The sequence below is a fragment of the Malurus melanocephalus genome, unplaced genomic scaffold, assembly GCF_030028575.1.
Source record: "Malurus melanocephalus ecotype Western Australia unplaced genomic scaffold, MMel_1.1 scaffold_41, whole genome shotgun sequence".
In the NCBI taxonomy this organism is placed as follows: Eukaryota; Metazoa; Chordata; class Aves; order Passeriformes; family Maluridae; genus Malurus; species Malurus melanocephalus.
In genome coordinates, this window is record NW_026623273.1 from 735,933 (window position 1) to 862,194 (window position 126,262).

General features: G+C 39.0%; 4 protein-coding genes across 6 annotated transcripts; 1 reads left to right on the forward strand and 3 right to left on the reverse strand.

Annotated features, from left to right (window-relative positions):
* Positions 1 to 5,608: 5,608 nt before the first annotated feature.
* On the reverse strand, positions 5,609 to 31,525 carry LMBRD2 (LMBR1 domain containing 2). The gene is made up of 18 exons (XM_057364671.1): positions 31,361 to 31,525; positions 24,635 to 24,861; positions 24,092 to 24,171; positions 21,980 to 22,075; positions 20,968 to 21,135; positions 19,904 to 20,114; positions 18,389 to 18,463; positions 17,911 to 18,024; positions 17,154 to 17,337; positions 16,647 to 16,828; positions 15,736 to 15,869; positions 15,428 to 15,533; positions 14,629 to 14,726; positions 12,748 to 12,851; positions 10,718 to 10,764; positions 9,466 to 9,568; positions 8,164 to 8,293; positions 5,609 to 5,737 (listed from the first exon to the last, which is right to left on the reverse strand). The coding sequence occupies exons 2-18, from the start codon at positions 24,806 to 24,808 to the stop codon at positions 5,677 to 5,679; spliced, it is 2,067 nt and encodes a 688-aa protein (XP_057220654.1). The 5' UTR covers positions 24,809 to 24,861; positions 31,361 to 31,525; the 3' UTR covers positions 5,609 to 5,676.
* A 69-nt stretch (positions 31,526 to 31,594) lies between these two features.
* On the forward strand, positions 31,595 to 42,078 carry SKP2 (S-phase kinase associated protein 2). 2 transcript variants are annotated; one of them, XM_057364675.1, is made up of 10 exons: positions 31,595 to 31,680; positions 32,414 to 32,670; positions 34,158 to 34,269; positions 34,546 to 34,689; positions 35,107 to 35,241; positions 36,452 to 36,550; positions 38,011 to 38,138; positions 39,599 to 39,650; positions 40,314 to 40,421; positions 41,522 to 42,078. In XM_057364675.1, the coding sequence occupies exons 1-10, from the start codon at positions 31,673 to 31,675 to the stop codon at positions 41,733 to 41,735; spliced, it is 1,257 nt and encodes a 418-aa protein (XP_057220658.1). In that variant the 5' UTR covers positions 31,595 to 31,672; the 3' UTR covers positions 41,736 to 42,078. The 2 variants fall into 2 exon arrangements, with proteins under 2 accessions (XP_057220658.1, XP_057220657.1); XM_057364674.1 differs by lacking the exon at positions 31,595 to 31,680 and having other exon boundaries at positions 32,214 to 32,670.
* A 1,855-nt stretch (positions 42,079 to 43,933) lies between these two features.
* NADK2 (NAD kinase 2, mitochondrial) lies at positions 43,934 to 75,604 on the reverse strand. 2 transcript variants are annotated; one of them, XM_057364672.1, is made up of 12 exons: positions 75,191 to 75,604; positions 60,333 to 60,421; positions 59,918 to 60,006; positions 58,456 to 58,537; positions 57,081 to 57,164; positions 54,597 to 54,733; positions 53,711 to 53,789; positions 51,389 to 51,532; positions 49,212 to 49,267; positions 49,081 to 49,134; positions 48,505 to 48,628; positions 43,934 to 46,677 (listed from the first exon to the last, which is right to left on the reverse strand). In XM_057364672.1, the coding sequence occupies exons 1-12, from the start codon at positions 75,533 to 75,535 to the stop codon at positions 46,539 to 46,541; spliced, it is 1,422 nt and encodes a 473-aa protein (XP_057220655.1). In that variant the 5' UTR covers positions 75,536 to 75,604; the 3' UTR covers positions 43,934 to 46,538. The 2 variants fall into 2 exon arrangements, with proteins under 2 accessions (XP_057220655.1, XP_057220656.1); XM_057364673.1 differs by having other exon boundaries at positions 51,389 to 51,484; positions 75,191 to 75,603.
* A 4,526-nt stretch (positions 75,605 to 80,130) lies between these two features.
* On the reverse strand, positions 80,131 to 112,413 carry RANBP3L (RAN binding protein 3 like). Its single transcript, XM_057364648.1, has 16 exons — positions 112,277 to 112,413; positions 111,913 to 112,184; positions 102,879 to 102,937; positions 102,589 to 102,625; positions 101,895 to 101,972; positions 100,807 to 100,881; positions 99,093 to 99,167; positions 98,293 to 98,417; positions 97,676 to 97,779; positions 93,439 to 93,559; positions 91,977 to 92,076; positions 90,718 to 90,851; positions 89,665 to 89,785; positions 88,975 to 89,117; positions 87,379 to 87,571; positions 80,131 to 82,925 (listed from the first exon to the last, which is right to left on the reverse strand). Exons 1-16 carry the CDS (start codon positions 112,411 to 112,413, stop codon positions 82,882 to 82,884), a joined length of 1,818 nt encoding a protein of 605 aa, XP_057220631.1. The 3' UTR covers positions 80,131 to 82,881.
* Positions 112,414 to 126,262: the final 13,849 nt, after the last annotated feature.

Sequence of the window (126,262 nt, forward strand, 5' to 3'; positions counted from 1 at the left end):
TTTTTTTTTTGGTAGGAATGCTGAATTTCTGTTAACAATCATATGGTGTAGGAGTGTCTCAGCTTCAGATTAGACTACTTAATTAGAGGCACAGCTAGTATTAGATTACTGCAATGAAGCAGTACATATTCCTGCAGAGCCCATTAGGGAAAAGGAATGTAAAAGTTTCAGAAAGTTTACAAGATTCACAASTAGGCTGCTCTAAAAAAAGTAACATTTTTTAAAATTTCAAAGCTAAATTAAAAAGCTAGGACACAATATATCCCCTTAGTAGTGCTTTTGTTAATAATTAAGATGCACCTATTTGTCTGTAATGAACATGTCAGATTTCTTTGAGAAGCCTCATAAAAAGTTTTCCGTCACAAAATGATCTCTATTTGGTATTATGAATGCCCCTCAGATTTCAAGTAATTAAAGCAATAATGAAAACTGAAATAAAATGTAGTATTTTTCACATAGTATTTACAGTATTCCAAGACAAATTTAATAAAATAGAAATTACCATAATTACAGAAAATCATAGTAATAATTTTTAATACTTTCTATGTAAAAATCATTGTTCATGTTATATTTTAAAACAGCAAGAATAAATATTGAAAAGACAGCAGCTTTCCACCATTCCTATTAATACTGTTAATCACTACTTTACAAGTGCTTGATTGCAAAATAAAGGCAAATATTACACAATTATTTTTTTAGTAGTGTAATTTATAGAAGTATAAAGATTCCTTTCTTAACATGTTACTGTAGTTAAATAAGAAGCTACGTCATCATTTGTCCAAAGTGTCATGWTGGGCACAGATTAGAAGTTACATATCCTTTATCTTCCCTCATTAAAAGACTCCCTCACTTCACTGCTGAGAGATGCACTCCTATTTAGCATAGTAGGGGACTTTATTCCCAATATACATCTCAAAATATGTATTAGAGAAAAAGAGAACTACAAATCAAGTAGGAGTGTTTGACTACAGCTTTTTGCTATCCATATTTTTAAGAACTCCCAGCACTGATTAGATACAGTTTTCACGCTGCTTTATGAAGTTCATTGCAACTTGCACACATTATTTCACTCATTTAAATCTTTGACAGACAGACATTCAAACATTTGTACTTTCTTGGGTGGGATTTTTGGTGTTTTGGGTTTTTTTTTTGGTGTTTACAATTGGAGAGAAAACTGCATGATGGTGTATACACTAACTGCTCAATAATTCAGGAAATGAAATAAATATATAATTTATGTCCTTTAGCTGCAAATAAATATGACTATATATACACTCACAAAAATACATTAACAGTTCCCAAAAGCGCTGTTTGCAAGGGAGTTGTATTTAAAACCATCTAATCTGGAGCATCAAGTGTGACTCAGGGACACCCTTAGCCCACATTATAGACACTGCTTAAACATATCAAAGCTAGCTTTAACTTCATTTAGCTGTAGTGCTGCTGGGACTGGAGCTGTAGCATCAAAGAACTCATTGAGAATTGCCACAATCTGGCTGGGAAGCACCATGGACTCACAAAATGGTTTGGGTTGGAAGGGACCTGTAAAGGCCACGAAGTCCAACCCTCCTGCAGTCAGCACATCTTCAACTAGATCTGGGTGCTCAGAGCCCCAGCCAACCTGGGCTTGAATGTTCCAGGGAYGGGGCATCCACACCTCTCTGGAGTGGGGTAAATCCTCAGGGACATAGCCCCCAGTAAAGTTCTGCATTATTTGCACCGCAGCAACCAAATTTGTTTGAAACTAGATCAAGTCAACAGCAAATTCACAGGCACATTGTGCAGGCACATCCCTGATTTTATAGTTGTATGCTTTATTTATTTATTTAAACTCTTCCTGATTTAGTCATTTGAACCCATAATGAGTTTTCAAAACACACTTTAAATTAATTAGCCAACAAATTGCACATAATTACAAGCGTAACTGCTGGTCAGCAGTGCACACTACAAATGAAAACTGACCTCACTCATCAATTCTTTGTTTAACCAAACAGCATTCAGGGAAGATGTGACACCAGGGATCACCAAGCACAACACAAAGAACTCTAGTTATTTTCAGAGCTCAAAAGGCAGCCATTGGTAACTCCTTTACTCCACTGCAATATCAAAAATGTCAGTGGATTCCCACCTCAATGAGCTCAGAATGTCTGTGTTAGAATCTGAAATCCCACTGCCATTAATTTATACAGTCAACTCTTCAGATGAGTGTGTTCCAATGAAAACTGCACCAGGGGCTAGTTGTATATACCTGTTGTATATAAGATCCTGACCATGTTTCCCCTGAAAATTCTGTTTGYAGCCATTTCACCACAAGGGGAAAAAACAGGTCCCAAGAAAACTCAGTCCAACTGTTTGGTCATCAGGGACTAGGCAAGGTTACTTCACAGCGTTCAGAAAAACAGACACTCCCTCTACAGCTTTTCTGCTAGTACTGAATTAGATCCCTATGCAGTAGCATCTCAAGAGTTAAACACAGAATTTGAATTTTATTTCCACCAAAGATTTTTTATAAATAAACTGCTGAGTAACTAAATGAGATACAAATTTTTGAAATAGAAATATAGCGTCTAAGAACATACATGTGGATGGATGCCCAAGAACATATACAACCCCTTTCATATAAGGCTGAGTTGAGGATAGCACTACTAAGTAGTTAAAAAATAAATAYGTGCTAACACAGAATTGTTAAAGAAATATCTGAATAGAGAGATTCATTTTCTCAACTTCCAGTCCCTGGTAAGATTCCAGCCATAAGATCTGGAACAAGCTTCTACAAACACAAAATACCCAAACTAAAAAGTGGCCYCATACAAGTAATCTGGAAACTGCATGAGCTTGAATGCCTGTGGGCATGGCTGATGTTCAGTGTATTCACCTAAGAATAAAACTGACAATTATTGTATATCTGCCAATTTATTAATATAATTATTTCTATACAAATAGATCTTTTTCTTCTTCATAGTAACAATTCAGTGTTTTAAAACAGGCAGATCAATATATTACAAATACAACTACTGTTAGAACACATGTACTAAAATCACAGGAGGTAGCGTTAGATCCCCATTAACAATTACTTGAGAAAACATAGACTATTTTTAAAAGTTAATAAATATGTCATTCATGAAAACKTACTTTTCAGAATAACTCATTCCTAGGTGCTTTAAGGGATGTGTGTTTTTTAAGCATGATAAAGAATGTATGATAGAAACATGTTCTCTTACAGTTTTCAACATAACTTTGCAATAAGCACATAAGATGTGGTAAGTCTTACCCAAGTGGTAAAGACTTCAAATAAACTGGAAAAAAGCAACATTTTAAATTTTTCAAATTACAAAAAATATTATTAATTTGATCACATTTTTTACCTTATGATTACATTTGAAAATTCATCCAACTAACTACTGTTTAAAAATATACCTACACTAATGAAATTAATATGAAGCTTTTCTACACTGTTAATAGTTGGCATTTTTGAATGGCAAAGTATTAATGTTTTTGCAACAACTTACTGCAAAATACAGGCACATAATGCAACCAGGGTATTTAGGATATTAGAAGTGTTTACCATAATCTAGTCATGCTATGTATTTCCCTTCTTTTAAAGAAATACTCTACAGTTTGAAGCCGTGCCTGAGGTACGTGCAAATTATCATGTTTCAGTATTTAACTCCATTTTCATAGTATATTTCTTTTACAGTTACAAAAACAATAGTGTGCCAAGACTTTGAATCATTACATCTGTAAAGATCTTGAGCAGACATTGTATCTTCGATAATGTATTCTTGCTATTGCACATATGCTCAATATGACAGTGACACTCAGGTCCATATTCAATTTCAACTATTTACACATGCTAAAATCATGTATCTGCACATAATGCTGGAAAAGAAAAAATACAGCCTTTCTTGATCAACACACATTGCTCCAGAATTTATGCCAAAAATTTTTTTAGAATCATAGAATACCAGACTGGAAGGGACCTCAAGGATTATCTGTTGACAGCAAGCTGAGCAGCACAGTCAACACTGAAGGGAAGGAATGAGGGACCTGGACAGGCCTGAGGTGGGACTGTGCAAACCTCACAAAATTCAACAAAGCAAGTGCAAGATCTTACACTTGGGTCGTTGCAATCCCAGGCACACACTACAGATTGGGCAAAGAAGGAATTGAGAGCAGCCCTGCCCAGAAGGACTCGGGGGTGCTGGGGGTGAGAGGCTGGACATGCCCCRGCCATGGCACTCACAGCCCAGAGAGCCAAACGTGTCCTGGGCTGCACCCAGAGCACCGTGGGCAGCAGGGGAGGGAGGGGATTCTGCCCCTCTGCTCCGCTCTGCTGAGACCCACCTGGAGCATCCAGCCCTGGGGACCCTGCACAGGAGCTGTTGGAGCAAGTCCAGAGAGGCCACCAGGTTGGCAAGAAGATGGGAACACCTTCCCTATGAAGACAGGGTGAGAAGGTTGGGGCTGTTCAGCCTGGTAAGAGAAGGCTGTGTGGAGACCTCATAAGAACCTTCCACTATTTGAAGGCAGGGAAGCTGGAGAAGGACTCTTCATTCGGAACTGTAGTGATAGGACAAGGGAGAATGGGTGCAAATTAGAAGAGGGTAGATTAAGATTAGGTATCTGAAGAAATTCTGTACTGTGAGAGTGGTGAGGCACTGGCACAGGTTGCCCACAGAATTGTGGATGCGCCAGCCCTGGCAGTTTTCAAGGCCAGGCTGGATGGAGGGCTGAGCAATCTGACCTTGAAGGTGTCCCTGCCCATGGCAGAGGGGAGTGGGACTAGATGATCTTTAAGGTTCCTTCCAACCCAAACCGTTCTGTGACTCTATGATTCCACAGTCCAACCTTTCCCAGCAAAAGCACAGCGAGACAAGATGACCCTGCACCTTGTCCAGTCAAATTTTGAAAGTGTCCGCTGTTGGGGAATTCACCACTTTTCTGGAGAGATTATTCCAATTGCTGATTGTGCAAAAATTTCCTATTGTGTCCAACTGGCATCTTGCCACAAGTAACTTGTACTCACGGCCTCTTGTCTTTTCCATGTGACTCCTGGCAAAAAAAAAGGAGTTGCCCTCTCCTTTGTAGACACCCTCTAAATCCTGGAACTTGTATTTTCTGATTTTATGAAGAACAGCCTACCATTCAGGCTTTSCCTTTATATGGGGTCTAATTCAAATATCAGTGAAGGCAAAAGAAGCCTTATTTAGCAGATTTTGGACTAGGTATAGAGTTCAAATAGAAAAATGATAGAAAGTGTTTATTATAGTAATTGATATAACTGCACTTTGGATGCATCAATATGCTCTCATAGCATTGGTTAAAATACAAAAAAAAAATTCAAAAAATCTCTCCCCCAAACTTCAACTGTTACAGTTCAAGTGGAGCCCTAGGTATATTTATGATTTTACCATCTATTAACTTTAAACATCTATTAACTTTTTTCTCCTTTTGGTCATGACACAAAAGCTCACACTGATGCACAACAGTATCTACAGCAGCAGAARCATATTCCTATCACAAGTGGTGAAGTTATCATACACGTGCATTTCCAAAAGAGTTGTTCCTTCATTTTTTTTAAAGAGTCTTTGATGGTTCAGTGATCACAAATAAGAGTAATTCCAAGCAATGAGTGGGAGCTAGATTTCCACTGAATTTTCTTTAGCTTTGATGAGCTTAGACATCATCAAATATTTTGCTTCGAGACATTGACAGATATCTTCCACCAGGCTGGTACCTGCAGAATCAATTTTAAATATGAAAAAGTGTCACAGGAAATAGAAAAATGAAGACCCATAAAGTCATCGAACTCTCATTGAAATCTTATTCCTTAACTCCCAGTGAATTACAGGATCTAATCTACTGAAATTTGTTTCCATGAGAATTTGATAGTCATTTAATTAAATTCTCATGTGACAAAGAAAACAGTGACAGGAATACTGGGAGTCTTACTAGTATAAAGGAAAGAAGTTGGATGTTTTGGTTAAACAGGAGTTTTTTCTTAAAATCCCAACCACACCAAAAACTAAACAAACAAATGAAAAATCAAAACAATAAACCCAAAMAAACAATGGTATCCAACTGTAGTTTGGATGCTTAACAGTACTTCTCATTGGGTATTCTTAGGAGAAATACAGTACCAAAGACAATGAAACAAATGCCTGCATGCTTACAGGGAAAAGAGACACTTCAAAAATTGTTGGTCAAATATACTTTAGAAACACTGTAAAAGCACAAATAAGGTCCAACACAAGCACACTGTAGCTCCTCACTGCAGTATTTACCAAAACCTGAACAAACACAAAGCCAGAATCTGGTGTCCTGACTGCCCTTAGTGTCCTAGAATGTTCTATCTATTGCAGGAGCTCTAGTTTTGAAAACCAACGTTGCATAAGCTACTTTTAGATTAATTGAAATTCCATACACAATTATTCCTGATTTATTACCTCCATCAAATGAAATKCAGGTTACTAGGGGAAGGTCAATTAAGCTTTGTGGCTCCTGGTTTTCTTTTTAAAGAAGTTTTAGAATGTTCCATTTTGCAAAATATGTATAGATGCCCTAATACTTCAGACTCTGTGCTTGAAAAGTATTTGCTCCAGAATAATTACATATGAATACTAATATTTTTAGYAGACAATTAGTTTCATGCTGCACAGAAACCAATTGCTGACAGAAATTCTAGGCTAGTTCCTCATTAAAGTCTTGTGCTTAAAAAGAACGGATGTGGTGGCATGAAACTAAAGCATTGTCTGGATCAAATGTGAAACTTGGCAGTGCCATTTAACAGCATTCTTTGCATGTTTCTGACCTGGCATTTATTTATTGATCTTACAAATAGAAGTCATTACTGAAACAATGATTTTTTTAAGACTCCTTTAGTTGGGGCAAGTTAARTTTTAGTGAAAATATAGTGAATGATAAGTATTTATGTGTGAATTTTAAATTATTTATCATTAAGTGATTCTACACCATACCCACCTCAAAAAAAAAAAGCACCCACACAATGTGTTATTTGTTTCTTAAATATGAGCAGAGCTTAGCAGTTACATAGGGTACTCCAGACTGAGCAAATTTGGTGTTGCAGTCCCAGCCACAGAATCACAAAATTCTCTATTACAGACAGAGCTACACAGTTGTCTGGTATTCTCTGCTCAGGAAGTTCCGATTTTAATTAACTTTAGTAGTTCCAAGATTTGATACCCAGCCATATTCCTGCAACAGATCCTGTAACACTCAGCTTTCTTTTCTGCAGCCTTTCCATAATGGATTTTATACTGGGAAATCAAGTGAGCTTTCTCAAGCAAGCTTTGTAGGAAATTACAGAAGACCTTATATTGTACATGTCTGAATTGAGGCATACACCTAGATCAGGTAGCTCGGTGTGCAGCTGCAGATTGTGCCCTGAATGGCAGGAAATGGGAGCTGCAGGCAAGGTGCCAGGAACAACTCACGAAAGGGACAGGGATCTGKGGCCCAGCCAGKGGACTGGACATGGACACTGTGCAGGAGCCAAGTGCTCAGCTGGAMGAGCCCAGGTTATGGTGGATCAAGACTGTGAGGGTGTAAAAGCTCTGGGATTCCTTTGTTTGGGATCCCTCCCTGGAGATACCAATTTGAGCTGTTATGCTGTTATGTACCATGATTAAAGGAACCAGATATCTGGGACTCTGCTATGGGAAACCTGTGGTCAAGCCAGAAAGGGAAGCTTTTCTGACTGTGGGAGTGTGGTTAGCAGGGAGTGCAAAGGGGACCCCTCAGGTCACTGGAGTTGCCTGTGGGGACAGGGCTTCAGTCCTAGCAATGAAAGTCTGGGGTGGCACAAGTGTGACTACTAGAGTGCCCCCTGAATGGTCACACTGGGATGTTTCCTTAACATGCAGGCCATTTACAAGTTTTATATGCAGCACTTTTCAGATTATGCCAATATTTAAAGCTACATACAAACTCAAATCTTACTCTGACAATTCTAGAAAACCTGGAACACCTTCAGGTTTTAACTGGTTTTAAACAATTCTCTTATCATGGGGGAGAAGGAAGAAAGAAAAAGAGTTGGATGAAATTATAAACTTTGTTTTCAAAACTTATGATACAGTTGTCATAGGCCAGAAGACAGAAGACATTAGAAACTTATAACTGGAAATAACAGAGAATAGTCCTCACCTTCCCGAGTCTGACTCAAGGGGGTCATCATTAACAGAGTCTGCATTAAAATCCAAAGGTTCTGCATCCTGAAGGAGTTCTATTCTATCTCTTTCAGTCCTGCCATTTGAACGGGTATACTTTGATAGTGCTGTATATGCAAAAGGAAGGAAAGGCATTTATTTACGCAGTGAAGAACTTGGAGTGWATGGACACATCAAATTTTAAAAACCGTAAGAATAATAACTATCTCATCCAATGAAAGAGCACAATAATTTAGAGCAGATTCAACATTAAAACAAACTTGCTCAAATTTGTAATATTTAAATTTGTATCTCCTCAGAAATGCATCCACAACTTTCACCTCTCAATTGAGGGGATGAGATCTACCTTGCAAAGAATCAAAGAAAATGAGAAACTACAGGCAAGGATTACTTTTAAAATAATCTCCCATTCATCTTCCTAGCTTTGTGTTTAAGATATCTAGAGGCTTCTTTTTGTTTGTTTTTCAAAAGACAAWCTCATGAATTACTGAAGCACAGTTGTTTTACAGTTCACTCTGCAACCTTCACTAGGTCAGTACCTATAGATTGTTTTAGTGTTCGAATGCTACATAATCATACAGTGAACATGAAAACACAATTTCATTTAGTCTACCACTAAAAWTCTGGGTTTCCAAAGGTGTACGAAGGAGGGGGAAATCTACCAGCATTTGCTTAAAAGCATATTCAAAGCTTCCCTCCTCCTCCTGCTGCCCTTTTTCCTCCTTTTCCTTCAGTTTCATTTTACTTGCTAGCTTACAAGAGCACAAAAAAACACTCTGACAAACTTTTTGGAAGTTTGAAATATCCACAAAAAAGTATTTTGCTAAGAGCCATTATCAAACGAAAAGTAGATGTACTTATGTGATTTTACGTTTGTTGGTCATCTCATTGCTTCATTAGTCCAAGCTGAGACAGTTCATTTGCAAGCAGAAGAGGTAAAATTTAAGATTCACAACACCCAACTTCAAGATGCATCATAAAGTATCTTTGTTGACAACTGCCACTCTCATGGTGATCATTATATATTCCACAAGACCAAGTAATTGGTCTTAAGAGTAGCCAGAATCTCCGATTCCAACTAGTTGGAGATGGAAAGAAACGTAACACTATTTTCAGTGCCTTAAATGGCAAGGCGGCTCTGAGCCACAGGAGTGAACGTTATCAGCACATCTTCTAAGACAAAAGGGAAAATATTTGGAACTAATTACACAGCCAGTGTTGTGCAGAGAGATACTAAAACAGAACAAAACAAACTTCCCCTCAGACCCAAAAAGCTTACGTCTATTGGCATTGGTCTCAGAGAAGCTGGATTCTTTCTGATCTGTGTGGACTGCTCTGCTTCTGGTGGACTCATCTCTATTTCCATACCGCTCCTTCCATTCCTGGAAAAAAGACCATGAAGGAAAAGAAGTTGTGAAGAAAAAGCAACACAACTGTTCAGCATCCTGACACAGGAAGAATTTTTGTTTCACTTTAAACTTAAAAWGTGTCTCTTCACCAAATCAGTTACCATAACTGTACTTCAGAAAAAGCCTTTTAGAAAACAAACTGCTTCTCAAATCTACACTCAAAGTTCACTCAATTACTCTAAGATATGATGGGAACCACTGCTTTTATTGATTACTACTTCCATCTAGTGGCAAAATGGAAAAATAACGAGATGCACACATAGCACAGAAAATGTTATTTAGTATCAGATCATTTCAGTGTATATTACATGTATCATACACTTGCTACTATTTTGCTTCACAACAAGTTCAAGTTCTAAAGTTATGGGATGGAGGGAAAGGATCAAAAGAAAGTTCTATGCAGTACTGGCTGTCATCTAGGATTAAATTACACCCAAGCTTGAAAAGCAAAGAAGTTTTAGTCCCAGTATTATCTTGCATGCATCATTTCTCTCATCCATCTCTTTGTGACTTTYCATACTAGATTTTGTTATAAACTAATGAAAAACCAAAGCTTCACAAATCTTTCAACACAGTAAGCACAGTAAATAAATGTTCGAATCAAACATTCTGTTTGTTATTCAGCAGAAACTATTAATTCTGTCTTAAATGTAATTCCCTCCTCCAGAAAAAAATAAAATAGAACCTGTCCCAATGACTTTCCAATGAGCATGCAAAACAATAAGTAAGTTTGGGAGGAGTTCACATTTCAGTGAGTATGACGATGCTGCAACTGCAGTTATTTCAAGCAGAGCAGTATTAGTGTAAGAGACTGATAACTAGTCATTTCAGATTATTCTGTATCCTAGAAATCAGAACCCTTTATAAAGCTTCTTATACATATCAGCCAGCATATGCCACAGCACATTGAGTAACAAAAGCATCCAAGTAGTGTCACTAAAATTGTCCTCCATGACCATCTATAATTAACTCCCAGTCAAGACTATTCAGCAAGATTAAACTGATTCCATTAATTATGGGACCAAGTTTTTTGTGAAAGAGAGCATTCTGAATTAAATAGCCGTGGTAAATCCTATCAGATATTGCAGTATCATATTAGAATTAGTTAAACAAATCTCATACCCTTCTTCTGTTTTCACCTTCTTCTTGCCTCTGTCGTTTTCTTTTCTCTAAAAATAAAAAAAACCTTTATTTGTCTGGGCTCTCTACAAGGAAAATAATTTGCAATTTTTATTAAACAAACAAGAAAAATCTGAAGTTTTGGATACCAACTGGGAAAGCAAAAAAAAAAAACAACCCAAAACCTCTTAGAAACAACTGCTAAAGTATGACATTAAGAAAAAACTCCWGTATTTTTGAATAGAGATCTTGATGAAGTTCTGAAACCCTGCCTATGACCCAAACACTTTGCGTCCATATCTGTTATAAAGCTGGAAGTCTAACATCACAGTTTCAATGTCATCATGACCTCTTGTTTAAGAGAATGACTTTGATCTTTCTCCAAAAAAAAATACTACTACTCTAAGTAAACCCAAGTTTTGCTTTTCATTATGGGAATAATGGCACCATAACACTGTGCTCAGAAATCTTAATTTCTGAACATTTACTCAAAAATCACACTGGCTTTTAGCAAATTTTAAGAAACACTTTCAATAAAAATTAATGCAAAATAAAAAGCCAGCCGATAATTCCAGTTCTATATAACAAGATGCTTACCCTAATAAAACACAGCTTCTTGACATAGGACTAGCTGACATAAAACTGAAGGAAATGATTGAATTTGTGCAACTCAATCAACACACTTACAAAAGATTCGTTTGTTGATGTTGATGTCTGTTAATTTAAATGTTACTGTTCCTTTATGACAGATTACACAAGCACCTGCTAAGGCATTATTTGATCAGTAACACACTAAAATAAAATACCTAAAATTCAGACAATGGATTAATAAAATTGGAACTTCATTTAAGATGTCAGTGAAGTCCAGACTTTACATAGCAACCACAGCGTTGTAAGTTCATTGCAGTTTGTGCTGTGGCCATTCTCAGTCTAGCTTTCAAAATACTGAACAGGTAGTAGGGGGTTTTTTTCTGCAATTTTCAGAAGAATTTAATCCAAAAATGTATTATATGACGAGGAAAAGGTTGAGGTACTTAATGCCTTCTTTGCCTCATTCTTTAYGAGTAAAACCAACTGTTGTTGGGGTACCAAGCTCCCTAAGCTGGAAGGCAAAGACTGAGGAACAGAAAAAAAAAACCCAAAATCCAAGAGGAAATAGTCAGTGATCTGCTACACTGCTTCAACATACACAGGTCTACAGGGCCAGATGGGATTGACCAAAGGGCACTGATGGAACTCGTCAAAATGTTCATCAAACCATTTTCCTTTCAATTTTCAATTGGGTCACAACAACCCCATACAATGGTAAAGGCTTTGGGCAGAGCATTTGGAAAGTATCCTGCTGGAAAAGGACCTGGGAGCACTGGTCAACAGTGGCTCAACATGAGCCAGGGTGTGCCAGGTGACCAAGAAGGCCAGTGGCACCTGGCCTGGATCAGAAATAGTGTGGCCAGCAGGAGCAGGGCAGAGATTGTCTCCCTGTACTCAGCACTGTTGAGGCCACACCCCAAATCCTGAGTTCAGGTCTGGGCCTCTCAATGCAGGAAGGACACTGATGTGCTGGAATGAGTGCAGAGCAGAGCAGTGGAGTTGGGGAGGGGTCTGGAGCACAAGTCTGATGAGGAGAGGCTGAGGGTGTTTATCCTGGAGAAGAGGAGGTTCAGGGGAGACCTCATCACTCCCTGAAGGGAGGCTGTAGCCAGGTGGAGGTCAGTCTCTCCTTCCAAAAACAATGAGACAAGAGGAAATTACCTCAAGCTGCGCCAGGGGAAAGGCTGGATAKTAGAAAAAAATTCTTCAGTGAAAGGGTTGTCAGGCATAAGCTGGTCAGAGAAGTGTTGGAGTCACCCCTCCCTGGAGATACTTAAAAGATGTGTAGTTTTGACACTTGGGGATATGGTGTAGTGGTGAACTTGGCAGTGTTGGCTTAAYGGTTGGACTCAATCTCAGAGGTCTTTTCCAGCCTTGATTCTACCGTATCATTTTTTTTAGTATGATTTTACAGGATGACTATGACAGAGGACCTAATTTACCTCTTCTGATTAGCTCTTTTCCTTCATCAATCAAATCAGAGGTCATTTCACTATCCCCCATGAACTGCTGGAATCCCAAAAGATTCAAACAACGAGTTCCTAAACTGGTAAAAGAAGAAGCAATTTTCTTTGTTAATTTCCAGTTAGTAACTTAGATATATTACAAAACAAAATGTTTTATATCCAGAACTGTATGGACAACCCAAGTAAAAAGGAAAAACACAGAAGAAAAGACAGATTGTTATACCAGCTGGGAAAACAGAAAATACAGAACTCACAACAGTAATTGGTGACCCAGAAAAGTAGGGTGACCTAGTTGACCCAGAACAGTAACACATTCCTAAATACAATTGAAAGAGATGAAATAACACTATTCAAACAGAGAGATTAAAATGCATATAGTCTGAGAGCAGTGCAAAGGATTTAACATTAGACAATTGCTTTAATTGTTCTCAGATRTAACAGAATTTATACCTATGTCAACTCTTCTTTGCCAGAAGACAATTCTTACAAAATTTCTGCTTATTATGACTTTGGTGTTTTTGAAACAGTAATAACATAGGAAAGCAACTTTCATATTAAGTTTCACTCAGGAGAATGTGTGTCATTCTTTTAAACTGTAGGGATGCCAGCTGCCCTTTTGGATAGCATTAGGCAGCAGTCAGACAGCAAGCTTGCTTCACCTTTCTTAAGCTAGTCCTGGAACTACATAGCATGAAGCCACTTTCACTTTTTCAACTTTACACCAGAAAACATAACTGCTGTTTTTGAACTGTTTTCCTTCCTCCAAACCAGAGTACTGACATCATGCTCAAAGTCAGCTTTATTGTATACTTATGCTGAGAAGTTTTTTGTTATACTACCTGAGCTTTAAGACTGCTGGATTAAACAAAGCAGACAGCCTTCCTCAATGGATTTTAGTTCAGCCTTCAGTTTTGCATATATCTGAATTAGGAGAGGATATTAAAGCAACTCTCTCTCCTTTTAATTTCTATTCTTCCTTTTCACTGCGGCATTCAAGACCCAGGATGATCATCGCAGACAAGAAGTCACACAAACTGTTTTGTCTTCTTGTTGGCATTCCTGTTTGTTATTTTGTTTGTTTGTTTTGTTTTGTTAGTTTTTTTAGCTCCACCACCACTTTTGTCACTTAACCTAAAGGTAAGCAGGGAAAACTCACAACTAGATCCTTGTTGTGTTACTATCTATACATGCACATACAGTAYTAATGGACACCCAAGGCATTTCAGTAGATTGTACTTGACTAAAAACATATACATTGCTTCTGACTGAATGGCAATGCAAAATTGAAGATATTAATATAAAGGTAGCTTGGCAAGGTCAGGCCAAAAGTATCTCACCCCTTACAGTATTCAAAAGCAGACATTTTAAAATCATAAAGCAAGAATGCAATTTTTCTGCAATTACCCTTCCAACCTCCAACAAACTGTGGCTTAGGGAAACAAGATCAATGCCTCAGAAACTTGTTATGAGTCTCTTAAAAAGTTCAATACCTAAAATTGCTGCTCATGTTTCTTAATTTATTAGAAAACTTTGTTGAAAATGTAGCTTCCTCATGGTAATTTTAAACTCAAAAGCAGAATATACATGTCCCCAGGTGCCAAAGTCTGAACAGATCACCCTTCAGAATCCAGGAATGAAGTTTAATTTAACTTAGTTATGAGTTAATACAATCTATGTTCTCAAAATGCATGCATTTCACCGATATAAATAGCAATCTATATGGTTAAGTTTTGCATTTTTATTAAAATGACACAATTTAACTACTGGAAAAGGAGTACTGAATCTCTTCATGAATTAGATGAAACTAATTTTACTAATGTAAAGAAACATGGAGGATCTGACTTGCAAATCACTTACCTAAAGTATGTAGCAATACAGAGAATGACAACAAGCATTGGGTAATAAATATAGAATCCATCTGCAATGAAGGACAGCACTCTCATGGATCCCATTATCTAGGAAAAAAATCCACAAGAACCAGCTCTAATTAGCTATAGTATACATAAACCCATTACGATTGTGCCTTCTCACATAAATACACCATCCTTTAAAATCACTGCAACACAGGCAATATTATCATCAGAGATCTGATTCAGAATAAGCAGATGTAAAGGCACCTCCAGCAGTGTATCCAATTTGAGGTTTCTAAAATGCTATTTTGTAGTCTTACCTACTCCAGAACATGTGCAAATGTGGTGGGTTTTTCATCTGTTATGAAAAGAGTCTCCAGAGAACACTAAGCATCTAGTTACAACAAGAAAGATTTGAGACATAACTTGCCACAGAAACTGGTTCTTCAATAAARCCAAACTCATTGGATTTCAGTAGGAAGTTAGGATTGCTCCCAATCTGTACAGCCCCACATGTTAAAGCCAGTGAAAGCTAAAACTAGTAGCAMTTTATATAAGGAAGTGAAGGACAACCTGAACTCCAAACTATAATACTTCACTTTCTTMAAATAAAGAGGCAAAAAAAAAAACTATTGATGATGCCTAGAGATCATTACCAAGCTCCTGGTCTATAACCAAATTTCTTACCCTGCTTAATACTTTCAAGAAGATTTGGACATTTGAATCTTACTATAAGATGTACTTAAAAATACCTGGCCTAATCTTCAAACTACATTGAAAGCTCAAACCCACATTTTCTTACTTACAGATGTGTAAGCAGTTGGCTGMGTGTTTTTGTGAGAGATTGTTGCATCCATGTGGGTCAAGCCCAGAAAGTTCAAGCACAATGGTGGAGTAAGACGGCAAAATAACCTGCAAAAAGGCAAGAGGCAACAGCATTTAAAGGAGTTTCYTACATTAAGTGCAAATCATAACTGGATCTCTCACAGAATGATATACAGTTCATTAGGAATTAGACAMATAAATTACAAATAAAATCATGTAAATGAAAATTTCATGGACATTTTCAATTCATATTTGATAGAACAYTTTAAAACATATACCAAATACTCACATGCCACTGAAAAGGAGACTGTATGCATCTGTCTGATGATGTGAAGCTAAGTAATAATAGTTAAATACACGGATCCTGAAGACAGTGGAGTAAACACAGATACTCAGGAAAAAGATGGTAAGAAAACAGGCCATCTAGGGAAAAAAAAGAGTTGTTAAGTWGTTTAAATGCAGAACTCTATTAAAGGTTTCAATGTGTTCAGCACACAGCCTGTCACATGCACAGACCATCTCCAGSCTTAATTTTTCATTTTGAGATGGGAGAATGCCACCAGCTCTGAGAAGAGTTTCAGGAGGTTTTCTGAACAATTCAAACTGAAAATTATACTTGTAACATTCTACAAATAAGCTAACACAGTTGACTCTAGGAACACTATTACTTACTATGCAAATAAAATGGTTGTAATTGCCTCAATAATTACTATGACTTGTCTGGCATTTCTTCCCATAAAAAAAAAGCAATTAACCTAAGTGTTTTCATATCTAGCTTTTCTAAGTATACTGGACTTTTTTCAGTTCAGTATCTTTACTKATAAATTTGTGCACACATATGCTAGCCACACCTGTAACTGGTCATCAGGAATTCCGGTGTAGTAAACTAAGGACACACACATAGCTGATTAGACAGCAAGTCTAATGAACACCTATGCTCCAAAATAATATTTCAGAAATTACTCTACATATGACATTCCTGCCAGCTGGGCCATGCCTTCATGTGGTGTTTGAGAATTTTAGGAAGTGGCTAAAAGCAGACTTCCTCCACAGAAACAAAGTTTGGWACTGTATATTTAGACACCTTCTGAAAGTTGATGGATTATTTAGCGATTTATTTTAGAATCTATTTGATCTACTGTTCTTATCATAACCATTTATCTAGAAAATATTTTTGTCAAGTGATTATCCCCAACTTACCTCTATGTATATATAATTATATGTCCTTTCTGCCAGCTGTATGAAAACCGCAAATAACGACAGAACTGGTTTTGTGCTGAAAAATGTGCACTCTGACCACACAACAATGACAGAGAACGTGGCCAGCACAACTGCAAGCACTCTGCAAAACCATGGTCGTAGAAGRCATTCCCAGTACCACTCTGGAAAAAAACAACACACACACACATCCAGAACAGGTTAATGAAAATTACAMAACCAGAAACAGAACTCCCTCACAAGACGCTTCRAAGTTTTCTACTGCTTTATTACAGCATATAACTGCTACTAAATYTGTAAATAAAATTTAGGCTTATGGTCAAGAGCATAAATTCGTATCTGCTAGCTATTCCATTACATAAACGCATTAATACTGTGGACTTGCTTCCTTCTATTGCAACAGAACTTCTTACATAAAACAATTGGTTCTTTTTATGGAATGTATCAGTTATGCCTTGACATACTCAAAATCTGCATTACAGTACTTACCAACCGTTGGTGTGTAGAAATACTGAATAATTTTATTCTCTGGTTCCTGGGAATGAAAGGTATGAACAAACTGTCGAGTTGCACTGCTTTCATTTTTTGCCACATCTTCTAAGTAAAATGCTTGCTCTAAAAGAATTTGCCACTGGACCTGTGTACGACGATGTCTCTGCACTGAATAGATTACCTACAATAAATCACAATAAATTGGGTTACAAGGTACTCATTTCAAGAAATGGCAGAAAATTCTTGCAAAATCTCTTGAAAATGTGTGAATTGCAGAGCTGAAAGACTAATTCTATATATTCATAGAAAGTAGGTAGTTAATTCTCTAAATACATAAATCACWGAAGAACTACATACATGATTACTGAGTTTTGCAGTTCTTTCATCACAAACCATCTGTAGCAGTAACAGCCTACTTTTTCTAACCTACCACTTTATTTTTGCAGTGAATATCAGGCTTTTACTACAATTTTGTYTTCAGAACACACTGTCAATCAACCATTACAAGGCTTATTCACGGACAGCTAAAATACTACCACAGTAAAACACAAGAAGAATACTTTTTACWTGTCCACAACTTTGATCACTTGGGATATTAAAACTTCTGTGCTTTCTTTCACCAAGAAAAGTTTCTGTTAAGTAGCTTAAAMCCACWGTACTCAACAATCCAGATGAAGTGCATTCAAAATCTTTGACAAGCATTTACTCTTATTACATCAGCATAAGTGAGGCATTCACCCATCTATTAATATACCTGCTTGTGAAGTTTGGCCAGACTTTTTTCACTTGGATAAYTGTTCTGTCTTTCATCAAAATCTTCATAATCATCCATGTTTCTACCCATTCTTTCCTGGTACTCAGTAGGGCACTGGAAGGAAAAGGGAAAATTAGCTGGGAGATGAAGGAGTAGCAAGCAGTTTTTGTTAATTATTTGTAGATGTTTGGGGCATTTCAGGCAACGGAAAAGCTCAGTCTAAGCATTCACTTTTCTCTTTCTACAACTTTCTCTACAACATTTCTCTACAACATTCTCAGAATACAASTATAATTATGTATGTCATAAGAAAGCATTTCACAAAGCAATTCCCTTCAAGAGTCTCAAAAGAAATTCAGAAAATGCCAGTAGAGATTTTGTAATAAGAGGAAAAGAAAATAAYGTACAAGTATCTGTATATGCAAGAAACACCTCCTGCCAAATGAATAATTATTRTTGAAGATGAGCAATTGGTTACCTTTTTCAGTATTGTATCAACACATTTCCTCAAGGGGTGGTTATATTTGATACTCTCACTTACTTTACGGACTTCCTGTTGACAGAAAAAATTGCAGAGTAGTTTAACTATGCTTAATTAAAATTGTCAATTAAATAAATCTTTAATACATTATAAATTTTTACTGGTSAGTTAAGAGTTGCAGCCCTCCTAACTGGAAAAGATAGCCATCAAAGCTTAAAAAAAATACAGCTTCCTAAAAGCCATTTCTTTACTAACCRKCTCATAAAGGGTGACATTTTAAAGKAACATCTATGTACTTTTTTAAGAAAGAACCTCAGTATGCAAACACTACTATACAACTGTGTGGAAGATTGGTTTCTATGCAGGAAGGCTGAAATGGAAAACACTTTCTTGTTTAAGTTGTAGGCAAAAGGGAGATAAAGAGCAAGTCCCACGGTCTGATTAGGGCATTGACCATGGCTTTAGGATGCTTTCTCCAGTGTGAGATCACCCACCACCAATGTGGTAAGGAAATGCTTCCCAGTGTCCAGTATGGACCTCTCTGGGTGCAGCTTTGAACCACTACTATGTGTCCTATCACTGGATACTAGGCAATAGAGGTGAGCATCTCCCTCTCCAGGCATTTGAACAATGCTCTTAGTAATGTGCTTCAATTTTTGGTTAGCCCTGAAGTCAGACARCTGGATCAGATGACTGTTGTTGGTCTCTTCCAGTGGAAATACTCTCTTTTAAGTCCTATTCTGGTAAAAAAAAAAGTCTTCATTGCTCATTTCCTAGTAAGTTTTGTAGTCCCACTAAGATGTTTTTAGCAGTTTCTTCAAAATGCTATTACTGATGAAAGAAGAGTCTACTACTGATTTATACTGATACATATTACAAATTTCCATCCTACCCTACAACAGTTCATACATATTATTCCAAGCCAAGGTATCCCAGCAGTATTCCTGGTATTCCCAGAACCAGGAATAGCTATTCAAAAGGCTGGATTTCCACTCTATTCCTGTACATTAGAGTCTATTGCTCACTGACACCTAACATTAGAGTCTCAACAGAAACCTGGAAAAAAGCAAATATCTATACATATTCTTCTAAAAAGCATCTAAGTGTGGCACCATAATATGGAAACTCTTCTCAAGATTTCAGAAATACTCCTTGAGCAAAGCATAAAAGAAGTACACAATTTGAACACCAGTGAAACATCKGTACTGACTATTCAAGTTCACTCTGAAATATTATTTGTACCAATATTACTTCAAAAGGGTTGATAAAAGAAYAGACTCAACAAATAATGGTTGTCAAGTTGTTATGACTTTTAAGTTCTTCTCCACAGCAAGGACTATTTGTGCTTTGACTTCTTCATGGATCAATTGTTATCAAGTAGCACACTATGATAATTTTCTTAGTATACAGATATTTCACAGTAAGCTCATGCTACTTATGTTTCCTTGCCACCAGCTAATTCAGACACAAGTAACAGCAACCTTCACTTTTTTCATAGTTAAAGCTAGTTACCTCCATAATATCCTCTAAATTCTCTTCTGCATCTGCTTTTTCAGTCATCAGTTTAGCAGCTTTGAAATAAGTCTTCATGAGCAGATAACCCCTCTTGGCCCCATTCCAGTGAGAACGAGGGATTTCCACCAAACCGTAACCCAAAAGCAACACAAGAAGGAACAGACCCCATGTGTTTGCAGCAGCTATTCCAATAGTCTGAAGTTGGTTCCTAAGGAAACATAACAGTATAAAAAACCCAAACAAACAACATCCTCTGACCCCACCTGCAAGAAAGCAGCCTTGAATGTGCACCAATACGACTTCCACATTAACACGAACAGACTCAGTATCACGTAAATTTTTGCCTAGAGCCAGTCTGCTACTTATGCGTGTTTAAAGCTGCTACAATTTTCCTGTCTCTCCCATATTTCTGCCCAATATGGAGGGAAGATAAAAATTTATTTTGTTAGTTCTCAAACAAACAGTTCTCTGAAGRAAAACTTTCCTTTAGGAAACAACATGAACTTATTAAACTTACTGAAAGTGTGGTCAAAACAGCATAATGGTAGTCACTGTAASAAACAGCCTCAGAAGCCAGCACTTGTATTAAGAATATTGTTTTCAGAAATATGTATTCAGATTTGTATTCCATGTAGTATGGAAGATTRCTAGCAATTTACAGATGTTAATTACTTTAACTTTCCTTTCCACCTTTGAAATCTACAGCATTCAGAAGCACTGGAAATACTGATCTTTTTAAACATATTGCTCTGAAAACACTGAAAGTTTCTGCACTAACTTTACAAAWGTGCTTGTATGGAGAAAAAAGCACTATTGCAAATACAAGAGGATTCCTCTGCTGTACATATCAAATTCAGAAAACCAAAGACAAAATTTCTAGAAATACTCAAAAAAGCTCCATTTCATATAAAAAAGTTAACATAACTTTCTAACTGCCTAGCAAAACATTAAGTCAACTTAAGTTTAGTTTAATTTTTTCAGAAAGACCCATTTCATCCACAGAAGAAATTATCTGTGAATTCTGTAAGAGCTCATGCAAATGTGTACAACACTATTCTTACCATTGTAAATTGAAGTTTGGGTTTACAGCCACATATATTAGAAATGCTCCAAAAATCAGCAAGTAAGTGCCATAATAGATGGCATTCTCAATCAAAGCAGTTTTAATCTTTCCAGTGATGGAGAACCCTCCGGATCTAGCATATGACTGCATGAAAGGTAGCAGAATCCTAGAAGAAAAGAAAACAAAACAAAACCACATCAGCCAATAAAAAAAAAAAAAAAAAAAAAGAGCAAAAGAGAACAAAGAAAAACCCCAGCCCCCAACAATAAATCTACCAAGCACCCAAACCATCAATCCCTCCCAAAAAAAGTACTTTAGCAATGTCAGGTTGCTGAGACACAGGTGTTAAAGACTCCTAAGCTTCTAACAAATTAGCTACTTATGTGTTTTTATTCTAGATGTACCTGTCTGATGGCAAACCTTAAATAAGSTGCAGATAAAAACAATACAGTTAGCTTTACTACGAAAAATCTATGATAAATAAGAACCAACTACCAACCCTGATATCCTTGAGTAACTACAAAAACAATTATTTGATGACATGTTGGTCAGAAACTACAAAAAGCACAGACRACCCAAAACCCCATAGACAATCTTTTTACTGCAGCTATATATATAGCTTTATACAATATATCCAATAAAACAAAACCATTTATCATAATATTCTAAAATTTCCCAACTTATTCATGGAACTTTTTCAGTATCTGGTTGCCTAAACCCCATTTTTCAAGACAATCTATCCAGAAAACCTACATGTGTAAACTGCTCAGTTTCAACCACAAAAGCAAACCAAGGGTAAACAGTTGCCACCTGAAATTTGCTTCCGCAGAAGCAAGAAAAAAAAGAACATGCATAAATTAGTACAGTAGTTATTATAGAAATTTCACTGCCAGCCCATAATGCACTATATAAAAGCTCTTTGCCATACTGATACACAAATTTAAAGAATGTTATGACTGGCGCACTTAAAAATTATCATAGTCTTTGATATATTCTTCTGCCCTACTTACCATGTTAAAAACTGAGATGTCCAATACACAACACGCCAGAAAATTGGCATAATTCCATCAGGAATATAACTCCAGGGTTTGAAACATTTTTGTTTGCTGTTACAATGTAAAGATTATTGTCAGTTGCAGAGCCATGAGTACAAAACACATTTTCTATAAATTCCTATCCAGAAAAGCCCTTGAAAACAGCATAGAAGGTAGTACAATACTATTCAAATACATAGTCAATAATCATTCATCTCCCAAATAAATAAACTGAATGATGACATAGAAGTATTTATTTTATATTTATATTTTCCTAGCCACAAATAACATATCTGGACAGGACATCTCTCTTAGAGAAAAAAACAGAAGCTCAAACACTGAAGAGGAATATTGAACAAAGAATTTTAAGGTTACAATTTTTGGTTTTCGGTAGTAATTACTTCAWACACAAAAAGAACACTTTTTTAGATAGAGAAGCACTGAACTTTAGTTAATGCAGCATATTTTTAAAAATATCTAGGGACATCATCACCTAAAGTATTCAGCTGTACAAAAATGTACTAGTCGCTTCTTCTGTCACCCAGCAGGAGAAAAAAAAAGAAAAAGGGRGGAAAAAAAACCTAAAGGAAAACCCAACCAATAAACCAACAAACCCCAAAAAACAAAGTATCCATCTACACTAAGGCAGTTTGTTTTTTAACACACACCTGTCCAGGTAATGAAGCAAGGGTGAGTCAAGGGGCAATAAAGTCAACTTAGATAGGATTACCTAATGAGAAATAATTGGTGTTTTCCAGGGTCAAACTAGTTAAGCCTGAGTTGTTAGTTTTTATGTGCACAGCCTAAATATTTTCAAAACTATAAAATTAAGATAGAATGACAGCTAGTATGACTAAAGGTTTCAGCATCTCCAGAAGAGAATGTGCCAGGTAMCTTATAGTATCTTCTAGTACCGAAGGCAGCTTATGAAAAAGGAGGGAACTGGACATTTGTATGGGCAGAGAGTGACATGACAAGGGGCAGTGGTTTTAAACTGGCAGATGGCAGGTTTAAATTAGAGATTAGGAAGAAATTCTTTACTGGTGGTAAGGCACTGGCACAGGTTGCCCAGAGATGCTGTGGATGCCCTATCCCTGAAGCGTTCAAGGCCAGGCTGGATGGGGCTCCAAGCAACCTGGTCTAGTGCAACATGTCCCTGCCCATGGCAGAGGGTTGGAACTGGATTATCTTTAAGATTCCTTTCAATCCAAACCATTCTGTGATTCTATGAAAAAAGTCTGTCTGAAGCTGTAGGTAAACTGACAGGTTACTGAACAGTTTTCAAATTGTGTATTTACTGACCTTCATTTAATTAACACACACTGGGTAGTCTTAAACAAAGTGCRCAATATTTTGTCATTAGGTCTGTCATTTTACCATTTTACAATTCTTCCAGGCCCTGGAAGGAGCAGCAAGACTGGCAATACTTTGCACAGACATATCAGCTGACATTTTAGAGGCTCTGATCATCTTACAGGTAACTACACTGCACACATCAACAACACGGGGACAGCCCATACAGGCAGCAACAGAAAGAGCCCATATTAGCCTACTTCTCCATATTTAGGGATTGCTTTCTTCCTGCCAGGACACAACAAACAAGCTGTCATTACTTTGGTGGAATACAGTAGATTTCAGATAACTCCAATTACTATGTATAYGTAATTACAATAAGCAATTAGATACACTGCTTAGTGTAAGACAAGCTGATAATTTCATTTATAAGTTATAAAATTAGATTTTYAGGTTTAAAGTCTAAGATTGCGAAGGATAAGCAGTTACTCATAACCCRGATTGCTCAACAAGCTTATCCCTATTTATTTAACAAAAAAAAAGGAAATCTAATGCCATAAAAAAAGAATAGTTGGGTAATCAGCTAGAACTACTATGTATAATAACTCCCAGCAGATACAGATTCACTTATCCTCACCTCTTCCCTCACTGTCCTGTATATTCACAAATTTCAAATTTTGCATCACACATACAGATAACACTTGTTTATTAGTTTTAAAAACAYAATATACTCCTACCAATTAAAAAAAGAAAATCCTAAAATTCACTCTAAAGAAAAAAACTTGTAACTCATACCTTGGAGCAAGAGTAACGTAAGAGCCATTACTTTCAGCAGGACTGGAGTTAACCGCAAGTTTGCATCGATTATAAATAGTCTAAAAGACAATTTATTTTGTATCAGTGACCCAAGACTTATTTAAAAATAGTAAGTCCTATTTTAACACATTTCCTGCACTTCACATTTACATAAGAAAAGTTACATAGTACAAATTGTTACATAGTACAATAAACTAATAAACATTCTAATAAACATTCAAAACAACATGCAATCTGCAGAAGTATGTAAAATGCTGAAAGTGTCTTTACAGTGCCTAAGCAGATTAAAAATAGTGCTATAAACAAATGAGGGACGTGTAAAATGTCTGAAATAGATTTGTTATCTAATGASATAAATGAAAAGTAAAATTAATTATAAACACAGATATTGTCATGTTTATTACRAAACTACATAGATGATTTCTTTGCTCTTCCTAAGAAATGGTCTTTCAAAATCTTTAACTTAGAGAAACACCATGCACATTTGATGCAATTAAGCAGGATGTCTTGCATGTTTCTTACCGTACTGACATCCAGAGGCAGTATGAAYACAATCAGGAAGCAGAGATACCAAGCCAATAGTGTTGCAACGATCACCAGCCTATGCTGTTTCTTGAAGTCTCCATATCGGTGAAGTAGGAATAAGGCCAGGAAAAAGACAAACACTATCTCRAGGCCCAGCGCTGCACCACTCATTGTTAAATGTTCACTCCAGCCACACCACACTCACTTGGGAAATTAGATCAGAACTGTTAAGACAAAAAGACATTTAACTACATTACATTCTCTGGAAAACATTTATGCAGGAGTTGTTCAATGGACATTTTCAAACATATTAACCAACTTTCAGTACTTCACATGACTAGGACTCTGATCAGACACAGATTTTCAGCAAGGTGCTCTGAAGCCCTTTGCAGAAATCAAAGTATGTCATTCCAATGCTGTAATTTCCAGTAATGTATTAGGATAACTCCTGTTCATCTTCTTGATATACAATAGACCCAGAAGGCAAATCTCAGCCCCTGAACAGACTACTAGCCCAACTTCAAGTCTAGCACAAATTTCAAGAGAAAAACCTATTCTGCTCTTTTTTTCCCCCTTTTAGAAGTAAGCAACTAATTTGGACAAAGGGTTAAATGTTTAAATTAAGTGTTTCAGGATAGCTAATGAACAACTTTTTTAATGGAGCGTTACTTCAACTACATATTTAAAGACTATACACAAGAGTTAACAGAGCATAAAAACACAGTMAAGTATGTGTTAGTCTATTTGTAATGTACCTCTTCTAGGTTTGAAATTTCAAGAATTTCAGTTCACTTTCCTACTCCTCTGGTACTCTTGAGACAAACCTCAATTCTTTTGGTATTAGTTTGCCATGATGYATTTTCACTTTGCTCATCCTTCTGGGTTTAGTTACTCTGTTACAATCAGAACTGCTGCAAGTGCCTAGAAMGTCCATACAGCTTCATACAGACAAGCTATTATGCAAAGTGACAGTGAACTGCACAAATCCATTACAGAAATTTTCGCTGAATTGTTACATTTTAATTGAAACTGCCTCAGACCTTTTTAATAGGCATCCTTTTACTACAGGCATTTCATGCATTATTAAAAAAAAAAAGTTTATTACTGTGGCCAGTCTGATTTGCTTCTCCTTCAAGATTAACATTTGGCTGGTTTGATTTAAGCGAAATAGTATTTGCTATGGCTTTTCCACTGTTAAGACTTTCAGTATTTTCACTTTTCTAGAGATTTAAAAGAAATGCTATTACTAAAATTCCTCTCTACTTACTTTTAAATCCCTTYAAAATTTGGTAAAGTGAACCATTTCTTTTACTAATTTCTCAGTAAACTGCTTAAGCAGATGTATTATGCTTGAGGGCACTAAGCARTGAAAACTCTTATCTGCACTAAAAAAATTCAAAGATTGTGATGCCATTACTGCCTTGAGGATGYAGAACAACTATTCTTTGCTTTTCTTTTTTTCCTCAAAGAATTTGTTTTTCTCAATTTTCCACTTCCACATTTGTGTTTCAACAGTAAGAGCATGTTTAGTCCACACCGGCTATTATACACAGAGCATCCAATATTCCAAAAATAAGTTACTTTCCTGTTTCTTGTCRAAGATGCACATACTTTACCACCTTTCATCAAACATTTTTGCCAAACTGTCAACATTTCCATTAGGACAAAATAACCCCTTACTATCTGTCTGTACTATACTTTAGCTAGATCATTTGTACAATCAAAATCCAGGATATCTATTTCTTAATCATTCACTCTAAGCAAGTCCTTGGCTGTTCTATTGTATCATTCTTGTTTCCTCAGATAAGTCTTTTGTATCCACAGTGTAGCAGCAAATTTCACAAAAACAAAAACAAATAAAAAAAAAAAACCAAAACCAAACAAACCTAAAACAATTACATATTGACCTCATTAAGGCACTGCTATCTGGCATGTAGCTTTTAGTGCCCATTACCGCCACACCTTTTGTTACATAAACAAAATAATTATACAGCATATATTTCATTAGTCACAGTTTTACTACAGTCACACCTAAAAAGCTGCTGTCAAAACAGAAGGTAAAAAGTTTTTGAGTGAGATGCTGTACTAGCTTCTGTCATGAGGGGACTTCCATAAATACTTTTAAAATGTATTGAATATGCTAAAATAAAGAGGGAATTGAATTCTACCACAACTCAACTCACTTTCAAAGACAAACATGACTTTGCAGCTATCAGTAAACCAGGTCTTTGTGTTCTTACCTGGTTCCTATTTTAATCACAAAACACAAGAAGAAAGGCCTATTTTTTCATAAGACTGCGACTAATAACAGAGTTGTTTTGAATTAATCTATACACATTTTCAAAATAACAGTTTAAAAATTTTAGACAGAAATCTAAAAGAAGCTCTCCACATAAAGAGATTAAACGGGAGAAAATCCACAAAGTGAGAAATGCAATGCTTGAGAGGTRAAATAAATCCAGCCCAAGTGTGAAGACATATTTGGGACCTGAGCTACTAGAATCAGRTCTTAAAATACATTACTGCAGGCTATAAAGCCATGTCTTCCTGTGGAGAGCAGCATTTGCCTTTGAACCTGGTTGCTAGTTCAAAGAAAGGTAAGCTCCTTACCCATTATCCTGTTTCTTCACTTTRTTTAGACATCCATCTCACTATTGGCATACAGCTACCCAGTATCACCTAGTTGAAATTGCAGAATCTCTAAAAAGATATTGTCCTGAAATAACTACTTCAGAAGAGCTCTCTTGTACTGCGCAACCTTCAGCGGCTTAGATGATGCTCCTACTAAAGCAAGGACAAAGTAACAAGAGCCCTCACGATGAATGGAGAAGTATTTATTGAGATACTTAGTTTCTGATGAACCAGGCAACTACAGATTGATACAAATAAGATYAAAAACCGAAACACTGGCACGGGAAGTGCAACATAACCAATGAAGGACAAGTACAAGCTCTTGTGTTACCATAGGATTTTCGGCTTTTCAGACACAGACAAAATCAGTTAAGTTTTTTATTTTAGCCAGCTAATAGTTCTGCAAGCATCATAAGGGGCTCAATTCAGACTTAATTCCCTTGCACACTCCCTGCCATCAACAGTATTAAATTACCCTGCCAATTTAAGACTAACTGCATTCATGACATCTACATTACAAATGAATTAACCACTCTGCCTGATACAAAAATACTCAAGTTACTGAAAGAAACAGCAGAGAGTGAAAAACCCCACACTTTCTCAGACCTTTTATAGAGCAYTAAATTTATCAAAGACAGTCCAATAGTACATTCTTAAAGAAAGGCTAAAAAGAGTAAAGCAGTCTGTGAAGGATCCCCCCAAGTCTCCTAGAAAATGCTGGAGGAGGCCTGAGCTGCAGGTAAACACTGCTTCACATATTTTACAGAAAAGTATAAATAGGACTAMAACCTGCAGGATTTGCAGACCTCCAAATTCTTTCCCTCCAGGAAACACACACTATTTCTCTATCCTATATTTCTGTGGTTGATTGCTCCTGCTTAAACACAAGCACAAAATTCTGCTCACTTGTACCTGTTTCCTCTCACAAGTTTCCAAATTTTACTACCAGACTCAAAATTATGTGGAATCCTTCACAGTCCTGTGCCTTCTTTAGTTTTAATAATTACACTATTTCATTCGGGAAACTGTGAAAACCATGACAGGTATTTGACATGAGAATGGCCTCCTTAGTCTCAACAGTGGCTCTTCCCAGCTTTCTTTCCCAAGCAAAATCATCCTAGGGAAGAGAATCAAAAGTATTACTAAGCAATACATAAGATTATCAGTTGATCCTTTTGTGCACAGTAGGTCCATCAGTTGTTACTGAAATAGATTAGATTACTTCGGCTGCTTGTTCCTGACAAACTGATGATGTCTTTTACCCAACTATTATATTCTAAATACTTACAAATAGCTTTAGTGCCAGAATTTYTTTCAGGAATTCAAAAAGAAGAGGAGTCTGCCAATCTGTAGCTGTGCCTGTCTTTCAAACATTACTAATAAGGGCAGCCACCATGCTTCTGATTTTACTATCTTTGGTACCTCAGACACACCAAGAATACTACAGTCTTTTTTCTTTTTCTTGAAGYATGCTCAGGTAGAGATCATCAAAAGATTTGGAAAAGCTGCATTTCCAGACATCTTGGGTATTTCAGTTGAAACACTTGAAAAACCAAACAGCCTTACTCTGTGTTTTTAAACATCATAATTACATATGAACAAACCTGGCACCAAAAAAGTTGCCAAACTATGAAAGGGATATTAGAGACAGTTATGGGCATAACTGAGAGCCTCAGCACACCAAAAGAAACATCTCTGCACCAGCATCTCCCATCTCAAGCTGAATTCACAACTCACCTTCAAGTATAAAARCTGCCTTCTCCAGCAACATATCAACGGCCAGCTCAGTGACAACCTTCTGCCTTTTTGTCAGGGAATAACCTGCTAATTCTTATTGAGGTTGCACAGACACATTTTACTCCGCAAAAGGACCTGTGTTTGGTTTCKGAAGCCTGGCCTACTCAGCAAAATTATGCTCTTAAGAATCATAAAGTAAGACTTCACTTTGCAGTCAAGGTTAAACCTTTAGTACTGATAGAACTGTCCCAGAGTAAGAGCCCTTGACACTTCCATCTTTAAACAACAAAATGGGCTAACTTATATTTCAGAACTCACAGAGAAGGACAACAAGCAAAGCAACAATAAAAATAGTCTCTTCAGACATTTTAATACCCAAATCTGCATAGTTGTAGAGATTTCTTTTTGCTTGGTTTAGGGGAGGGGTAGCATAGCGGGTTTTGGTTGGTTGGTTTGGGGTTTTCTGTTTACTTTATTATTACACACTGGCTCTTACAGCTTGGGGGAAAGAATAAGTATTTATAAACAGACAACAAAGAGTTGCTTTATCTCAGTACAGTGAGAAGGCTATCTAAAGGAAGAAAGTAGCCACAAATTGCCCAAAAAAACCAACCAGAGAAGTTATCTGATTGCACTATTTGAGAGAAACAACTTCTGAGATTAGTGAAGAAAGTGATTTGCATGGCTTTGTTCTTCTAGGACACACTAATGAGTTTTTTTATTATATTTTATTAGTAYGTGTCAGTTCAACCATTTTCAACCAGTGAAGAAAATATTTAAATTTACTAAGCATTTAACTGATAATAGATCAATATTTAGGGAAATAAGTTTTGCATCTTCTAATTAAAGGAAAAAAGATGTTGTGTTGACTCCACTCAAAATAGTACTATCTGATTTGTTAGGAGACTGGGCTCTCCACAGTAGCACTAAATGAAAGACAAATGCTTGACCAAGGAACATCAAGGTTTTTRTGTTCAAATGCAAGCAGAGACCATCAGTACAAGACCATGGCAAGCTCATTTGCTTTACACAGTGCTGTCTTATCCTCTACTAAAGGATCACAGAATCATTAAGGTTGCAAGAAACCTCCAAGATCATCAAGTCCAACTTTTAATTTATTAAGCACCACAGAGGCTGAAGCTTTTAAATAGTTTAGAGAAGCATGCTGAAAAYGACACATAGAAGAAAATAACTCGCTTATCGGAGGAACTGAAATAGAATCAAATACAAGCACTGTGCAGGTGCAAGTAGAATCTAAAAAAAGAATAGAAATCGCTATCTGGGAGACCAGACTAATGCACTCACACAAAGCAGGTGTCAGTAAGGCAGTCACATGACTACTGCCCCAACACTGCATTCAGGCAAACAGACTATATGGTAATTTCCAGATTGTAAAAATTAATTGGATTTTCAGCAAAAACATCTTTCGATTTCCCATACATTAATAGAGAAGAGTGACAAGATTCACACACAAAAAAAAGGAGCTGCGGAAAAGGTGAAATAAACACAGCTTTTTTTTTAAAACCAAAACTCCACCTCTTTTTCATCTGATTATCTGCTTAAATAACCTTTGAACAACTGTTCCGTGACTTAAGTTAAAATTGGAAACGATTAAAATTTTTCATTTAAGATGATATGAATATTAATTTGAGTCACATCATTGTCTGTATGTGATCTGAAGTTCTGTGTTCTGCCACGGGTTCCATTACCACCCTYAATTTTACAGGCACGTTTCTCCATCGTTTTGCAGTAAACAAAGGACAGCATTTGCAAGCAAGTGGTTGACTAAGAGCGGGGTTGCAGGTGTGTTCAGAATTAGTTTTCCATCCCCACCAATTTCAAAATAAGCAGTTTGGGAAAAAATAACGCAGGATGAGCTGCATTGCTGAAAGTCAGGCTGGCTGTGAAACACGGTTTGAAAAGATTGCAGGGTTTGAACGAGCGTGGCGAGGGTCAGCACCAGCCACACACGGATAGTTTCAGGTCTTCCCAGAGAAAATCTTCCGTGGTTTAATGTGCCAGCGCTCCCCGTTCGGCCGTGCGCGCACAGGCCTGTACAGCACAGGAGCGAGCTCGGCGGACACGGAACCAGCACGGCCCCGCGCTGCGTGCCCGGGGTCCCTGACGGGAGGGCAATATTCGGGACAGGAGCCGGGAACCGAGCCCGCCGGTCGCCCCCTCACCCAGCAATGCCCCGCGACCACCCTTCCCTCCGCGTCCTTGCCACAGGGGACGTGCCCGGCGGCTGCCGCTTCCACCCGGCCCCCAACCCCGCTCAAGAGAACCGGCCCAGCCGTGACTCGGCACTGCGGCCCCGCTCCGCCCGGCCCCGCGTCCCGCCCGCCGCCGCCTCACCACGGCCGAGCTGCCGCTCAGCACCGCGCCCCCCGCGGGGTTCCGCCGCCCGCCATCCCGGCCGGCTCCGGGCTCAGAGCGTGGCGCAGGGAGCGGCGGCCGCTCCCGGCTTCTTCCGCGTCGGAGCTGCCGCCATTCGCCGCCCGCCGCCACCGGCACGGCAAGGCCCCGCCCCCGGGAGGGCACAGGGCTGCGAACTACAGCTCCCGGCAGCCTCCGCGGCCCACCCGCTGCGGCTTCCGGCCGGCGCCGGGATGGCGCGGTGCTGAAAGGCGCGGGGCGCGCGGCGGCGCGCGCGGGCCTCCCAGCGCCATGTACAGGTACGGGAGCACCGGGACACGGGGACACGGGCACCGCTGCTGGGCTGTGGGGGAGCCGCGTGGCGCCTGAGCTCCCCGTGAGCCCTCGCTGAGGGCGGGCGCGGGTACCCCGGCTGGTTGGGGGGTGGCAGGGGGACTGTGCGCGGGACCCCCGGGAACCGGGAGCGCGTGTGGGTCCCGAGGGAGCGGGAATGGGCTCCCGGGCGCGGAAGCGGGGCGGGGATCGCACGTGTGTGTGCCGCGTGCGTGTGTGGCCCCGTGGGTGGTCCCCGGGGTGCGGGGGGCTCTGCCCTTGTGGCCGGCGGGGGATCCGCGGGCCAATTCCCTCCGGCAGCCGCGGGGTGTGCTCCCCCGGCTCCCCCTGCATCCCGGCCCGCCGCCCGCCCCGCCGCGCCGTGCGAGGATCCCGCCCGGGCTCTGTCCGCGTTTGGTGGTGTTGGGAGGCTGCCCCAGCCGCCGCCTCCATTGGCTCCGCTCCCCGGTCCCTCGCCCGCCCCATCCGGAGCGGGGCGCGCTCAAGCCCTGGCGGGATCTTCCCCAAACTCTGCCAGACCGAGCACACGCCTGCGCTGTGGCCGCCGCTTGTGCTGGCAGCGCCCGCAGGTCCCACACTTAGTCTCCCTGTCTGTGGATGTGGAGTACGAGTGATTGAAATGCTTCAAGCATCCCCACCCTGTGTTTGGTGTCAGTCGGACGATAGCCTTAGAGGCTCTGGGTTTTGCTGTGTCTGCAGAAAACACCTCCAGGAGATCCCATCCTCCAGCACTAATGTTTCCACCAGCTTGGAATGGGATTCCAGCAAGACCTCGGAGCTTCGGTCGGACATGGGAGTGTCGGCCCTCAAGAAAGAAAAGCTGGGCAATGAAAACACACCACAGGACCTGCTGGTATCGTTGCCCTGTGTTCCTCCGAAGCGGCAGAAGGTGAAGGACAACGAAAAGGACTTTGTGATCGTGCGCCGGCCGTGGCTGCTCCGAGAGGCAGAGTCAGGTACCATTACCCTGGTCTGGGTTGTGCTCGCCCTTCAGTAGAGATGGAGAGCAGGCATCACAACTCCACCTTGCTTTATTGTTTGCTTTTTTTTACTCTTATCCAGCAGAATGTAGGGGCTACTTTTAAATGTAGGGGCTTTCAGGCTTGGGGTGATAAWTGCTGTTTAATGTATGCCTTTTAGCAGGGGTGGTGTGTCTGTCTGCAGAATTGTGGCCCATGAAAAGCATGGTTCTCTCCTGCCTAACCCTGTGACCATGTGTGTGGTGGGGATTGTACTGCATGTCCCTGTGTCTTGTCTGCTCTTGTGGGATATGGGTGGCACGTTGTGTTGAATCAGTGTTTCAAGGCTGCTCAAATAATCAGCAGCAAAGATAACAGCAGAAGTAGGTTTAATATAAAAGCAAAAATGTGACAGTTTGTTGGCAACGTTCGCTCTTGCTAGTCACTAGATGGTTAAAGCACACAGAGAAAAAGCAAGCTAAAATCAATCAGTCTAAAACCAAAGTCAACCCAAAAACTGTGTATTTGGAGGCACGAGGGGAAGGGCAACTAAGGAGTGCAGGCTGAGGTGTGCTGGTGGAGCTGAGCTCTGAGCGAGGTGAGGGGCTGTGCCAGAGAGCTACAGGAAAAGTACATTTAAGTTTGGCAGGCTGTTGGGCTGGAAATGGACCGATGGGGAAAGAGCAGGGCTCTTGGACACTTAAAGGGATGGTTATACAATGCTGGGTTCCTTTCCCTGGCATCAAAAYGGGGTTTAGTCTGTATGAGTATAGGATTCAAAATAAATAAGCAGCTCTTTCCAGACATTAGGCTATCTAACAGAAGGTGGGAATGCCTTCAGACACTGCTGTTCTTATGTAAGACCAAGTGGTGGGTCAGAGGCAGCTGTTAGTGAGCACCGCCATGTGAATCTTCCATGTGAATCTTGATACTTTCTGGAACCCTGAAAGAATCTGCAATTGCACCCCGTTGTTGTTTCAAATAGTTCTTGGAGTTGTGGTAGCACTTGTGTTTTAGGAAGCAGTTTATAATATCTGKTTTTTTTCTGTGTATCACACAGAATCACAGCTCACCTTGGGCTCACATCTGGGACTGTTGCATGCATAGAAAGAGTGGGCATTTTAGCAGCAGAGGGAAAAAAAACCCAGAGAATTGTATAACCATTAGAATACAAGGGCAGTAACTAAGATGCTCATGTTTCCCAAATGAGTATGTGAGTAATGATTATTTTAATCAGGGATTTTTTTTTTTTTTTAGTATGTATACAAATTTGATATTATGAGATATGCCTAGGCAAAGATGATAAAGTAATAATGTCTTTCTACAATGAAGAGCTCAAACGGGGCAAATAGTAGGCTGATGTCTGATGTATAGCCTAGGGAAACTGTAGAGGTGCTTTTAACAACCAAACCAAACAAGGCATCTGATCAGCAGGCAAACGTGAACCAGCTTTAACTAGAACATGTTTTGTTCTTTCCCCAAAGTTGTTTCTTTGGACGCACTTCCAGATGAATTGCTTTTGGCAATCTTTTCATATTTGCCCCTAAAGGATTTGCTGAGAGTTTCCATGATTTGCAAGAGATGGCATCGTCTTTCGTAAGTATTACTTTTCAGAATTTAGCACTAAGGCTAATCTTTGTTTTCACAGACCATTAAATGGTCTGGTTCTCATCTTATTTATACATGTATAATTCAATTTGCACCGTATGTGGTTATGTAAAACCAAAAGATGCCTCACATATTTTAACGTTATTGTAGTCTATTAAACAGCTTTTCCTTCTCTGTTGGTTTTTACCACTGAAAACTTTCTGTGGTTCTACTCATAGCTTTAACCTGTTTGAATTCACTAACAAGTAAAATTCCTTGCCTTAGGTTTGATGAATCTCTCTGGCAGACTCTTGACTTGACGGGTGGGAATCTGCTGCCAGGAGTGCTTGGACAGTTGTTGCCTGCAGGTGTTACTGTGTTCCGCTGCCCAAGATCTTGCATTGCGGATCCATTGTTTAAAACAAGCAAGTAAGGGATTTTATGCATTTTCTGGATCCTGAAACTGTATTTCAAATATTCACAATCACATATTTATCAGGCACCATAATGCACTTGTAGTTTATATCTTGTAAAACCAAGAATTATCATAATCTCCAGCATTTTTATATGGTACAGTCAAAAAAATAATTTAACTCCACAGAATAGACTGTTATGAGGAATTCCAAATGCCCGAAAGATACGTATTCTGCCTATCTACCAGTTTTGGCTGGTAGCTTAGTAGTAAGCTCAGTGGTTAGTAGTATATTCAGATTGCAGCTGAATATAACAGTAAAAATATTTTCTGCAAGTTTGCATGTTTYTAGTGTATTGGATATGTTTGTGATGTGAGGAAATTACGGAGCAGGTTTTAATACAGTGGTAATAACCTAACTTAATTTTTTTCAGTCTTCTTAAAATTCAGCACCTGGATTTGTCAAACTGCACAGTGTCTGCTGCAGATCTCCACAGTATTCTTTGTCTGTGTGAAAAGCTGCAGAGCCTCAGCCTGGAGGGTCTAGTGCTTTCTGACAACATCATCAAGTGAGTGAAATGTTTGGGAATATTGAGTAAACACTTCATTTTTGGTGCCATCATATTGTGTAGGCTAATGAAAGAATGCAATGGAAAGTTGTTCATTGTGGAAGTCTTTTGAAGTGGCCAGTTTTAGGTACCTTTTTTTTTTTTTTTTCCAATTTCGCAGAATAGCAGGAGGTTGGAGAAAAAGCTCMTCTCTCTAGGGTTTATGTATCCACATTCCCACAGCTAAGCTGTACAGCAGTTACATYTACTTCCTCATTTCTGTGCTCCCAGGAGAACTTTGTGTTTGCTGTGCAGAATCTTTTCTGTTCTAAGGGCTCTTAGTGGCTCTCCCACCAGGTGCTCATTGTGCTTCTGTACTATTGCTCACTTTTTGTTGAATTTTCACTCCGAAGTCCTGGAAGATTACAGATTCTGTCAAGCAAAGTCTTTTTTTTGTTAGACTGCAAAGACACTAACGGGTGTGCAGTCAACCTCCTGTTTAGTCACACCAGGTGATTGTGGAGGTGCCAGAGACCATAGGTCAGATGGCAGAGACTCTGTCCTGCTTTCTGATGCCTTCCTCCTTCTGGGAGAGGAGGAGCTAGAATACAAATAAATCAGTATAGTTTGGCTTTTAATACTGAGTAAAAATTATCTGAAAATTAAGTRCTAATCAGGCACTAATGATGGAATTTTGTTGCCTTCTGAACAAATGTAGGTACTAGCTGTAAGGGTTCTTCCAAGTTTTGCTGACTGCATCAGTGATGTAGTCTGGCAAACAAATGCATTCAAGGGATGCTACTTGGAGATGTATTTTATTCTATTTAATAACCCCCCATCTTGCAGAGGGGTGACACCAGAAATGAGATGGTTTGCTCTGGTCTTTTGCAGAGGTATTGTCATCTCTGATACATCTGTGGTACATGTTTATAGGCATACAACAGGAGAAGGTGAGAAGAAATCATTTCCTTGTAAACTTAGTAGTTTATAAATATGCAGAATTGTTAGCAATGCCAAGTAAATAGACCCTTTCAATGTTGTGCCTTGATGCAGCAAGTATGGAGTTGAGACCTTTAGTGACTCAGGTTGGTCAGTTGATTAAAGATGCAGTTCTTCATGTTTAATGAAAAATTCCTTGCCCAGGATCTTAGGTCTTAAAAATAATCACACATCTTTGCAAAGCAAGCAATGTTCCATATTTCAATTTTATCAAACTTTTTTTTCTCTACAGGAGCATCGCTAGGAATCCTAACTTGATACGACTAAATCTTTGTGGGTGCTCAGCATTTTCTGCAGAAGCCTTGGACCTGATGTTGACCAGCTGTTCTATGTAAGACAAAACCAGTCTTTGCTATTCCTGAGAAAAAGGATATTTTTCCTTAGGCTTCTCAGTTATATCTAATACTTCTTTTTAATGTGCCAGTTTCTATTCCTAAATGCCTAACAGTTGATTATTAGCTGAATAGTCAGGTAATACCTTTCCATCAAGCCATTTTCTTCTTTAGTAGCAAAGGTGTACTTCAGTAGTTTTCATGGGTTTTCTTAATCATTCTTTTGGTGGTAAAACCCCTTTTGTTTTCCTTTGATATGACATAAATTTGATTTTCTTTATGAAAACAGTATGTGGTTCTCACAAAGCCCAAGTGTATGTTTTGAAACTGGGCAGTTGAGTTCCAGAGCTTCCTTTGCAGTCAGAGTACAGCATGAGTGGCAGACAACCCTGTGCCTTTCCCTGGTAGAATAATCCTTCAGTAACCTTCTAGTTTATGAAGGGCTGTGTTCAGATTGACAGTTCCAGTGATTAAACCAGCTGCTGGCAAGATGTCATTGACCTGGGCCTCAGTGAGTTTAGGATTTATATCTCAATCTTTCTGTTGAGTCCCTGTGACCTGCAGGACAACGTACTTAGTCTTTACTTCTGTAAAAGCATGTTTTTTAATCAAATTGCGAGTTAGTGGACAGCCAAAGCCTTAATCTTTCTCTTGCTTGGTCTGATTACTCAGATCATGAGGTCTTTGAAGGATGGCAGTCTGTGCAATGCACAGTGAATAGCAGATGGCAAACCTGATCCTAGGAATGCTAGTGGCAATTTAACTGTTTTTTAATTTTATGTAGAGATTGCCAGCTAAATGCTCTAGTTGTGCATTCACTGTGTCTTTGTCCCTTGGTTACAGCTCAACACCTGCAAACAGAACAATACTTTGTCCCAGCCCCATGGTGACAGGCTATAGGTAATCAAGCACGTAAAGAGAATTAAGCCTCACAGCATGACCAGTGTTTATATAAAACTATGAATTATTTTATGCTAATTAGGATTAATTGGTCATCTGACCAGTGCTAATAATGGATGGTGGTTTTTCCTCTCAATGTGACCATCTGTTCAGTAGTAACAGATTCAGGTCACAAACCCAGTGAAAAGACAGTGTCTCCTTGTGGCAGTTCCTGGAGAGAGCCTTCACTTCCTAAGATATTACCRAATCATTCCAGTTGAAAGTGGCTTTGGGAAGTCACTTTAACCCCTTTCCCAGAACAGGATCTAAAATCAGCACTGTCCAGGTTGATGAGGATTTTCTCTGGTTGGATCTTGAAAATCTCCAAAGACAGATTCTGCTGGGTGACCTGCTCCATTCATCAGTGCTTAAAAATTGTCACACTAGAATTTCTAGTCATGAATACAGGAATTTGACAGTCCTATTTCAAGTGTTTGCTTTAAAAGTATCAACTCTAATAGAAAATATCAGAACTCCATCTCAGCCATGCTTGTTAACAACTCTGTTCATTTGTATGTAGGCTGGAGGAGCTGAACTTGTCCTGGTGTGAATTCACAGCCACTCATGTCAAAGCAGCAGTCAATCATGTTACTTCAAAAGTCACCCAGTTAAATTTAAGTGGATACAGAGAGAATCTACAAATAGCAGGTAAATGGCAGTGTGACATCCCACTATTGCATAAAGCAGCAGGCTTTATCTTCTGGTTGGCATTCACTCTGTATAGAAGAATCATGTGCTAACAGTGACTTGTATAGCTTGGAGTTCTTGCTGTCAGAGACTCTTATTCATATTTCTGGCTCAGTCATGAAGGGTGAGATGATTTTTCTTCTGAATTTAAAAACAGTAAAGTGAAAGCTCATTTCTTCTTCAGCTGAACAGAACAGCCTTTATTTCTGAAGTCCTGGAAGTAGGACTCTGTGCCATGAATTAGCTCTAGGAGCAGTATCTGGAAGACTTCCTTGAGGCCTCTGCTGTTGTGGCTGCTGAAGGCATCTTCTAAAAGAGAATAGTCATAGTGAATCCTTGAGTTTTAGACTTACATCCAAATACCAGTTAGTTTGGAAACCAAATAATCTCAGTAATCAATATTAAACCATTTACTTGCTAATAGTTCTAGAAAGAAAAGTTGTGTTAAGTTGGAGGGTAATAGAAAATGCAGAAAAGGCTAGATCTGGGGGAGGGTACATCAAAATGAATGAGAGCAGAGCTAAAGGGTGAAAGTCCTTTTGTGGTAATTTAATTTTCGCAATGAGTGAATATGACAATAGGGCATTGGATGACATGCAGGGGGTGAACTCCTCTTATTTCTGTTTAAAGATCACACAGACCCCTTCAGGCATTCTCTTTGTGGGGAAATAGGCAAATCTTCTTATCTCAGCCCCAAACCCCTAAATAAATATGCTACATAATCTCCTCCACATGAGGAATTTGAACCTTGGGCCCTCTAATTGGGCCATTGGAGACCATGTGCTGACCTCTTCTGTTTGTCAAACACTTTCTCTGAATGACTTTACTCTGTTTCAGTGCAATTTATCAGGTGTAAGACTTGAATGTTACATTAATCATCATAATTAAGATACTGTTTTCTTTAGTTTCTCCACATGAATTCTGAAATACCAAAATTCTCTTGCATGCTGTTGAGCACCTTGCAGTGGCTTTTAGGTGATAGCTGAACAACAGGTGATACAGTGCACCTTGCAGACAATGAAAAGAAAGCCTCAGGAATTCAGAGTTTAAACCAGGAAAACCATAACCTTTTGTCATGAGGAAGGAACTTTTTCTGAGTAAAAATGGAGATGCTTAAAGCATGTGGTCCTCTGAAAGAGTGTTTGATGTATAGAAAATTTTTGTTACTTTTTTACTACATGTAAGTATTTTAAGCAGCTCACCATTACTGTGTCTCAGATTTCACAGAACTACCTGTATCTCTTTTGCTGAGGGTTAAAAGAAGTCCATGTAAGATACCTTGAAGCATGGATGTTTTGGTTTAGAAATTGTGGGATTCCAGTAGAGACAATATAAATGAGCATGTGTGGAAGTGAGTAGGCTGTATAACGCACATTCGACTTGTTACTGAAAGAGGGACTGACTCTGTGACCTTTTTTCAGATGTGAAAACACTGGTGGAGAGATGTCCTTTGCTTGTCCATTTAGATCTCAGGTAAGAAGACCTGTGCAGCCAGTCCTTAAATCCTTATGGTTCAGGGGATTAGCACTGAGTGAGGCAAGGTTGTTTAGTACTGCACATCCAGAAAATACTACTCAAGCTAAACGTACAAAAGATTTGCTGTCTGGCATGGTCTGATCTGGAGCAGGTAAATAACTTGAAAATGTCTTTGTTACCCTGCATAAATATCAGGTATCTACAGGATTTGTTAACGAATGAGATGGTAGTCAGCAGGTAGAATGGAAGGAAGTATTTAGATGCCTACAGTTTATTAGCCTAGCATTCTAGAGAGGGTTTAAATCATGTCTGATACAAATTTGTTACTTTGCTATGTAACTGTAAAAGATGTATTTTGGTTTTGTCTTGGTTACAGTACTTTGAAATCTCTGTGAAAAACATGCTTTTTCATGGCATAAATTCTGGTGCAGAATATCTGTGTGAAGAGAAACTTCTGCTTAGCTTGCACTTCAGTGAAAACCAAAATTCCCCCCACGCCAAAACACAACCTAGAAATGGGTTACTTCCATACTCAGCAAAAAATACTTCACTGGTAGAAAAAAGTAGATGTTTAATACATTTCTCTGCCTGAATTTTTGGAAATACCAAATTTACTACTGTTTTATACTTAGACCTTTATTTAATGTGTTCTGTGTACAGTGACAGCATGATGTTAAAGCCTGAGTGCTTCCAGTATTTTAAGCAACTCATGTTCCTACAACATCTGTGCCTTAGCCGATGTTACCAGATATCACCTGCTGCCTTAGTGTAAGTAACCTCCAAATAGCTTTGGTTTGCTGTTCCTACAGAGGGTAAGTTTATTTCAATTTGCTTTACTCTAGGTTCAGAAGTGCAAATACTGTTTCAGAAAACTCACTGTTACAAGGAATTGGGAATAAAACTAAGATAAAATAACCTGACTGCTAGGCATGTACAATTTGAGAATCCAGACTGGGACCAAAGCTGAGATACTCTTTCAGTGGTGTCAGTCTGTACTCACAGAACTGGCTGCTCCATGCATGTTAGTGGCATTATACCAGTGGTACTCATTGCTGGAACTGGAGGTTATAGTCCTGCCAGTGACCAGTATTGATGTTAGTACCAGATTTCTGAGTGTGCAGCACGGTTTGGAAAAGTTGACAGAGTTGACAGTATTGGCTGGACTAGAAATCCGTGTATGTTTGCTTTTGCGTGCACCTTTATCAGTTATTGATTGTGACAGAAACATGGCTTAGAGTGACTTGTTCATGAGGTCATTCTGCCTTTTATTAGTATAGAAGCTTTCAATCTTTTCAGGAAGGATATCAACCCAAAAGAAATGGTCAACAAAAAGAAAAAAGGTGGTGAGAGAAACAGGACTATTGAAAATGAGGACCTGAAGAACCTTTCCTGTAGCAGCCTGTGCCTCAGACGTTTGATTTTTCTCCAGTACTTGTAAGATACACAGTTCAGATGATGAGTGGGAAAATGTAAAGCAATCGAGAAGCTGTGTCTGGTTACTCACCAAAATATTGCTACAAACTGAAGACTGATTGATAGAACTTGGGGATTTGTATCCTCCGAACCACATCCTGGAAATTAATCTGGGCAATTTCTTCCACTTGTTCTAGATTTTTAAGTCCTGGGATATGAAAAGGAAGAATCAGTTTGTTTTCAGTGTGTGAGAGAGAGATCAGCAAGAAAGTAATTTATTCACCTACTTTTCTGAAGTATCAGTACAGAGCACTAGTTTCAATTAAATATGTGCTTAAGTAGTTACCCTCTTCTAAACAATTGGTAGAAACGGAGTTACCTAGCTTGGGCAACAGGCTGAAAAAAAGCCAAAAATGTTTTAAGTTTCATGATTAATTTAATTTTTCTCTTTCCAGAGAACTTGGTGAAATTCGAACACTGAAGACTCTTCAGGTATTTGGAATAGTGACTGATAGCTCCCTGCAGCTCCTGGAGGAAGCACTGCCTGACATGAAGATCAATGGTTCACACTTCACCAGCATCGCAAGGCCAACTGTTGGCAATAAAAAGTGCCATGAGATTTGGGGCATCAAATGCAGATTGACACTGAGAAATCAGAGTTTCTTGTGATCATGTACAATGCACAGATGCCATGGACACAGTTTGTGTTGAAGCTCCTTAGGAAACAAAGTGCTGGAGCACCTTTTATCATAGTACTGTTACTGTCTAACTTGGTTTTACATCTTAATGTTGTTCCATAGTATTTTATAGTAGTTTTTTATACTTAAAGCATTCAGAAATCTAATGATCTGTGAGCAATTACAGAATATTTCTTTCAGACTTTTTTTACAGGGGATCTTTGAAAAGAAATTTTATGAAACATATCACCATACTTAAGTAATGTCAACCTCTTAAAACTGTCTGCAGCTTCTGAAACAGCTTGCAGAGGTGATACATATTTTTATAAGGTTTATTAGGAAATTTGTGGAACTCAAAATGAATACTTAGATATTAAACCTATTCAACTACATAACTGAAGGTACAGTGGATGAATCAATCAAACTTGAAAACAGTAAATTGGGGATATATACACAGAAGCTCAATAAGAGCTCAATACCATACACGTTAGCAGCATAAAGGAGTTAGTGAAGTTTTATTTAGGAGGCCACAAAGGAAACTTGTCTTTCGTGGCCTTCATTTTTAATCAAATAGAGTCTGAAAAGCCCATTCAGAATGAGCATCTGTAAAAGTGGATGCTGGTTATCTATTGTTTAATGTTGTGGTGCTAGGTTGTCTGATCATGTATCACAGAACCTTAATGTAGCTTCTGTGAGCCTGATTGTAGACAAAACTAAAGAATGACATCTTTCAACTGCAACTGAAAAAATGGTAGTTTTGCTGGAGGAAGGCTCAGAAGGTTCTAGATATGACCAAAAAYGAGAACCTGGGACTGCAGTGTAAAAATGCTAACAGAAAGCGATGCTTTGGTGCTATCAAGAGACATTAATTACTCTTTTATAATAGTATGTTTGTAGTAGCACTTCATGTATTTTTATCACTAACCACTATTGTCTACTACTGACTTTTTTAAAAAGTCATAGGAAAAGCTAACTGTCCAAAAAAAAAAAAAAAAAAAAAAAAAAAAAAAAAAAAAAAAAAAAAAAAAAAAAAAAAAAAAAAAAAAAAAAAAACAAAAAAAACCAAAAAAACCCCCAACCAAATAAAGGATACGGACAGGTAATGACTTTAAATGAAACTTTCATCTGCATCTCATGCATAAGCCTGGAATGTTCCAGCAGGTGTTTTAGCTGATCATTTCTAGGGCAGAACTTGGATCCTGTGTGGGTCATAGGTATGCTGCTGTTTTTCCCATGAATGCAGTAAGCAGGCAGCTGAATTTATTCATGGGTGTTTTACGAGTAGCTGACATATTACTGTAGCGCTTTGCATAGGTATAGCTTTTCCCATTGCAGTCTTGAGAAAAAGCATTCAGGAATGAATACCTGGTAGTTCAGAACACATGAATTACTGTGGAAAGATTGTATGAGTACTAGAATTTGATGAGTATAGTAAATAAAGCATTTTCTTGTTAGTCTAAGTTTGTTTTGTTTTTATTAAATGAAACAGTGTAAGTAACAGGAGTTAATAATGTGCTTGTATCCCCTAAAAAGGAGTTCATGGGCAACATACCTTGTGAAAGCTGGAGTAGCTAGGGAGAGGTTGGAGGATACTGGAAATTCTACTGCCTTAGAATCATTCCTTAAAATACTTTAAAAAAAACCTTTGCAGCACCGCACTGCTGTAAATTCTTCTATTTTTTCTATTATTAAAGATCTAAGAAATTGTGATACTGTACAAAATGATGTATAGGAGAATGGTTTCCCTTATTTGCCATTAACTTTGTGTCATGGGTTAAAAAGAGAAATTCCTCCAAGCAGTGTGTCAGCAATGGTGGTTTAGAGGAAYGGGGTTATCACGAATACTTTTTAAAGCCCTGTGCAGAATTGGAACATTAGCAGGCCTTTAGCTAGAAGGAAAAACTTTACATACCAAATTCCATGTTGGAAGTGGACAAACATCACTGTTTCCTATTTACTGGTTATGATGGTAGCTGTACTAGACATAATGAAAGCCCAGATAAGGTGCACAACTGACTTTTCCTAATAAAAACAAGTTATTTTGTAGCCCTAAGCAATCCATAACAACATTGATAAATCTCTGTACTACACATAAATGCATGAAGGCTTATAAACATTAAAACCTGAAACAGTAAGTGATAAGAAACTGATCATGTGAAACACTTTTGAAGGCTGAAATAACACACAGGATAACTTCATTTAACAATTAACCTTATAATTTTTATTACATCATGTATAAACACCACTTGGAAAAAAAAAGCAAAGAATGACAGGTCTAGTTTAGCAGAACACAGTGCAGACTGGCACTAAATTAAAAGACCATGGACTTGACTCAGCAGGTAGAAGGGGTGCAAAGATCACTGCCAGTCCACGCAGATTAAATCAGTGTTAAACCAATACTCAGTCCTGTCATGGAATACTGTCTACCAAGTAAGTTGTCTGTACTGCAATCCTTTGTAGGAAAGGGTCCTTAAAAAGGGTCCTACAGTTCTTTTAATAAAAAGGGTAGCTTCTTACTATTAATTACAGATTTCTGAATCATTCTAGTCAAATTAAGCATTCACCAGTAAATGCTTCAACAGAAGTGCAATTAAATACAGACAAAACCAGTAGAGGCCGCTCATGAGTAGGTCAAGCTTCCATTTTGTAAGTTAGGAACTAGTGGAAGTTTTATATGTCCTAAACCAGATCATGCTTTGGGTCTGTAAGGCCTGAAAACACTGCCTTTTAGTCTTGACATTCATAATAAGGAATGACAGGCATGTCTAAGAGGTATACTTACTGATCAGACTAATCAGTCTTCATTAAAACATTAGAACACACAAATGTCTAAATAAACAGGGATATCTGCCATAGATTTGCTATCCAGGTGTTTTCAGTACCTAAATCTGATCTAAGAGTGCTAGAGTCCTAGGAAGTAATAAAGTAGTGTTAATGGCATTGGTGGGTTTGGGGGTTTTTTGAATCCTAWCAGCATGTTGACTAGTGTACTTGACAGAGGCACATAATAAACAATCCTTAATTGGTTGCAGATGGACTGAGAATAAGTAGAACACCCTACTCCATGTGCACACAACATATAGAAAGATTAGTCTTTTGTGTCTTTACCTTTCGACAAGCTTTGCACATTATTCGGATAGTTCCTGAACTTACCAACTTTTGAAAGCTTATTTTGCTACTTTGATTTTCCCCTCTGGGTCTGCAAGCGTGACAACCAGACAGTGTAAATGACTGCGGCACACTTAGAAGGTGAAATGAACACAGTGATAGCTTATTCAGAAATCTTAACCAATTTCACATTTTCCTAAAACTGAATGGTCTGGTCAAATCAGTATCCTCTATGTTTTAAATTCTATTCACTCTAAGTCTAGAAGGAAAAAACCCTTTGTCCATTTTTCCTTCACGAACAAAGAGCAGTTTACATTTTGCAAGTGGCAATAAATAGACTGATTGGCCACACTGGAGAACATTTCCATTAGACCTGAGAACATCTGTTACAGAAGTCTCTTCGTTCAAAAGTCATTTGAAAAAAACCTGACTTTTGGAAACCAATATGTAGACAAAACGTGCTATCTTCAAGTTATGCAGCAGAAGAGGTCCTKCTATAGGAATATTTGTTTTGTCAAATTTTGCCCCTCACCTATGCAATTACCAGCACAGACTTCAAAAGGCAGTCACAGTTCACAGTTTCTCTAAAACATTGAAAAGGTCACTTGCTCTTCTTTAATCAGAGCGATTTTTTTCTTTCTATTTTCAACTTGCTTACCTAACATAAGCAGAGATGTGAAATCAATGTGTTGCAATTTACATATAAGTAAAATTCAGCATAGGATTGGAAATTAAAATTTTCTGAAGAAGGTAAAAACATGCTGGGAAAACTGGAAGACACAGGTATTAGCTTGTGCTCCAATTCCTACTACCCAGCATATCTCATTCTTCTTTAATTACAAGAAATTCAGAACCTAAAATTTCAAACCATTCAACTTAATAAAGCCAAATATATTTCTTAATGATAGCCACTTACATATGCTAGTGTCACTGATCATCTGCTTGCTAGTTAATCCATTCAGTGAAGGAATATATCTTACTCCAACGTGATTTCTATAGTTTGCATATTCCTGATGATGGGCTCAAGAAAACCTTTGGGCTTTRAGTCCCTATCTAGACAAACAGAAAAAGTAAAAGCTACCTCATCCAAGATGTATTAAATCAGACTTTTCATGTAAGTCTACAAAGTAGAAAAAATACTGGAAGAACAAAAAAAAATTGCCACAAGTTGTATGAAACTACAAAGTTGTACAATTTTTGAAAAGCATACAAAAGATTTGTATTTTCATTTCTTTTACACCAACATCATGGTTTATGAAAATCTATATATCCTTTCATCAAATTGCTAGATTGACAGTCAACTTTTCTACAAAAGTGTATGTATGAAGGTATTTAGTTTCATCAGTCCCAGACTGTTACTAAAAAACTGTACATCTGAATATTTAATACTACTGACTTGAACCCATTTACCGTGTTTAAAAAGTTTTCATATTTGCCTTACAGGTTAAAATGTAAATTTTCATTGAAGTTAGAGGTAACACTTCAGACATACTTTACACTAGATGCAAAAAGAGCTTAAATATCAGGCTAATGTTTCCCCAACCCAAAGGAATGAAAAGCATTTCAAGCTTCCTCAAATGCTCTTGCATCCAAAAAGGCCAACTTCCAATATAATGCAGCATTGTGATATCCCCATGATTTCCCTCTATGGATCCATAAATGTTTCAGCAAATGACACAAGAGTCCTTCATTCTTCCAGCAGAACAGTGCACAGTGAATCCTCTGTGTCAATCAGTATCGAAGCTATTGCCCCATCATTGAACTCAAAAGATGTTCCTCCATCTACAACCATACAAGCATCCCAACAACGGGAACGGACTGAGACCCTGCAAAACACCCAAGAAGTAAGCTTGTTATCACAAAATAGCTTTAAAAATTCAAGTATTTCACACAAGTACTTAACAATAAAACTGTTTCTGGGACATCTCTTTGCTTGGGCTAGAAAATGCTTAATCACCATTTAGCTTGGTATTAAACACTAGAGTCCCCCAGTCATCAGTGCTTTGTATGGATCTAGCAGAGGCTCCAGAGAGGACTAAAGGGCTTATTCAATGGACCCTATTGCTCCCAGAGTCTGAGAACAGCCCATAATATAACAGCTGAAGCTGAAGCTGAGGTGTAGTTTTCAAAGAAAGCTTCTGATGATCCCATTTAACCATGATTTACCTAATCTTTACAGAGAAGTTTTCAATTAATTTTAGATTCTAGTATACAGTCTTCATGTGAAGTGAAATATACAGTTTCAAGTAGCAGTRCTTAAGATTCAAATAATGTGGACATTAATGCAGTCTATTTTGTTACATCAATCAKTCAGAGAGAAGGGAAAGTAATTACAAATACAAAGCTGAAGGTCAGGATGCTTGCCAGKCAACTTCAAGAACTGCAGCATTTTACTGTCAGTATTACAGCCTGACTATACTATATCTAACCTAATAAATTTAAATCTAAGCTTATCAAATTTAAGGCATCTCTTCAAGAGCTGGACAAAACAGAAAAAATAATTCGAGTCAGAGCTCCTTTTGACATTTGTTTTCATATAGAAGGTTGAATTTATATTTAATGAATACTGAAATATTGTATTGTTTACAGTAGTTTCTATGTAATTGTTTATATATGTTGAGTTACTCTGATCCTACAACAAACTGCTGTCTATGTTTAATTGTGGCAAGCTCCACAAAAATCTCAGAATCATTTCAGYTGGGAAAGATATGCAAGATCRTTGAGTCCAACCATTAAACAAGCACTACCAAGCCCACCACTAAACTTTGTCCCTAAGTGCCATASCTGCATGTCTTTTAAATACCTTCAGGGATGATGATTCCACCACTTCCATGGGCAGCCTGTTTCACTTCTTGACTACCCTTTGAATGATGAAAACTTTCCTAATATKCAATCTGAATCTTCACTGGCACAAATGCCGTAAGTTAAAATGATGAATTACCAAATAATTCAGTTTGGAAATGCATTTAGTTCAACCCTCTGCTCAAAGCAGGCCTTACTTCAAAGAMTGGCTAGGTTGCTCAAGGCCTTGCCCAGGCAAGTTTTGAGTATCTCCAAGGACAGTGATAGCACAATCTATAGAAATAACCTAGCTGACTGCCTGATTATTCTCACTGTGATTTTTTAGATCTGATTTTTTTTTWAATTTTTTAAATCAGAATCTTACATCCTATAAAATCATCTCTGTTCCCTTATAGTCTGCTCTAAAGAGAGTTTAACTGAAGTCTGCTCTGTAACCATCCTTCRGTGGCAGAAGACAGCAACTGTATTCCTCCTTAGTCTTCCTCCAGGCTAAACGAAAGCACTGTTTGAGTCTGTCCTTTATAAACCATGTGTCCTGGCCCCTTATCCTCCCCATGGACCTTTCCTAAATTCACTCCAATTTGTCTGTGCCACATACTGAGGGAAATGGCACATATCCAAAACTGGGCACAGCGAGATTCTTTTATTCTCTAAGATTGTGCAGGGATCAAACATTAAAAAGCCCTAACACAACCAGGAAACATTTTCTCCCTGCTGTTATGAGAACAATACTCAAGTCACTCAGAGCACAAACTGGATGTTGAAACACTTCAAGGGAAAGTTCTGGACTGCTCATACTTTGACAGATACACAGAATGAAGTCGCTCTTCACTATTGCAGCCAGCACTTACTTTGAAGAGAAGCCACGCTGACGGCTACTTGAGAAAACTCTGTTTACAATAGGCTCTCGAACACTGAAAAACATCTTTGGTTCCTCTGGACTGTAGAGCAGAGACTCATTGTAATCATTTGTTACTGTAAGTAGAGAAATCAGCATTAGGTTTTCCACAGRAAATTAGTTACTCTCAGAAACACACATTCCACCAGGGAAGTGGCTTCTCTATCAAGAGGGAACATTACGTCTTGACAGACATTTACTAGCCTTCACAAGGAAAAAAAATTACTTTTATGGAAGATCCTTTCAGTTCAACTGCATGATGAACACTCAATTGCTCTCTTCAGGTAATTAAATATTAACTTTTTCAAGTTTTAGGAGAACTGAAATTCTCCTGGGGAGGATATACAAAAGTCTAAATAAGTGCTTTCACATCACTAAGACATTATTTGCCAAATGTACATAATTTAATGTCTGTAAGAAAGACTATTAATGCTGGAGTGCTCAAATACTGAAAGGTGAGTAGCACAGAATACAAACGAAATGAACTGGCCAAAGAAACTTTAAAAGAAATCTTGCCTTTTTCACTAACCTTTTTGTACTAGTTCCGTGTTCAATGGCATATTCAAACTTCCRTGCGTTTTTGCTGTTGAGAAAAGARCCCCGGTTAGATACATGTATCTTTATACAAACTTGGCTAGTAATGCCACATTGTTCACTCACCGACATTAAGGATCTCTTCAATAGCTTGATGCGCAACCCTGTTAATGTTATAGGACCTAGACAGAGAAGCAGAAGTCCTGTTTGCTAAGCAGTACAACTTAGGAGAAAAACTGAGCAAAAATAAAAAGTCTTGCACACTGATAAAAAAAATTATACTGAACATTTGGGGGATAAACGAAATGCTGTTAAGTGTGAGCTGATATTTTATTAAAAAAATGGGTTTTTTWAAAAAGAAAAACACCTTAAATCAACTCTTGGTTTGGCATCTATCTGTGGCTTTGTAAACTTTAATAATCCATTAAGTGAAGTCTTAACATAAGAACATCACATATTGGATGTAGTCTCCTTATCAATAAACCGCCTTCCTTAAAACCCAAATAACTGCTGAATAAAGTCTGCATTAAAAAACTGGTGCATGACAGTTCTACAGGTTGTGTTCTTACCTTGTCTATCCARCCCTTACTGATTAATTCCTACTTCTCATTTATGAACCCAACACTTCTTTACAAACATTATGACTCTTTATTTATACCCCGAAATGTGGTCTTGAATCTTACAAGAACTGTATATGCAGAAAAGGAACAGTCAGACCAGACACGCCTTCATTTGACATATTTGGATGAACAAGTCAACACAGCTTCAGYCTGAACTAAGTCAAAACTCCAAAAAAAGTCTCCTTCCTCTGTCCAGGCTTGAAAGGGAGTAGATGCTAACCACAGCCACTGTGCAGCAGTACTGTGAACATCTCAGATGCTCAGGTCTCAAAACAGCTYAAAATCCTCAGTCCAGCCCTTGTGTAATTGCAGTACAACCCCTCAGACAGGAGTACACATCTACACACCTATTAAGACCACAGAGCTGAGCGTGGTGTCCAAGGATCTCTCTCTCACACTTCCTACCTTCTGCAAGCTTGAGCAGATGCTATCAAGATATCCTTTCACACAAATTTTGGCAGCCACAGAAAGCACCTGGACATTTAAATGTCTCTCAGTTTCAGAAAGCCTGAGAGACAGGCTCTGAGATTCCAGGAGAGTCCCTAGACAACAAGCTAAGGAAGATCACTCCACTGAAGTTTGGCCTCAGTTTAGAGAAGTCCAGCAACACATACTGATTACAGCAATGGAGAAGGGCAATCCTGGAGTTCAGTCCCYGGTTCTGGGTTTGCTCAGCACAGAGTGTATAAGCAAATGAAATGCCTAAGAACAGTACTGAATTAAGTCTGCACTTTCCCAAGGTACTGAACACTAGGAAAGTTTCCCTAGCAGTCTGCCAATTTCATCCTTGGCAGGCTCCAGAACTAAGCTATGCTGCTTGAATACAAAATTCTGAATTACAATGAAGAGTAAAACCCAGTAACCATGGTTACAGCATGGATACTTACTTTTGAAATTCATTAAAAGCTTCTGTTTTAGTGCATCTTAGCCTGCTACATAAATCCAGGGCCTATTGTACAAATTTAAACTATGAGCACAAACACATCTCTCACATCTGAAAACTAAATTGATTAGATTTCTATGCAGTACTGCAGCTTGTTTAAACTGAAGTTTAAATAATTTATCCCTCTAGCTGAGCTAGCACAGCTCTGTGTAGATATGGCCATCTTTGTTTAAGGGGAGTATTTTGGCAAAGAGATTGTCCCCTGTCAATTAAATATGGACGAAACAAGAGGCTTGAAAGGCGAATGTACCATACATGTACCAGAGAACACTCAACACTGCTTACAAGTGCATGCTTTCCTGTTCTTCTTAGACCTTAGTTTTTCATAAGTTTATTGAGCTCCATCATCTAAGCATTTTARTTTTAGCCAACAAGAGTAGTTCATAGATCATCCCGGTATGCACTCTTCACATCAGTGCAGAATATCTTTCTCTCACCACTCCCAGCCATTCACCTTCACCTGTGGCATGTCACATCTTTCACTGAAATTACACCTAAGGCAAACTTCTGTCTCAGTGCCATAGCTCCTCACCCTTTCAAGGCTTCTCTCCATACCCCCAAGTAATGAGTGCCCTGCTCTTCTCATACCCCTGGAACAGCTTTAAGACATTACGACAGTAAGAATATTTTACTGACTTACCCATAGCCTACCAGAGTCTCAGCAAGAACAAAAYGGATAAGCAAAATAGTTTCATCTAGCATATCTGAAATGTTACATCAAAGCAGCAACATATACTCACCATGCTCTAGATCCTGTTCCAGTACACACATTAAGCCCTGAACTCTTCTGTTTTTCCCAAGGACCATCATCAACTGATATTTCATAATAGGAGGCCCTATGAAGCGAGAATTTAAAACTGGGTTTGCAGGACTTAAAGTTCTCCCTGAATAAGACAGAACACACAGCCTTATCAGGCACATAACAATTTAGAGGGGCTACTTTCAAATCTGGATCACAATTTCACAGCTCTGTACAGTGTTTCCAATTTAACAGCTACTTCTGATTTGCTATTTTATGGCAGTTTTTATAATGGACTAAAATAATTTGCAGCATGAATTCCTAGTCATTGTTCTGCAGCCACTTCTCATATCAATTTATGCACAAACTACCTCTGTGGTTTATGTGCAGGACTTGTTGGACTTACAAACAAAAGTAGAAGTAATGACCTTCCTTGCATAACTGTTGCAAAAAAAACCTGTGGTTACGCTATCATTGGGTCTCATTAAATTATGCCAAGGAACATCAGTAAGTAAAAGCAAGATTGAAGCTGAATTCTTGATCACTTCGTATTTAAATATCCAGTGATGCTTCATGAGCAGCTTTAAACAATCAGCAGGTCTACATTTCTCTGCAGAGCAAATTATTCCTAAAACTGAAACGTACCAGGTCTTGGTGTACAATCATCTCCTGCATGTTATCATTCATCTATCAGGGGATTCCTAATGTTAGGCCTAGAAACCGGAGTTTTTCTCAACAAGCTTCAGAACATCCAACAGTACATTTATGAACTGAACTTGTTGATATTCACTCTGCCTAATTCAAATAGTGTGATATGGCCTTCAGATTAATAGATACCCTCTCAGAAATAACTCATGCACTGTTTTATGCACGACTGAGTTTCACCTTTCTTAGTAAACAGGACTTACCAAGCTATTATTTCCGTCTGGATCCACTAGAAATACAGCTCTTGGCTTTTTGGTGTCAGTTTATAYTCTTAGTAACTAAGGGCATGTTGTGTAACCACTCTTGAGAAGATGGGGAGATTAGGAAACCAGAAATAAGTTATTAACACAGGTGCCCAGCTTGATTCATGTTAATATAATTTTTGCAAGTTGGGTATGACAGGTTTTCTGGGTGCTTTTTTCCTTCAGTTTACTTATTTTCTTCACTGACATGCAGAGTAAGACCTTAGAAGGCGCTCCTAGAGTTATTTAGTCTAAACAAACAGCAGACCTGTGTATTTGAAACTGATGGAAGATACATCTCTATGGCATTTAAACCTTCAAGTGTAAGGTCCTACTAACAAAAATTTGTTTCTAGAGGTTTGTTCCTACAGGCCTTGTGCTCCTCAGTTGTTCTYAAATGCACTGGAGCCAAAGAGCACAATGTACTCGTGAGACTCATAGAGTTAGAAAACARCTTTGTGTTCCTCTGTTACTGCACATTAAAGAAACTTTTAGAATCTTGGTAAAATTAGGTTTGATTTAGTAAAAAGCAGGACTTGTATCTCTTTGCGATTAATTCCTTCTGTCAGTCTGAGGCTGAAGTCCAGACAAAAAACAAAGCACTCATGGACCATTTATACCATTTCCATCAGGAGTTCCCAGGCACTGTACAAACACAAGTTTTGTATAACTAAAGTGGCTTTTCTGTTRTTGCTTGGTTGGGTTTTTTTTAAGATAAACAACGAAGAGAAAAGGCATATCAAATTCAAATAGAAGTTTGGCCAAATCCTGATCATGGATCATTTATTTTACCGCAGCCTCAGTCATATTCCCTGTATCCTTCTTATTGTTTGGCTGCCAAAACTGCATTGATCTTCAGGATAGAAAGGACAGTCAAACGTATCCTGGATAAGGCAGTACCATGATCTGATGCATTTCAAACACATTTCTTAAAAGAAAGAAATAAGTATTTTCTATCAATAACAAGGTTTCTGCCAAAGACAGGCTGATATCTCTGCCTATAATGACAGAAAAAGGAGTCATGCTAAAAGCTATTTCTGCTTRATCATGCTAAAAGCTTATGAAAAGATATTTAAGAAGATATGCAGGAAAGGAGGCAGTTCAAGGACAGATATTTAAATCATTCCTACAAGGGAAGGAAAATAGCCAGGAAAATGAAAGCCAGGAAAGAACGACCAGACAGGAGGCAGAAAACCAGAAATTAGCATTACTCTTCTACATCTCTGAAAATACACTTTGTAATCAGCAACAACACAATCAATGTTAAATATTTATAGTYCAGAACTGAAATTTGACAGTAAAATCTCATCACTGATAGTCCACTGCAAAGTCATACAAAGAAATTAAGTCAATTGTGCCTTGCTGTAATAACATACCTGGATGAAAGAGATTCCCCAATAAAGACTTCATTGAGTGCTCTCACTGGTAAAAGATGTGGACCAGAAATGTCAGACCCTGCAGATATCGAATATAACAGGTTTGAATCATGGATCTAAAACACAAATTTTAAAAAACCATTCACAATTCATTGGAGGACAGATTCTGCTGCCTGCATTTGTATTCTACACCTAATRCTCCATTTCCTTAACAGACTCATTTATTCACTGATTTACTCTGTCCTGTCACTGTCCTTTAGTGGAGACAATAAATATTTAAACCAATGGCAGCAATGAAGGTTAGGTTAGGAAGGTTAKGTTCAGACATTGCTTTCTCTGAAAAGTTATGGGCAGCCAGGCAGAATGAAGTCKTCTCTTCTGTGAGTCACTCTTCTGGCCAAGTTAAATTCACCGGCAGTGACTTACAGACATGTCTGATGAAGTTCAGAGAATTAGACTTCATACCACAAGGTAAAGGGGATTAACAAATAGTTCATGTTGACAAGGACTTCTCAATGAGCCGATGCAGCACAGACACACGTTAGGCAAGAAGAACCATGCATCTTGAACACATCACTAAGAAAAGAGTGGAGGGTGTTCAAGAATGACCTAGAGAAAGAGTCTCACTTCTTATGTCTTATTTGCTTGCTGGTAGTCAGAGACCAGCTTTTACAACTCTGAATTAATCTAATTTAAAAGTCAGCACAAATTACAAGCGCATGTGTACACACACACAAACTTGAGTAGTCGTAGCTCTAAGAGACAGCATTTTAAAAAAGGTATTTTGACAGAAGATATTTCAAATACTACAACTTTTAGGTATCATTATCTTTTATTCCAAGTTATCATAGCAAAGTGACTATATTCTTGTCAGATTTGAACCTACTTTGATCCTGGAATCTTTCATTTATGTGAGCCCTGCTGTGTTGCTCTTGGCTTAGCTGCTGTTCATGTAAATCCACAGGGGTTGTGTTAATTCCAGTTCCTTCAAGATACACTCGGATTCTTTGCCTCCACTGCCACCTAAGAGAGGAGAAAGAAGTTGGTGTCAGCAGCTGAAACATTCATTACAAAATTAGATAGGATCTGAGAATCTTACTCTCAAAGCAGAATATTTTAAGATTAGAAGTTAAATATATTCAAAATCACACTTCAAGTTTTACAACTTCCACTATAACTTCTAAATTTAGAAAGTTACTCATACTAAATTGTAAACACTTTACCAATTTGCTACCTAATTTTTTTTTTAATGTGTAGAATAAGTGGACACTGGGCAAAAGTAGTCTACAAAAACTGCATGTAACAACTGCCCTTTTTAGGTGTATGATTCCAACTTGTGAATAAATGACTGATGCAACGCTTTTGAGAATAAAGAGCTCTCAAGAACTTATACAGCAATACATGCTGTGTCTTTGACATCTTTTGTTTGTATTTGTACATGTCCAGAAAAGCGGCTCTATGCACCYCTTTATATATAAGGCCCCCAGCATCCTCTCCTTTTAACAATCCCCATGGCCTAGGAATTTAGGGTGCTTAAGCGGAATTCAGCTGAATCAAGAGAAGGATATAAAAGCCATGTTATAACATTGAGGTTTTTTAAATTTTTCCCTAGAGATGTCAATTCCTTTTTCCTCTTACAACCAACAACTAAAACAAAATAGCAGTAGTTTTGACTAAGAAAGCAAATCCCAAGGGAGTGTTATGAATAAACTTTTCCCTGTTCATACTATTGACATCCAGGTGACAGTAACCAGTTTTTCCTGAAATTACGACCACTTATGCATTGTATCACTATACTACTAGTTTTTCTTCATTGTCATCTTTATAGAGCCTCCTTTACACATCCTATCTACCYTTAAATTCCAAGCATGCCTTTAGGTAGTCAAGCAGATGCATGCACTGTRTATCACTATACTAACCTCCTTAACGCTCATGGCTAGAACATGTCACATCCCCTACAAAATTAGAAAATGGGACTGTACTCCTATTATACCCCTATTCTGAGAACCTGCTAAACCTCTGACCACCAAGAAAAGAAACATGAGAAATCTGATAAAGGTTCTCCTTTATAAATCAAAGATATTGGTAGTCTCATGGACTACAAGGTCCCTGTTAACACAGATTATTGTATTGACTGATTTCTCATGGATAAATTGCCCTTTTCCAGTTTGTGGCACCTCACAATCCATATCATATACAACTCCAATATACCAGAAACCCTTCCAGACAAGGAYTCAGTTACCCAACTACTTTAAAATTCGCTTAGGGCCAAATAAATCTAAGAACTGTCAAATGAAACAACGGTTCACATCCTTGCTTAAGAATATGAGTTCCTATTATTTCAGAAAAATAATTAGGAAAATCCTTTCTGTTTCACTCTGGCTCCATAATGACCAACAACAGGAGTGCCAACAACAAAAATGTARCTTTGTTTCCAACAAAACATCAAGATTGCCAAATGTGAAGAGAGGTTATCTGCATTAGCACTATGAGTTTTATTTAATCAACTTAGAATGATGGAGACTAAAAAGTTTCTGTTTCCTAAATCTCAGAATATGTGWGTTGAAAAGTACCTGTTCCTTTAGCAATATATATTGAAATTGCTGGCAACTATATTCATCTCATTTCAGAACTTTTTATGGCACAAATACAGTTACAGTTCAAGCTATAAACATCATATGCTAGAAGTAGAAGCAAAACTCAATTCCTATATATGTTCAGCAGTGACTGATTTCTATTTGATTTTTTGTCATCATAAAAGTACTCTGGAAAGTTATTACACCACAGAACAATGTCTCTCCTTAAGTAGCTATTAAAAACTCTTCTCCAATCCATCCTCTAAAATTAAGCTTGTTTCTTATTAACAAGYGAGATTATTCTATTAAAAAAATCCAGTATTGAAAACACCAAGCAACATTCAGCATCAAGACAAATTTTGCCAGTTAACACAATTTAAGCCACTTTATCTCAATCACCAAAACCCCAGATGCAACACACCATTTCCTAACTTCTATTCTTATGGCCATCACTGTACTACATGTCTTTGAATCCTAAAATATGTAAACCAATATCCCCCTTACAAGAATGCAGTTTCTCATTTATGAATTTGCTAACACAGAAGTGAAAATCAGTTACTGCAGGCCATACCAGAAGACTTTTTGCTACAACAGGCAGTCAGTTTTATCATTTGTATTCCAATCTCCCTCTTGACCACAAATTCATTTTTCAATTTTGTAAATATCTACAACAGAATTCAAAATTTGAGCCATTAAGATTTTACTAAGCTTCACCTGCTCCTTAGGAATTGCACATGATTAGGTGTTTTCCAATCCCTCCATGTTTTTGAAAACCAAAGATCAGTGAATCCTACCTGAACTCACCACGATAAAGCTTCTGTAGTGCTTCAGGAAACGAATGTGTGTATCTCACAGGCAAGCACAAGTGACCCTCTGACCTGATAGTAAAAAATGACAATGAAAATTACAGCATTACTGCTCAGATTTGGCACCTTTGAAACACAAAACAAATCTTGCTCTGTGTTACATCTAGCAAAGCTACCCTTTGACCTTTATGAACCTCCACTATTCTTGCACAGGAGCACAACAGCAACAATACACTGCTTTCAGCTCCTGCAGTCTGTGTGTCTGAGACAGGATACTTCTCCCCCATGTCCCCTAAAAACTGTCTGTTCAGCAAGTAATCCTGTAAGAATATGTGAACAGTAATACAGTTCCTGTCACCGTTCTAGGCAAGCAATTTAGGCTTAATAAACCTGGAACATAAGAAAAAAATTCTCCATTTATACACAAATTAGTGACATGAACAGSTAAGCAACAAGCCTAAGATCAAAACAATCTCATGTCAAAACTAGAAGACTAAAYGCTAGTCCCCTCCATGAGTAATATGTGACAGCTTGAAGGCACTTGTTATTTGAACCCTGCTAGTGAGGYTTGACAATGCAGAAAAGCTACTTACAGCATTTCAAGTTTTGGAAGAGGAGTAAGGAATGAAAAGAATGAAACCTTTTGACCACCGCTTGGTGTACTAAGAATAAATTAACTGTTAAAATCAAAAGGAGAAATCTAAATCTGGACTACTCAGCAGACAGAGCTTTGGTGAATTCCTTTGCCATCCATTTGAAGGTTATACCAACCAGGCAATACTAACAAACTGCATCCACTGAGCTGTAAGATTGATGTGGGCAGGTGGGTGCAGCRTGTGCAGAGTTTATAATAGGACGACTAAGTTCCAACAATTGGCTCAGGAGACTGAGTTTTCTGAGGTGCAACATGGTTTACATTAAGAAACCACAGCAAACTTCTTCATCTAAGACTCTGTTGGATCCACCTTCTTCACAAGAAATCAAGTTTCTGTGTGCTCAGGCACCACAATTAGCTGCTTTTATGAAGTTCTTCCTGTCTAGGGTCTGAACAGCCATCCCTAACCCCAAACTGCTGGTTAGTAATACAAGTTAAGTAGCTGCAAGTGCTGTTACACTGGGGTGTGAGAACAGCTGTGGCAGGGCAACACAGTCATGCTTATCCAAAACTACTGAATGTCCTCTCAGATGAGACACGATAACTCACTGTGGAAACCTTAAAAACACAGGTTCCTTTGGTGTTACAACTCACCAAAACAGATGTTTATGTTGCCAAGTGCTACAGGTATGCCTCATGTACCATGAAAACAGATGCACAGTGTGCCTAATATTAAATAAAGTACTGCTTGCCCAAATAGGTTTTTACCTTTCAGGATCAGTATTTATTCCGATGACTGGTTTAAATTTGTCAAAAACCTTACTGGCTGCCAACAACATTGTACCGTCACCTACGGAATAAAGAGATGAAAAGTTAGTTTTATTTCACATTCTAAGATCCCAAATAGAATGTACCATTGGTACATTCTCCAGAATTACCATTATGTGCTTTTATATCATCAACCAACCAGGCAAGCTGGACAAAAATACAATGGTACAAAACCACTGACACCTTTCAAATAAGGGTGGTGACAACTGAGATGGCAAACATGACTGGAAAAGGTACAACATATGTGACAGCTATACATGCCCAGGCAATTGAATGTGGCAGAAGCAAGCTTTAAAAGAGCCTTATGGAAATTTCTGTACATTTATCAGCAGGTAAGAGAAATTCTTTACTGGATCTAAATACAGAAAGTATTGCTAAACAAAGCCACAGGAAACAAAACCAAGTGTTACTGTGGATCACATAAAAACAATGACATTAGCTTCAACCCAGCAGTCCACCTAGAAGGCAATTTAAAGTATTATTTGACCCCAAATAGGCACACATGTAAAAGGACAAAGAYATAAGCTCTGAAAACCTCAAATGATGTTATCACTACCCAGCTCTTTGCCTCAATCATGAAAAATTTTGCCACGGACAAACTGGCACTTCAGAGAAGTTCTTTGAAAGGTACAAGAGTGCATTAAGGATACTTTAGGAATATACACATAAACCTTTCCACCCATTCTGCATGGTGATCAGTATCCAAGGGCACACTCAACTAGCAGGAAGAGAGAAAGCTGTGGTCAAGTCTAATTGCCACAGACAAGTGAACATTATGTCAGAGCCCAGCAACTCAATGCTGTATTTGCAGAATGTCCCAAAAAATARCATTAAATGAACTGCTGCAATCCAATATTAAAAATAAACAATCAGGTTAGTTGCTCTGTTGGTTCATCTTGAAAAACACTTATCAGGGGCACAAGATGCTCAGTAGTTGCAGACTTTTACCTGTACCATCCAACTTGATATGCCAGTCACTGGATTAAGTGTGGAAGCAAGAAAGAGTTTGAGCAAGGGGACCATAAGGTAGTATGTTAGTCTACACCTCACATCCCAAAAAGCAGTAGGTTTTAGGACTATATAAAATCACATGACATCAAGCATTTATGCTGTTTAGCTGGAAACTATAGTAAAGTCCACAATTTATACTGGTTTTCACATGACAACAAACTTTTCTAGTGCCATGAACTGGGACTCACTTCCTGGGACTACAATTTTAGATACTAGAGGTAGACAAGATGGTCACAAGCACTGAATTCTATCAGATTTTCTGACAATTAGATCAGCAACTTCTTTTCAAACTGTGCATACTTCCAGTTGCTTCATGCAACGCAAAATATTTTTGAGAAACATATCTAGGAAAACATGATGAAACAAACACTTCTCTTCCATAAAGTCATACCTCCTGCTGATATAACAGCATCTGCCCACCGAACTGTCTCTTCATTATATTCTCGACGCTTAACAAGACGAACTTCTATCCTTTCGTTCCTGCAAAGTTCAGAAAAAGTCAGAATTTTGTCCTATACTGTTCCCCGTCACAGCCTCCTGAAAAGCTCTCATGCAGTTAAGGAGTAATTAGTCATATTTGGCTTGTAAACACATAACACAAAACCTGTACARTATTCTCATTTATTTTCAAGATAAAAATAGAGGACGTTCACATGATGATTCTTTCAGGAATGACTGTTCATCTGCATCACTCTCYTATCAGGACTCATATTTTATTAGCACTTGTAACACAAGGCTTCCTTTTTTCACACAATTCATGGATATTTGTGCTATGTTTGAAATCCCCAGCATCCATACATTCTTACCGTAAGCTGTCCACAACATGCTCCACATTTTTTGTATGAATGCGATGCCGCTCCAGCAGACCAGCATAGTTAGATCCCTTCAAGGCAAGCTGTAAGACAGAAATGGTTTTTGCAGAAGTTAATCACTACAGTCAGCACTCTTGAGCAATGAAAACAGAAGCTACAAAAAAGCATGTATTTTATCTCAGCAGAGGTATGTTTTTATAAGCATTCCATTAAWTACATTTCTGTATAGAGAGCAGCTTATATTGACTGGTTCATTAGATGAATTACAAGGCCACAGCAGTCAAGAATCACAGAATACACMAATATGTAAACAAGCATACTACACTGACTTCCATGCAACTTCAGACATTTTGCTCCTCCYGAATCTGCCAACTCTTTGATTTAAGCTCTACATGAATCCATATGGTTACACTAACAATACTTCTGCTGTGCGCTAAAAGCACCCAGACAGTGAGCTAAACATTGTGCTCCAGAGAACACAGACAACAGAAAAAGCAACAGGAATGATAATTAAGAAAGCAGAGTCTGAAATACCTACAGCATTATCCTTCAAATTGTATTTGAGCTAAAATGGAAGACTGCCAAGTGGTGACAAAGGTGACATTTTCTCTGCATCAAAAAAAGCTTACAGACAATCTACTACTACTACCTTTAATACTGTTCACTGGATTATATGCCACATTTTTCAAATAAATTGATACCAATAACAAGACAAACTGTGTAGGTACATTCTAGTCTCATCCTTCCTGTAAAATGGAGAATTTGAATACTTAATCTAAACACACTCTTCAGACTATGGAAACCTTCTGCAATTTATACAGATACACTCTCATGAGCAGACAGACAACTGCAGATTAGCTCTGGAACAGGTTTTTGTGTGAGTAATTCCRCCACCATTTGTTGTTTACCTTATTTAGCAAGGGGGGGCCCTCATATGGGGCTGATACTGCCAAATGTGTTTGCATGGAGATAAAGAAAGTGAAAGAAAGATGGTGCAAAACATGTAAAGCATGTAAAAGGAGTCTTTAAATACATTCATAGTGAAAGCGATCCTGCTTTGAGAAGCATGCTCCTGATGCTCCTTCTAGCCTGAATTAATCTACAATTATACTGTCACTGCTTCCTTTTCCAYGAACAGTTAAAACCAATTTATCAGCAGAGAAACAAACTTCTCCTAGAGTTTGTGTAAAGGAATTCATCTTTGCCAGAAGCTCTGAACTGGCACTTCCAGCAATTTATTCAAATGCCTTTATTCAAAGTTTTATACCTTTCCAAGAGAAAGTGGTGCCAGACAGCCTCGTCTAATCCCATTTTCATAGATTCACACACTACACAACTCCAGACAGAAGGGGAGAGGACTGTCAGGATATGATAACTCAAGACAACTACAATCCAATACCMAGGAAATGAAATCTTTATTTATCTGACACCTATTTGTGTCAAGAAATTCCCATGAGCTAAGCATGTAAGACAGACTCAGCTGAAGAAATTACAGCAAAAAAAACGTAATCGGTTGCTCTGGAACTGCATTGTTTCACTCAGTGTGTTTACAACTTAACTTGTGTTTACAACTTGATTAACTTGCAGGAACAAAATCTTCAGATGGTCTTATAGCTGTGAYCAGGAAACCAGTTCCAACAGAAACTCCCAGGCTGCCTGTATGCATCAACAGCACCAAAGGCAGACAGTGGAGTAGCTGCTTCATGCAGTAGCTCTGCATGAAGACACACACACAAGAGCATGCAGATGATGAGAAGACATCCAAACACTGCAGGTTATTTTTGCAAAGCCTGCTCGCATTGGTTTCCTGGGGTACAGGATGTTATGTCCCATTAATTGCCTCACACACTTAAAGCCTTTGTTTCTACCCCTGAGCTACAATGCCTGTGCACCCCGAACACCTCTTGGTGCTGCAGAGTCCATGCTGTTGCCCTGGGCACTTGAACAGTGCCCCAGTGGGCACTGGGCAGGGAAGGAGCACACAGGGCTATGGCTAGTTACACCACTGGCCATTGCTGGGTCTGCTATCAGCCACTCATGATCTGTCTGAAGGGGAAAGGAAAAGGTAGAAAAGAAAAAAGGAGGGAGYTGCCCCTCACAGACATCTGCCACTGAGCACCACAGATCTAATTTGCTAGAATAATTGTGATCAGCACGTTTGAGGCACAAATTGATCTTGCTKTACCACAAGAACAAGAAATCCACAATCAAACAATTTCCAAAAAACACCAACTGTTGMTAAAATCAGGACTCCTCTAGAAATATCTGCTGCAAATGAAACAAGCACCTGACAAGCAGACTGCTGTGACAGCACACATTTTTCAGGCCGCTGTTCCACACAAAATAGAAACCACAAACCACAAACTCCACCTTTCACATGTATGTATCTCATTTATTTGGCTTATTTGTCAGAAAGCTATCCTTCAACTAGAGTTTTTATTTCAGAATAATAACAATGTAAGAATCCTCTGTGTGATCATTTGCAGGTTTTTGAGCCACCAACATCAGTGGTGAGCCTACAGTTAACATTTCACTGGCATCACCAGGAAAGAGGTACAGGTATGCCATTACTATGGAACGGAGTCTGTTGTGTAACTTACATTTGCTATAGCTAAGTTAAATTATTTCATCAACAGCTTCAGAAAAACAGAAGAGGTTGCTCAGCAAATAAGCTATCAGTATTCTGACAACTGGATGAACCACTTCAGCAGAACTGTAGAACAGGCATTGAATGTAGATCTCCTCTTCTAATTCAGCACTAAAAAAAGTAAGCAAGTATTACTAAACAACAAGAAAAATGAAAAGCTAGGGCCTAGAGTTTAAATAGCTGTGCTGTGTTTATGGAGTTAACAATTGTCCCAGTTTGCAAAAGGCTACAGAGATTACAACAGATGAGGCTTCTACAGCCTCATCTCTCTAGTTCAGAGATGARTAATAACTACATTCATCTAAGAACTCACAAAGGGAAAGCCTGACTGAGCCTAACCACAGTCAAGTATACCCAACAGGAATGCTAATCATTAGCTGCTCTTTACTCAACTACTCCAAAGAACAACAGAAGCATCTACAGTCCTTGTGGTCACCACCTCCTTTTTATTTTAAGAGKTGAAGGCAAAGATCCGGCAGTCCAGTTGCTGTGTGCATGATCACCTCCCTAAAGAGCCTTGGAGGAACTTGGGATGCGCAGACAACACAACGAAACCCTGGCTCCTGAGACTGATCATGAGACAAGGCCCCCAAAACCATTCCAGACTTGTGTTTTATCAGCTGACTCCACAAAAAGGCACACAGATTATATTCTGCATTAAGACAACTTTCAAATTCTTCTTCCTTTGGGGGAAGGTCTGATTTACAATTAAGCCTGTAAATCTGACCTCAATACAATAAAAAAATAAAAATTATGAATATATATACAAGAGCTGCTCTGGTGAATACTGCACTAGCATATGAAAACAGAGACAAATGGGACAAAAATACATTCTGGCACAACTTCAGCAGTAGTCTTAAACCTCCCAGCAAAAATACAATGCAAAACAGTATTCCAGAAGASCTTGCAGTGGAAAACACTCAAGCGAGCAGAACATTTCCTGTGAATGGAGCTATTTTTCCTCAGAAGACTGAAGGAAAAAAGGTGTAAATCAAATATCTTAGAACAGCTCTTCTTGCATATTCTGGTCTGATCCTTCTTTAAGGAAAGGATCATTTTTCACAAGGTTCCTTTAACAGTCACTTAGGCAAGGGACTTTTGCATGACTGCCTTCCTTCTGTAGTCTTAGCTTGCACCTCTGGCAAGTCCCAGCTCACTTGATTTGAACTGGGGGTCTGCTGGTCCTCTAGTAATCTTGGCCCCGCAGGAACAGCTCTGCACAACAAGGATGTGGCTCCCAGACACAAATACAGAAGCAACAAGAAGCCAAGCAACATCAGAATACTCATTGTTGTCKACACATGTGGATTACAACTCTTGATTTAGTCAATGTTGAAAGAAAAGCCATAGATCAGTCCCATTGGCATTGCTAATCTAAGCATTAGGATAAAAGAGTATGTTCTCTCAATACAGTAATATGGATATTGTCTGGAGGGCATTTGTCAATTGAGCACCTTCTGCATCTCATCCCACCAGAATCACAGAATGATTTGGGTTGGAAGGGATCCTTACAGATTGTCTAACTACAACCATCCTGTCCTGGGCAGGGACATCTTCCACTAGACCAAGTTGCTCAGAGCCCCATCCAACCTGGAGTTCGACACTTCAAGGGATGATGCACTCACAAGTTCTCTGGGCAACCTCTGCCGGACTTTCACCACCTTCACAGAAGAGAATTCCTTCCTAATAGCAAAGCTATATCTCCCTTTTTGAGCTTAAAGCCATTCCCTTCATCCTATCAATACACTCACTCACAAAACGTCCCTCTTCAGCTTTATGATAGAGACCCTTCAGGTACTAGAAGGTGCTCTAGCACCTTCAGGCCAGAGGTGCTTTAGCCCCGTGATCATCTTTATGGCCCTCCCCTCGGCTTGTCCAGTAAGATTAAATGCAACTTTTCAGAAGTACTTTGGCTTTACAAGAATACATATATTCTCACTACTAGGTTTATCCTAAATTTAAAGCACTAACCTGCACTGCCACTGCACCAGGGTGGAGTTAATGCCTCGGTGTACCAATCATTTGCTTTACGACTGTTGTTTACCCAAGAGTTAAATTAAATGTCTGACTAGAAAGAAGAAAGAAAAAAAAGAAAAAAAAAAACCCAAACAAAAAGCATACATTCAGAAACAATTAGTCTCTCAAATTYCCACAATGAACTTGCCCACACATGCACCCCAACTGAAAAACAAGAACAGATCACTGCTTTGCAATCTACCTAATTTCTACAGAAAGAACTAAACAATACAAATGGATTTAGAGAGCAACAGCTGAATACAAAAAATYTGAATTTTAGCCTAAAGACAAAAATACTATGAACACTATAACAACCTCTTACTAAGCAGAATACAGCACTTTTAAAGTCTAGTATTTTCAAAAATTGTCTCTTGACATTAAACCACATGTCCCAAGTATAACAAAAGTTAGTGTTCAGTTTTGTTCTGTTACAAACTAAACAAGATTTTGACAGGGTTACAGAAAAAATATTTTTCTCAATACATKAAGTTTTGAAATAGAAACAGCTTTGAATATAGGACATACTTCAAGTCATACTTTTCTTTCAGCTTTCCTGGCAGTACCTGACTCTAACTTAAAACTTCCTTAATTACCAAAGACTGTCAATCTATATGCAAGGAATTATCCTATGTTCTGGTGTTAACTACTAGTTAAGGTAAAGCTTGATCTGTTATGCTAAAAACAARTGCAGTTCTCCTGACAGGTCAGGTACACACTAAACTTTTGGGTTYCTTAGAAGCTCTGATAACACTTTAAGCTTTCCCATTGCATAATGTAAGAATAATCCACAAATATATGGGATTAAAGTGTGGTTCATCTTCTGAATCTTAGGTAACAAAATCCCAAAGACAAAATAGATGTGACAAAACATAAACTGAACARCTAGCTATAGCAGAACTTGCCCCATAGAAATCTGTACCTTGGAGACACATTTCAAGTATCCCACAGAAAAGAGTTTGCTAGGCTAGGCACAGCAAGCCTGAACCACAGCTCTGAATGGTTATTGTTTTTGGAATTGACGGGGGAGTTGAATTTGGCAGYTGTACACAACAGACACCCAGGTTTGGATACGACACCAACTTTCACAATAAGTAGAGGACAACACACGTACCCTCTTTTTGTAGCAGATACAACTGCTCTATTCACACCAATGACAGCAGGTTTGTTGACAAAGCCACGATGTGTGRTGCAGCTGACACACCGGAGAGTGGACGTGACATCCACAGGGACCTTCAGTGGCTTGAGGGGTGGGTCTCTATAAACCTCATAAAATCCAACAAAGCCAAATGCAAGGCACTGCAAACCTGGGCTGGGGCAAGCCCCAATATCAGTATTGACTGTGGGATGAAGGGATTGAGAGCAGCCATGGAGAAGGATTTGGAGGCGTTGGCAGAAGAGCAGCTGGACATGGCTCAGCAATGAATGCCCACAGCCCAGAAAGATATCCCAGGCTGCACCCCGAGCACCGTGGGCAGCAGGGGAGGGAGGGGATTCTGCCCCTCTGCTCCGCTCTGCTGAGACCCAAACTGGAGCATCCAGCCCTGGGGACCCAGGAGGGACAGGGACCTGATGGAGCCAGTCTAGAAAAGGGCCACAAAGGTGACTGGAGGGCTGGCACACCTCTCCTGTGAAGACAGCTTGAGAGAGATCTTTAATATCCCTGCTTTCACAGAAGTTGCTTGACTTCTTAAAAGGGGAAGTGTGGTCTTCTAATTGCTTTTGCCCTAGAAATACTAAATGCATGATCTGATCTCAGATGGTTTAGCTACAGATAAAGATTCAAGACAGCARGATCACCACATAAAAAAGGAAAGCTAGTCAAATTTAAGTGTTTATTGAAAAATTCCTGGTTTATTGACTAATACTGTTTGATAAGTCACTGGCTTAATGTGGCATGTTGATCCTGATCCTAGATAAGGCCAGGTGCCCTATCTAGCTGCTCTATCACATCCTGTAACAACCAGATAAAAGAGAAAACAAAGAAAGGCTCCTAAGTTAAGATAAAGACAGGGAGAAATCACTCACCATCACAGACTAAAAAGACTCAGCTTGGGGAAATGAACTGAATTTATTATGAATCAAAATCAGGGCAGGATAATGAGATGTAAAACAAATCTTAAAAACACCTTCCCTCCATTACTTTGTTCATCCCAGCTCTCCCTCCACCCCTTCAGTGGCACAGGAACAGGGGCATGCAGGTTAAAGGRTTCATCACAGGCTGTTCCTGACATTGCTCAAGGRGAGGAGTCCTTCTGCTCCAGCCTGGAGAGTCTTTTCCATGGGCTGCAATTCTCAACAAACTGTTCCAGCACAAGGCACAGTCCTTCGAGAACAGACTGCTCCAGTGTGGGCCCCCAGTGGGGTAAYAAGTCAAAGCAAACCTGCTGCAGTGTGGGCTCCTCTTTCCATGGGYCACAGGAGCCAGGAGCCTGCTCCAGCACGGGCTTCCCATGAGGTCACAGCATCCCTCAAGCATTGCCCTACTCCAGTGTGGGCTCCTCCAGGGGCTGCAGGGGGATCTCTGCTCKCCATGGACTTCCAAGGGTTGCACCACCATGGGCTGCACCAGGGGCTGCAGGGCAATCTCAGCTCTGGCACCTGGAGCAGCTCCTGCCCCTCCTCCTGCATTGACCTTGTTCCTGCTCCTCTCACAATACTCTCACTCCTCTCTTCTCAGACAGCAATTCTATTTGCACAATAACTTTTTTTTTTCCCTCTCAAACATGTTATCACAGAGGTGCCACTACCGCCTCAGACTGGCCTGAYCTGGGCCAGTGAGGACCCATCCGGCATCATCTGTCTGACATGGGGGMAACTTCTGGCAGCTTCTTATAGAAGCCACACCTGTAGCCCTCACCACCACCAAAACCTGGCTACACAAACCCAATACAYTCAACCTTTTGCTAAGAACAGGGCAGGTTTCAGTAGAATTATGTTTGTGGCACCAGCAGATTAACCCATTTTGGGACACCCAGCTCTTTCAAGAACCTGCCGTCTAGCTCATTCAGACTTGCAAAAGTGCTCTGAAATCCTTTCTAAGGTGAACCTGGCAAACAGTTTCAGTGAGCAGCTGCAGGTCTTGAATAAACTTTAAGTGCACAAGYTCCTGGTAATCTCACAGCTAAAAGATCCACTCCACAAGTCAATGCATTGTTTACAGGATGGCTTTAATAACAAGTATGTGCTTTAGCTACAGTAACAGAGAAAGCAAGCAGCTTTCTGAAACTCCGACTGAGTATCAGGCAGTAATGAGGCTCAGGTTTAAGTTCTCTACAAAGCCCTGAATATGAATCAAGTTTTCCATTACAAACTACTGCTGAGCTGCAAGTCATAGCCATTAAATCCAGTTCCTCCTCCCTTCCCAGTCTCAATTATTACATATTATACATGCCTCTAGCAACTTGCTTTTAAAAAATGTGCTAGGTAACCAATGCAAGTCAGTACTTACTATTCAAGAAAGGCAAGAAGGATGGAGTTACTTGACCAGCACTATTGGCTGGTCAAGTAAAAACTGACTATTGATTACTAATTTGCTGTCAACTGCTCAGAATTTTTCCCTGTATTGTTCCAGSCTACCTGCTAGATTTCTACCAGTTCACCCTCATACTGTAGAAATCCAGTGGGCTGCTTTAGCTAGGAATACCTTTTCCTTGTATTTTCTTCACTTTTTTCTTCAATAATTTAGACCTCCTCACTTTCATTACATAATCACATAGGCCTTCAAATGCTGCTGTAGAGTAATGTATCTGCTGTAGACTAATGACTGTGAAGTATGATATTGTAGCATTTTGAATACCATTACATCTTCAGTAGCTGATTTCACTGGCAACATTATGTTCCTGAAGTTTTACAGAAATGCTGCTTCAGAGCARGAGTTTGATGCATACATGAACAAAAGTAAAAATGCCATAAGCTGTTTTCTAATTCTTCATCCACATTAAAGCATTATTGTCATTTTAACCACATCTGAAGAATACCCATAGTGGTTTGCAATTCAAAGGCTAATGCAGAGTTAATTGTTGTGTTAACTATAAACAATGGTAACTGCCTTCTGCACTAACAGGTTTCTAGAAAACCTGAGCAATCCAGGCAATTCAGTCATTCAGTTCTCATTAATTCAGCACAACACCAACATGATGTCATAAATCACAACAAATGGAAGTACTTAAAACGAATAWAAAGTAATTTCCAAAAAGCAGCCTTTTTCAGCTGTATACAGAATCAGATGCTTGGTGATACAGTCCCAGAAGTTTAACACTTTCACATCTATTTGCTATATATGACTAAGTATACATGAATGGTGTACTAGATAACAAATGTTATGGAAAAAATAATTACTACATCCCATTTATTTGTTTCCAGACTCCTCTTAGAGCAACAACAGAGAAGGAACTTTTTAATAAAGTAGATGCCACTGAAGTTACTTAACACTGATGCAAGTATATCAAATTTCAAAGGTAAAGATAAACAAATGCACACTACAGTTAAGTAACTTCAAAAGCATTTACATCCACCTCAGTTTCCACTGGACTAGCTCAAAAATTTTATTTCTGAAAAAATAAGCAAATTTTGTTTGATTTAATCCTGGTGGAATATAACATATGTCTTAAATTCTGTATGCTTCAATTCACTAAACTGAGTTGGTATTTCTCCCTCTTTTCAGGATAAGGTAGAAAATAGCACAGTCCTAACAGTTTTAAAACACTTTATGGGCTACCTAAAAGAACATCTACTGAAAAAATTCTTACATTACAAGGTAAGAAGAGATGGGTAGTCTGCGTTAAACAGAACAGAGAAAAACTTCACAGTATGACCACATTAATTAAGCAGGTTTCTATTTAAAGATATTACCTTCAAATACACCTCTGTATATCTGTATCCACAAGAGGACAAAGCATTAAATGCCCTAATACCTACTGCTTTTCAGAAAACCAACTTTTTTAATTGTCTRCTAAAATATCAGATTTCATTTCAAATTAGATTTCAGTTGAACTTTGAAGTTWGCATATTTTTCCTTCTGCTACCTTCCTTGCACTTGCAAAAATTCCAGTGTTTCAAAAATATTTGAGTAGCATTTTCTAAAAAAGTGCTCAAGGGGATCACAGGCACCTCTACTGAAGCGCATTCCTCTAAACCAGAAATCTAAGAACAAAATACCTGGCTATTTTCCAAAATCCTAGCTTCAGATGGTGGTATGAAAGTTAGAAGCCTGTAACACTAGTAAGTAGGAAAGGTAATTCAAAAGTGATACAAAAACGGTATCTTTCACCATTTAATGTAAAAAATAGCAAYGAATTTTTCTGTATTTAAAAATAAAAATTGATCAACTATCAAGTTATAGCTAAAATAGTACATTTCCCTCAAGAGGGAATTTTCTAAGAGATATGAAAACTTTAATGCACAGGCTAGAAACAATTGGTGCTTTACACATCTAAATTAGGAACTGGGGGGGTGGGGGTGGGAAGGTCTGCTATACACATACCCCCACTCCATCCACAGTTCTGTGGGGYTGTTTTGGTGCACAACATAGGAGCCCCAGCTGAAGCTTGCCTACCTGCTGGGTAACACTMCTTCCTTCCTTCCTAACCAGCCCAGCTCACTATGTTGTTGCTGCCTTAAGCACCACCTGTGTGAGTTCACATCGGCCTCTTTCAGGGGAGGCAATATCCTGATAACAGATTAGCTCTTCCCTAACCAGAGTGGTGAAAACACCAGTTTCCAATAAAGCTATATGAACTTCAAACCAGTGAGATTATTACCCCTAGTAATTTGTTGCAGTGGTCCAAACCAGCCCAAATTTGCTCCAAACCTCTAACTGCACTCTCCCTCCCTGCTCCAAACAAAGACACAAAAATCAGCCACAATAGAATATCAGCTCTACTCCCCATTGAACAACTTCCTTCCAATTAAGACCAAGACAAACATAACWTTTCATGTCACAAGACATTTTCAGGGAAAATTAGAACTATGTAAGAAATTGTTTGGACAGGTAAATTGTTCATCTTCCCTATAGATCTTAAGCTGCTGACTTCTCACAGCTGTATCACATCTGCACTATCAAAGAAAACAAAAACCAGAAGTCAGAATATTAGCTTTATCTGCTACTGGGGTATTATATTCTACTAGTTTACATAAGGACAACAGCAGTGCTTCCTCTACATGGATTTACTGAGAGTGAAATAAACACAACATATTTCAATATTAGTTGATCATTCATTTTTGTAACTAGTCATATTTAGATGTTAATCCCAATAAACCAGGTCAGAAGAAACACAAATTGCTGCTTCTCCTGGTAAGCAAAGTGTTTTGTAGGGACATGGGAGAAAGATTAGTATTTTCATGTATTCAAACTGGTAACTGCAAGTTTTAGAAATCCAATAGTCCCTATAAATTTCATGAAMGCAAATAAAACTATTTCTTGCATGATACGATGCACAAAATTTTGCTGTAACACTTTTAAAAAGATCGCTGGGTCATTTTAGGGCATTTTTGTTTTGTGGTATTAGAAATCTCTTTTTTTTACATCTCTAATCTCCCTTCTGAAACCCTCTCCTGTACAAGAGCATACAGAACACTTAATTACACTTTTCAGACTAGGTCAGAATTAGACTACTAATTATGATAGTCAGATGTGGTTTTGTACAATTATGAACAGATTTTAATGACTTATTTYTGTAAGCATGTAGTAAGAATATCTGCTACAAGACAGATAAAAACAACTACCTGGAGCAGACATGCACAACAAGCATGTAGAGATGCAATGGAAGATTTCATCTTCCATAGATCTGCTAAATACTCCAAAGAATACTTGCCCTTGCTCTCCATCTCTCCTCCATCTCTTTTACTCTCTTGCTGTCTGGACTACTTCTTCACCTCTCCTATCTGTTTGCAAAGAGAAAGAATTCTGGAATTGTGACCTTGCAGCTTGACTTTGCAACATTTTATAGTGTCTGTATAATACAACTCACTTGGCATCCAAAAGAAAGACCACAGACAGGTTTAAACTATAGRTGCCTATTAATAAGGCTTATTAGAAATGTCAGCCAGTCACCTTCGATACCAATATGCTGCTGCTTGGAATATATCATGATTTATGCTGTGTAATGATACATGCTATGATCTGTATCATATTTTAGTATGTATAGGTGATTCATCTTCAGCCTCCTTAAATATGGAACAAATCCCACCTCATTAGGATGTATGGCCAAAGGCACCACCATTTCTGCATTAAGTTACTTACTGCATATTCATTCTTAATACATAAACACACTGATTGCAACAGCTAGGTTCAGGACTGCTCATCTGTCTTCGTCAYCAGGCAGAACTGCTTAAGCCCACAGTTGTCATTATTTGTGCTGCACTGAAATCTGAGGCTTCAATGCAAAGACATCAGTTTTCTTCTAGAAACTTACAAACATCTCTTCTGCTCACAACCAGCAGGCAAACAAGCCCAAGTGTGGTTGCTCAAATCTAAGCCTCCAACACTGCCTTGAAATCGAATTTCTGTATTTCAGACAGTCAGAGTCTGGATATCTGAAGGTCCATGACGGAAGATGACAGCACTGTTCTCCTCCTTTGAGGAGGCTCTCACACACCACTCCAGGCCCCCTCCAGGATCACCCGAGCCTGAGACACTGCAATGTAACAATCCCTACCACCAAAACGTCTGGGTCAGCCAGCAGCTCTGAGCACAAGGGAGCCAAATCTCTCCTATGCTCTTCAGCTTTCACTCTTTGCCTGTACCCCAGCATGAGGCTTTCACAGGAACTCCCACCCTGCCTTCTGTGTGGCCCTTCAACACGACTGAGCTGCAAACCCAGAGACAGTGAGTCTAGGCTCAATTCTGAGATCAGCTGCCTTGGAGCAGCTTCTGAAGTCTCCCTAGGAGAAACAGGGACACTGAGCATGGAGTGCAGCTAGCCACCAGGAAACAAAATGCGTCGTGTTCCCAAGCTGCCCGCAATAGCACTGTGGGGGAAGGACACTCCACAGCAATCACTGMTACAAAGTGATCTGTCCCCAACAGAGAGGGTAAGTGTCTTCTGAACCTTCATAAAACACTCAAGGAGGCTGCCATTAACTCAGTCTGAGGAAGAAAGATCTGAGACTTGACACAGCTGAATGCAAATACAGAAATGTTTACAGGTCAGCTAAAAAATTTCAGAAATGGGCAGCAGGAATAATTCCTTCACTCTCTTATTTTTTATTTCAAAAGCAAAATTGTGGAACACCTTTTCAATGTGTTCTTGCACAAATCTTTGTTCTCCCGCCCATACAGCAAGAGCTTAATTCAATATTGCTACACACACAGTTAGGCAAGTCGGGCTCTGTCTACCTGGCGACACCAAGTTTTATTGCTGCAATTCCTCACAAGGCAGTATTGTAATGGGAAAGCTAGATTAGTCTGAGAACAAAAATTCTACAATTGTCACAAGTACCAGGAATTATTGTGCACCTGTAAGTTTCTCCAAAAGGACAAACTCTAGGGTGTTTCTGCAACTATTAACAATCAGCCACTGAATTCACAGTTACTGTTTAAAGAGAATGCCTGTTCAGAGCGATACAGGTTACTAATCATGCAAAATAGGCATTCTCATAAGAAAACAAACTGCAACTATCACTACMTTCAGTTATGAGCACTTTAAGGGATATGCAGTGCTTCTCCCTGATTCAGTGGTCCAGTCCTGCCTGTATAAAAGTGGTTAGGGAAAACACCATTCTGCTTTTCTTGGGTTGAGCTAYACACTGAGAACAACCTCTGTCCTCAACAAAAAATGATTCCTCAGGAGAAGCTAAATGAGAAGCTTACAGATGAGCTGTGACTTTTTTTTCCCAACCACCCTATGAAAGGAAATATGGGGACATCTCAGCAACAGGAACCTACACAAGAATCAACACAGAATGAYATTTCCACATTAAATTCGATGAACTGTGACTAGAGAGCTATTCTACACATGTAAAAAGAGTTCAGACAGGAATTCCGTAGGAGCTAGATGACTAACTGAAGCACACAGACATTGCTGCAGATACTGTTCTTTTTATCCCAATTCTTTACAAAAGAAGAATACACAGTCATTTGTCCTTGCTATGTAAGTTAAGCACATGTACAGGTTTAACCCAAACACTGCACACTCACAAAGGTATAAAATATTTCCAGTTGTAAGAGACCAAAGACTTGACAGACACAAACTAATGTGGGAACAAATCAATATAATGGACTTATTTGAGAAAAAGATATAATAACATGAGCTCATGACACAGTCTGCAGAGACTGCTGGAAGCCCAAGTAACTTCAGCAGGTACCATCCTTCAGCCCACCGATGCCAGATGAACACTGGAAGGAGACAGTCACAGGGTAAAGGGAGAACAGGGTGAGGTCACTGAGCATGATGGAGATGAAGACACAAGACACGGGGTACACATATCAACTCTCAGAGACACTTTCCTTAGTACATCTTCACTAATAGAGAACTTTTACATTACAGATTTCTTCAACTAAAGAAAAAGGCTTTTCTAAAAACTGTAATAAGGAGACCGGATTTGGCAGTGAGGTTTGGCTCTCTGGATGGAGGAAAATACGTTAAGATGAAGTGAGGACGTGAGGCAAGGAAACGGAGGAAATGCGAATCAGTCCACTCGAAGACGTAGAGGGCATTTTCCACAACACACTGCTTTCTTCAGCATGCACTTCTCTAATCTTTATACTGCAAGCAAAAGCCTGCTGAGGGCTGCTGGAATCCCTCCGAGGGTAAAACCCAAACACGCTTACTACACAAATCTCTCAGCACTCTGCAAGCGATGAATGAAGGGCGGTGCAGCGGCGCAGGTCTTGCCCCTCTCTCTCCCCGGGGCTCCATGGGGATCGGGGGCCCCGGGAGGGAGGTGGCGGAAGGGCAGAGCCGCCGGCAGCAGAAGCACAGAGCCGGGATAGCGGCTGCGACCCCGCTCACCTCCCCGGCCGCCGGTTCCGCCCCGCCAGGGCCCGGGGAAGCCTCGGGAACACCCAACACAGCGGCCCGGCGGCCCCTACGGAGCCGGGCATCACCCTGGGAACCCCCTCCGGAGCCGGGCATCACCGCGGCCATCCCTCGCAGGAGCCGGGCATCACCCTGGGTGCCCCCCATCCCCGCTGCAGCCCCGCTGGCAACGCCCTCAGTGGCCGGGACGGTCGGCCCCTCCCGCCGCTCACCAGCTGCTTGAGGTCCTCCTCGGAGAGCCCGGCGTAGCGGTACCGCTGCTGCTCGAACTCGTACCGCGTCGTCTTCACCACCACCGCCACCCGCGACGGACGGAACCCGCCYCCCGCCGCCCCTGCTCCGCACGGCGCGGCCCCTGACACCCCCCGCCCGGCCGCCGCCGCCGAGGGGCTCAGCCCGCCCAGGGTGAGGAGGCGCCGGTGGGCGCCGCCGAGGAGCGGCAGCCCCAGCGGGGCGGGGGAAGCGGCCGCCCCCTGGCAGAGCAGCGCGGACCGGCGAGCGGGCGCCCGGCCGGCGAGGCGGAGGCGGCTGCAGGGGAAGACCCACGCGGAGAACATCGCCGGGGCTCTGCGCCGCTCCCCGGGACGGGCGCGGCGCTGCCGGCGGCGGCTGCGGCCGCTCTGCGGCGGCGCTCGGCACACATGGCCCGGCCGCGCCCGCCGCCCCGCCCTCCCCGCGCGCAGCCGCCCCTGCAGCCAATAGCGAGCGGCTCCGCGAGGCACCCGCCCCTCTGAGGGGCCGGGCCGGAGCGCCCTTCCCGGCGCCTGCGCCGTCCCCGGCCAACCGCGACACAGCGCGCGGCGCGCGCGTGCCCCACCCCGCGCCCCGGGCGGCGCTGGCTGCGCATGCGCAGCAGAGCGGGCTCCGCTCCCTGCCCGCCCCTGTGCGGTCCCGCCTCGGCTGCTGGCGGGGCCCGGCGCGCGGGACGGGGCGCGAGGCACGTAGGCGGCGCGGCGGATGTTCTCGCGCCGCGGGGCGGCCTGAGGGGCTGCGGGAGCGGCCTCCGGCGTGAGGGGACCGTGACCCTGCCCCCGGCGCTCCCCCGTGTCCCGGGGCACAGCGAGAGCACMCCGCAGTGTTCCCGGTACTCCTCAGCGTTCCCCGTGTGCTGGGGGATAGCAGCAGTACCGCACTGCCCCACCACTGCCCTCAGTACTCYCAGTGTCCCGCGGGACAGCGACAGTGTTGAAAGAATAAAGAGGAAGAAATTARTTAGTCTTGCACCGTGTGTGTGGAAATGTCATGTAATCGTGTTGCTGCTCCAGTTCTCGATCTCTGCGATGGTTTCACAGCACGGCAGAAAGGCAAATAGGAACTGATGATAGTACATTAGCAAATCTTTAGATAGTTTAGGGGAATATACWGGAATTCTGAGACTAAACTGTGTTCCTGAGCCGTGTCCCCGAACAGTGTCCCCCCCGACCCGCGGGACAGCGAGAGTGCCCCCATTACTTGTGAAATAACACAAGTATTGTTGTTTGAGCAGGTGGATTGTGGGGCTGGCACCACTCAGGCTGTGGAAATCAGGTGGGATTGCCTCGCTGGGAGCTGCTCTGCTTTCCTGTGAAACTGGGGGCGAGGGAAAAAACTTTTGTCGGAGGAAAAGAACTCTGAAACTTGGGAAAACAGAGCATATGCTGTGTTTCAAAAGGATTGTTTAAAAATACGGCAGCTGATGTGGAGATCTGATGAGAAACATGTAGCTTAAAAAGTCATACTGTTATCCATGCCTGTTCTGGTCTTTGTGACATTTGCCAGTGTCAGGAAGGGCAGAAAGGGCAGCGCGGTCAGAGCCGCGGCTCCCACAGGCACCGATCCGGCAACAGCGCTGCGTGACAGTGTCTGGCAAGCCCAGGTAAAAAAAAAAAATCAATCCTCAGTTACTTTTCAATATTGTAAGCAAGCTGTCCAGAAATTCTGTGTGGGTTTGCATCATTATTAATAACTGCCCACGCAGACATCGACTGCCACAGATGGTCCTTCTGCACTGAAGGCCTCACTTAGACACATATTTCTTATTACTCACCTTGTTCCCGATCTACCCTGGGGGAAGGGATTGAAGCAGCCTGTCAATGCAGCACTCTTGTACAGTGCTTTGCCAAGAGTATTAGGAAATGAGCAGAGCTGCAGCCATTCAGCCCTTCCCTACCCTTGAATAACAGCATAAAGGCTCTCTCCAGTCCTTGCTGGTGGATAGGAGGATTTTCTATCTCTACTGATTAGCTTAGCCTTGAAGGAAACTATCACGAAACAGATTACCAGGAGACCAATTAAACATAACTAATTCCCTTGCTAACCAGAAAATGCCTCACTCTGTATAACCATTAACTTCTAGGTTGTACAAAGCAGTAGGTAATGGAAGATCCTGGAAACCAAAAAGRTCTAAGAGATTTTGAAAATGTATGACTCTTTTCTGAGTGACCATTTAGCTGCTTCTCTAAGATTTTATGCTTCATGTATTATCTGTTTATTCTGAATTGTTTTGAGCTTTGAAAAACAAACCAGCTTCAGCCCCTAAATTTGAACACAGGACAGTATTTTATTCTGAAGTAATGTAATTATTACATTAGGGTCTTTTGAATTAATTCCCACAGCAAGCATCTAAGTATAAAATATTAAATATGTGTTTTAAAATCTAAATCAGTAGAYGATGTCCTGAAGTTCTGGAAACAATGCTGAAGCACAGAGTATGAAGTGATTAATCCATGGCTCCCAGAAGGAAGTCTCTGACAGACTACCTCTCTGTCAGAGTACACAGATTGTCTGATACCTCACTGTCTATGTGGAAAAGGGCTTAAGCTTTCTACAACACAGTTTTTTGAATGTTACTTACAGTTTGCATTGTACTTTGTAAATGATCCTACTTACAAAATATTCATTAGACACTAACTCCTCCCTTACTACAATTCTTGATTTGAACAGATTTCCWGTACACTGTATACAGGAAAAAGACACACATATCTGTCAGATGWCTCTTTACTTATTTTGAGATATATTCAGTTTGTGACACATGACATGTCTTCATGCCCCATTTTCAATGGCTTTAGAGCAATATACCCAGTGGATTAAGAGAGATTCATTCATAGGCATTTAAACTTGGTATCCTTAATAGGACACAAATATAGAGTAGCAGTAAATTCCCACTGTAATAACTTTTTGAACTCCTGGCTGACCACAACCAGCTTTGGTTTGGGCACAGAGTACTTAAAAATTCGTAATGGAAACTGTTGCCTGAATACTGCCTGCAGTCAGAAAAATGCTTCAGAGAAATGCCCATTTTATACACCAAGGAGTGTAGATTATACATGATGTAGATTTCAAGACACAAATCCATAGAAAACAGGCGTCCTCAGCTCAATACACTTCAAGTTATGTAGTGAACTTTAAAATACCTCTATGTAATACACAAAATAATCTATTCTGTGTAACAAAGTAACTGGAAAAACTTCTACATAAACAATGAAATATTTCCCTAAGCTATTTCACTAGCTGTAAAACTAGCAATTTAGTTTTATATTAGATGATCTCCATATGCAGCCTATTTCCACCCAAAAGAATATATATATTGCTTGTAGTGCAGTTACAGTTTAAGACAACTATTCATTTCTACTTCTTGACGTCTGTGAATAATGCCTGCTTGTGATAGTTTAATTAATGATGAGTATCTGATTAATTTACCCAATTATTTACATTGTCCAGATGACCTTCAGTGCTAGTGGTAACTGAAAATGACTGTGGTGCATTTGTGTTTAAAATGGTGATGCTGTCAGTGTTAGATGCATTCACAGGGGAGGAGGTAAACACACCATCACTGTAACATTTAGTAAAACCAAGTCCTCGGATTTTGAGGCTAGCTGACCACAGCTGTTAGTTCTGATAATCCAGAGGAAAACTCTATACTAATGCTTAGGGAACGTCACTCATGCAACACGTCAGAGTCTTACAGGGCACGTGGATGAACGCATTAGCAGATGTAGTCTGATTGAATTTCTGATCCCAGATTTTATCTGTGCTTGCACTTTTCTTATAACGTGTACTGTCGTCACTTATTACATAGTTGAGTCAYATAATTTGTTTCATAAATTACAAATTACAAAAGTGAGGAAGAAGCTTAAGAAAAAATATAGCAAGAAAAAGAAGCTTAAGAAAAAGCCATTTTTATTAGTTCAAATTACTGAATTCTTTTTTACACAAAACCAATGAGAGGAACGAGCTTTCTTGTCCATACTATCATTAGAATATATTTTAATTATCAGAGATTTACTTTTCTACTTTTCCTCCCATTCTTTGCTTATGCAAAGCAAATTATACTGTATCTAACACAATTGACTTCAACATTTGAATGAGCTCAAGCAGCTGCAGACATGTTATTTTGTACCAAGAGTTCTGATCTAGACTCCACTTTTTAGATGACTGCTGTAGAATGGGCCATGCATGCTTTTTCTAGATTTTCCTGCCAACATACCCCCATGGTAAGACTTCTAAAACCCAGTTAAGGGAAATGAGGATACTCTTTCCCTCCCTGTCCATATTGTACTGGCTGTCACTAGCTTTAATTTTCATTGAAAGCAAATGTGGTGAAAGTTTTTTCTGTATTCATTTATTCAATAGAGACATTTCCTAACTCTTAACTTCATACAGTCTGCCAAAACTAGTTCAGAGGTCACTAAAGAGCATGACTTATAAACCTGAGGGACAAGATTTATGAAGAGATACAAACACTTCCAGAATGTAAAGTAGGACATTCAGTCTATCCCATCCAAGTAGATTTTGCTGGAAAGTCATGATCTTAGTAGAAAATATCTGGATATATATCATTGTTATTAGGAACTGCTAGTCTTCTATGCTTGCAAAAATTACTACTGCATGAATACATAAGATTTTCCAGCTCTACATCCCTTATGTATAAATTAATCACTGGGGTTTGTCAGAAATAAATAAGCATTTATCTAGAAAAAAAAATTGGTTATGTCTGGTTTGATGGGTTTGGGTCATGTCCCCACACCTCTCTTCAGGCCACAGTAATTCCAGGGACCCATTGTTCCATGGTTTATTTCTCCTCCCTCCCAGAAAATRCTGCAGTTTGTACAGAAGCAGGAATGCACCACTCAGCCCCACCAGCATCACCAAAGATACCAAGCCTACCCTGAAACTTTTTCCTCAGTGGACACCTTTTCCTGATTTCTGTCACTGAGCAACTGCCAATTTTCACRAAGAATTTAGATTGCCTTAGTTTTCTAGCTCCTGTCCAGTTTTTYTGTAACTGAATAGTGGACTCAATGTGGATCTGACAGATGCATGGATGGAGTACACAACTGCTTCCATGTTGTGTCCTTAAGAAAGCAGGCTTGAGATTCTGCAGCATGGAACTGTAAAAGCTCCAACCAAGACACAAAATAAAACTCCTAGTTACACAGAAATTTAGGTGGAAAGAAAATTGTTTATTGTCGAGGCATAGAAATTGCTCCAGGTTTCATAAAATGACAAACTTTACATTTTTAAAACTAAGTTAATATATTTCATAATGGCATACCTTCAGTCTTGAGGATCAGTGAATTTTAGTGCAGTGGGACTAAAAAGAACATGTAATTAGGTTCTCARGAACAAAAAGTTTTYCTCTATTACCACAGTATCCAATCTCTTTAAAATAAACATCTCTTTTCCTCCTCAGCTTTTAGGAGATGAAGCTTTGCATTTGAGCGTGTGTGCACATGAGTGTGTGTGTTTATATGTATGCTTGTGTATATGTAAAGACCTTGGGAAGAGGCAGATCAAAAGAGAGCTTATTTATAAATCTTGTTCTGTATGCTGTGGGAGCAAATTACAAAGTAGGAGTAAGTCCTCTGTGTGAAAAAGTTCTGTTGCTCCTGCCCTGGAACCCTCTCTCATTTGYCAAGGGTTTTACAGCCACAGGTAAAAGCATTTAGAGGGGTATCATGACAGTCAGGTGCTTAAATCCCGTTTCACAGAAAGCTTTGATTATCAGGACAGACTTTGAAATCAAACTCTGCATTCAGTGCATAGCCGGCTGAACTCAAGGGCAAACTTATCACCATGACCTGTTGCTAAATACATAGGACTGCTGTGTTTTACAACTGCCTGGGTTTTTATAACATGGAGCTTTGTCCCTGAGGATGAGTTGCAGCAATGAAATATGAAGGTCAGTGATGTAAATATTGTTGTGGTCAGGACTGAGGTTGATAACAAAGGACACAAGGTACAGCTCGTTATGGAAAGAACATTTTTGTTATGGGCAGACTGAAGTAAAAGGGAATCCCAGTGCTCCCACTATTTGACACAGGTGCTCTGTTGGGAAGTGCTCCCCTTTTCCTCAAGGCAAAAATCAAGTCCCACTTAAGTTTACTGTCATCCAGATGCTAAATCAATGTCAGACAAGTGCTAATTTTGGTGGGCCATTTAGGATTCAGCATAGTCCAGGTAACTAATTCTGCTTCATCTGGATGCTAATCTTGACAGTGCATTGAGAATTCAGGAAAAAGCTAGCATTGTTCCATTTTCATGTGTTCAGATGGGAAAACTRAATTGTAACTTTTCGGGTGTGATGCAGTTTTTTAGATTGAGAAATTGTTGAAATTATCCTTATTAAAAGAACTTGAGCTATTTCAGAACATTGTTTCAGCTCTGAGGATGACAATATACAAGGTAGCAGGGAAGTGGCAATGGAGAGACTGCAGACATATTCTGTCTTTTGACAAAATTAAAACACAGAACATAGCAGTGTGTCTTACTGTGTATAGTTTATGAAAGACCTTGTAAGTCTTGATTCACAGGTGCCAGGTGCCATTAGACAGAATGGGTTTTTTTATTTCTCATGAAAATTTTTAGGTAGAAGGCAGTAGTTTGTAGAAAGACTTCTACAGAGCAAYTGTGTCTTGGGCACTGTTTGGATTATTGTTCACATGAGGATGTGTAACATACTCACATATATCAATGAATCATGCTATTTAGGAATAGTTATAGCTAAAGCAGAAGTAATCTCAGATAATCTCACATTTGAGGGATTTTTTWAAATGCAGTTGTACTGTGCATGAATTTGTGTATATCAAGTGAACAATTAATAGTGCAAACACTTGTTTTGTGCAAATGGAAATGTGTTTATGAGTGCAAGCAGATACACTTTTAAATTTTAAAGCTCATACACTYCTTAGAACCGGCTTGCACTTCTTCATGGTGAGTTTTTTTGGTGCTTACAGCTGAAAAAATGCAGATCATTGCTCTTTGCCCACCTACAGCCAGTATACAACTCCAAATMTTTTCAAAACACACATTAAAAAATACCATTTTATGAAGGCTGGTTTYTATAGGCCTTGGTCATAATAACTTCCCACCCCAATATTTGCTTAAAATGGACTAAAGTACATACATTTGCTTGTATGTACTTGAAAGCAGGATGCTGGGTGTKACCAGACAACTTTAAATAATTTTTTTCAGTGACGTCCAATTTAAAGCTTTTCAGATATATGTTTTAAATAACAGATTAAAAGTAACAAATATCTGTTTTACATATATTATTAGTTCATGCTTATRTGGTATTATCCATCAATATGATGAATAAGCACTTATTCCCTATAAAATTCCTTACTCTAGTAATGTATCTAAATATATTTAATTTGAAAATTGGAAGTCTTTGTAACAGTTCTTGACTATTGGAAGCCATGTTCTTATTCAGAGCTCAGTGCAATGCAGGCTGCCTGGAACCCTCAATAGTGCATCCAAAGTTCTTCCTCARTATGTTAAACTTAAGATGTCTCTAAAATCAACCTCTACTTAAAAGTCATAAAATAGTATGCATCTGATTTCCTCCCTCCAGGGACTGATGAGTCAGCTTAGACATTTTKGGAAGATGGGTTCCCAACTGAGCTGTTGTAACCTCTGGCAGATATCATGAGCAGACAACAGACCGCCTACGGTTCCATCTAGAATGATCTGAAAAAGAATTTTTAAAAAAATCTTGCTTATTTGAGCATATTCATGTTTTGAAACAATCCAGCATTTCATAAGACCAAAGCAGTAGGTTAAAGTTTGGATATGATCAGTTCCTGGTTTAGGTAAATATCTAACTAGATAACACAGGATTATTCACAAATATTTGAGCACGTGAATCATGAATGAAGCCTATGACCCTCCATGTCAATAAAGGCAAGCACATAAACACTAAGGAATCTGATGTCTAGGTAGGGCAATGTACCTAGCAGGAAATTGTCTCACTCTCTGCAGGGTAAACTGTCTTRAGACTCCATTACAGATGCTCAGAAAACTGTGAGAAATCCGGCATATCTTCAGCCAGCACTGGTTATGACAAAGTGGTTTTGGTGTATAATCTCTGTAGCTTTGACTCATCTGCAGAAAGCAGGTAGAGCTGACTAATAATATCAGACATATAATACCACTATCACAGTATCTGCTTAAAAATTGATGCGACCATCTGGCCATCCCTACTTACTAAGGGTTTAAAATCTCTAACAGGTGAAATGAAAGTCTGTGTTTGTCAGAATATTAAATCTGATTTTCCCCCTTATCTTTCTTGATGTGGCAACATTAAAAAAACAATTAGAGGGTTGTTTTCTTTTTCTCTGCTATAGATATTACAAGTGCCTGATGAAAAGAGTACAGAAACTCCAACAAAGAAGTTAATTGTTAACTTTTCCTTTTTCCTCGGTTTTAATTGCTATCAGGTGTGTGTGTGTTAGCTTTAYGGTTTAGAATTCTTAAAAACTGATAACAATTTGAATTAAATTGACAAGAAATGCTTAACAAAGTAGCAGCTTTTCAGGAGTTACTGTTGTGTTGCTGAACAACAGTTCCTTTGAGAACTTTAAAAGTACCTTACTGCAAAGTAGAAAGCTCTTGTAGTATTTTAAATCTTGATAAACTCCAGCAGATGAGATGAAGCTTAGATGGGAAGCACATGTATAGTGGACCAGAAAATGTTTCAAAATAAAACATCTTCCATTTCTGCAAGTGCATTTGCATTTGCATTTCTGTGGTATACCGTTTGGCTCTCAGACCAACAAAYTACTCTCAGACCAACAAGCTATCTGGAGACTGCTGGCTCTCAATACCAGTACTCTCCAAAATCCTTGCAATTCTTTGTGGGTTCATATGGGATACACTCTTATGTCTTGGCACACTGTGATTTTCTCTTAAGGTCTATGGCTATGTATGGAGGGACTTGGGACTCACCTAGTCCTGGGYTCCAGAATCTTTGAATTCATTCTAATAGCTTCTAACAGAAAATTCCACAGAGGACACCTCAATCAAAAGAGAGGATCCCTCAATCAGGATGAAATTAGAAGATTTCAGATCAGTGAGGTGCAGTATATGGAGTAATGCATAAAACTTATTTTTGCCTAGTGACACTCCCATGTACCTCCCATGTACTTTACTTGTTTGAACTTTGGTCAGCCTAGAAGTTTAGTGTTTAGTCTAAATTAATTTCCTCAGCTCACTTTATTATAGTCAGAGAGAAAAAATAAATACTTTCCAAAGAGCTATTGATCCCATCCACTCTCAAAACCTTTTTAAACATGAATTGTTCTGTTTCTCTCCACTTAGATTTACAGAACAATTTGTTGGTAAAAATATTCAAACTGTAACGGGTGAAATGTGACCTGATAAAAATATCAGACACAGCCAGGTTTGTTTTTTTTTAGTGTACTTTATGATCTCTACTTGGAAGTAAAGCAATTCAACTAAGAATTTAAAAAATATTGSAATAAATGTCTATACTGAACTTGTAAAATCTTACAAATTGCTCTACTGCCTTATGTTCTATACGTTGTCTGTATAGAACATTAACACGCTGTAGATTAAGAGTTTTCTGTAAAAGATGCTTACAACAAAGCGTTGCAAATATACAGAATCACTTCAAAATCCATAATGCTTCACTTATTATATATATTATATTTGCTTTCTTCTTCAKTCTCAAGCACTAAAGGTAATTATTATAATGATAATTTTTCATGTATTTTTCTGTGTCATGAAATACATAGCATCATCTAGGCAACTGTGTGAGTTCAGTTTAATAAGAAAGAAATTGCTTTTAGTAATTTTAATTTTTTTTATTAAGAAAACTATGTGGGGCGGGAGGTTGAGACAAAACAAACGGAATGGAATGAAATAAAATTAAGGCATATTTTGTAAATTCTTGTATTTCTGGTAAAGAAACAGTCCCTGAGGACTCATGTTTCTACACATTTATATACTATTAAGGAGAGGTAATCTCCAAAATGGAGTTACATCAATAAAAAGATGAAATTCACATACATGCTTAAATGAAAATGAAAGCATGAAAATTAAAATATTTAAACAAGTGCTCTTAAATATATAGGATCTGTTCTCTTGCATCCAAATAGACATTTCTATGCTGATATTTAAAACTGGCCTCATCATGTTCAAAACCCATAAGGTCTATTTTTCTTCCATTTTACAAATGGGAGTTCCAGGGACAGTCATGAGTGAGATTGAATGTCTGAAGGTAAGGAGTGACTTGGATACCAGTAACTGAAATGTATGCAAATTAAATTCTTCTGCTCTCAGAAGAGATTGAGATAAGCAGGAAATGCTAGAAGCCATTAAAAAAAAACACTTGAAAGGGATTGTTAGAACTGTTGTCATGAGCTAGGCATAAATGAGGTACAGATGCATAGGGACAGGACCAGAAAAAACACACCTCACACATTTTAGAATCTGTTTGCCGGCTGCTATCTGAATATTTGTATCAGAAGCCTCTTCAAATCAAAATAACTATTTATCTTGTATATCTGTGTTCSTACACTGCTTTGACATTTCCTTTACCCTGTTCTTTTTTTCCCCTAAAAGAAGAAAGAGTTCTTATCATTAGTAATTCTGGGAAGGAGTCAAGTTCTATTCAAAATTGTCAAGTTACCAGAAACTGTGAAGTTTTGGCTCATCTTTGGCCCAGTATAAAGGGATTATAAAGCTATTGGAGTGTACCAGGAGAAAGACAACCAAGGACTTTGAGGGGAAGCCACATTAGGACCAGCTGAGGTCACTTGACTTCTTGTTCCTGGAGAAGAGGGGACTGAGGAGAGACCTTGTTGGGGTCTCTGACTTCTTCATGAGGGGAAGCAGAAGGGCAGACACTGATCTCTTCTTTGTGGTGACAGTGAGAGGATCAAAGGGAATGGCCTGAAGCTGTGTCAGGGGAGGTTTTAGGTTGGGTGTAGAAAAAGGTTCTTCACCCAGAGGGTGGTTGGGCACTGCAACAGACGCCCTGGGGAAGTGGTCAGAGCACCAAGTTTGAGTCCAAGAAGCATTTGGACAATGCTTTCAGGCCTTGTGGTATGACTTTTGGGGTGTACAGTGCAGGGGCAGGAGCTAGTCTCAATGATCCTGAAGTGTCCCTTCCAGCTCAGGATATTCTGTAATTCTGTGATAAAAGAGGGAAAATATTGTTTCCTTCAGGAAACAGTACTTACAGCCATTACTGTTCATTACTAGATTCTTAATAGTTGTTGAAAAGAAGATTTATAATATAAGGACAGTATGTTACCTAGCTGCAGAGGGAAACTAATCCTGTGAGCAGCAAYTCAAAGTTGCCTGATGCAGTCCATCTATTGGGAAATCACACATAATTGGCAGCTCCTGTATCACTTTATCCACTGTAGCAGTTTGACACAAGCAGTGAATTTGCCCCAGAAATATGTCTTTTTGCTAAGATAGGAGAGCTTTGAAGTCTTAACAACTGTTCCTCCCTTGCTTTCTGCAAATGTGTCCAGAGCCCTGTTGTGAGCAGTATTAACAGAAGTGTTAAGTCATTAGCGTCTTATATCTTGTTTTAATGGCATTTTTCTCTTGAGGAATGTACATTTTTGTTATGGTGAAGAAAGCAGGCAAAACTGGTGTGTAAATGTTGTCCTGAAGATTTCCTAGTTGAGGTAGTTGTTACAGCTGATCAAAAATCAGTGTTTTAAATGAAGTTATCCATGACATAGTAAATATCTTAGTAAACACATGCTCTGGGGTATTAGTAACAAGCTAGGCACTGATGTGAATGGATTCATCCTTCACTTAAAGTAAAACCAGTATCTCAACATCTCTAGTCATTTCTACTGAAACATACTGAAAAAAAAGCATTTAGATAATGCTTGATAGTATTAACATTCCTTAAACCTCAAATTTTGTCAAGAGTATTCCATTGCTAGAAATGTGTGTCAGATACTTGACCTRGAAAAATGTTACATTTTAATAGTAGTAAGTCAAAATACTGAAAGGAATTACTCTATGGTAATTCTATCTTAAAAAGGGGTATCTGTATCAGATAAAAGTTAAAGTCAGAAAAAAAAAATCAAATTTTTATTAATTTAAGCAAATACCCTGAAAGGATTACAGCATTTCCAGGAAAGCTTATGCTTACCAGAGCCAGTGCTGCTCACTTGAGTTAGTTCTTCATCATCTTCATCATCACTATCACAGTTAAATGGCTGAAAAGCTGTTTCTAACTCTGTATCCACTTGATGAGCATCTGGCTCTTGCTCAGCAAAGCTTCGCAATGCCACAAGGCGATGATGTATTGCAGCATACAGGTGTTCAGTGTCTTTTGAGCTTGCCTGCAGAACATAAAATGCATACTGTCCAAACCATGAGAAAAATCTCTCTTTTTAAAATCTAATTAAAAAAACAAWAGAGGTGTATTTTGTCCTTTTTAATCAGAGCAATCAATTTAAGATTCACACTTTATAATTAACATCCAAAATAATGTCAAGTTTCTTTATACAGTCTGAGTTTTATGATATGTAGCTGTTGATTATTTTCTATATATTTACAAGAAACATAAGCTTAAAAATTATTGTCCCTGAAGAATAGCTCAGTTTCTATGGAGTACTTGGCATTCCAGATGATTCCTGGGTATGATTCTAGAAGGAAGAACGCACTGACATGTTAATATACACAGTCACCAGTTGGATACTTKTAGGGGTGGATACCAGGCTCTTCAGTGACTGCAGAAGCAGACTSCTGCAACCCTTGGTACACCCATACAGCTGTCATGTATCGTGGTTTCCTCATACCTGTCTGTTTTTACTGCCCAGTAATGCCCATAGTTTACAGAATGTAAATTCTACATATGAGAAAAACTGTGCAGCACAGCTGGAAATGAGGATATTTAYAATTCTCACATGCAGACCTGCAGTCCAGCACAGCCATAATTAAATCAATCCCTCCTAGGAAGTGACAGACTTACAGTACTTGCATGTATGTACAGTGCCTTGTGCTTTGCTTGTGTATGACATGGGACACTTCCTGGAAATGGTGATTTATTATTCTTTCCCAGCAAGCTGAATCCTTCCTAGRATGGTCTACTAGGGAAACTGTAAACATCCTTAAACTCATGTTATATACTTGCTTTCCAACCTAGGACGTAAGTGCTATTTATTTGCAAGTAAGTCCACCACATTTCCGGGCATATGTGCTATTTATTTGCAAATAAGTCTACCACATTTCCACTTCAAATTTACCCCTTGCTGGAGAAAACCAGGGTTCCCAAGACAATTGTTTTACATAAGGCGATATTGAAAGTCTCTGTTCTTCCCAGCTAAGGAGTGGAGGGCCTGCACTGGATTTATTGCAMGTGCTGTGTTGACAACCATGGCAGAAAGCTACTGCCTTTTACCAGATTAACTTACAAAATTGTARCTACCTGTGAAGAAATTATCACTGTATTGTTTCCATTTAAAAAAAAACCAGCATTTTCTGCATATTACTGGCATGATACCCATTCCACAGGTGGTATGTGAACCAGAGTCTGGAAATGTCTCTCTTAAGGCCATATCACATCATCACACCTGGCTTTTTGAAATACTATTCGAATACATTCCATAATAACAGACATGGAACATCTAAGCTGGGCATAGTCTGACAGAACATGAAGACCTTTTGCTAAAACTAATCTCAGCAACTCTTCAGAATTCTAGAGGAAGTGGGGATTTGGGTGGAGCTTTTATCTCCTACTTACCTGAGTTAAAAATACTTGAACAGAGTGGTCCTCTTGATCTGTTGCTGTGAAGCACAGGCTCTTTCTGTTTGCTCTTTTTATAACCATTTGTTCCCAGAGTCGGGTGTTGAGAATCAGTCTCAAGCTACCTTGATTTCGCATAACTAAAAAAAGGGAAGTTAAYACGCTAAGATATTCTGCAGCAGTTTTCTCTAATATTGATGTACATTTAATGTTTGCACCATTTATTCTTTTTAATTTGGTCTGAACCCCTGATGTAGTGATTTTTTTTTTTTAAATAGCCAGATATATTAGTTTTTTTCAGTGTGTCTGGTACACAAATGCAACAATCTGCTGAAACTGTGCAATACAATACAAAAAAAAATGATAGCACAGTAAAAACAACATTCCAAGAATGTCTTGAAACAGTGGCGCTGGAAAAGCAGAATCAATGAAGAGTGAACTGTCAGACTGGTGACAGAGCTGAAGACACAATGCAGCAGAAGTACACAGAACCTAACATTGTATGTGAGCCTAGTTCCTCAGTCTGTAACACAGAGAATTTTATCAGGTAAAAAGATTCTCAGCAACCTGACTTAAATTAAAAAAGCTTTTCAGATTTAAATGTTCTAAAATAAATTTACTCTGGCCAACCATAGAACAAGTCATTTGATGTTTTCTGTATGGGGTATTTCATTATTTAATTCTTACTTAGCCTTGACTGCAACATTCCATGTTTATTGCTAGAAGTGTCATTAAGTCTCAGGGATCCTCTGCCTCTTTCAGTCCAGGTTAAAGAAAGCTTATTAAATATGAAGAGCTTGCAGTTAATCTGAAAGAGAAATATTTGCTGAAAACTGCCAGCCATGCTACTTTTATTGGCTCTAAAACTTTATGGTTATAAAACTTTTGTTATGGCTGTTAATACATCCATATGCATGTGTACAAAGGTAAATATAAAAATACATCACCATTATTACTTAAAATGAAATGGCRCCTAGATGTGTCCTAAACCCTTTTCTCATCACAGAAAGCATTGAGTAGTTTACTTTTTCAATTATTTCATCTTCATTAGCTCTTCATCTATGCTATCCACCAGCACAGCTGAATTTTTTGCAAAAGTTGTACTGTCKTATTTCCTCACTCTCTACAAACATTATGCAGCCCAGGACACCAGTGCCACTAGTAGAAGAGTACTGCTTCAAAGAGAGTAAAACTTTTGTGTCCTGGCAAGACAGAAGAATTAATCAAAGATAAAATAAGGTTAAGATTTTTTAAACCATATGTATAATTGCTATTTTCTGAGAAAATAATGCTWTGAAGATGAAGAATAGCAAGAAATGCCCTGCCAGGTTGGAAACATAATTTTTAGCTGAACATAATATTTTAGCTGAACTATAAAATTAATTATTTTAACAACACATTGCTTTTTTTCCCCCAGTAAAGATTTTTCATAAAACCTATCTTTACTCAAATCACTTCCAATTCTAAGGTTTTGGTTATAGCTGGTATACTATGTAGATGCTTATAAATTCAGAAATAGTCACTTACTGAAAGGGACTATAAAATGGAAAAATATAATATGAAAAAGAAAATACCAATCTACAGAAAAAATTGATTAGCTGAAGCCTAGCTTAAAAATAGCAAACATTTAAAATATAAACTGAAATTATTTTCAGATTACTGCATCTGTAGTAGATCTAGATGTTCTTTTCGACAACAAAACTGCTCACCATCAAGGTTTTATATCAAGGAAATACACACCTGCAATACATTGTGTTCTGCTTCTTCTCCAGTTATAACTTCAACTTTATCTAACAGGATTTTCTCCTCTGGCTTGGAAATACAAGCAGCTGCTGATTCAATTAGTGTTGCATTATTCCCCAACAAAGCTTTTTCTGTAGGGAAAGAAAAAGAAATTCTTTCTGTACAGGGAATATTTTTAGGATAAAAAAATTAGCACACATGATGGCCTGTGACATCAGTAATACCTACGGTATCTGCTGTTTTTWAGTGTTTATTAATAAATTTTTGGACAAAGCAATAAACAGAAGAGGAAAAGGAAAAGGCAGGAATACAAAATGCCTCACTATACAGGCTCATGCAAATTGAACAGGGCTGTCTGCAKTTGCAAACGTTTGTCCCAAGGGACRAACAGAAACAAGCAGAAACAAGACCTAGCTATTTAGAAGCTGATTTTCCAAATTAAACTCATCTGTCATACTGTTGTGCAGATTACTACATATCCCAATATTCAGAATAATAACATATAGGATGAATATTTAACAGGAACACAGAAGAATAAGATTTGAAAGGAACACAGAAGAACAAGATTTGAAAGGAACAACATTATTGTATATTTGCATCTATACACATGTTCTAAAGGCTTTGTTTTTATGATTTTTTACTTGTAAGAATGCTTAGACAAATCAGAGGATCTAATACATCTGTAGCAAAAAGCAGTGCAAAAAAAAAAAGAGAAGGGCTCACAAAGGGGCCTGTTGGGGATTCCCTCACAGCCTAGGTTTACATGGCTTGCCTAGTACAAAATCTCACACCAAAGTCACAAACAAGCCCCAAAATCTGTCTGTATAGAACTTTCAGTTCCACAATCAAGAACCAAAATATCAAAATASTGTATATGAGCAGTTGCAAAATGCAAGCAGCAGAGAGTCTAAAACTGTAGCTCAAAAATGGGGTCCAAAAGGCATTCATAAAGATTGCTGCATATTTTTTTTTCAAACAGTAAATAATAATCTGTCTTAAATAATAACAATCTGTAAAACTTCATCCTTTCTTGAGGAATTTAGATCATGYTTTCTGAAGCTAGTCCAGTTGATGTGTCATAAACCAAATTGTGGCTGCTTTCTGAACAGAGATTTTGGCACATACTCTAAGTGTACTCATGACTGGATMGCTTGAGAACAGATGACAATTATTGACCACCACTCATTTGACACCCTCTAAAATACAGTGAAACATAATAATGAAGCTAACTGTGCCTGTKTGCTGAGTATGCTTACTTGTTCGTGGCCCAACATGAGAAGATCCTAGGGACATGGATGTTATTTCTCCTTTTTGTAAATCAGCTTCATTACACAGCTTGGGATGTTTCTCAGGACTCTGGAAAAACATGGGGGAAATAAGAATTACTATTTAAATTTTTATTTAAATAAAAACAGAACATTGAATAATTKAATGCATGCTAGGTGGAAGATTAGCAACTTTAATCGCTTCAGAGTAAAAACTAGCCCAGATGATACAATTTCAGTCTCTAGAGGAAGTAATGTTATTACCATAAACTCAGTACATCATTCTCCCACCATGAAGAATGGCCTCCTTATATGGATCCTGCACTAGGATTTAAATCCACTGAAGAACTTAACTGTTAAGGTATCAGTTTACTTCCAGTTCAAGCCCATAGCTCCCAGAAGAGTGGTTTAAAACCATCAGACACCACAAACAACCTCAGAGGACTTAAAAATTTCCATCACATTCTGGTTTTGCAGATAAATTTTCTTAGGCATGTCTAAATAAATGCTTGTGGCTTCTGACAATGCTCAGTGGCTCAACTCATACCTTATAAATAAATCTTGGCCAGAAGTCATAACCCAAACCCACGGTTGCCAAGCTATTTTAACTGGCAGGTAAGCTTTCTGTTTTCATCCTACTTCTGTTGAAAACTGAATTTCAATTCCATTTTCAACGGTGCAGTCCTCAGCTTGGGAACCACCTTTTCATCCTGGTGTCTTTCAGGACTTTGCCCATTAAGCTGCCTCACAAGCATGGCACGTATGCTTTAACATGGACACTGTCTAGGGTGGGTGTCCAATTTTCCCCTCATACTTATTTTTCATAGAATCACAGAATGGCTTGGGTTGAAAGGGACTTTCAAGATTATCTGGTTCCAACTGCTCTGCCATGGGCAGGTATACCTTTCACTAGACCAGTTGCTCAGAGACCCATCCAGCCTGGCCTTGAACACCTCCACGGATGGGGTATCCACAGCATCTCTAGGCACATGTTCCAATGGTCTCACCAACCTCAAAGAGAATAATTTCTTCCTAATATTGAATTTTAACCTACTCTCCTTCAGTTTGAAACCATTCCCCTTGTTGTGTCACTCCATGTTCCTGTGAACAGTGTCTCTCCAGCTTTCTTCAGTTATGCTATCTCTTCRCAGTTATCATGATGGACATCATTAGACCAGTAGGGACCACATTCTTTTATCTTACATTGTGCCTGTTCCACTTTACATGGAATATATAGAAAACTCTCTTCCAAGTGAAAAATGAGCTAACCAGAAGCGCAAATTGGTAGAACCAGTCTAAGGTGGTGAAGGCAAGAATGTCCACCTCTCCAGCAGCACATTCTTAAATATTTTCTCCTCAAGAGTCATTGGAATCATATTTACTCCCATCTTTAAAAGAAGGAAGACCTAAAAAGAGTAAATAAAAAAAAAATTACACTCTTCAGTACACTAACCTTGATAAAAAGTTTGCCAGCGTCTGCAGATCGGACCAAAACTCTTTCAACCATGTTTTCCCCAAACACGAAATCAGATTTGCTGCTCTTTTGTTCACTTCTTTCTTCGAGCTTCTGACTTCTGTGGAAACAAAACAACATAAGAATGTGATTTAGAACTATTTAAAGCCTTTTAGAAGTTCACCATACCTATCATTAGAGAAAAACAAACAAAAAAATCACCTAAGTAATCAGACAAATTCTTTAAGAGAATCTGAGAATATACTTTATGCAATGTTTCATAAAAGGAACAGACAGTACCAYGCTGTATTTCTTTAAGATTATTGAGGACATTCCTTAAATCAAAGAGCAAGCAGCATAACAACATGCCACTTCCTCCTCAGGGAAATGTCTTACTGCAAAAACTTTAATGAGTCACTTTTGTTTCGCAGTTTCCTTTTGYTCGTCCAAAGACTACCAACGATTAACACTTATATTCTCGTGCTGGTGCAGSTCTGGTACCTGTAGAATAATGCACACCCCAGGGCCTTACAGGCACTCCACTGTCATCCTCCTCACATTTGGAAGGGCAGGAAGGCAGTTCATTCAAATACGCACACAAATACTGAAAAAATGTAAAGGTGTGATAGCACATGGCTTAAGATGAAGTGAAACTAAACCAGGAGAGAAAAGTATTTCAATTTTTCAATTACCTGTTTCATAGTTACACTTCAAATGAGAAGAGAATTAAATACTTGCAGTCCTTTGGTACTGGCCAAATATAGTTTGAAGATTTCATTCAAGAATTCTCTGTTATAAGTAGAACTGTGATTTGACCTGCTAATTACAGAGCCACTTTAAATTAACAGGGTTCATATTTTGTAAAAGTCACTAGAAAAAAAAGTCCTTGTGAAAGTTGTTCCTGCTGCTGATTTGGTTTCAGTTTTGGTTTTGGTTTGTTTGAGGTTTTTTCATGAAAGAGTTATAGGTTTTTTTATGATTTCTGTAGAGCTTAATCCTGCATGTCTTGCTAGCACAGGCAAAACCATCCAAGTTCTTTTCACTTTCTGTACCAAAAGGATGACCTGGCAGGAAGGCAGCCAGATACTGCATCACAAACCGCATACTTCAGCACCACTTCTACTTTCCTTTCACAGTATTTACCACCCTTGGGAAGGCTTAACATAACTTATGTCATGCAAAGGATATTCCTGTTAATTACCTGGGTTTGTTGGCAGAACTTTGATGACTGTTTCTAAAATGTAGTTTCTCTGTTCACAATTAATGTGTGCTCTTCAAGGATGAAGGGCTTAACAAGTAGTACCTATCTCAATTTTTCTCAATTACTTAATGAGAAAAGTATTCTTTAACATTTTCATGCTTCATGTGCTGCTAAGACTAAGAGCAAAAAAGAGACATCAGAAAATACTTGTCTCTTCATCTTTAAAAGCTTCTATGCATGTTCCAGGCCACRAACGGGGAATCTGAAGTGTGTTAATGATTTTTTCATCCATAAACACATCCCTCACTGATGTGAAATTTACTGAATAAATTCACTGATAAAATTTACTGAATTGTGATCAATTGCCATGCTGACCTTTCCTCTGCTACTTCTAGGTTGCTCCAATARCAATTTCTTTAACACAGCACATCAAAAGAGCTAAAAAACAGGAACTAGAGGCTWATTTCCAAGAAAAAGTGGGGAGAATAATTTTGATTATTTTCAGAAATGTAAGAAAAATTAATCAGTGCAGGTTCTTTCTTTTAAGAGAAAGTTGACTGGAAGTGCCAGCCTTAAAATGTTACTAAAATTTTAACAGTCTTACATTGCTGCATGGCAAGAATAAAGTGCACCAGGGATGGCATTGTCATGGATATGCAAAACACAGTCACTGKTATCAGGGTATGATCATAACAAGGAGCTGTGCGAGGAGTAATGTGGATAAGGTAGGGGTACAGGATTATGGAATGGGAATAGATTCAGGTAGTGCCCTTCTCAGAGTGTCCAGAAAGGTCTGAGTAGTTGCCACTCCAGTGCTGGCCTTGAACCTGTCCAGTTTTCCAAGTAAATCCTTATGCAAATTTGGATATTGTGACTGCAAGCCTGTGTTTTCTCACTGTTGTATTTCTGTCACTTATGACACTTACGACACAAGTGTTCCAAGTTTTTAATCAGAATTAAGAAACTGGAAATTTCTCCTTTTCATTTCATTACTACAGCCAGCCCAGGAAATGAAACTTAGTGGTTTTCTGGAACATGGRCATCTGCAGCTACTGCAAAGGGACAAGAAGATATTTTCACTTGTCTTTCCACAGAAACATATGATGAAGAGAGGAAGTAGTKGAAGAGGAAGGAAAGTGGGAGAGATGTCTGTAAGCAAAGCAGTCCCTGTCTCTGCATTTGATTTTATAAATAAATGTCAACAGTTACGCCTTGACTGAAAATTAAACACAAACCTAAAATGTTGTTTTCTTAGCAATGAGCAGGTCTGGCTGCAGTGTTCACTACTGTTCAGCACATATGCCAATTTAAGTAAAGTTATTTGTTTATTATTTATGAAAAAACAGCTGTGCTGGAAATACTTTACCRAAGTATTTTAAAGCATCAGTCCTTAATATGGATCAGAAGAACAGCACTTATATCCTCCTGCAATCTCAGAAGAGCAGTAAGCACCTGGTTGTATTTAAATAGGTTTTCAACTGTGAAAGAAACCGGTGTTTACTGCAATTGCAATATACAGGATTAGTATAGTGATATAAAGAATTCAGGAGGAACAAGCACCCCAAGCAGGGTGTTTGTGGCAAAAAAAGAAAAAAAAGGGTTAAAAATACTATAAGCACCTTTAAATTTAGGTTAACTTTTTGCCACTGAGACACTGCACTGCTCTTCTGTTTGCTTCACAAGAGAAAGTCACTCACCAGTCTTTTCCTAGATATTTTGCACGTGACAGAAGGTAAATAAATTTGAAGTATCAATACCAACTGATTTAGCTTTTCCAATATGCACATTACCATCATTCTGATTCTGCTAAAAATCCAGTGTGGCTAAATGTTGTCTTCACAGGACATCATCACASTGTTGTTTGTAGTAGAAAAGGCAGGTTCTTCCAAAATCAAAGTGAGCATCTGCCCTCCAATGATGCTCTTTTTGTTGGTAAGGATTAAGAATCTAAGTTGTTTGAGTATCTAAAAATCCCTTAGCTCCTGACAGAATCCTGGCACTGTGCATCCCAACCTTGTGCAGTCCATCTAGCCCTGTAGAAGACTGGCACAGAYTCCTTTGCAATTAACATATTCTATGCCCTCCTTGGGTAGGAGGGGAATTAGGCAACATTAGAAATCTGTTATCCATGACCCTAGCCATTTTAAAAAGTCATTCTCTCATCAAAGGTGATACTAGGTGTCTTTCTGATGCTCACARCTTCCAGGTAAATAACCCTCATCAGCATCAGGAAGCAATATTAATGCCCCAAGATAACCTGCCAGTACTAAGTTGGCTAGTCACAGTCCTAGCACTCTCATTTGTTCATCTCCAAAGAAAGATGATAGCCTACCTTTGCACCAGTATGACTCCTCATTTCTGGCCTTGAATCCTTTCACAAGCAAACACTTACAAAGTTAAATACATGACCAGAAGCCTGTATTTTCCCAGCATTGTATCTGGGCCACTTTTGACACAAGCTGTCCAAGCCTTCAGCCAGAATCTGATTAATCTCCATCACACAGTCAAGAGGATGAAGAAATTCTGAAGTTTGCRTGCACAAAAATGCCAGCCTAYCACCAGTACCACAGGTACCTCTTCAATTCTGCTTTGTGAATGCAGCATTTGCAGCATTCCCCTGGTCTTCCAAATCAATCCTRTTTCTTTTTTCTTTATGTATCTTGTGTCCAATTCATTGACATTTACTGGTAAATCCTCGAAAGAATGGAATTTCCTGAGTTTCCCTGCACCTTCTTTTATGAGATGTAGCAGACATGCAGTGAGAAGAGAGATGGCAAACCAAAATAACTTCTGGTTTGGTGATGCTAGTGAGATATCACCTGTTCCACAAAGATTAGTTGCAGTTAGGAGTCTCATTTTTATGATGCATGAAGCTCACATCAGTGCAAACAAATCTTGGCACCACACAGAAGCACCACTGAGGCCTGTGTGGGTGCAGATAGCACGGGTTTGGTACCATGTTAGACATGCAGGACAAAAGGGCATGCCATCAGTCAAGTGAAAAAATATGKACAAATATAACAAGTCAAATCTTACTGTGTTGTTTGAGAGCTGGAAAGACTCACGGTAGTAGAAGACCCCACTGCTGTTTTGGAATTGACTGAATTCTTAGCTGATGAATAAGAGCTGTCTTCAGGTAGCTAGGAAAAAAAATATCAAATGGATTAATTAAAGCTGGTATATTTTCTGCTATTAGCAGATCTGCTAGAATCCAGAGCCACTGAGGTATAGATAGACAGACATAGACAGTTACAGATATTGATGCGGTAGYTGGCAGAGCCTCCTCCAGTTCTGTACTAAACCAGTGCCTTCAATTAAAATACTATAATCTCACTTTCTAAATAAACAAAATCCAAAACACCCAAAGCTGATTTGCCCATGGAACCCTGATATCAGAAAGCTCAGACAGCCTGCAGAGAAGAGGTGAATTTTCAAACACAGTCAGCATGAGTTTAACCTTTCACATCATGTCAGTGATACATCAATTCCACTGAAATTCATATGGGAACTTCTTTAAAATCGCAATGGAATAATCAATCGCTTTAAAACAGCACTGTTTTGTTTGGTGTTTGGTTTTGGTTGTTTTGGGTGTTTTTGTTTGTTTGGGTTTTTTTTCTTAACTTGAGGTCCAGTAAAATTATTTTTCTTTTTACCTGAACACATGCTTCTTTCTTAGTCACTAGAGATACTACAGGAATTTCAGGACAGGTCAGGGCTTGTGGGGGCTGTAAAGTGGCAGGTCTAATGACATTCCACAATTGACTTGGTGACAAGGATCCTTGCAAAATACAAAGACAAAATATTTAAACAGATACTTTTTCTTCACATCTAATTCATACCTATATATCCTGCCTCTTTAACTGAAAGTTTCAAAACATTTTTGAGTAACATTTACTATTGTTTACTTGCTACATATKCTGAAAAATTGTAATGGCTTCTAAAATACACAGCTCTTCAGTGAAACCCATGTGTTATCCTAACAGGATAAAAATTATGAAGTGTTATATATATAAACATTCTTATTTATACTTATAAAATATATTTGTATTTATATACTTAAGTATATCTTTATACTTTTATTTAAGTATATCTTTATACTTATATTTACTGCTTTGTTTTGGATCTATCTTCTGGCATTTCAGATTTAATTCTGCATCTACAGATGCCAAGAGGTTTCTTCATTACCTTCTCCAGGAGCAGAGATACTCAGTTAGAAATGAGAAATTTCACTCTGCAAGGTTATATTCAGTCCACACGGGAAATAAGCAGTCAGAGCAAATGCTCAGACTAGAGTTCATAGAACATTTACACTGTCACACAAATAAGTTATGAACTGCATAAAGATACCTAGCCTATCCTTTATCATGGAAAAGAGCTGCTATTTTTATGTCTTCTGATCTCTAAAGAATGTCTTTGTAGAACTACAGAGAATAAATATCACAATGACAGTTACCTTCTCTTGCACTTCTGATGAAGTCGGGATTTCTTTGAAGAAGACCTGAGGTCATGAATATGTTATTCTTCTTTACTACAGAAAAAGAATTCAAAATTGATAAAGGAGTAAACCCAAATTTTAACCATTAATTAATGTTTCTGTAACCCTCCCCTGTTTAGGTAGTATCTGAGCAATATCCCAACAAATTCATCTGAAAAAGATCTCCAAGGTAATTGTGACTGTCTCAGTTTTCACAGTTAGGCAGACTTTGGCACAGAAAGCAYCAGAGGTATTCGGGCTAAGTCAGAGTCTTTTGGATATTAATCAATGTTTTAAATGCAAAATATTTCTACAGCTGTGAAAATTAGGTGTTCCTGTTTGTAGAAGTCATTGAAATGGCAATGCTATCTAATCAAGTTTTAGGCATTTTTAGGATGATTAAATGAAGCCCAAGTACATGGGAATAAATAAATAAACGTACCCTGCCCTGTTCTGCAAAAAAGGCCTTTGTAACTTTACAGAATGATGGCAACGCACTATTGATACTTTCACTGTTTGCATAAAGATATCAAATACCAGTGAGAAAGTGGTGGCAGCCGTGTTGTAGAAGCCTAGCAGGTAAGGGGGACAATGTGCACATCACTGATATCTGTGTATAGTTCTGGAGCCAGCCAAGGACTGCTGTAGTAACACACTGTGAGAAAGTGCAGGATGTGGCTGGAGAAGGGGCGTGAAGAAGTAGGGCAGCGCTTTTCCAGGACTAAAATCCTTGTCCTGGCTCCCATGAAGCCTGTGTGTGTGTCCCAGGATCCTGGCCATCCCATCAGCCRCACCAATGCTGATGCTGGAACCAGGACTGGTGGTCTCTTTTTCTCCCTTTCTTTCTTTCTCTCTTCTCCTCTAATTCTCTTGCTTCTCTTTCACCGCACCCCTTCATTCCAAACCCACCTCTTTATGTTTATTTTAGGAGATCAGGGCAGACTTACACCAATGCCCATGCCCAGTGTGGAGTTTGCCAGTAACACTTTGGAAGCTTTTGCAGAACCTCTGACTTCTGACATTCCTTTTCACCACAACCACCTACAAATCTTGGATTTTCCCTTCTTTCTTTAGGGTGGAATGCCACACAGGTACCACATCGAGTAAAACGGCACYGATACACTGCAATCACCACTTCTTCATTGCAAGAAAAAGTGTGTTTTGCTGCTATTGCAATGCTGTGAACTCTTGACATTAGAGTTAAGAAATCCTTTATGCCAATGTCTGTCAAAAGCTTTCTCTGGTAAGAGACATTGACTAGGATTCAAGACGTTTCCATCATTCCTTTTAGTGCTAGAAGGGAGGATATTCCCTGAGTCCCTGGGTAGGTGGAAAACAGGCTCCTAGGATAGCAAATTCTATTCCTGTAGGAACCATCACCATTAAAATACAGGCAAACGATCATGTAATTACTGCAATTTCATTTTGTTTTTTCAAGTATAATTTGTATCACACTCTGTACATGCCTGTTTTTAAATTATTCAAAGATTCCACCACTGCCCCAGAGGATTCCCCAACACCAAATGTAAAAAACATTGAAATGCCAGTACTCCTCATAAAATGTTCCTTTCTCCCATCTAATATCAGACTTGTCCAACATACTTCAGCTTTGTCTTGAAGAAAAAGSATTTATGCAAACATCTTTATTTTAGCTAGTACTATTTTTCCTGCATAAATGTTTATTTTTAATTACCTGTCTGGGAGGGAGGAAAAGTARGAAGGATGTTAAATGAAGATGATCTCCCTCTTTTCTGTATCAGAGAAGTATCTAAAAGAGTAAGAGACTGAAATTATCACTTGTTTGGAGAATAAAGAAGATCAGCTTTAGGATTAGCCAGTCTGATGTCATGCTTTCATTGACAGTAGAATAAATATCTATTTGCTACCTACCACCCTTCTGAAGCAGACTGTTAGGTTATGTCTGTGTGATGACCCCAGCAGCACATCCTGGCTCAGGCACAYACCCAGTGCCCGCTGCAACAGCTCAGTCCTGGAGAACACCAGGTGGAGAGGGTCCAAACAGAACCACTCAGTGKCCTGTCACTTAAACTGTGTGGGCAATCAAAAGGGCAAACACTCCAGCTTCCTCCAGCACTCTGCTGTATTTTTTAAGATAGGCATGACCCAAATTTTCTACCATAACTGTCCCAGTATAACCTTCAGAGACAACCAAACCTAGCGTAAGTCCTCTTAGGTGCATTCAGATGTGTCACAGGATTATATAAAAAAAATACATTGTACACATATTAATGAGTAGATTCTGAAGTACCKTTCTGGTACCATCCATATATTTAACAAATATTGCAAAAAATAGATCCCTACTTCTGCACACAGTGATTTGTGTGTGTTTCCCAGGGAAGCAATGCACAGTCCTTTACAGCCCTTCCCAGTCAGCTCTTGGCTGGACAGAAGGAGAGGCCCTTCTGGAAACTGCTTTACATTTTCAAGGGGAACACTGATCTCTTCCAGAAGCCAGGGAATATAATTATTTTCCAGCCATCATTCTCTCTTGCCTGTGTGAAAAATTCAGGTAAACTATAGGAGGTATAGACATTTTTCACTGCTTTATGTAATATTATGACGTATGGAAAAAATTATATGTTTTAATTAAAAAGGTATTTATTGGAAATTACCAGCAAGTATCAGTGCTTAAGTTTTCATCATTTGCAGCATGCCTACAAAGCAGAAACATTTCTTAGACAGGAGAATTATTTCTTTTCTTTACCAGAAGAGAATACAGAACTACAACCATTAAAACATGACAGGAGCTAAATAACATACCAGTGTTAGACAGAGAGTCAGATTTCTGGAAAGTCAAAGATGATGATCTTGCACGTTTTCTGGAACAACTAATGAAATCTAGAGAAAAGAAAATATAATGTTATGGAGGGACAGGCTGGCAGGTTGTGTCAGCCAACATCAGAACRTGATGTTACGACACAGAATTAAAACCTGAACACCATAAATTTTAGAACTGACTTATAGAAGAGCTTTAAGGCAGTACCTAAGAGCAGGAGGGCTTTGGAATCTCCATCAAGACGTGTCACAAAGCCCTGRGGAGTCTTCATTATTTCTACCAAGTTCAGGGAATCTGAAGTAAGCACTTGTAATCAGTTCATAGCCCACAGGCTCAGAAAATATTAAGAATGAGGAGCTATATTTTAACATTGCCTAAACAAATACAAAAAGGCAATTGGGAGTTCACAAAACTGGTGAATATGCTTGGTCAATTTTTAGGGCTTCTGGAGTTTGTCTTTCTGGTAAATACGAGAGGTAAGGTGGAAGAACTCTTGAGGTAAGACAGGGATATATATTAGGATAGTGTGGGTGGTTCTACAGCCCACAATTTCACAGTCTCATAACTGGGATTTGCCCCTGCTCATAGAAAATAAGTCCAAACACTGTATCCAYGGGCAACAGGCAGACCTAAGAATAACTCAGTTATATTTTGCTGTTTCAGTGAGGTGGTCATTACCATTTTCAGCTTTGCAAACTGGGTCTTCTGCAGGCCTCTGGAAAAAAAAAAGCACAGAAAGGTCAAGGAAAACAGAACAGTCATTTTCTAGACAGAGACACAAAGTATATGCACATATGCATTAAGCCATGTTTCTATTTTCTATTCTGCCTTGTTCTATTTTGAGACCCTTGATTACAAGTCTTGACTGGGGCTAAAAATCTTACACTGCTACTGGGATAATTGTCTATAGAATCCCTACTGCTCAGAAATTTTTCTCAATAATGACAAGGAAAAAAAAAGCTTTTTACCTTCAAAGAACGGTCCTTCTTTTCAAAAACAAATGTTGGCTGGGCAAGCACTGATTTCTCTGGAAAAGAGATAATTTTTAATAACAATTCTGTAACAGCATTTTTCAATCAAAGCTTTGAAAATAATGTGCAATAACAAACAGGAGTTTATCCTTTTGTTACAAAGGAAGAAAATACAGAAATGCAGTGATGTACAGCACAGTATATTAAAAAAAAAAAACCCAAAACTATAATCCTCAAACCTGAGTGTGCATTTTACCTAACTAGATACCATGGGATTTGTCCTCATATTTTTAATACTTCTTTCAGTTAAAAGAAAAAATGTAATTTTAGCGTTTACTAGAAACATCTGCCATCCTTTAAGAACAACAGTAAACTGCAACTTGGAGTTGCAGAAAAGAGCAAGAATGTGAAACATAAAATATCCCAAAAGGAAGGAAAACAAGGGAATGTGTTACACTTGGCCTTTCAGCTACATTCACACATTCTGCTCTTTAAGCTTCAGGTGGGTGGGTRTGTAGTGTCATTTTAATGTGTGAGTACGATACATAAACATATGRAGCTCTATAAAGCAAATTCCACTCTCAGCACACCTCTGCATCTCTTCTTAGGCATAACTGAAAACCCTTGGGTCTGTGCTCTTTTTTCTATGAAAGGTTTTTCTGCACACATTTGCCTCACATCAGATTTTAGGTTGATTTAGGGGTTCACTGCTTCTGCATCTCATACAACTCCTTCAGGCTATTTACTTTGTTAGGCTTGTGATCTTCACAGCCTGTGCAGCTCTAGGGGACYAACTTCCATTGTCAGTGTGAAAGAAGAGCTGTTTTCACCACTGATTAATGACAYATTTATTATACAAAATAATGGCACAATTAATGACCAAAGAAGCACACATGAATAGATTTTTTTTAAAAGACACCCCATACAGGATTCATCTCATGCTAGCTACTGTAATGTGCAGTAAATAGAAACAATCAGCTTCTGACTATAAAGATATTTTAGCAGTGCACTTCTGAAGATAAATGGAAATCTAAATGCATGTATTTCTCTCCATGGCTGATAAGTACTGAGAACAGACTAAGGTGACTGCTGAGCTATTTGACTGGCCTCTGGCCAGAGAAATCTCACACTTGATGCCTTGTTAGCTGACATTTGACAGAATATTTATCACATGCACAACATTTTTTAACACTCTTTTCTTCTSTTACCTCTTCAACRAAAATGTTCAAGTGAAAATATGTRRATATATATTTTTATCAAGAATTGTGCACCTATCTGTAACCAAACAACTTGAGCTTTGGTATCAATTACTTAAAGTTTTCATAAAGCAAACATCAACCCGTCATGGAGGAGTTCAGATTACTGCACAAAAATGTATTCAACTATCAAGAAAAAAGTAAACATTGTTAAAATAAATGCTTCGTGTATGTAAACAGAGGCAAGCAGCATGAAACTATTACTCAAATCCAGASGTATATAGACACAGGAGTAATGAATATTACAGTTTTGCTGTTGTTAATTTTATATTTACTTGGGCATTATGTGTGTGCAAAGGACAGAATGTAGCAAATTTAGCCAAATGCTTTGCAATGAAGGCTTAGTTGATCCTCAACAGAAAAAGCAGRAAAAAAAGTTCACATTGTTCTGTGGAAAAAAAGATAACTCTCTGTTACTGAGATATGAAAAAAATTCTATAATCTGGTTGCAGCTGGGGGTCAGTGGTGTGGCATGACATGGAGCAATTCCACTTCTATTCACTAGAGGGGAGTGGCACACATAAACAATAGTATTTGACTTAAATATGATTTTTTAAGAGAACAGGCTTTCTTCTCTCCCCTTAAAAACAAACAAACAAACTGGCATTTTTATTGAATGAAGGAAAAATACAAAAAAGTAAAGAGTGACTGTAGAAACCTTTATTTATTATTAATTTAACCTTTATTCTGCTCAGTAATCTTCAAGCTCAAAAGCTTGCAGTATTTTTGAAGGTACATTTTCTACTCCAAAGAACAGAATTAGCAAAGAGCGAATTGTTGTTGAAACTGAATTGACTTACTATCTCTTGACTTATTACTTTTGCTGGAACTAAAAGGCTGTAGGRGGTTTGAAGGAACTAGGAAAACTCAGCACATTTAAACAGCAAGAAGGTTCCAACAATGTGTTAAAACCCAGAAGGTCCTGWAGAAAAAAATCATAACTGGTTGATTGCCAACAGAAGCACATGAAGCTACAGTATGATGGTATCCCTCAAAGATAAATACACATATTTTAATATTGCAGTAAATAAAAAGAATATATCCCCCCTACTGCTCTTGTGCCAAACCTGCCTGTAGATTTAGTCAGAGGTTGCTGAGGCTGCCACAGTTATTTACAGTTTTTACAGTTCTATAATGCTTCTACTCAAATTAAGAAAGCCTTTTTTGTAATTCCTGAAGAGWATWCTCTTCAGGAATAAGCTTATCAGTAAGACTTTCATTCCTCAATCAGGCTGTTCATAACAGGGTTTGTGTGAGCCATACATGTATCCTAACCATAAATTTACATTTACATTTTCAGCTTCTAAGATATTTAGGCAAAAAACATCTGCAGCTGATCCCCAGAGAGACAGACACCCAGAACTTCTCACGGATGTAACACAAAGACACCAAGGAGCTACCACAGTCATGTCCACGTGATAATTTTCACACTGGTCAATCCCTCTGCATTTCTCTCCTTCAGTTTCTGCACTAATTCTGCTGCTGCCAGGGTGGGTGGCTGTGCTGGGTGAAAGAGAAGCACTCCTGCAGCCTCTGCTCCAAGCAGCACTGGGGGCTCCCAGCCGGACAGTGCCGGACCCTGTCCAGGAACAGCCAGGGGCATCCAGAGGAACAGGAACGGCTGGGCTGGAGCCATCCCCCTCATCAGCACCACCAGGACACAGACAGACACGGGCTGGCCACTGCCTCAGTGGCTTGGCACTTGTGGATAAAAGAGGCTGTTGGAAAAGGTACCAGAAAATAAAGCCAAATGAGCTGCCTCTGGCTGCAAAGACTGCAATAATGCACCAGCCTCGGCCAAGAGTCCAGACACAGACCCTGTCTGCCTGACCATGAATAATCATCACAGACTGGGATCTCGTTCCCTTCCCATGGCTCCCCTGAAGCTGTCCAATTAGCAATGTRTTGGCCTAATGCTTGCTTGCATTCAAATATCAAAATAAGCCCTTGCCTGGAAGATGCACTGGAAAAGCCCAATTCCATTTCTGAGCTCTCACCTGCATGGTCTCTTGGCTCCAGCCTCCTGTCCTGCTCAGAAGCACTATCAAATGTGCTCTGACCTGAGCTACCTGACAGAGAAGGCACACAGGTTACAGGATGGAGACGACATTTCCAAAGTTCTGTTTGAAATAGCATTTTTGGAAAAGTTACTGCTGGCTGATGGCTTAGACGTAGTAGCCAGAATAACACACAAGATATAATGGAAAATTGCTTTCACCAGATTTGCTTCTATCACAAAAGTGAGCATTGTCCATGACGTGTAAGGGTCCCTCTGTCTTTGCTGCAATATTTCATTTTCCATTTCCACCTCTGTTGCTTTTTCTAAAGCTGTTGAGGTTTCACAAAAGATATACATTAAAAAGTACGTGGGACAGTGATGGTTTTGAAAATTTTAGAGATGTTATTACTATTGTTTCATCGTTCCCTTAACACAGATAAACAATCCTTAACCTGTGAGGGTTAAGGACACAGTGGAAAGAACAYAAGCCCATATCTGTTTCTAATTTTCAGGCAGTCCTTTGCCTGAAATCATGCCATAAGTGGTGACAGTGCTTTGTCTCTGTTTCTCTCAAAGAGACATAAAAAAGCCCCTTCCAGTCTTTCAGAATGTAAGATAAGAATCGTGTTCTCAGTAAGAGTTTTTTGTTTCCAACATTGAAATAGTGAATTTTTACATTTTCAATTAAAAAAAAAAAATCTGTTGCATCTTCACCATTATCAAACTAGCCGGAAGTCTGAAAATACTTTCATTCATATCCATAGCAAAAAATTCCWCATTTTTACATCTAAAGATGGGCCAGCTGCTGGGCAAGACTGAGCCCACCAGCAACACTGGCAGCACCTCTGAGATAATGGGCTTAAGGTGGGGGAAAAATATTGCACAAGGGCAACTGCAGCTGGTAGAGACAAGGAAGAATGTGACCCCATTGAAGACCCACAGTGGATGAATTAATGGAGTACAAGAGCCTGTGGAAGGGACTCAAGTCTCTGAAGTTGATGGAGGACTGTCTCCTGTGAGAATGACCCTGTTCTGGAGCAGGGGAAGGGTGTGAGGAGTCCTCCCCATGAGGAGGAAGGAGTGGCAGGGACAATGTGTGATGAACTGAACACAAGSCCCCTTCCCCATCCTCCTGTTCTGCTCAGTGAGAGGAGCTAGAGAAAGGAGAGAGTGAAGTTAAAGCTGTGACAAAAGGAGAGGTGAGTAGAAGAGGGTTTTTTAAGGATTCGGGTTTAGTTCTCACTAGCATACTCTAATTTAATTGGTATTGAACAAAATAGATTTCCCCAAGTTTGGTCTGTTTTGCCTGTGATGGTAATTGYTGAGTGTTCTCTCCCTGTCCTTGCCTCAACCTGTGAGCCTTCCGTAATTTTCCCTCCCTGTCCAACTTAGGAAGGGAAGTGAAAGAGCGTTTTTGGTGGGCACCTGGCATCCAGGCAGTGCTAACATACTATAACATTAAATAAACAAACCAAACAAACAAAAAGGAAAAAAAAACACACAAAACAAAAACCAAATAGAAACTCCTTTCTTAATCAGAAATAATTATTCCCAAATAGAATATGATAGTTGAAAATTGTATAATATCCAGATAATATCCCTGAGTTACAAAACCTTGAACTGCATGCAGCTTTCCTTCACCAGATACTAGTAAGCCTTACCAAACACACAAAAACTACATGAAAAATTATAATCAGCTAGTAATTTTATCCTATCAAAYRATAAGGATATGMCATAGAATTATSAAGTTTCTGTGCTCTGATATGTGATASCATATTTTGGTAGCTTTGCACGTTAGTGCTATAATTTGCAAAAATAGAAGCAGAAACACTGCTGTATTTTACTGTCACAGTTTGGATTACTGCCCACAGAACTCAAACCAAAGTTAATCAATAATAATGAATTCTTCCACATAACACTGCCATTTTGCTTGTTTCACTTCCATATTAACTCAATGAGAACATGTAATTTGGGAAGATATTCAGAGGAAAAGTAGATTTAATATAACTGTTGTTGCTATGTCCCCAGAGGTAGTTTTAGATCAGAAAAATACTAAGGGGAAAAAAAAACCCACGAGAAAACGCTTTGATTCTGTCATTGAGGAATATATATTATAATAGTTGTATACAGGTATTACTTGAAAAAAACACTAGGCAAAATTTGTGGTATTTTGTGGCAATATAGATGAAGAAAAAGAAAGCAATGGACCAGCATTTAGGTGGGAGACATGGAAGGAGAAATTTGTATTGATTAAATAACTTTATAAAAGAAATAATTTTCACTATGCTAGGTGATAATCTAGTGGCCTCAAGGAGCACCAGAGTTAAAATATGTAATAATAGAACCAATTTTCATTCAAAATGCTTCAAAAACATAGAAAACTACCTATACTTTAAACAGCAAACTGCAACAGGCAGAAGACAAATACATATAGTGAAAATAAGAATAAATTGACTAAATACTTTGCTCTCTAAGCTTGGACTCATGTTTAAATATTGTTTCTGGCTTTTGATTCAAAAAGACCTCTCTGATAGTAGTTCCAGTGATGGACCATTTTTATCTAAAATGAGGCGGAAAATAACAAAAACCTTCTGGCTAAGAAGAGGGTTTGCCAAACTTGCAGTAGAACCACAGTTTCTGTTTTAAAAATACTAACTGAACTTTGAAACGCAAGATAGAATCAGTTCACAGCCAAGAGAAGGAGCCACAATGCTGCCAGCAAACATCTTGGGTCCCTCAGTGGCCTCACTACATAAACCAGGCTTTCCTCTGCCAAAACGTAAATAAGGCAGGTGACACGAGGCAAAATGGGGATGTCCCAGCACAGCACTTCATCAAGACTTAATAAAAGGCACTRATTTAAAAGACGTACAAGAAAGTGTTTATAAAATTTCCCACTGCTGACACTGAGTAACAGGTGTGTTTCTGGAGGCACTGGGCAGTTGAGCATTCCATGTGAMGGAATTCACACCCACAGCTGCTCAGCACCTTTGAAAAACCAGGTCACWAATTAAAGCTCGAAACATGGACCTGGAAACCTTCTTTCAGATTCTCATTTATTACTCTTCATGCTTTTGATTGCTGCTTATGAAGCATATTCAATACTTTCTAAGACAACTGTCTTAAAAAATAAGATCAGTTTTAATGCCAAGATGAGGGATTTTCCAAGCAAACTTACAGTTGTTTTTGGTTTTTTGATTTTTTTTGCTAAGACATTGAAATGCAAGATCAATTTGTTCATTTGCATCTATATCTATTTTATGTACATCATGGTTTTTACTTAATCTCTAAACATTCAAAACAAAATGAAAATAAAATAGGGTCGTAAATCAAATGAAGTTTTAATCTGGTCAAATCTCCAATGCCAATCAAACAATTTTTCCGTGCACAAAGATACCAGAGATGTGTGTTACTATATAGCAACATACTGGCTCCTTAGTCACAATTCCAGACTTGAATGATAATGGAWTTTTTTCTTTTTGGAACACTTTTCTGAATGTCAGTGAATCAGTAAACTTGCAACAATTTCTCATGGATCCTGATTTTCCAAATATGTTCAATAGAAATAGTTCTGTATAGYTGGTCCAAAACCATGCTTAAGCATTTTACAAGGAAAAAGTATTTTCAATATTGTTAAAATCAAGTAATTCAAACATATTGAGATTAATTTTTGATGAAGTTTTTCATTATTTGTGAAAAAAAAAAAAAACCAACCAAAAAAACAAACCAACAACCCACCCATTTTTGTGAATCTTTTTTCTAGAGAACTKAAACATGCTTAAACAGACATTTGACCACTGGCTGCACTTGCTGCAGAAGTGGTTATAATTCAGTGGCCCACTAAGAGACTCCTGGACGCAGAATTGTGTGCTGTATAAACACCCTGCACTGAACATCAAGTGCACATCACTTACCTTATGTTCAGACAGCATCCTATAAATGCAGTTTGGGGAACCAATAAATAACTTCACACCTCCCTGTTTGAATCAGCAGAGAGTCATCATCAAAGAAGGGAGTTTCTGTTTCATTGTACTCAGAAAGAAGAAAGTTCATCTAATTGACTATTGTGWAACAAAACTTCTGAAGGAATTTTTCCTAGGACAGTTTTACTGCATTGTTGGGACTCCAATATTACACACTCTTTGTTATACAAATAGTTCATAACCCACATAACTCATTTTCCTGTCATCAGTGACACCAGTTATGAGAGCAAGGATTCTCTGTGTGGGCACAGTCCTGCATAATCAGACTCTTAACATTTTAAGACATCTTCACCCTCTCTTAAGTCACTTTTCTCAGTATTACAGATTCTAAACACAGATAGGGAACAGGATGGAAAGGGTTCTTCTATCAAAAAAAATTCCTTGTAATACTCCCAGCTCCCACTGTGGTTCACAGCATGCCATGTGAGGTATGAGATTTAAAATTCAACACACTTCGCTTCAGCCATGGAAACTCAGCTGGCAGCCTGTGCAAGTGTTTATAAATACAGCATATGTCACACTCACCTCTGCAGAGCACAGACCTCATCTTTATATGGACAAAACATAAACATGCATTAAGTAGCAATAAAAATCACYCTTTTTCAGCAATACTGTAACAAAATTTCTGCAAGAAATGAAACTCAGTTGGTTTTATTTCAAACATCAAAGTGAAGAAAATATTTTTGGGACTCTCATCACTGGAGTGTTGTTTTAGTAGTGATACAATGCCAGAAGTAACTGTGTCACTAGACTRGTGGGACTGTGCCAGAAAGTGTAACCAAAAATTATTTTAGAAACGCTGAAACTTCTGATATCTCAGTGTTCATAATTTTTAACCTATTGCAGAAGCCTGTAAAATACCCAATGCAAGGGCAATACAACTCACAGGCATAAAAAGTTGTACCCTTTTCAAGACATCATAGCAACTTTAAATTTCATAAATCCCTGCAAGGTAGCACAGAAGTGACACTCAGGGGGTTTGTGCAGAAACGGAAATATAAAGGTAATAAGGTCATGATCCAAGAACACTCACACATCCTTTAATTTCAGTAAGTAAACTGGACTGTGTGCTCAATACTAAGCACAAACTGAAAGGCTGGTCAATTAGCCCAAGTGCTCYAAAATATATCAGTCATAACACCAGGCCTAGATGTGCACATTTTCTCTTGGTAATTTGGGTTCATTCATCAATCTGTGTGGTAAAAAGGTTGGTGGCATCATCTGCAAAAGGTCCTTAATATTAKCACTTGTTTCGCTATGCATCCTCAYCAGTTTTTAATGGTACAKTGAAATAGSTTTTAATTCATGTCTCTCCTTACTATCTCAATAAGSGATTTTGCTGTCTACCTTTGTCATCGGRCATCTGTCACAGGAATTAGAGCAGGACAGTTTTGCTCTCAAGGTGCAGGGCACGTCAGGGCATGGATGTCCGGGAAAACGAACGCTGCTTCCAGGAATGCAAGMGCTATTCCCACCCCCTGCCAGGCCCAACACTTAGGACAGCTGCAGAAAGCTCAAATGACAGGGGAGTTAACGCTGTCAGAAACACAGAGAGACCACATACACACATCTGGTAGTGTCTTTTCCTCAAGTAAAATACAAATTGGAGATTTCCGACAGATGACCAGTAAAAACAATGCAATAAAAAGCACAGCCAGCCAAGCTCTTTTTTTTTGCATAATGCACAACTCTGTTACCAACCAGGCACGTTCTTTGTGTTTATCCCATTCCCCCAAAAAAAATCCCGGAGGAACACAAGAGACATGCAAAAGATATTAGCAAGCAAAACCTACCTGTAAAGCATTCCTCCTTGGGGTCTAACATGCTGCCACGGCAGCCGCGGCAGGGCCGGGGGATGGGCTGTTCCTGCAGGTRAGCAGCTTGGTGCAGAGCCCAGGGACCACCGGGCCAGTCTCTTCTTTGGAGGAGGTCGGGCACCTTCGCACCCTGCCGCGATCTGACCGAGAAATCACAGCCAGCACGGGAGCACCGCCTGCCTGCACATAAAACATTCCCTTCGCGAGCGGGAATTGGCTCGTTCCTCCTTATGAGCTCAGCATAAGCACTTTTTTACATATATATATAACCGCAATACATGTACTCGTGTCTGYGCTATAAGCCACAGCGGCTGTGCAAACCTTCCACCCTCGATGGCACCCGGCGAGTTCGCGATGCGAGCGCTCCGCTCCTGCAGCGCTCCCGGAGCCAGCGAGGGATGGAGCGGCGGCGGCGGCCGGCGGGGACAGCTCGGGGACGGGGCCCGGGGCCGGCTCCTCGCMCGCGGGGCGGGCCATGGGAGGGGACATGTAAAACCGGCCACAGGAACGTGGGGAGGCACGGAGGGCGGGCTGGGGAGCGCGGCTTCCCGGGGGCCGGGTCACGGGTGGGTTCCCGCTGGGTGCTGTTTGAGTACTGTGCCTGTTATGGGGAGGTTTTTCTGGCTTGTTGTTTTAAAAAATAAGATGAAATGTYAAACAAGGCGGCCGACCAGTGTGATTACTCCCAGGCTGACGTGAACCGAGTACAGTGTCAGCAAAAATAGGTGTTGCGGTCCCTCCTTCCAGACGCGCCGTGCTGCGAGTTCTAAAGCCTCGCCCGTGCCTCCTGCTGTTCTCTTAAATGGCAACAGCCCCAAATTCTTCAACTGGGAGCGATTTCAGGCCATTCTATATTGCARGCCTGGTGCTGAGCTGCCTGTAATCATAGCAGTTCAAGATCAAATGGCAGGAATTTGCTGTAAGTTCATCAGAATCATATGTCTAGCCTAATGTAATGTCTTCACACAGCCAGTATCAGATGTTTCAAAGAAAAATATGYGAGAATTCCAAAAGCACACAGATGCTCAGTGATTTTCCCTCGTTCGAACCCCAGCGTGTGTTAACATAACTTCTGAAATGTGCCATTTAACCCTACTGCAATAGAATGAGATAAATTTTCACACTGGAAAAGACTTCCAAGATCAAAGTCCAGCCCTTAACCCAGCACTGCCAAGTCCCCCACTAAACCATGTCCCTAAGTGCCACATCTACACATCTTTTAAATAGACTCCACCACTTCCTTCAGCAGGGATGAAGGATGCTTCCTTGCAGCACCTGACAACCCTTTTGATGAAGGCATTTATCCTAGTATACAATCTAAATCTCTCCTGGAGCAACTTGAGGCCGCTTCCTCTTGTCCTGTTCCTTGTTAGGGGAAGAAGACACCAAACACCACCTGGCTACAAACTCCTTCTCTGGACATGCTCCAGCACCTCATTGTCTCATAGTGAGAACCCCAAACTGAACAGAGCACTTGGGGTGCAGAATCCTCAGCCTTAACTGTTACAACTTGGTAATTTTGTGACCTCCAACYATATGTGCCTCCTCTGTAAAAACCTCAGTAAGATCTTGACTTGAGGTGTGCACTCTGTCATCACATTCCGCAGTCACAGTGCTGCATTAAGTTTGCAATTTTTATTTTGCACATTTTCTGTTTAAATTGAATACTGCCATGTTACTATTATGTGCAACAGTCCTGTTTTAGATTCTGAACAACATTTCATTGTTTTATATTTTTTTCATATATTGTAGTAAACTTCTGAGATAAACTGTTCAAAATTTTTCAGTTGCTACTCCTCTGAGAATGGTTTCTACTTCTGTTACAGCTCTCAAGCCTTGAATTCACAAACACCCTGCTCCAGACAGAGATGGCCCATGGCCAGCATTGCAGAAAARGTAATGTCACAGAGCTATGTCTTATTTCTCCAGTGAAACCAGCTGCACTGTCTGACAACAGAGAGAGATATTTGAAATTAACCCCTTTAACTCCCTATGACAGCCTTCATAGAGTCATGTGASATCAATAGATATCCATGATGACAGCTGCTGGAGAAGGAGAGAGTGTCCTGTGGAAACATCACATTGTCTTATCCTGTTCTCAGCCTCAGCATCCATTGCTGGGCACTGCTCAAGCGAGGATTCTGTGGTGCAACTCAATGTCACCATTCTTATAGTCTCAAGATATATTAATTTTCCTTGTCAAACCCCTTTAAATAATAAAATATTTAATACACTGTGTGTGAGTGCATAACATCATCTGAAACAGTAAACTAAAAGTAAAAAAGAAAGCAAAATAATTCAGAAATCATAAAGCACACATACCTATTCTTTCAACATTTCAACTATGAATATGTAAAGTACCCACAGTAAGGTTCTCTGTAAGTAGTTTCTCACCACACCATGATGAAATTAATTTTGGGTTAAGAGAGAGAAAAGTAAAATCAGACTAGTTATCTGGGTTTATTTTTGGCTAATTCACAAGATAAATTCCTTATTAATTCAAGCTCCAAATGGTGCAAGGTTCTTTGACAGCAAAGTAACTATGAACCCTAGACTGGAGTCATATCATAGTTATGAATCTAACTGTTTTGTGAACACTCAATTATAATGAACAAAACCAAGTGTTTGCAACTAGTCTTCAGACAAAGTCCTGAAAATGCCTGCATGAGTCCTGCTGTCATTGAGAGGCCTGGCACTCTTTCCTGCAGATCTGTTTCTGTCAACAGAACCACCAAGAATGCCACAGGTTTTGGGAGTACCAACATGAGCACACATATTATTCCTATTTATGCAAAGATAACATCTGAGAATTCTTTTTTTAACATGACTAAAGCAAGCACAATACATTCATTTTAATTTACAGGTACACTAATTACTTCATTCCAGGTAGGAATGCGTGATTCAAAATTGGGACTTGATAAATTTCATTCACTCAATGATTGTGCAATGCCCCCCCAATCTATCCAGATTTCTCTGCACGGCTTCTTGTCCCTCAAGAACTTCCAAAGAGTCTCCCATTACAGATCACCACGAAATTTGGTATCAGTGCTGTTGTGGTTTAACCCCAGCCTGCAGGCAAGCCCCAAAAAGTCGTTCGCTCACTCCTCCATTCCCCAGGATCAGGGAGAGAATTGGAAAGACAAAAGCTGGAAAATCCATGGGTTGCAATGATTTTCATGGTTTGTGACAAAGAGAGTGTAATAGGGAAGGCAAAAGCCACCAGCAAAAGCAAAACAAAACAAGGAGTTAATTCACTGCTTCCCACAGGCAGGSAGGTGTTCAGCRTCTCCAGRRGAGCAGGAYCTGATCAAGTGTAACTGTGACTTGGGAAAAAAATGCCACCTCTCCAAATGTTCCCCTCTTCTTCTTCTTCTCCCCATTTTCTATCCTGAGTGGGATGTCAGATGGTCTGGAATATCCCTTYRGTCMRTTGGAGTCACCTGTCCTGGCTGTGTCTCCTCCCAACYTCCCAGGCTCCTCCCTGCCAGCATCACAGCACAAAAAGCAGAAAAGGCCTTGGTTCTRWGYAAGCCCTGCTSAGCAATAACAAAAACTTTTCTTTATTATCATCCCTGTGTTCAGCACAAAACCAAAACACAGCCCTGTARGAGCCACTGTGAAGAGAACCAACTCAACTGAAACCAGCACAGGTGCATTCACCCCCAAAATCCAGATCATTGATAAATACATCCAACAGATCTGACCCTAGACTTGAGCTCTGGAGAGCACCACTGCTACATGGTCACCAGCCAGTCTAGTCCTGCCTGAGCCCTGTGATCCAACCTGCTCTTCACCCAGCACACCATGAATCTGCTCATCCACTGCTGCACAACTCGACCAGGATGAAGCTGTGAAGGACAGTATCAAAAGCCTTACTAAAACCCCCAAAAAAACCTACATCCACCACCTTCCCTTCATCCTCTACACAGGTGAACTTCTTGCACAAAGACAGCAAATTAGTTGAGCATAAATTTCCCCCATGAACTCATGTTGCTTCTGCCTCATGGTTACATTATTCTTTAAATGTTTTTTCTCACACACTCTACCCCCATATGCTCTTTTTTCACGGCACAGGAATTGCAGCAGACACAACCTGCATTTCCTCCAGCACATCCCCTGAACATTCAGGGTGGGTGGGCAGAGCTGTAACACTGCACACAAGGGCACACCTGCCCYTCCCAGAGTTTGGGCTGTCCCCAATGCATTCCTCCACTCCCAGCAGATGCACACCCTCCTGSTGCTAGATGTTTTAACTTTGTATTTTTCCTTATTAAAGAATTTGATCTTTAAATAAGCCTGAGTCACGCAAGCAGCTGGACAGCCCACTCCAAAATCATTATCCTATCCATAAATGCAGAACAGCTGCAGGCTTCCAGTCTCTAGAAAACACAGACATATTCACTCGTAATTTCCCCAAAGACATCTACTTTCTGAACAACACCAGCCACTTTTTGGCTCATTCTACATAAGCTCTATTTATATTGTAGAGTATACAACTTTTTAATCAGGACATGATAGAGTATTAAATCAAAAGAATAACAAAACTTTATCTGAAAATATATAAGGATGATATCATTAATCTAAACACACATGTAAAGAACAACTTTTACTCCACAGTCTAATTTTATGATTAAATTTGAAATATTTGGACCTTTATTTTAAATCATTCATGATGATTTGCAACACAACAACACTTATTTTGATTTAACACTTTAGAATACATCATGAATGAGTATTCAACACAGTAAAAACCTAACAAAACACTTCTGACATTCCTGGGTTTCAAACAGGAATCAAGAAAAGAATTGTCAACAAATACTCTAAGATACATTGACCTTAAGGAAAACACATTCTTGTTTTCTATAACCAGATCCCTGCTTTCTGAAGTTTCACCTTTTTAGGCACTCAAGCTGAGCATCTAAATTAAGAGCTCATTGCTCTGCTTCTACTCTGTACCTCAGAAAGAGGGAGATAGATGAGATCTGCCTCCAAGGCAAGGCAACCAGGTTCCTTGTTAACAGATCCTTTGGGGTGGATTAAAGCAAAATAACCCTAAATAACTGATATAACAATAAAAACTGCATTGAAACTGGGGAAAAAAAAAAACAAACAAACAAAAAAAAAACCCCAAAAAACGAGGTGAATAGCTCTTCTGGAGAGTGTGAACACCCTGAGAAAGGAAAAAAAAAAAAAAAACCCCAAAAAACGAGGTGAATAGCTCTTCTGGAGAGTGTGAACACCCTGAGAAAGGAAAACTGTGAAGAGAAAAACAGAGAAAGAGAGATAAGAGAAAGAAAGATGTTAGCACCTATGGCTCCAGCCATATGTGCATGATTGTGGTTGTGGTTGTGGTTGTGATATGCAGCCCTGATCTGTTGGGACCCCCAATTTCCCCATGGGCATCAGGAACTGGGGTTTTACAACCCTGGTTTCTCATGGTAAATGCCCCAGAACCTCCACCAGGAGTTCTGGCCATACACACTCTTATTTCTGGAAGTTTCTGAAGTGTGGCAGCATCAGGAGGAGGGGCTGAGAGTGTGGCTGTGTCTCTGGGTGTGCCTGGACAAAGCTCCTGAGGAAACTTCCTGAGCTGTGCATCTGCACGATGGTGGATCACATGTGGTAAAGAGACCAGCAGATAAAAAAAACTCTACCCTTTTTCTGCAGGGTCYATTGCTTAATGGTGGCTTGTCTTTTAGGTCAAAACCAGCTTATTTAAGGCAAAATTCAGCCACAAGGTCCAGCTGTTTTGCTGCAGTGATTTATTCTAATGATCTGAGATACCTCTGGCCAGACCCTGCCCCTCCACTGACTGCAGAAGGAGCATGGACTCACAAGGATTCCCTTCAGACACCTTCCAAACAAGAGAGATGAATAATTTCTTGTATATTGGAGTAATAATTTCTTGTATATTTCTTGGAACTGTCCCTCTGAATTCTGTGGAGTACTTTATTATAGCTTGTGCATTTAAAATATATATAAATATTGAAAGCCAAAAGCTTTAAGTATTTGTAGAATTTGCATTTGCTTTTTATATGCATTAAAATGCTTACCATCACTTATTAAAGAAGACAATGGACAGGCCTTCTTCTTAGGGTTTTGTATTATTTTTTAGCCATTTACCTCTGTAACATCTTTGTGTTCAAGGTATGAAGAATAATTTCTTGTCATTCTTCRGCCGCCTTCTTCATCCAACTGATGCATTTCACAGGGTGTTARCAGCATCATGGCACTGCAAAATGTAAAATCAGACTGTCTGATGCTGTGCTGCATTGTTGCTATGACAATACTGCATGTTCTGCTGTGAGGGACACATTAAATCAGCTCCACACCATATCCTGGCAACTTGCCAGGGTTTCTGTAATAGAAATGCCAGGACATTATTGACATTACTTAATGGTGTGTACAAAAGGCTTGGTTTTAATTAACCTGGCTTCCGTAATTATTGAAAGAAAATCAAAGGAGAGTTAGGACATAAGACTCCTCCTGTGCTCAGCAGGACAGGATCAGAGCATGGACTGTCGTGTTTGCTCTTCACGAGGAGGAGAGGACCCAAAAAGGTCCCCTGTCTGCTCCATCAGCTGACCTTGAGCCACATTAACATCTACCCCAAAGATGTCTCCAGGAGATAGTCCAGAGATGGAACTGAAAGATTAAAAAGGGATGAAGAASAGACATCTAGGAAAGCAAGGTAATATTGTTTAAAACAAAAGCTAAATGAATTTGCCATTAGGTCTAGCAGTGCACAGAAGCTTAAGACCTTGAAAGTTATCATGAAAATCTGGTTTTACTTTGGAGTAACCATTTTTTTGCCTTGCTGTTTACAAGCMCTGTATTCTCTTTTGGTGTCTGAGTCTTAACAAACCCTTTTTCACTGAGTTTCCATTCTTTTCTCTGTTGGCATTGAACTCTCATTGCTTCTGGGATAGGAAATGGCCTGATTACCATCAGACCTGTAATCAAGCACCGAAGCACAATGAGCTACAAGACATACAAATAAATCTCAGTGTTATGCTGTAATTTATATACATATAATATTTCAAGTATCTGTAAATTTTTGATTGTAGTGCAAATCTGCTTTTGAGTGGCAGAAAATCACTGATTAAAAGGCCACTTATGTTTAATGATGCATATTATGAAAAATGTATCTTAAATTGAAGACTCTTAAATTATGCTCTTTGCAGTAGGTTTGCAATCTTCTCTGCTGGTAGCCTGTGTTTTCCCTTCTTCTTCCTGTGCTGTTTAACATCTTTGTTGACAGCATGAACAGTGGTGTCAAGGGCRCCCTCAGCAAGTTTTCAGAAGACACCAAGACGTGTTTAGCATTCYTATAAATGATAAATGTCAAGAAAATTTRGTTTAGYGTCACAAAAAATAATGCTGATTAATAATGGATGAAGTTATTCTGCTAATACAATTATGCCTTGAAAATACAGGTGTTTTAAGGATAAGAATATAGAGAGTGGGATCCCTCAGTTATCTGTATGCAATTAGTGCCTCAGTTATGTGGCAGGACAAGAGAAAACACATGAATTTGCTAGAAAAAATTGTTTTCTATTTCACTATTTTGTTATGTCAGAGGGGCAATTTCCCAAAAGATTTCCACCCATCAGAGGGAAGACAATTACACTGTTCATATTTTTTAAAAACAAATAAATTAATCTTTTTTTTTTAAAGTCTGGAGAGTTCTGTGGTTCTGGGAGGGTTTCTGCTTGGCAACTCAGTTACCAAGAGCCATCAGTGGATTATTGTGAAGTAGAACAGACACTTTTGATCATTTCTTGAGGCTTCAGGCAAAACTAGATTTTATTATCCATTGGTTTATCTTTCAAACATTTGCAAATTAGATGACTGAATTGTAAGAATYGTTCAGTTCCTTGTGGTACCATAGTAGTGCATTTTTATGAGTTTTCTTTTGGTTCTTTGTAAAGCAGCCTTCTGGAGCACAGGGCAAGGATAACTGAAATTCTTTGCTTGCACTGTGCAGGAGGTCATGAAATTTTCAGAATTACCTCTTTTAGCAGTAATCTGCATTAATCTGTAAATCAATTAATAGCAAAAGCTGCTTCAGCTGTTGGGACTCTGTTTCAGCACATGCAGAACAATCCCTTCTCACTTATTTTGCTCCTGGAGACATGTGGAGGAAATGCCTTAGTCCTATTCTGAGTGCAAATTTGTATCACTGTAACTATTCAAATTGCTTAAAGTCATGTTTTTCCCCTGGTGGGAGGGAAATTCTTCAACGCAATTCTAATGCACCTAAAAATTGGGAGAGGAATAAAACCATAAGGTCCTGTTCTACTGCTGTGATTAAGTCAAACTTCATAGCRTCCCTGGCCAGATCTGATGTTATGTTACAAAACCTGGGCAAAAACAAAATCWTAATTCTACAATACAGCAAAATGGCCAGCTAAATGAACAGTACTTCTCTAAGATTTTTGGCAAAACACCTCCCCACTTCAAAGGTGATTAATTAGTAAATTTTCAAAGCACAAGAGTTGCTGTCAGTAGCASAGGACATGAGATCTAGCTAGCCATGGTCAACGTGTTTCACAGAAATTTTGCCTAGAACCTGAGGTACCAAAAGGCCAGAACTACATAAATTTCATTAAAGTCTGAGAAATACTTTTGATTTCAGCAAGAGACTGTTCAAACCCTGAATAAATCCTATTAAATTTACTAAGCTCTAATTTCTTCAAGCAGGCAACCAGATAGTTTTGTAATATGAAACATGAGGTTGTATTTATATCATTCTTTCACCTTGCTTAAATAGAGATTGTCTAGTCCTTCTAGTATAAAGCACACATACACAAGCCAGTCACTGTTTTTTCATTACTTCCTGTGTCATTAAATTACCCAGGCATATCCTGTGGATTATATTTCCTTATATGGTATTCATATTTTAATACTTTTGTAGTCTGAGCCCTTTGGAGTGCATTTGAACTGATACTCAAAGCAAACCTTGGGCTGTTAAAGCCTACATTAAGTGAAATTATTAAAAAAAGCCTGAATGAGCCCTGTGAAATGCATCATATTTCACACATCTCTAATGAAAACTGGAATCTCCCTCATTTGGCTCCTGTTTAGGCTGGATTTCAAGTCTGTGCTGCTGTGGTTTCTCCAGTGAACAAATGGGCAGGTCCCAGTGGAAGAAAATGGAATTTCAGCCAGTGTGGCACCACCTGTGCAGGCACAGGACACAAGAAGCTTTCCTTCCTTGGCAGACCCTGTCATGCAGCTCCCAGGGCTGCTGCAGCACTGCCAGCTTTAGACCCAGCTCCTCTGCCTGTCCGTGGATGATTTCTCAGCATCCAGCACAAAGGAGAGAAAGAAGGTCCCTTCCCACATCCCAAGGTGGCTGTTGGACTTTGCTGACACAGAYATGGCAAGGCTGCATTTTGTGGCCCTGAACTTCCTTTTAATGAACGAACTTACTGAGCAGAAAAGCTTCATCAAACCTCAGGAAAGCTACTGTGCTGATATAATCTCCCTATGGGTGAATAATTTGTTTTGGTTTTGCTTTTAGTGACGATACCTTTATWTTACTTTGCCTCTGTGTGTACATGTACACGTTGATCAAGTAACTACTCACAGCTGCCAGCTCAGCATATTTTAGAATAAGAAAGAACTAAAGAAAGCAGTTCTGCCTAAAATCTTTTTATGTGAAATGAAAAGTTTTTATGTGATAACTGTGATATAGTGTATAAAAAATTACTATAATTAATGTTGTTAGAGTGTTTTTCATCATTAAAYGAACACAAACAGGAACTAAGTTACAGATGCTATATTTTTATTATCCTTCCAAAAAAATCAGAGCACCAAGCAGCACCAATACACAAAGTCAGGGCTGAAATCAAAAGCTACTGCTCAAGGTTGGAGTCAAAACCTGATTTGAGTCACTGTCACTATGGCAAATGAGGGGATTGAGAGAAWGTGCTTTTGTGCAAGAGATCAGCAAATGAAAAGAAAGTAAAGGAGAAAGAAAAGCACTTAGGTTCTTTCAGGAAAGAACCAGACAGAACAAATCAGGAGGTAAACTCACATAGTTTTGTCTCTCCTAGTCACAGATGCTTTGTCAGTTTCCTTTTTGATTACATGGAGATTGTAGTAACAAGAATAGTGGATAATGAAAGATTTCACTATAATCCAGAAAGGTTTCATTCTTTAATAGTGTTCACAGAGTTCCTCAGTATGACTGGACATAATTGCCAGGGAAATGAAAATGATAAAAGCCACAGCTACTGARGTTAAATAATGAAAGGTAAAATCCAATATTCTGTAATACATTATTGTGAGTTTTTCCACAKGAAATATAATGACAGGTATTTCCCTTTGTGTCTGGTCTATAAAATAAAGTATATTTCCATGAACTTAAAGCKTAAGTAATTACAAACCTTTGTTTCTCCATAACACTTCATTGAAAATGAAGTTTGAAATACCTTTTTTTTACTTTTTTTTTTTTTTTTAAATACTAGTTTTACTTGCGTAAAACTAGTGAGAAATGAGAGCTAGCCAGTGTTATACACTATTGCACAACTCTGTAGAGCAATCTGACCAACCAATTTACTGACTGAGATATGTCCTGGGAACAGCTACATCTGTGTGTAACAGCTGAGTGTTCCTGCACTGAGCCCCAGCTCAGGTAACAGCTGCTTATCCTGAAACTGCACAGCAAAACCCCTAGAACTGGGCAAAAATATGACTAACAGAATGGACAAAGGGAACCTGGAACACAAAATATGCCAAAAAAAAAAAACTTCTGGCAAGACAGCAGTAAGCGTGTAAAAGGTACTAACTATAGGAATAACAATTATATGAGTAGGGGATAAATTCTTGTTAGCCRAGGCACGAATCGTCAATCCATTTGCAAGAGCTGGGAAGAAATACACAATTGAGGTGTTATGGGATTGCACATTCCTCTGAAGTTCACTCAAGCTACTTTCACAGACAGAATGACAAACCATTTATCTCTTATGTGTCTAAAAATAACAGCTTTAAAGCAGGATCTGGCTTTTTTAAAGCTCTGCATTTAGATTTGTGTGAAGCCTTTTGTGAAACATTTGACTCCTTTTGACTTGGAAAGCTGTGTCACTTCCCTACATGTTAAGAATTGCAATATTAGCCACACAATGTCTTTCCTTAAATAAACTGTTTCTGCTTCCTATCAAAACATAAGTTTTCTGATTCTGTGGTTTTGTTAACACTTATTTCCTGACTTAATTTATCAAGTGAATTTTGCTAACAATCTGAGCATACTCTGATAATAATTTGGTAAATGGATAAAATAACAGGGTAGATTGGGAAGGAAGAGAGGAAGACAAATTGCTGAGGAAATCATCTGCACAAACATTCTCCCCAAAAGTTATTCACACATAACGGTAGGGGAAAAGGAAGAAAGTGCTGGAATAAATAAAGGATTTGGAGGAAGAAAAAGACCAACAATTCAAGACATAACAAGTTAATGAAAACTAAAGGCTTACAGGGCAAAGCGTCCAGGGCAAGGGAGGGGGTAGAAATCCAGCTACTAGTGGCCATTTCTACTTTGGTACACTCTGGAACAGCACCCCATAATGTAAAAGCCCTGAATCAGTACTTTGTCAGGTGGAAGTCTTCCACAGAAAAAAATGGGACTTTATGATTTGCAAAAGTTTATTTGGCAGTCATATGTAGCTCTTTCAAAAGAGTACATACAGAACCCTAATGAGGACACAGGCAGGTGTACTTTCTTCACCTCCCTAGTTTACAGAAATTGTACATTTTTACAATGTCTCTTTAAGTGTGCATCTTCTTCCTCTTTTGAGGCTACAACTCTGGTTCCTCACTGGGACGAGAATATGCACTTGTTCTTGCCTGGGTGCTTCTTTGACATTTTTCACCTCTCCTCTGAGCAGATCTGTGCTCAGAATTCAAAGGAGAAAGAAAGGGTTCAAAGAGGGCCGTCTTGACTGTCAATTTCACATCTGGACACAAGATTACAAACTCAAGTTGCATAAAGATGTATCCTGTGGCACCTGCTCTCAATATGTGCTGTCTGTTCACAGACAAATTGTGGAAAAGCTGCAGCTGCCAGCCTGGAGGGCTGCTCAGACCCAGCGCGCTCTGCAGCAGTGAGGTGTACAAGGGTGAGCCCATGGAAATGTTCATCTGCAGCACACTAATGGTGGTGGTGGAGCAAATTCCAAGATAAACAGGGRTTTGGTATCTCATAATCTGTGACTGTATTAGCCAAAAGCTGGCCAACACCTGAAGGCAGTCCAGTGGAACGCTGACCAAAGGCAGCAAGTGCAAAGTCACAGGAATGGAAGCAGAACCAGCTGGATGATGGAAAGTGCAGTGGTTACAGGCATGGGAGCCTTCCAGCCACCTTCTTATTAAAAACCTTAATTATATTTACATTCCAGCTAACATTTGTATTCCAGAACTACCATTTCCATTATTCTTTCTGCATGATTATTGACAATCCTTTTAACATTAAGATTTATGTTTAGGATTTCTTGAATAGAAGAAACAAAAGGTAATGCWGTTACTGTTTCAGGAATCTTCATCATCCTCTGAAAGTCAGTTCAAGATTCAACTTCATGGCTTTGTGAAGCTTTTTTGTGAGTGTCTGCATGGAATGTTGAAATATCTTGACAATATATTCCGGTGAGATGGCAACAACAGCAAAGGCTTATAATACAGCTACAGTGTTTTTATTATACAAACATGTTGGCTTAGAATTTGCTGTTGCATATGTATATTGTGWCAGTTCATTCAGATGGAACCTATATGTATAGTTACATTCCTTTCTCATCCATGTTATTGGTAAAAAACCACTTCCATAGCTAAAGAAGTGTTTTATTTCAAATGCATTTTCATTTGAAATTGCCAACTTCTTTCGTACTGTAATCTCATCAAACACTATCATCTTTCCACTGAAAATGAATTGCCTATAAATAGAAATTACACCAKTTTTGTCCTAACTGAAGAATCAAGAACACAAGAAAATGTAAAAAGAATTGGCAACTTCACAGASAGACAAAAAATATAATTGCTGATTTCTTTTTTTCTGAGTGGTGTGAGCCAGGGAATTCAAACTAGTATTGCCAGATTTCACTGCCAAAAACAAAAGGAACCCTTCAAATACTCACATTTAAAAAAATACATTCAGGATCCTTTTTCCTATAGGTTTTCTGGATTTAGTTTTAAAGGCATTTGCATTCCTCTATAGATCAAAAGGGGGATAGTAAGTCTGGAAAGGTGGTCTTGATTTATGGTGTGATGGCAGTGTATTGCAGCTTTCCAGTGGGTTTCTGTCCTTGTTTCTGAAAAGTCAAGAAAGATCTATTTYCATTTTGTGTAGTATTGTGCATTTTGTTTTATTTATTTATTGAATTAAAAGATTTCAAACTGTTTTCACATGGATGTTTTCAAGGGTATTCAGAAGAGTTCCTTGTGGTCTACACGCAGTAGTAAAATATTGAACTAATCAGAATTCATTATTTTTGAAGTTTTAGCAAAAAACTTACTCTGGTGGCTAATAAATATTTTGTGTTTGTAAATCTGCCTGGAACAAGACTTTTCTTGCTTCTATTGTATCAAAAAGACCCGCAGTTTCTCCTTTCCCTAATGGATTCTTTAAGGGATTTAAACCCCTTTGACATCCATTAGGTGATAACTACTTGGTTAAACTCCTTTGAAATCCTAGCTTGCTTTCTGGAAAGCTGACCAAAGCTGCTCTTTGCAGAAATATTTAACCATCTAGTGCCTAGCCTTGGAATTTACAGTGAGCTGTTCCACAAAAGCCTAAGGAGACYCAGCATAAAAATGTATTTATTGGAGATTAAGTCCCTAAGCTTAATGAATTTTATTCTTCTCAGGAATTCCCTAGCATTAAGTACAAACASACTTATTTGATTTAGAATAATTTGGCTTGTATTTCACTTTTAGGAACCAGAAATTAGACTATGCTTGTCCCAGTGGAGGATATACAAGTATGAAGTATCTTTCCTCTTGAGTTTTTTAAGCAATTCATAGTATATCTTTCTTCTGTTCACTTCAATGGAAATTTCATTATATAAAATCGAAAAACTATATTTGCTGAAGCTTTGGTTCCAAATCAAAATTTTTAAGCTGATCAAAGGACAGCTGATCTGCTGCAAGTTCAGTAGATTTATTTGAGGAGTTTACCTCAGAGAAGACAAAAAAAAAATTATAGCTGGGCAGAAAATAGATTTGCAAAGGATTTGTTTTACTAGAAAACAGACAGTAGACACAGTTAAAAAAAAAAAGCAAACCAACAACCCAAAAAACAAGTATGAGGCTAAATATGTAGAAATGTACCTTT

Bases quoted from the DNA above. Each gene is read 5' to 3' on its own strand.
- SKP2 (XM_057364674.1), top strand. From the start codon at position 32,334: ATGCTTCAAGCATCCCCACCCTGTGTTTGGTGTCAGTCGGACGATAGC. The intron at 34,270-34,545 runs GTAAGTATTACT...TCCTTGCCTTAG, and splicing joins AAGAGATGGCATCGTCTTTC to GTTTGATGAATCTCTCTGGC. The intron at 40,422-41,521 runs GTAAGTAACCTC...TTCTCTTTCCAG, and splicing joins ATATCACCTGCTGCCTTAGT to AGAACTTGGTGAAATTCGAA.